This window comes from Saccostrea cucullata, unplaced genomic scaffold (assembly GCF_032062105.1).
Source record: "Saccostrea cucullata isolate Sc308-1 unplaced genomic scaffold, CSIRO_AGI_Scuc_v1 ctg268, whole genome shotgun sequence".
Taxonomy (NCBI): Eukaryota; Metazoa; Mollusca; class Bivalvia; order Ostreida; family Ostreidae; genus Saccostrea; species Saccostrea cuccullata.
In genome coordinates, this window is record NW_026935288.1 from 446,032 (window position 1) to 590,210 (window position 144,179).

The following is a 144,179-nucleotide window of genomic DNA, read 5'->3' on the forward strand; positions in this document are numbered from 1 at the left end:
GCGTCCCGGTTAAAGTTTTAGGAGCAGGTCCATTCCCAAGTAACTATCAGCCCATCCCGGACCAAACTTGCATGGCTGATGCATCTAGGGATGGACACTACCAGACTTGCTTCAGATGCTGGATGTGACCTACATTTTCCAGATGAGTGACCAGGTTAAAGTTTTAGGAGCAGGTCCATTCCCAAGTAACTATCAGCCCATCCCGGACCAAACTTGCATGGCTGATGCATCTAGGGATGGACACTACCAGACTTGCTTCAGATGCTGGATGTGACCTACATTTTCCAGATGAGTGACCAGGTTAAAGTTTTTGGAGCAGGTCCATTCCCAAGTAACTATCAGCCCTACCCGGACCAAACTTGCATGGATGATGCATCTAGGGATGGACACTACCACACTTGCTTCGGATGCTGGATGTGACCTACATTTTCCAGATGAGTGACCAGGTTAAAGTTTTTGGAGCAGGTCCATTCCCAAGTAACTATCAGCCCTACCCGGACCAAACTTGCATGGGTGATGCATCTAGGGATGGACACTACCACACTTGCTTCGGATGCTGGATGTGACCTACATTTTCCAGATGAGTGACTAGGTTATTTCCAAGTAACTATCAGCCCTACCCGGACCAAATTTGCATGGATGATACATCTAAGGATGGACAATTGAAACTTGCTTCAGATGCTGGATCTGACCCACATTTTCCAAATGAGTGACAAGGTTAAATTTTTTGGAACAGGTCAATCCCCTGATTATGAACTTTCGGACCTATTTAAACAGCACTTGCATGAATATTGTTGCCAGAAAAAATACTAACTGTTTTAAAAAAAAAAAGATGTGAGATTTGCATTACCAAAACTGATAACATTCGTCGAGGTGAGCTTCGTAATCTTTGATTACCTATGTTTCTTTCCTCCTTTCATGTTTAGTGCTGTGCCTTGAAAATGGCTAGTGTAAATATGCAAGGCTTGTATTTTTGGGTAAAATGCCTAATATGGATTGGAGAGATTAATGGGATGAGCAAACAGGTTCTCCAGTGACAGTTTGAAGAGAAGCTGTGTAGAGTCTAGGTTACCTCAGAGCTTGAATCCTGGTTGGTCCATCACATTTTCTTCTGTCATTACAATATTGTTAAAGTATCAAAGAAAATGTGACCAAGCCTATCAGCAAAACTTGACACAAGCTTTACATTTAGCTATATTTTTTTTTGTGAAAACTGAAACATTTCTCCTACTTTTAGCTGATATATTTTCAGATGATATATTTTGAGATTATGAAAAAAACTCAAGGTCTTTTTAGGGTTCTATTTTTGTTACCCATGAAAGCTTAAATTCTTAATGAAGCTATTTGTTTTTCTGATAGAAGAGGACCAAACCAGGATTTAAACCCACTGGAAAGTGTCAAACTGCAACCTACTTAAGTTGGTTAATTAGATCAAAAGTCCTTCATATTTTGGTGTCATTTGCCATTGCCATAATATTTGTGATAAATCTTGGGAAACTCAAAAGTTAAATACAGATGTAATAGACTTTTATGTAACCACATAATTAATATTATCTCCAATGTATATTATTTTTGGCTTGAAGCTATGGAGAATATAATAAATTTGGATTCATAACTATTAATTAAAATTTACATGCAAATGCCGATGCAATTTTTAATTTTGAGAATTGTTGTCTGGTTAAAAAAATATAGATCTTTTCCTTCATCATCAGATGGCTCCATTTTCATATATTTACATCCACTGAATATTTTCTCCTTTATTTCTTAAGAAAACCCATTGCGTTAATCACTGCATGAACTACATTAGGCATGTCGCCTGTTCAGATTTCTTGATCAGTGGCTGTTCCATCAATGAAATGTATAAAGACGTTCGCATCATTGATACAATACTTAATCTTTTTTATCCTACTTTAAATGATTATTTAAACAGATATAAATATAAACAATAAAATGTCTTTCTTTGTTATTGCTGGAATTAACGGTCGCAGCTATTGAAGAAAAAAATTACATAACCCGCTTACGCAGGTAATATATATTTTTTTCTGCAACAGCTGCTTCCGTTATGCCAGTAATAACAAACAAAGAAAGCATTTTATTGTTTAAAGCAATATGAGCTGCATTTTTGAAAATTTTATTTTGCTGTTAACATGTGTTATTATAATAAATTTGTATTTAACTTAAACCTTTATGACCAATTAGACTAAAATAAAGCAGAAAAAAGACTTCTAAATACAGTCAAATATACAGCTTTTAAATAAGAAATCATTATTGTACAGTACGACAATAATGTAATTTTGATTCAATCGAAGATTAAAAATAGTTTTTGCAAACGTGAACAAAATAAGTTTATTAACGTTATTTTTTTCTGTCTTTGAAATAGTAATTTACAATTTTGCAACAAAAAATTCTGACATCAAAGTTGCAGCTCATATTACTCTAAGGACAGGCGAGACATTCCTTAATAAAAGATAACTTTTTCTAAGAGTTTGACATTGAAGTATTGCTACTTAAACTATTCAGTGTTCTGCAGTTTATTATGTTCATTATCGCTTATTATGTAATCTGCAGTTTCTATGTGTATTATTGGTTATTATGTAACACTGAAACATATTGATGTTTTACTAAAATAAATCATGTGTTCACCCAAACCATGGTCTTAGTCCTGCTTCTGAGTTAAAGATATAGAGATTAATAAACATGTTTACTCACAAAAAATTGAGGTACCATACCAGGCATTTCTGCAAGATACCAGGGGTAGTTTTTCTTATATAATCCTTTGGGGAAGGAAAAATAATTTTCCAATTTCAAATGTTTAAGTGTTTGGATTTTTTAAAAAGGTTTAGAAACTGGTTTAGAAATCAGAATGTTACTAAAATTTTGAATATTTTTCATACATTACGAAGATATACAGAACAGATTTTGAGGAACGTCTCATCTGACCTTAAGTAATCAGCTGGAACAACCAAAGGGAGTTAAATTGATAAAGAACTACTTTTATATGTACATGTAGTAAAGTTATCAGAACCTAATCTTTGAAAGTGATTTCTCATTGAGATGATTATGAATATTAAGGAATCCTTATTTTCTTTTGGATTTTTCAATATTTACAAAGAAGTTGGAACTTACAGCCTTAAATTATTGAAAGTGTGACTAAGGATTTAAAGGGGGATTTACCAGTTGTACTGTAATAATAGTGCAATTGTACCTTATATTGTATAGCGTTTCTCTATATTATATACTGTTACTAAAGTGATGGCGGAACAGAGAAAACACTATGTTAAAATAATCCGCTGTTTATTAGTGCCCGCAATATAATATACAATATAGATTACAATAATGGCGGAGCTGACAGAGACATGTCTGTACTCTGCAGCATGTAACAGAAAAGAGCGCGAGGATAGGTATACGTCACGACAGGTGCTGTGACGTATACCCTGTGATCACAGGTAGCAGGGCAATTTGTGCCCAGTACCTCCAGGACCACCACAATTGCCATCCTTTCAATTGTAATGGTTTTGGCTGTGGAAATAGACCTTGATAGCTCAGTCGGTAGAGCAGTTGTTTTAAGTGATGGCATGGGTCCAGGTTTGATTCCTGGTCCAGCCATACATTTTCTCCTTTCCTGTTACAGATTTGGTGCCGTTGACCACCCTCAGACTTGCAGGTGAAAGTCCTGCCAGGAGCTAATAAGAACTTGGGTTGTGTCTTTGAGGGTGAAGACCATTTTTAAGGAGAGAGGAATGTAATGGTTTGGGCCATGGATACATCCTGGGTAGCTCATCGGTAGAGCACCTGACTATAGTGAGACAGGGGTCTCAGGTTCGATTCCCAGTCCAGCCATACATTTTCTCCTTTAAGTTTCCTGTTAAAACAATGTCATAAATGCAGATGAACTTTTTTTTTTAATAATATTTGTTTGATCAGGAGTTGAGCTTTATTGCATGTCAGTAAAAAAAAAAAATACTGGTATTCCATTTATTGAAACATCAAATGTTTCAAATAAAGGTTAAAATATTTTGTTCACTGTATGGTATATCTACAATTAAAAGTTAACATAAATCAGCTTGAAGAGGTACAATATAATAAAAGATTTAAAATTATTAAGTCATTCTTAGCTTACCAAAAAAAAAAATCTTAACTTTTTCAGGTATTTGTGAGCCTCAATATTAACCAAAAATCTTTAAATTGTCAAAAATGTTTTTGTTAATCTGATAATGCTTGTCAATTTTGAAATTCAGATTTTTATCAGTTGTGAGAAGAAATCTTGCAAGAAGAACTATAAACTGGGTCATTAAAGGGAGCACAAGTGTTGGGTTACATAAAGTATAATAGCTTCTTTAAAAACATGAAAATTGTCACTCAGAATCAAGGACAAAAGCGGGGGAGAACAAATATTTAAAGTAGGTCACCTTTAAGCTTAAGAATATAGACATTTTATTTAGGGAGTTTAATAATGGGAATGAGAATTTTTTCTTTGTATGGTCATGTATTCATAATTGTTGTTTACTGTAAAGATTTCAATTTTTTTTAAAAAGAAGGTCTGCACTTTAAATCTCCCGAATTTCAAAATAAAGCCCTGCGTGATGAGAGCTATAGGGTATTGTCGTCTCTTGGTGTGGGAGTTATATAGAGTAAATAGCACGATTCTTGATGTTTATCATTTTATTATTTACTTGGTCAGGGGATTTCTTCAATTTCTTTTTCTCAGTATTTGTATATCCTTTCTTTGCACGTACGTCATATAAAAGCCAGTTTTAGCAATGTCAAAAAACTCTGATTGCAAAATGATTACAATAGTCATGATTTTTTCCCCTTTATTTGCACTCCTAAATTCTCATAATATGCAAAAGCAATTTTCTTGAATTTATGCACTAAAATCTATCTTTATAATGGAATTAAAAAATGAAAAAAAAAATTATTTATTCTTTAAGTGTTAAAATTTTTAATGATGGAATGTACATGTACTATCCATACTTCTAGACCAAGGCATCAGATGAAAGTGGAATGTAATGGTTGCACCAGACTTCTGCAGATTTGAGCCCGTACAGTCCCTGGAAATATTGACTGGTGCTTTCTAATTGAGTTTTTTATCACTGCATGATAAAGAAATTAACTTGTAAATTTTATTGAATTTTTGAGATGCTACTAGAAATATGATTGCAGCTATATATTAACTTTATTAATTCAAAAGTTAAATGTGTTAATTAGACTAAGTAGTTTCAGCAACTGCATGTGCTCTTGCAGGACAAACAACGAAATGGCATCCATCTGATACCATGGGATTCATTACCAGAATTTTGAATTTTAGCAGCCACCCTTAATTAAGAAATACTATATGATTTGCATTAATAAGTGTACACATGTATTAACACAGTGGGATAATTATACTTTGCAAAGTGGGATGACACTTAAAAATTTTGTAACTGACCAACTTCATTATTGTTAATACATGTACTTGTTGTGGAATGCTTTCTATAGTTTTAGTGGTTGCTACCTCAAAGATCAATGCCCCAGGTTGTTAATATAAGCAAATTAAAAGATCTAGACTCAAGTGGTCCAGGGGCCACAACCAATATTGTCCGCTAAGTTCCACCGAGTGTGAAAATGGTATGATAATAGGACTGTGGGAATATAAACTGAATAATTATCATATGTTTATCCTTTTCATTTATTTTGACAGACTCGATCATGTTCACAGTTTAATAATAGCTAGCATAAAGTTTTCACTCTTTTTTTCCTCCGAAATCTGTACGTACAGGGTCACGCATGTGGTTCACTCATGAACAAAATTTTTAAAGGTACCCTCAAACAAACATTATCTTCGGTCTACGGTGAAAAAAAAGAAAGATCTAAAAGGATCATTCTAAACAGCTCCCTCATGCCATTATCTGCTTATTTTGACTGGAAATAGACATTCTGTGCGTCATTAGAGACAAGATTTTTATTTTGTCAATAATCAGCTTATTTCATGTCCGGGGGACATTTGCGAGCCATTACCTTCGTCCTTCAGTTGTGACGTCGGTTTAATTTGTTGTCATTTTTGTCATGCACTGACGTAGAGCTTTAAAAAACAAAATTTCGTATTACTAGTGTGTGAATGTCGCAGCCTGGTATAATTTTAAAGATCAAATGTAAAAGATCAGTGATATGAGTTTTTGCCCAAAATTATGACTTTTTTTCCAAACAAGTGGTTGTTTTTGAAAATAGTTTAGAATGTGTCAAATGGGTCAGTAATTGCTTTCAAAAACTAATTTATATACTCCATCCATAAACTATGTTCATTTTAGAAAATACGCACTAGATATTTAAAATTGATAGCTAATGTCTTGCTTTGTGCAATAGAACATGCAAAAGAAACATGGTTTATTATTGTCAAATTTAAAAGAAACGTACATTAATGGAAAATGTGCATTTTGCAATCAGATGAGCAGTTTTTAGGGTTATAAATGTTAACAAGCTTATTACATAAGGGTTGATCCAAAAGGTCATGTCACATTTATACTGCTATAAAACCTTTAAATATTAGACGAAAGTGGAAATCTTTAACTAAAAAATTGAAAGCTACTTTGACTCTTGCACTAAAATTTCATTCGGATATATGCTGGAATACTTAATTAAATATTTAAAAAACAACATTGGGTCTTGTCTGTCACTGCATGGCAAGAAATAATACATGTATGTACTTATAAATATGCTGCATAAACATATAATGCTTAAAAATAATGTTTATGCCCTGAGATGTTGAGAGTCGATAACCCTGTACAAAGCAGAGATAAGGCTAAAGATAAAAACTTGCTTGTTTACGGTCCCCTGACCAATCCTAAAACATTTATTATTGTTGGTCTTGGAAAAACAACTCTTTGAATTTAAAGATCTCATCATTTTTCCAATGAAGACTTTCAGTGTAAAATGTACTAAAAATATAAAACTATTTTCCCACTTGTGATTGATGGTAAAAAAAGAATTTGCTGCAGGAAAAGTGAGATTTTAGACAACTGAGTCAAACAGTTGTTTATTTCAATGTAAAAAAAAAAATAATCAAAATACAAAATTAATACTTCACTTACTGATCCTATCTTTATAGCCCGGGCCATAATCAATAAAGTGAGGTCGCGATCTGCATGTAGTTTTTGATCTGCCTTGTGTATGATGTAAAAACATATACCTTGCTTATGACTTGAACATGTAACAAGACCTTCCTTCATGTACTTAAACATACAGTTGAACCTCGGTATCTCGAACTCCAATATCTCGAATACCATAGATATGTCGAGGTGATCTGGAAGTCCCAACCACATATTCTTTAAGTATTTAACCTTCGATATCTCGAATCCTCGGATATCTTGAAGTTTTTTCTCAGTCCCATCAGGTTCAAGATAACGAAGTTTGTCTGTATTTTACCTTTATGTCACCTTGCAGTTTGACTTATCCAACTGTAATCTTGACCAAATTTTTTGTTGGACAGTTGGTGCATAGGGGCTATCAGATCCTTGTGACCTTTCATTTAATATCAACACTTTTGACTTCACAACCTTAACCTTGGAGTTTGACTTTTACTTCTGAAAACTTTATCCTTGGCCAAAACTTCTGTATATTTTTTGGTACTTTTTAAAGAGTGTGTATAATTGCTAGTGACAAGACTTAATTAGACATTGACCATTGAGTTTGACCTACTTTTGAAAGACCTTTAACCTTGGCAATGGGCTGTCATACAAAGGCATCAATGTTTTACAAGCAAATTGTCTTTTATTGAAATGTAGTTGTATGCAATCATATTTTCTCCAGGTTGTATTAATTTGTAAATTTTACAAATGTACAGAATCAGTTGTAGATGTTTACATTAAGAAAAAGATAAAAGCAGCACTCAAAAAATCAATGAGGTGGAATAATTGCCTGGAATATTTTTCAGCTCGTGTAATGTACTGTATACAGGGAAATTTTCGCCCCTTTCACCCTCTTCTTGATTGGGCGAATTTAAAACGGGGCAAATTCCAATTACACAGCATAATTTCTTAAACAGAACTATGACCATGATGACTGGGCGAATTTAAAATGGGGCAAAATTGTTTGCAAGTGTGAAAGGGTGAAAATAACACGGGGCGAAAATAACCCTGTAAATAGTATTGGGTAAATTACCTGCACTGGTAAATTTTATCATAACAAAACAGAATGAGTTTTTAACCGAGTTTTCTGATGGAAAAATTGGTTCTTGACTTGAACATGTTTTTTTTTTTTTTTTTGGTGCAATGTTTCATATATGGTACCCTATTTGTCTGGGTAACTCCCTCAATAGTTTTCAAGATAAAAACTTTTTATATCTCCCTGAAACAAAATTTAGGGGGTATACAGGAATCATCATTAATTTCACTCTCTGTCTGTCCTTCCATCTCTCTGTCCGTCTGTCCCTGCAAACTTCTCCAGACTGAAAATTTCTTAAGAAACACTGCAAGTGCACACTTGGTAAAGAATATGGTTATTGCCTAACAGTGTGTCATGACCTTGATGCAAGGTCATTCTGGCAAGTTCAAGGTCACTTTCAGAAAAAAAGTATGGAATTCTTTTCCAGGCTTTAACTTTGTTAAATCTAAATGAGAATGGAAGCTCATAATTGCATGGAACCCGAGTTGCTTTTGAGACAAAGGTGAGGTCTTGACATACATTTAGTCCAGTCTATAACTAAGTACTAGAGTCTTCAATCACTTGAAGCTCATACTTGCTAATTTGCTACAAAGATTGCTTATGTCCTTTGGATTTGTTACATTCTGTTCTTGATTCAAGGTCATTATGGCAAGTTCAAGGTCATAGGCAGAAGTTTTCCTGGCTGGATATTTCTAATGGAGAATTATTGAAAGCTTCTATTTGATAATTAAAGGATTGTTTTTGACCTGAGGGTGTGTTATGACATTGACCAGATTTTTCCAGTAAATTCAAGGTCATTGGTATATTAAGTGTAAAATTAATAGCAATTTATGGTTTTGTTGAGAAATACCAGTTCTGTTCACAAAAAGAAAACTCAGTTTTCTGTCATATATATTGACAATGTTCGTGTTTTTAACTACATTTTTGTAAATATAAGGTTGGACTTTCTAGCTCTTCATTTTTCTAGGTCCTGATGACTGCAGTGTGTGTGGGGGGGGGGGGAGGGGGGGGTGATACTGTAATGAAAATAAAATTTTAAAATTCAATCAATTTAAAATATAATCTGAGTAATTTTTGCATTTTAGATGGTCTATAGATCTCTAGTTGAATTTGTTCAAAATTTACTGGAAAAGCTTGCTTTTTTATTGTTCTTTATTTAATTTTAGTGAATTTTTTTTTAATTTACTAAACAATTTTGGATTTTAAAATTATAAATTTAATATATTTAACACTTTTTGTTGGCCATGTTTCAAAGCAGTTTACCATTAGGCTCTCTGAAAATTCATCAGCATGAGAAAGCAAATTGAACATAATGAGTCTTATTTAATATCATGCTCATGTTTCAAAACATTGAAAGAAATATCAAAGTTCACAACTCTTTGTGCATTTCGCAAGCAGGTACCCATTTTAGAGGGTCAATAGCAGTGCCGCCTAATTATATTGCTATAAAATTTTGAAAAGAATTAATGAATTTAGAATAACATATTTATCTATCAGAAGCCAGCAATATTACCTGAGGCATTTTAAAGGTTGCTGTTACAGGTAATATCTAAAGATGCTAATATTGCCATTGATGAATTTTGTAAAAGAGATGGTTTAATACCACATTTATAAATACTGCAAAGAATACCTGAATGTTTTTTTTCACAAGATACTAAATTTTTTTTGTCATTTCATCTACATTTTTATAATTGCATGATATTATGAAACACATTTTTTTAAGAGGGGCTTGAATGTTTAAAGTGGCTGAATTTTTAAAATTATATGCATGCATTAAAATATTGAAATGCAAAATACTGAAAATTTTCTGTTCATTTGTGATATTTAGCAATTGCAAAAGTAAGTAAAGTTAAAAATAAAGTTAAAGAAATTTGACTTATTACAGGAATGCTGATCGAGTCAGTTTCATATTGTAGGCAAAGAATTGCATTTAAAGAATGTAGCATTATCAGAAAACATTCTTGTTTACACCTAATTTACTTATTCCTTTGGCTGCTGAGTATCATTTGTTTAATTGCTGAAAATAAGCCCTGAACTCTTCCAAAGTTTACAGTATAGTTCAAGTTCATGACAGTAGCTATAAGCATCAGTTCACATTGAAGTACCAATCGTGGGTGGATATGGCTGAGGGGCATAGGGCTTATTATCATCATAATAAAAGGTGAAAAATTCAGGGACACACATTTAATAATTATAAACAGCGGTACTTTTAAAGATACATTGTACATTGTAAATATCAACAAAATTAGCATAGCCTTTTGGGGTAAAGATGGTATCAGGTATCATTGTGGAAAATCGTGATGGATGGACAATGGTCGGATTCAAAAGTGAAAATTATCACTTAGTGCTGCCATCAATAAGTTAGGTAGAGTTGTCAAATTGTTTGTTGATGTACATATCTCACCTCTTTTATGAGTATCCGGGGGCTCGCGTCTAGGATTTAGGGGCTATGTGTGATAGTAGGTAACATCTAGAAGTACAAATTTAATAGTTACTTTAAGTAAAATCAAGGCAAAGATTAGAAAATTTATTAACAACAGCCAATAATGGAAAACTATTACTGAACGAATTAATGAAAGTTGGGACCAGGTGTAATGTATCTGAAATCTGCATCATACTTCAAGGTCAATTTCATGAGGTCAAATATCATCCTAAGGTCTGATGCAAGTAATATACATGTGGAAATAAAAAATATATATTACAGCCATGTCTTGTATTTAGTGTAAACGTTATGGCATGCAGGCCAAGTTCAGCTTTTGAAAGTACATAAAACTTCTGGGTCAAGGTCATGAGGTTAAAACTGTGCATGTAATGGACATGTAAATTCTGTAAGTCCCATCTTCTATCATGAATAGAACAATGGAAACTTCTAGTCAAACATATGAATTAAATTTAGCTATAATGTCTTTTCCCCTTCACAACTTATGTTTAAATTGAAAGAGAGGTCAAACTTCGAGGTCATGGGGTCAAAGATCACAGAACATTTAGAAAGGTCTTGTCTCGTGATTCTTAATATGTGAAATATGAAAGCCCCAACCTGTCTTATATGAGGGGTTATCAAAAAGTTTGTGGACTAGCGCCATAAAATTGAAATCTAGTTAGCGTCATCTTTTCTATAACAGAATAAACGATGAATCATATATTTTATTTTTTAATAAATAATAATGTTTTTATAAGCAGTGGTATATGTCCAGGCTGCGCAACCTGGAACACGATGTTTTTGCGACCTATAAGTGTAACTGAGAAAACCTCTTTTGATATGAACATTTGACATCCAAAAATCCTGTTAACTCAGGTATGTGTTGGGACACAATAATTGTTCTATAAAATATGAATTTTTTACTTAATTCTAGAAGTTCTAAAAAATTTTATCGTGAATTTTACATGGAGTGTTCAAACAAATAAGGCCCTGAAAATGACGTCAAAAGGGGAGGGGTTTCCTTTTCCAACATTCCATAAAGGTTTGCCCCTGAAAAAAACTTAAATAGACCTAAGAAATGTTTAAATTTGCTACAGAGAAATAATATGCATGCAGAGTACTTGTCTTTTAATGTCAGAATAGATGCAGAGAGAAAAGAGATGTACAGTTAATGTCTATTTGTAGTTAAGGACATACGCAACGTACCTTACAATAAATTTTCAAGATATTCTTAATTTAAGATTATAGTGTCATCAAATGTTCATAGACAAAAAATCAGCATGCCTTACCAGGGGTTTTTGAAAGATATTAATTGATGAAAATTTATTATGAACATTTCAAAGAAAAATATATAAAAAATTCTAAACATATATTCTAGACAATTCTTTTATCCTAAATTGTTTTAGAAGAAGTGTTTAACACCATATATAAAAATTAAAATGTAACACACAGTTCCTTCAAAATTGGAACTCTTCAACTCCATGGAAAAAGACAAAAAAGTTCAAACTACATTGCATGTGACCTTAAGGTGTGAAAAATCAATCACATCAAAAAAAGACGTTGATCATGAGTTGTAGATATTGAACTCCAAAAACAAAATATGCTGGCACAATCAAGCGAGGATCTTTCCCAATGTATAAATCCATTTGGAATATTATATTTATTGAAAGTTGCTGTTCATGACATTGTAAAGTCATATAAACAAGGTGGGTTTAAGTCCTTATTCAGCTCAGGGAATCTCATCAAAATAAGTGTATGAGGTAGAAAAAGCGGACATTGAAAAACAATGACATTGTCGGATGTCATGAAACTAAAAAGTGATGGCGCCAGATGATCATATAATGTCGTTTTTATTTTATAATAATTTGGCAAATAATGAACATATCAAGCTAAAATTTTCAACATTTCTTTATTTTTTGTTGTTTTATGTTCCATATGAATTTTGAAAACACAGACATCTGATAATACTTATTTTATAGCCTCATTCCACGAACTTTTTGATAACCCCTCATATAAGAGAAATGTTGACAAGATTGAAGTTTTTGGGACAGACTGACAGATGCATAGATGAATGAGATTTTTTGTGAAGTGAGGGACAATAAAGACATTAAATTTGCAAATCTTTGGAGATTTTGAAGTAGATTATTATACAATTCTAATGATTTTGTCAATAATGACAGACAGGTCATAAAATTGGAATAAAATATGCACCGCAGGTGATCCCTGTACATCTTATAATTAAAATTGTATTTTTTTTAATTTTGATTAAAGTTAATTGAATTTTTTTTTTTAACCTTATAAGGATTAAGTTTCAATTTCATTTTGCCTTCATATGGTTTGAACATGCATGCATTTATTTTACTGAAATGTACGTGATCTAGAAATAAAAGTCCTTTAACAGAGAGAAGTGAAATAATGTAAGTGATTGATTTCAAATTAGTCTGTGTTTATTGGAAAATAAAAGGCTCTCATATTGGCAATCCTACTGGGTCAGAGCTGTGGAAAACTTTTTCAGATAGCCAGTCATTCGGACAGGCAAGAAGACAAAATATGCCGGTCCGAAGTGATTTTTGCCTGTCCGAAATAGTAAGTTGCAAAATTGAAAAGAAAAGCCTAACATTTATTTTCTTAATTATACCTTACTTAATAATAACATTCAGTTTCAATTTCCAAGTCCTCCTTCGTTTTCGTTTTTTGCATTTATTATAATACTAGATTTCATCACTTTTGGGCAGGCGTCAATGATAATTCTGCATAGACTTAGTATAGGTAATTTTTTGAAAACTTTAATGCATTTGCGAATTGCATTTTACCTCGAAAAGGAGCCTACGAAATTCTGTGCATCGATACTACCATCATGAAATCAATGAAAAAAAAAAAAAAACGACGGAAACACTAGGTTTACCGCTTTACCCAACTGTGTTTGAAATTTTTCTGTAGAAATGTTTTACATGCCCAGGTATTTAGCCTGTCTTTATTTTTTTTTATGTTTTCTACCTAATTCTATCCCATTTGTAAATTTAAAACGTCACGCAAGACAATACTGGTTTCACTTTCATTTCCTATAGCCTCGATCTCGTGTAAAGAAAAAGTATTGCGCAATCGTATATAAGGTACAAAAATTAAAGCTGGGAAGTGCGCCGATGATGGGCCTAAATCAAAATGGAAAAACAAAAACATTTGACAAAGAAAGAGGTCGGTCATTTGGACCGACATCGATAGCATTTTTACCAGTCACAGGCATTTTTTGCCGGTCTTGCCGGCATGACCGGCAGTTTTCCACAGCTCTGCTGGGTTTATTCCAATCTTGCAATTTAGAAATGCCATGAGCTTTGGTGTTAATCCTGCTAGATATCTCAATTAAGATCGAACCGTCAGTGTCAATTTCTCTCTCAGGACCAAACATAAACCTCTCCAAGTAGGCAGATCAATTGTGAATGAATTCATTGCAATTTTTATAAACACGTAGTAAAAAAAAAAACAAACAACATGCAATTGAAAGTCTGAGGTGCTTCAGATCTCAGTTGTTTCAAAGAGATGATATCGTCACTTTGTAATCGGAATCCTGTCATCCTACGAGCCTGCCATACCCAATATTGAAGATCACCAGAGGATCGGAGAATGCACACAGTCAATATATTGGGATCGGCCCAATCATCTATATACGTTATTAAACAGATAGCTTGTCAAACAAGGCTGTATTTAGCTGATAAAAACTGTATTTAGTTATTTCTGTATCATTAGAAGAATTGGCCTCGTCCTGGATTTTTACAAATATAGGACTGGCTGGATGTTGATGTTTGGCATCCGAGGGGAACCTATTGAACCTGTCGGTGCAAAGGAAAAATAAATATTGAACTTGCAGATGAAGAAAGCCGTATTTTGCATCAATGAAACTATATTTTGCAGAGATCCATAAGTGAATCATTAATTTTTAGACTGGGTCACGTGACCCCGTCTATTAGTTTACTGTCAGAGCCCTCAAAAAGGAAGCCGTGGTGATAACACATGGATTAAATCTACGCTTTATGAAAGAGTGCAGAAATTGTTTTGATCAAAATATAAATATTCTGTATCAAACTTAAGAAGGTGATATGAACATTTTTATAAATGAGATTAATGAAGTATTTTATAAACGTAAACTCAAAATATTAATAGTAAAACACACTAGTAAACAAAATACTCTTCAGCATAGTATTACGACTGCGTACGCATCATCCATTGTTTACTTCCGGAGAAATATTAATTCGGACCAGGTGGAATTCGAACAATTCAAAAAGGTCTCTAGACTTGGCAATAATTGAAATTTCTACTTTAAATTAAATGAAAATCGCTAATTTATATTATTCACAGAAAACTGTTTTGTTTTTAGTTTGTTATTTAAAAAAATTATCAAAACTCGTTAAAAACATCACATTTGTGAAATCTAGCATGAAAATTATTGTGACCCCGTCTTTCAGTACTGTCTCAGTACTTTGATTATAGACTGTAACACTTAAGCACAAGTAAGACGTTAAATTAAATCATAAATGAATCATTAACTTTTAGAAACTGTAATACTTTAGCGCACTAAAGACGTAAAATTAAATCTTGATCGATGCACAGGTAGCAGTCATTGAGGAAATGTTTTATTCTGCTCACACATGCTATCAGTCATGATTTGTGTTGTCGGTGATCACAAAAAACGTAACTGTGGAATAATCATTCACAGACTTTGATGTCAGTTTTTTTAAGATCATGATCTTTTTACAAATTAATTACAAAAAAAGGTAACAATAAATTATTTTAGGTTGTTTTATAAGTATAAAAAATACCTCAGTGTTTACATAATTAGCATAGAATGTAATTCAGAAGTTCCTTATTTAGAAACCTTACTTGAAAAATTGTTATTTTCATTTCCGCAATTATATTATTTTACAAAGTAGTCCAAATTAGTATCACCATAGTAAGGGGAGAGGTGGGGTGGGGTGTATTGGCCATCTCTGATTTAAAAATCAATATTCAGTAAATGTATTTTTGGCTCTGTAATTCTTTAAAATCATGTATGTTCAATTTCAGTTGTTTGTTACTATAAAGGTTACAATTTAGAGGTGTGCTCATTTTTTTTTATTTATTAAATTCCTCAAATATACTTATGCAGTTTCTTGTAAAATTCTGCCATTTTATACAGCTGTATTTTTTACAGACTGTGTACATAACAATATCTCTCATTAATAGTGGCAATTTTAACCTTCTTCATTTATAACCTTTTCCTTTTCTGGTAAAATGGGTGGTAATGTTGTGGAGCAGTTTGATATATATGTAAAATTTGTGCTCATAAGTTTATAATGATAATTAAGTTCATCAACTTTCATGACAATATCAATTATTATGTGACAATGTGTCATTCATCTGAATGAAAAATGAGTTTATGATTTATGAGGAGAGCAATTTTTGTTTCAGGAAGGTTATTTCTGCAGATATGTATAGAACCAGAAAAAAATTTATGGTTTTCTGTATAAGTAGAATTTTTAGCAAGGATTTAATTTTGGCATTATTAGCTATAGAGTGCTGAGAGTGCTAAAATTGAATACACTGTACCACAAACTGAATTGCCTTTTATTTTTTGGAGGTTACTTTGAGTGCATTTGATAAAATCTCTAAAATTACATCTCAGATTAAATATATACTTTCTTTTTAAGGATTATCTGCTAAATTTGTATCTTGCCAAAATTTCCACCTTTACGATTTATTATGTTCCCCAAACGAAGTTGGGGAACATATTGTTTTTACTCTGTTTCTTATTAAGGTCTTCCGTCTCCAACGGAAGACCTTCTACTGATTCGTTTGTTTCTTTTCCACTATTATTATTATTATTATTTTTTTTCTTACCGATTTTGTGCAGGCGATTTCTCGAGAACGCCTCGACAGATCTTTATGAAACTTTCAGCAATGATAGCAAATGATATGAACTTAGGGCGTTTTTTTTTATTTTGCCGTCGTCACTTCCGGTCGCGAGATACGGCCAATTTTCTTTTTTTAAAGTGTCATTTTGTCCGGAAGTGTTCTCAAAAACGGTTTGAGATTGAGTCTTGAAACTTTCAGGGATGATAGATTGTGACAGGCTCTCTTGAATTTTGTATAAAGTTTTTGTTGCCGTCACGTCCGTTGTCCACCGGAAGTAGTTTAAAAATATGCAAAATTTTATTTTTTTCTTTTTTAAATGTTTCTTATATAGGCAAATAGAGTGTCTCGAGTATTATTATGTCCACCGGAAGTTATTTTTTCCAAACCGGAAGTAGTCCAAAAAATGAGCATTTTTCATCGAAATTATCAGGGGTGATTCCTTCACACTCAGAGAGGAGTTATAGGTCATTTTTAGTACTTCCGGTCACACCGGAAGTGAATTATAAAGACCGGAAGTTGTCTGAAATTTACAGATTTCACTCTTAAATGTGTTCTCACGTATTTAGAGGAATTTGATATGAACTTTTTTTTCATTTTAAGTTGTTTTATGATCGTATCAAAAATCGAACGGAAGACCTACTCGTTGCTTGCAACGAGATCTCCTGTTTTTTATTATTATTATTCTATTTTCATAGTACAGCCGATATCTCAGCTATGCGTGGACAGATTTCAAAGATTTTCTCAGGGAAGATGCATCATGAGAATATCTCCAGACGTCTTTTTCATTTTTTCGAAATTCACTTCCGTTCGCGATTTTGGGGGATTTTTGTATTTTTTAAAAGGCATTTTGTCCAGCAGTTTTCTCGAGAACGGCTAAAGATATGAAAGTAAAACTCACTGAGGTGATAGAACGTCCAACTCCATTCTGGGCAACGGCCTTTATTTTTCGTCGTCGGCACTTCCGGTCGCACACGGAAGTGAATTAAAAAAGTCACATTTCTCAACATTTTTGTTTTTCAATATTTTTCTTTAGTATTTTCAGGGATTATAGTGTGTATTATGAGAATTCTAAATATGTATTTAGTATCTTGATGCGTGCATCTATTGAAAAGATATGACCAAACCAAACTTTGTCCCACTGTCGAGGGTTCGAATCCCGCTGTGGGCGTTGAAATTTTTTTTTCTTTGTTTCTGTCTTTTTTCAGTTGCAAATAACTTTTCTCCCTTTTTTAACATGTACGGAAGATTTTGCCGATTTTTTAAAGCTATATTTTTGAGATATTTAGAGGAATACCTTTAATAATTATGAGATATGTTAAGAGGCTGCTGTAAATGAACGTAAACGAAAAAAAATACATTCTGAAATTTCATGGAATGACGCAGCATAGAATTCTAACGAAAATCGGTCGGAAGACCTGCTTGTTGCACCAGCAACAAGAACGCATCTAGTTAAGGTCTTCCGTTTCCAACGGAAGACCTTATTGTTTTCGTTCTGTTTCTTTTTCCCTCTTCTTATTTTTATTATTATTCTTACAGATATTGTGCACGCGAGTTCTCGGAAACGGCTTGATGGATTTTCAGGAAACTTTCAGATCTAATAGATATTGATCTGAACCTTATTGGAAATTTTTTATACTGAGATTGCCACTTCCGGTCGTGAGATATGGACGTTTTTCTGATTTTCAGAGGGTCTGCTTGTCCTGGTAACTCCTCCTAAATGACTCGAGATAATGAGTTGAGATTTTCAGTGTAGATAGAGGATGAATTGTAGAAGTGCCATTTTGAGACTATATCTATCCAGTGCAAAAGGCACCAAAGCTCGCCTGGGTTTTAAAAAATGGCTCAAAAATATCTCACACAATTTGACACATTTTGTTTCATATCTTTATACCTGTTCATAATTTGTTAAATTGTATTGAAGAAAAAATGTGCAGAATCACAAGACCTTTCATTTGATATCAAGAAAATGGGACTGACCCCTCGAATTAGGGGCTCAGAGGGGCCAAAAGTCTTTCATCTTTAACTCTCTAATGATCAGTATTTTGTTATACATTACTGAAGCAAAAGTATTCATCTTAACAATTTGCAACTATATATTATAAAATTTTGATTATATAATACGTAATTAGGGGTCACAAGGGGCCAGAATTTCAAATCTTTGACGCTCTATATCTCAAAAAGGGGGAATATTTTGATAAGCAATATTGAACAAAAGATGGTCAGAATAATATTCTTAACAATATGCATACTTTGAATTTTTGTAGATTGGCCCCATTAAGGACTTGTAGGGGTGGCCCCTAAATATTTCCATTTAGCATATCTCAACAACGAAAAGAAATCTCTGAATAGGTGTTGAACAAAAAATATTCAAAATCACAAAACCTTTCATTTGATATCAAGAAAAAGGGGCTGACCCCTCAAATTAAGGGCTCAGAGGGGCCAAAAGTCTTTCATCTTTAACTCTCCAATGATCAGTATTTTGTTATACATTACTGAAGCAAAAGTATTCATCTTAACAATTTGCAACAATATATCATAAAATTTTGATCATATGTTACGTAATTAGGGGTCACAAGGGGCCAGAATGTCAAATATTTGACGCTCTATATCTCAAAAAGGGGGAATATTTTGATAAGCAATATTGAACAAAAGATAGTCAGAATTATTATTTGAACAATATGCATACTTTGAATTTTTGTAGATTGGCCCCATTAAGGACTTGTTGGGGTGGCCCCTAAATATTTCCATTTAGCATATCTCAACAACGATAAGAAATCTCTGAATAGGTGTTGAACAAAAAATCTTCAAAATCACAAAACCTTTCATTTGATATCAAGAAAAAGGGGCTGACCCCTGAATTAAAGGGACCAAAAGTCTTTTATCTATAACTCTCTAATGATCAGTATTTTGTTATACATTACTGAAGCAAAAGTATTCATCTTAACAATTTGCAACAATATATCATAAAATTTTGATCATATGTTACGTAATTAGGGGTCACAAGGGGCCAGAATGTCAAATATTTGACACTCTATATCTCAAAAAGGGGGAATATTTTGATAAGCAATATTGAACAAAAGATAGTCAGAATTATTATTTGAACAATATGCATACTTTGAATTTTTGTAGATTGGCCCCATTAAAGACTTGTAGGGGTGGCCCCTAAATATTTCCATTTAGCATATCTCAACAACGAAAAGAAATCTCTGAATAGGTGTTGAACAAAAAATCTTCAAAATCACAAAACCTTTCATTTGATATCAAGAAAAAGGGGCTGACCCCTCAAATTAAGGGCTCAGAGGGGCCAAAAGTCTTTCATCTTTAACTCTCCAATGATCAGTATTTTGTTATACATTACTGAAGCAAAAGTATTCATCTTAACAATTTGCAACAATATATCATAAAATTTTGATCATATGTTACGTAATTAGGGGTCACAAGGGGCCAGAATGTCAAATATTTGACGCTCTATATCTCAAAAAGGGGGAATATTTTGATAAGCAATATTGAACAAAAGATAGTCAGAATTATTATTTGAACAATATGCATACTTTGAATTTTTGTAGATTGGCCCCATTAAGAACTTGTTGGGGTGGCCCCTAAATATTTCCATTTAGCATATCTCAACAGCGATAAGAAATCTCTGAATAGGTGTTGAACAAAAAATCTTCAAAATCACAAAACCTTTCATTTGATATCAAGAAAAAAGGACTGACCCCTTAAATTAGGGGCTCAGAGGGACCAAAAGTCTTTCATCTTTAACTCTCTAATGATCAATATTTTGATATACATTACTGAAGCAAAAGTATTCATCTTAACAATTTGCAACAATACATGATAAAATTTTGTTCATATATTACGTAATAAGGGGACACAAGGGGCCAGAATGTCAAATCGTTGACGCTTTATATCTCAAAAAGGGCAAATATTTAAATAAGCAATACTGAACATAAGATGATCAGAATAATTTTCTAAACAATATGCATACTTTGAATTTCTGTAAAACGGGCCCATTAAGGACTTGTAAGGGTGGCCCCTAAATATTTCCATTTAGCATATCTCAACAACGAATAGAAATCTCTGAATAAGTGTTGAACAAAAAATCTTCAAAATCACAAGACCTTTCATTTAATATTAAGAAAAAGGGACTGACCCCTCAAATTTGGGGCTCAGAGGTGCCAAAAGTCTTTTATCTATAACTCTTTAATGATCAATATTTTGTTATACATAACTAAAGCAAAAGTATTTATCTTAACGATTTGCAACAATATATGATAAAATTTTGTTCATATGTTACGTAATTAGGGGTCACAAGGGGCCAGAATGTCAAATCTTTGACGCTTTATATCTCAAAAAGGGGGAATATTTTGATAAGCAATATTGAACAAAAGATTGTTAGAATAATGTTTTCAACAATATGAATACTTTGAATTTTTGTAAAACAGCCCCATTTAGGACTTGTAGGGGTGGCCCCTAAATATTTCCATTTAACAAATAGAAATCTCTGAATAAGTGGTGATCAAAAAATCTTCAAAATCACAATACCTTTCATTTGATATCAAGAAAAAGGGGCTGACCCCTCAAATTAGGGGCTCAGAGGGGCCAAAAGTCTTTTATCTATAAATCTCTTATGATCAATATTTTGTTATACATTACTAAAGCAAAAGTATTCATCTAAACAATTTGCAACAATATATGATAAAATTTAGATCATATGTTAGGTAATAAGGGTAACAAGGGGCCAAAATGCTATGTTTTTTAAGCTATAGGTCTCGAAAAGGGGGAGTATTTTAATATACCATACTGAAAAAAAGATGTTCAGAATATCGTGATAAAAATCAGAAACTTTAAATCTAATGAAGGAAAACTTAATGTCTTTCTTTTTAACGAATATCTCAGTCAAAATCACATCTGATCTTATCAAGAAATTCAACGGAAGACCCACTCGTTGCTCGCAACGAGATCTCATCTAGTTATTATTATTTTTCTTCCAACCGATTTTGTGCAAGCGATTTCTCAGAGATGGCTCGTCCGATTTATACCAAACTTTCAGATCTGAAAGATATTCAATTGATCTTGATAGGTTTTTATCCTTTTTGATTATCTCACTTCCGGTCGTGAGATATGGACGTTTTTCTGATTTTCAGAGGGTCGGCTTGTCCAGGAAACTCCTCCGAAACGACTTAAGATATGGACTTGAGATTTTCAGTGAAAATAGAGGAAGGTTTGGTGAGTTGTAATTGGGTCTCCAAATTTTTCTAGCGCAAATGGCACCGGAGTTCAGTAGGGCCGAAAAAATGTCTCAGAAATATCTCACAAAATTTGACGCATTTTGTCTCATATCTTCACACCTGTTCATAATTTGTTAAAACATATTGAAGACAAAATGTGCAACATCGCAAGACCTTTCATTTGATGTAAAAAAAATAGGGCTGACACTTCAAATTAGGGGCTAAGAGGGGCCGAAAGTCTTTTATCTATAACTCTCTAATGATCAATATTTTGTTATACATTACTGAGCAAAAGTATTCATCTTAACAATTTGATGCTTACAATATAAGTTGTTTGAAAATTGGCTTATCTGAATTCTAGATACTGTATTAATATTTGAAAATCTGAAGCGGGCCCCAGATGGCGGCTGTCTTTGTCAATTCCGCCATTTCGCAATTGGGGTTTATGGAGGCAGCTGAGCGTTTGATTAAACCATTCTGACATACGAATGCATGAAATGTAAAAAAAACTACTTGGACTTTCACGTAGTAGTTCGTTGCAATTCAGTGTCAATCTTAACACTTAATTTCCGTTTCACTACTTGAGTGTAACTGGGCTAGATACGATATATGTAATGTATACAAAGACTTTTTAAACGTCGAAATAAAATAAAGGCGATAAGAACGTTTTATTTATCTTATTTGATTGAAGCTATCACACCTATTTAATAGATAAGTTCAAAGAAAATGCGCGAATATTTACTCGTGGCGTTTGGCGCAAATTATTAATAGTGACCCGCCTTTTATGATTCTTAGACAGGTGTACTGTTGCAAAAGTATACACACAAGTATATTTAGAGCAGTACTCCCAAAAGCTTAATGGTTTGCGCCTTGGGGATAAAACAGAAAAAGGCAACATGGGTTCAATCCTCTTTGCGACCAAAATTTTGAATCACTTTTCAGCTCGATTTTACGAGATTTTTTTTCCTGAATCGGACGGAAGACCTCTCGTTGCTCGCAACGAGATCGTTTCTAGTTATTATTATTTTTCTTCTTGGGAAAATTTTGTCCGCGAATGATCTTGTAAAGTACACATCCGATTAAGGGGAAACCTTTTTAGGATAAGTAGGCATGTTATGTAGATTTGCGGAACGAAGGTCATTTTGCGCGCACGTGCTTGCAAGAGCGCGCACGTGCAACACGTGAAATGACCAATATACTTGAAATTGCCGTAACTTTAACATTTTTTAATGTAATGCTTTGATATTTAGAATATATAGACATATTATAAATGTAGATAAAATGACATTGTCAACATGCCATTTTGCGCGCACGTGCTTGCAAGAGCGGGCACGTGCAACACGTGAAATGACCAATATAATGGATATACCCGTAACTTTTCTATTTTTTGATGAAATCTTTTGAAATTTATAATGTAAGGATATATTAGAAGCGTAAACAAAATGACATGATCAAAAAAGCAAGATCTCACGTGCATGCACGTGCGCTTCGCTCTGATTGGCTGAAACTAAAGTCTCAATATCTTTCTGGTTTTCTGACCAAATCCTTTGAAATTTTAAACATAGGCATGTATTAGGATATCCTACAATAAGATTTATAGCAATTATCATGAAAACACGTGCATGCACGTGCGCTGCAATCTGATTGGCTATTGCTTTAAATAGCTATAACTCCCTTGGTTTTCAACCAAATGGGATTTGGAACATGGATAGATATAATGGACTTCTACAAGAAGATACGGTCACCATGCATATGCATACACGTGCATGTACGTGCGCTGCAATCTGATTGGCTGAAACTTTGAACAGCTATAACTCCCTTGGTTTTCAACCAAATGGGGTGGGATTTAGAACATAGATAGGTGTAATGGATTTCTACAAGAAAGTATGGTCGCCATGCTCATGTGAGCACGTGCGTGCACGTAAAATGAGTAAAATCAAAATTACACTTAAATTAGCGTATTTTTTAATACTTTTGGATTAAATACTTTGATATTTAGTATATTAAAATCTATAGATTGTGAAGACAAGATTATATGGTCATTACGCACGTGCATTCACATGCGCACGCGTGCAATGCTAAAATTTGAATGAAATTGGTATACTTCTGGGTAAACGATGTTAAAATCTCAAATGCATAGAGTTTGTCTTATTTAATGAAGCTTTTAGGGAATATGGCACCAAAATGAAGTTGGGGAGCGTTTGGGGAACATCTGTAACGGTCTCCGTTACAATTAGCACTAGTTGTTTTTATTTTAGCTTACCTGCAACAGTTACACCGAAAAAATTTAATTCTTCTGTAGGATATGGAAACCCATTAGTGTCAACTTATAACATTGTAAAATCTATATAAATAATGAATGAGAATTGAACTTAAGATCAAAATTTTAAAACAATTAAGAGTTAATTGTCAAGGTCTGTCTCATGATTTACCAAATGAAGTATTATCAATGGGTGGAATGTTTACGTCTCTGATACCAGACAAGGGGGAAGGGGGCTGCTACCTCCTGTCTGTGTGTATTAACTTAATGTACTGATGGAAGAATCAATTATTTTAGCCATATGTTGTCACCTTTATGGATAAAATACTTTGGTTGTTGATCAACTTAGTCAATGAAGGAGCCAAGTAAGACATGTATAGATAGGAACATAGACTGATATGTTTGTACTCTTAAGCTGGAACAGTGATAATTTCGGGATCCAATGCTAAAACTAATGGGACTGTTAAGTAAAATAATATTTACGAATCAGTTTTGGAAAAAATATTTCAATGTAAATAATTGGGGTTTGAAAGAAGAAAAAAAATCTTTAATACTGTACTAATCAAGGTTTTCATTACAAGATGATGGACTTTAAAGGTATTAAATTGAGAAAAAAATTCTCCTTGTAGTATGATGTTTCAGACTCAAATCTGTACAGAAACTTAAAAAATATTGGAATTTAAAGCTAAAGATACTTTACAATTAAAGCTCTAAAAGTGTACTAAAAAAATAATTTAAAAGAAATTATATTAAGTTCGTCATGTGTATAAAACCTTTGAAAAAGCCTACTGAGAGTCGTTACATAATTTGATAAAGGTTTGTATACTGACGAGAATCACCTCTGAACATTGCTGAATCTTTTCAGCTAACCCAAGAAAGGTGTTTCATGACCTGTATGTAAACTTTCATTTGACCTATCTGTGCATTGTGTGACCCATGCACATGTAATAGTTTGATATCCAAAGATGTGCACTTCACCAAGTTCATTGGTAGAAAAAAAACAACATCTGCTCCTGCTATCTGTATTTGCACAGTCTTGACATAGTTGATTGTTAGTTCAATAAAATGTCATATTGTTTTCATGTGATCTTCAGATGATCTATTTATTGTCACGGGCTTTTTCCATGAGGTTTTGGCTGGGGCTAAAAAGAAAAGAAAATGAAGGAGAAGATCTATAATTTGATGACTTATATCTTTATATGGTGGTCATTCGGGTTCATCTGCTGCTCTCAGATAAATGCTCTGTTGATAGCTTGAGCACCGTAACGTTTAGAAGACCCTGGTTCAAATTCTGCCCTGTTCAGTTACATGACTTGTATTTTACCCTTCCTGTAAAATTTGTTCCTGTGCTATTATGCTCTGGAAACACTTTCAAATTGATTCAGAAACTTTGCAGCCAGCTATAAATTGGCTTGTTGACATCTTTCTGGACAAAGCTGAGAACTTTTATTAGCAGTCTGAACAGTCCTGCTTGTCTGGCTAGTTTTATCTTGAGTTAAAAAACTGCTTCTTGTTCTATGTGATTAACCTTGGGGACAGTAAGTTGACCAGGTGTGTTTATTTTCTTGATACAATTTTCCGAGAACTGTATCTGGCATTTGAAGACAAATAGCTTGACATTTGAAGCTGCAGTTGTTTTTGCATGTTTAAAGAAGCATTCTAGATTTTATTGGTATTAAAATAAGAATATATACGAGAGTTTCATTGGAAAAGAAGAATCAAATGAAACACTTAAACAATAAAATGCTTTCTTTGTTTGTTATAACTGGAATTAACAGAAGCAGCTGTTGCAGAAAAAATATATAACCCGCGTCAGCCGGTTATGTAAATTTTTTTTACAATAGCTGCGACCGTTAATTCCAGTAATAACAAACAAAGAAAGACATTTTATTGTTTATATTTATATCTGTTTAAATAATCATTTAAAGAAGGATTAAAAAGTTTAATTATTGTATTAATGATGCGAACGTCTTTATACGTTGCAATGGGTTTTCTTAAGAAATAAAGGAGAAAATATTCAGTGGATGTAAATATAATGATATCAAATCTTATGAATTTGAAATTCAATATAGTTTTCAATATTTTATGTTTGCATGGGTCCAATGTGTCCTATATATTTCCGTAATCAAAATGATATATGTCACTTAATTTTCTTATCCTTGCTTTAAGAATCACGATTTTGAACAAGGTTGAAATTTCACCTCTCAATTAAAAGAGAGTTTTTGGCACTTGCAGGAATATTATATGGTTGACCACAATTTCATTTCTTATTAGCAGCTAATTATTAACTTTGAAAATGAATACTCATAATAATGATGATCACATTGACAATCCAAGTTTAATGGGCAAAGGGAGGTAACTTCATGGTAGCAATTTTACTTATTAAAGTGAAAAATGCAAAATGAATGCAGACTAAATTATCACTTCATTACAATGACAAAATACACAAGTCAATATATCAAGGACAAAAAAATGTGGAGCTTCAATTGTGAGAAATTCTGCTGAATCTCTATGTATGTTGAAATTATTTGATCAGTCTGTCAGCTGTCGCCACACGTAGGTGGTTATATTGATATTTATACATGTACGGTAAATAATGTAACAGTGTACATATTTTGTTCTATGACAGATGTTGGCCTTGTTGGTGAAACTTGGACAGGAAATGCATCCGACAGTAGTTTATATGTACCAGGATGTTTATAACAATACTAGAATACTTTTATTGGTTTTGTTATGATATATCAGGCAGAGATATACAATTATTTATTTTTCCACACAGGTGAAAGGCTAAAGCCTATACAAGCATAAAATTGTGAAAGTATGAAAATAAGAAAAAGGAAAGTCTTTCTTTGCTGATGAAAAATAGAATCTGCAGTTTTTTTGCCCAATCAAAAACAGGGGGTGCCTATAGGTTTTGGTCTGTATGTCTGTTTGTTTACAAAAACTTCAACCTTTGCCATAACTAGGGGTTTCCTATTTTACATATGCATTCCTTTTGACAAGACCTTTCTTTTGGTACCAAGGATTTTGACCTAAAAACCTTACTTTGGAGCTTGACTTGCATTTTAGAACGTTTATCAAATTTTGATATTTGCAATAACTTTTGTGAGGTAAGTACAAAGGCTTTCATTTTATATTTGTGTATCAAATAGATGATAATTGGCTCATGCAGATGCAAAATGTAACCATATGGCCATAAAAGACTTGTAAATAATGATAAATGATGATTAATTTCCAGTTTGACTTTTAATTTTAGTCTTAAATTTAATTCTAAACAAATTGGTGGAATCATGATATTTAAGGGGATTTTTGAACAATTTTCAATGCACAATAAGAATTCAGGTATTGAGCTTCGTGGTTAACCGCTTCGTGAAAAATGCTGACCAATTTTCAAAATTTTTAAGTTGATCTCAGCAAAATTTGGTAACAATGTGCTCTTTTAAAACCACTAAGGAAGACAGGCATTTGTTTATATTGTTGCTGAATTGTGTCATTTTACCACAGAAAAATGGAATGTGGATGACAAGACACCAAATCCTTAACCATTTTAAGACCCTTCCCACAATTAGTATACATCCTTATAGTTCCACCTGTCTATAGATTATAAGAATCTGATGAGGAAGTTAGTCTAAGTTTATGCAATAGGATTGATAAATGTCTTCAATAAAAAATCAATGGTTCAAAATTTTTCAGAAGGGAGGGGTTATAAGAAAGGGTCATGCAACTAGCATAAGTTTGAGTCCTTGATAAGGATATAATCCTGTTCCTGTTTTTGGTACCCATTAACAAGTCTGTCCATCAAATTTAAAGAAAACCCATGTCTTTTCCTCAGAGCAGTCTGCAACAATTTTGGGGAACATTTTTAACCTAGTGTCAGTCCATCCTCCATCCATCTGTCTGACTTTTACACCTTACATGCTGATCAGAACTGTAAGAAGAATGAATGTGATATTTTGCATACATGTAACTTGGCACTTTGGTTTATGTAAAGATCCATGGTTACTGACCTCATGACTCTTGAACTTGACCTTTGACCAACTAATCAGAATAGTTCAATGTTTCAGTATACAGCATATATATATGATATTTAAGAGGTAAATTTATGCTTTAATAAAGCATTTTTGGTGTTTGTCATAATCATGAACATTTTGGACATTCACAGATCAATATGTCGTGACATGGACTTCATCAGAACAATTCAAACTTGCCTTTTTTGAATCATTATTATATGTTGAATGTCCAAAATGTACAATAAGATGCTTAAATTTCTTAAGAGAGGAATTTAAAAAAAAAAATTTCATAACTGGAGCCTTAAACTTGTCAGGAATATGTTTTTGACCTTGACATTAGATGACACCTGTCAATTTTGACCCAAGTTCATGTCAAGGAGATCTTTTTGGGAAAGATGCATGCATGGAAAAATTTCTTTTTTGTAATAAAATATGTAATGAAAATTATATATATTTTTTTAACATAAAGTACACAACCGATGGTTGTTCAAAATGAGCACTTTTCTACATGTATTTATAGATTTTATTATCGTTTTGTAATTCTGGGAGATAAATCATCAATTAAGTAGATATTGACATTAGTGGGATTTATTCTGACATTTCAGAAAATTTTACGCAGTTGGAATGCAGAGATGCGCAGTTTTCTGACTTGAAAGGCAATTGGTTTTAAATGAGTAAACAAAGTCCGAATGTAAGGGGGGTCCAGGGGACATTACTTTGTGGGAAAATGAAGATGCATTAGTTGTTCCCTTCAAAATTAACCAAGCAGAACATTTATTTACATAATTTTATTTAATCTTAAAAGAAATTTTAAAAGTGCACTTGTAATGGGAGAAGCAGAGGAGATGAAGGTGATATTCTTGGCTGATGTGCTTCTAAGCTTATTTAATAGGAAATCGGCCTTAATTTCGAATGGATGAGACACAATTGATGTACATGGCTGTTTTAATTTGGGGTGGATCAGAGAGAAAGAGATTTAGAATTAAACAAACTGTAACACTCTCTGCCCAAAACATGCAGATAATCTATATAAAGTGTACATAATGGCAGTCATGCTTAATCTGATTATAAAGAAAAACTTATCATCAGGCAAGGTCCGGTTGTAATGGATTCTGATTCACGATGTAACAGAAATAGATTTTCAAACACTGATTCAGTATTTAATTGATAAAGTGATTAAGGAGTTAAATTTTCCAAGGCATTGTATTCAGACACGGATCATACTTAAGAACCTTTGATAAGGAGTCTTTTTGCATGTACAGATAGAGGTACCAATGCACTAGTGATCTGAGAGTGCATCTGTACTTCTATCTGGACATACAAAAAAGAGGTCCATGGGCCACATCGCTCACCTGAGTAACTTTAGTGATGCAGTTCTTTACCAGATTCCCCCTCCTCTTATATCTTTTGACCCCCCCCCCCCCCCCCCCCCCCCCCCCCCCCCGCATCATCACCACCACCATCTTGATTTTAATATTTTAGAATCAGACAAAGTACACTACCCCAGGATGCTTCCACATACTGTCAGCATTGAATGCCCCAGTGGTTTTTGAGCAGAAGATTTTTTAAAGATTTTTCCTATGTATTTCTATGTAAAAATTTGGTTCCCTATTGTGGCCCATCGCAACCCCTGGGGGTCATGATTTGAACAATCTAGAATCTACACTATAATCCCAGGATGCTTCCACATAAATTTCAGCTTTTCTGGCCCACTAGTTCTTGAGAAGAAGATTTTTCAATGACCCCAACCTATTTTTGTCTTTTCTTGATTATTTCCCCTTGGAAGGGGACTTGGCCCTTTATTTTAAAAATTAAAACTCCCCGTTATCCAAGGATACTTTGTACCAAGTTTGGTTAAAATTGACCTGGTGGTTCGTGAGAAGAAGTTTAAATTGTGAAAAGTTTACAGACAGAGGGACAGACTGACTACGGACAAAATATGATCAAGAAAGCTCACTTGAGCCTTCAGCTCAGGTGAGCTAAAAACAGTTAACTGATTAACAGGCAATGCACATAATGTGAAATATAAAAGTCCAAGCACCAACCATTCAAATGTTATGGGTTGCTGAAGACTTTTTAAGTTTTTGAAGATAAATTAACAGACAGAGCAAGGGACAGATCAAACATTTTATGTCCCCCAAACTTTGGTTTCATTGGGCCATTAAAAAAAATTAAACAGTGATAAACATGCAGTTGGTCTGTTGACATTAAATTTTAGTTTAACTTTGATTTCTCTGTATAATCTCCTTTTTTAATAGCTCACCTGAGCTAAAATGTCAAGTGAGCTTTTCTAAACACTCTAGATTGTCCGTCCATCCATGGTTCTGTTAATTCATCTGTAAACTTCACATTTTCAACAGCTCAAGAACAACTAGGCCAATTTCAACCAAAGTTGGTACAAATCATTCTTGAGTAAAAGGGATTCTAAATTGCTAAAACTGATTTTGAGGGCCAATAAACCTTCTACAAAGGGGAAATAATCAAGAAAAAGAATTAATAGAGTAGGGTCATTAAAATACCTCAAGAACCGCAGGGCCAGAAAGCTTGAATTAAGGTTCATTGATATTATGATAAGAAAAATAACTCTTAATGACTGTCTGGCAAATATTTATTTAGTCCTGTGAAATAAACCTGACCATATTTATTTGGTCAAAATATCCGGTAAAAAAATATTTTTCAAAACAAAAAGAAAAAAACTGCCAAATCTGCTAATAATTTTTTTTTATTTTGCAGGTGGCACATTAGACATATTCAACAATATATTAAGCTTTTTATCCATGTTCCATACCCCCCCCCCCCTTTCTCAGTATGAGGAAGCTTGACACATCTATTTTTATACAGGCCAGTGAAATTATAAAGAAGATCATAACAATTATAAGCATGGATGTAGTGCAATACACAGTAAGTAAGCATAGAATTAAGCTTTATAATGTGCTTACTGTCAGCATCTAAAAATAAATATCATAATAGTCAGACCCAGACAAAAATTTATAGAGATCCCACAATATTACATGTATCATTACCATCTGTTGGCAGCTTGTTGGGGAAATTATACAGGGATCAAATAATTTGTCTCAGAAGCCACAGACACCCTAATGAGTAGCAACTGTTATGAAGTATTACAGATTTTGTCATCATCATTTAGATATTTTATAGATGGGCATATCTCGTATATGAAGATTGGTTTTCTGTATCATTTTATAGTTTTGTCCTTGAGTGGCTGATAGAGTATTTATAGCTAACAAAATTGGTGTACTGAAATTGAGCAATTTTTGTCTATGATTTATAATATTACATTATTTTTCAGTCTATCTAACACTCAAGGCTATTCATTACCAGGTAGTTCACCTACGAATGACGGTGTCGAGAGTCACAATAATTGGTCTGTGTGGTTAATGTGTTGTAACTTGCATATCTGGAGTATTTCCTACATTGAATTCTCTCTGCGTACTCACTATGTGCTTGGTTTGGATATTATAAATACGGGCACTAGTTGGTACAAAGAGAGTTGATACTTTATTCAGCAGAACAGCAGCTAGAAAACATCTCTCTACCTTGACCTTGAGTTTGACCTATTTTTCAAAAATTTTAATAGGCAATATAACTTTTGAACATTTGATGCCACGACTTTCACACCTTATACCGTATAATCCCTATTAACTGCCCCGGGGCGCTTAGAAAAATGCGAAAAGGGGGCGGTTATTAATTCAAAAAACTCTTGAAAAAAAAATTCAAAGAACCACTTAAATAATGTCTAACTTTACTTTAAGTGAAGATAATCCACCCAAATTATGCTAAATTGTTCATTTTCCACTTAGAAATTGGATAATTGACAAGTTTCATTTTCACTTTCTTCAAATTTTGCAAACTTTTGATATGATTCTAGATGATTTTAATCACTGTACAGGGGGCCCTCATTTCCTGACAATTGAAAAAGACCTAAGGGGACGCTTATAGGGGCAGGGGCGTTTAATAGGGATTGTATGGTATATGTTTTCTACTAAATGTTACTTGACCTTCACTTCACTGTACCATCATTTTTGGATTCAACCTTTGAGTTTGACCTGCTTTTGAAAAAAATTAATCACAATCATATCTTTTGAACTGTTGGCAAGAGAGGTTACATCACTTATGATATTTCTTGTTATTTCTTGGTTTATTGAGGGACTTTGCCTTATTTAAAGATAATATTCATGTAGTCTTTGATTACTTGATGTTTTGCATGTATGTTACATATGAAAAATCTTTCCCTCGGTATCAACAATTTGAACTTTTGACCTTGACTTTCTTTTTAAAATTTACCGTCAACCTTGGCCATAATCTTTTCTGAATGATTGATGCAATTGTCTTTAATATTTTATATCAATCTCCTATGCAGAGTTGTCGTTCGTTCCTCTCTCAGAATGTATTAGCCGATGGAAGAGAGTGATTTTATATGTCTATTCCTTGGGCTATTTTAAAAAGAATGGTTGCTTCCCTTTACCTGACTAAGGGTAGAATAAAATGGGTTGGTACTTAGGGTGGATTTTTTTTTCCAGAAAATTTCATCATATTTGTTGAACTGATGAGAAAATTCTTTGGAAATAAAACAAATATGTTGTTTTTTGAAGGGAAAAAAGTCTTAAATCGAGCCATTTTACCCAGTTGGTATTTGAGTAAACTCAGGTGACCTATTGCTCTCCGTTTTCGTCCGTCGTCGTTTGTCGTGCGACGTGCGTTGGAGGGGGGGGGGTACATAGTCTGAATATAAATTAATGCTTTGAAATCTGCACTTTGATATTAATCAACAATTTATGATGAAATAAAATTCATGATACAATTTCCAAGATTTTGAAATATGTTGCCCCAGGGTCAGTGGTTCGTGTGGGGAGGGGTGCACAAGTGGTTACAAAGTTGAAATGAATTTTCTCTTTGTTACTCTGATCTACCTCTGGGTATTAATTAAGTAACCAAAGTAAGCATGCTAAGCAATGATGCCTATCTCAATATTGTGAATTTCATGTCCTAAGGTTTAAAATACAAATCAAATTCAATTACGGGATACTCAGGTGACCTATAAGGCCCTTAGGCCTCTTGTATTTTCTTCCTGTTTGGGAAACACTTAGACATTTAGAGTTATTGAATGGAATGGAACTATCAATTTTACCTCCATATAGAAAGGAAGAGATGCACATGAGATGTTAGGGACTTTCCCTTCTTTCTTTTAAATGTCATTACTTCTAAAGAGATGTTAATTTAACTATTTAATTAGTGTGCACTATAAGTGATGATTTTAACAGCAGATCTTTAATTGGGTTGACAGATTTTTTGACAAATTTCTTGCACCTTTCACCTGGCTTCCATATACCAAACCTGAATGAATTTTTAATTACGTTTACCTGGATCTAAGGGAAAGAGCCAGGAAATTTCCTGAAGTATAAGCTTAATGAATTCTAGTAATACTTATTAATTAAAAAAATAATTAAACTTTGTTGCTAATTCAAGAGTTTAAATTCATTGAAAACTTTCACATGGGATGCTGACACTCAGAAATCAATGATGAGGGTATCACATAAGCTCCCTCAACTTTGTTGAAGTGCATTATACAGAGCTAAAAATTCCTTAGTCCCCTCACAACTACTCTAACTTGTAGATGACATCTGAGCATAAAATGCTTTGGGGGCTTAATTATCTTTCCATCAAAAATGGCAAAAAATGAGTTTGAAAAGGAACAATTCTGAATGGTCTCAATATCAAGTCCAGGAGAACTAAACAACAGTTATAGGAAATATATTTAATGTTCAAATAGTAATAGAATATGTTAGGAACAATGTTCATTATTATTTTCAGATTGATTTTTGGTGCACAATGAATATTATTTCAATGGGTGTAAATAGTACTGTAGCTCTTTGGTTGTCCATCCATGTTTTTGCAGATCAGATAGCAATTAAGCTACAAATCTGCAGCTAGTATAGTGTAAAGCTATTTGCTTGGGATTTCAGTAAAGTGTGATCAACATAACACCCACTGAAACTAATTTATTTGGGATTTCCTTGGAATTTAATTTAAAAGTGTAATTACAACACTTTTAATTGATTTACAATTGAAATATTATTAGCATGTGAATTTATGACTTGCTTATAGAACTTTCTTCCATTTGAAAATGTAATGAGTTATGTATGCTGCCAAGCAATCTATGATTAAGAAGTCATTAATTATCTGCTTCATTTCTCAAGTAAAATTTGTGATAAATATAAACACCCACTGAAATCAGAAGGAAATATATAGTTACTAATTCAATTAAATTGTTTTGTAACAAGAAAGGGGGTAAATGCAGTGGACCAGATTGGGATATGAATCCAGGCCTGCTGAATACCCAGTCAGCTGCTCTACCAACCGAGATGTCTGACTAGCTAGCAGCAAACAAACCTGTCATTTCACCATATTTCCACATCCTGAAAGATCTTCGACTTCACAAGACACCAACAAAGGCAAACTTCCCTGGCAGGTCTAGCTGTCACCCGTCACTTTCAGCATAATTGGCACCAAGTGTAACATCTGAAGCATTAGTCTGGTAGTGTGCATCCTTAGATGTATCATCTATGCAAGTTTGGTCAACATAGTGCTTATAGTTACTTGGAAATGAGACCTTCACCAAAAACTGCACCAAAAATGTTAACCTGCTCCAAAAACATTAACCTGGTCATTCCTTTGCTGACATTGCAGCATCTGAAACCTAATTGACTGGTACAATGAAACACACTGGAATTATCTAACATTCATGCCTAATCAATATTATAGGGCATAGAAGTATTTAAAAGGAAAACTGCTCCAAAAAACTTGACCTTAACCTGGGATGCCGATGCCAGCACTGATGCTGAGGGTATTACATAAGCTCCCCCAACTTCGTTGAGGTGATCTAAAAATGCAATGGACCAGACCTGTAGTCAGGCGCTTTACCAACTCCGCTGTCTGACCATTAGTTAAATCAAACCCTTCTGTACTTCATGTACCAAATTAGCTTGTGTATTTTTGATAGGTAAAGTGAAATTGTTATAATACATTTCGTGTAACCCTCAAACACTTCTGAATCCTGTATGGAACAGTCAAAATGTATGACGCCCTTGTCTAAGTCTACAATATGTGAACTGTTTACCACAATTATGTATAAATGTGTGACAGATTAGGTTTATTTACGTTTTCATAATTATTACATTTCGATCCCGATGTAAATTGTCCACGTTTTATTTGGAAACGCCCACTTTTATCTTTCGGCCAATAAGGTTTTTGACAGTTTCTTTTGTTCCTTTTTCATATATAAAGCTATGCAACTATTAGATCGGAGAGGGAGACAGCTGGTTTCGCTAGCTAAACTCTTCATATACTGGAATCGTCCCTTGTTCGTCTGTCTTAATTAAATTATATTACTACTTAGGTTAGACTATATTTGGGTTAAGTTAGGCCATATTTGGGTTTGGGAATTAAGGTCTTCATATTGTGTACTATTATAACGTACTGTAAGATGGGTAATAAATTGTAAAGTCTTGTTAATCTTATTTTCTTTTATAGTTCATTATAATTTACAAATATTTCCAAGGTATATCTAATGTAGAGGTCTTATATTCAGAAAGTCGTCTCAAAACAAAAAATAAACACAACGCGAAGTACAGGCTATATGAACACCAGACCTGCTACAAATGTAGCTAATAAAACAATAGCAGAGTCAGCTCTTTTTAATTTTCATTAGAGAGCATTATATTTATTGAAACACATTGCAAATCACTGAGCCAATTAAATCTAAGTGTTAGACTTAACGTGACCATGAACACTTAAAACCTCAAGGTCAAGTGTCTTTGTAACCCATTATATCCCTTAGCCTGCACTCTTCAAGATTACTGCAGTAATCTTGTCATAGAGCTAACAGATGCCAAAATTCTTTTTTTAGAACTGCCTATCTAATTATCAGCAACAAAAAATGCTGTTTTTTAAAAAATGGAAAAAACAATTTGTAAGAAGATGGATAAGATATCTAATCATGAAGTCAACATTAATTGAATCCATTTTATGTTTGCGTCATTCTAAGCTTCTGAATTGTCCCTGCAGCTAATTCAAAAATCTGAAAGTCTTTGTGCACAGAATGATGAAGTGGACAATTGTAATAATGTTTTAATGGATCAGTTTTTACAATTACCTTAAACTTCAAAGATAACAAAAAAGACAAAAGGTCCAAGGACTTTAATATTCACCTGAGTATAATACAAACCATCAAATACCTAATAAAAATGTAATTGCATGAAATAGTCTGAAATCTGGAAAAAAAAAGAAGGTGAAATTATAAGTATGGTTATAGACATCCACAAAGTAGTAAGTTGTTTTTAATTGGCAGCAATTCAACTCGAAAACTAACTGGTGTATACTGGTAATGCCAAGTTCTACCTATAAACACTCCACCGCCAGCATCGGTCCATACATAGCAAGATAAAAGTGCTTCTATCATAACAATTTAAAAGTGCTCATGCATGTCCTCTCTTGGTCTTTGAACAATTACGCTCATGCATGTCCTCTCTTGGTCTTTGAACAATTACATATAATTGTAATATGTAATTTATTGCATATTAAATGAAATAAGACCTTAGCCCTGGACATTCAAAAGTTTTAACCAAGGTTAAAGTTTTACAACATAGATAAACTCCAAGGTCAAGGTCAAAAGGTAAAGAAAAAATGGTACCCCCAAAAGAAAGCTCTGGTCACATGGAATATGTATGTGAAATATCAATGTCCTAATACTTGTACAAAATTTATGGCCAAGGTTTAGATTAAAATTTGCAAAAGTAGGTCAAACTTTGAGTTCAAGGTTAAAAGGTCAAATCTATTGGTACCCAAAGAAGGATTTTGTCATAAGGAATACAATGTAAAATATAAAAGCACTAAGTACACCACCATGCTAAAGTTATTGACAAGGTAAAGTTTTTGCAGAGAGATTCACAGATGTACAGACACGCAAAAACTTTTGGAAGAGTCAACTTGCTCATTGAAACCATGCACTAATAGTTTATCTGCTTTAGAACAGAGAAGATTTTGCACCCAATGTTTGTCTAATACCCAAAGGCAGAAAAGATCTTCAAATAATCACTTAGAAGCATGCATATCACTATAAAATCAGTAGCGTCCAACACTTACTCTTAAAGCCCTGACATAAGGGCCATGGATATCACTGACATTTTGGAAGAGGCACCCTTGTTCTTTGTAACCATGTACTAAATTTTTTTGTCTACCTTGTAAACCAGGTAAAATAAAAACCAATACATTTTCAATAAAGGATTAAAAAAAGATCTAAACTTAATTAACTCCTGAACCTCTGATCCAGGCCTAGGATCATGAATTTTACAAGTTTGACAGATCGAGACACCCTTAATTGGTTGCTCATCCTACAACACTGTGGATGACAATGAGCAGTCAAGCATAACTCTTTAAGAAATCAGATGTTTCTCTTTGATCTTACTATCATTTGCACAAGTTTTCATGAATATCTGCTTAAAGGCAGAAAAAGTTGCTCACTGTGCCCTTCTAATATAAGGTTTGGGGTAGTTCAATTTGCCCTGTTTGTCTGCAAAAATCTAACCTTGCCTATAAATTTTGATTGGTTGGAGCTGTATATTCATTTCATATTTCACATGAGTTTTCCTTATTTGGATTCATACAGTGTACTTTACTTTCAAATTAAAGTTCCTCACTACATGTACCTTAATATCAAGAAGTCTCATCAATTTGTCAATATTCAAAAAAAACTTTATAATAAGGACTTTCATAATTCTCCAGGAAAAAAAATATGCATTTATCAGCTAATTATCAGCTGACTAATGTTAAGTTCTTATTGAATGTCAAATAACTAGATATTAAAATAAAAAGTTAAAGGAAATCATTTTCTTTAATATCACAGGATTTCATTGGAAGAGAACACTTTATCTATGTAATGAAATTGTTATTCAATTAACACATCGGTGACACAGTACAATATATGTGTATTTTGCGTATTTGCAACCATTTCTAAAGATTTTTTTTATTTCGATCCATCAGAAATTCATATTGTGTGGGTTTTGTTTTGCTTCATCCTGCTAACTTTCAAAGGAATAATATACAGTCAAATCCTCTTATCTCAAACTCAACAGGATTGAAAGTTAAGAATAAGTGGATGGGGACTTCCAAATTTACTTTGACATATCTGTGGTATTCAAAGACCTTGATGTGCAAGATATCAAAGTTCAACTGTAGGTAAATTTTGGTACCTTGAAAATAGGTTTCTTGCATACTATGGATATGTCAAATGTTATCAGATCTCACCTGCTCTTGCCCACATAAAGTCTTGCAATAAAAACATAAATTTCCCCAAAATTGCATAAAGAGGTCCATTCTCTTCTAAAAACAACATCAACTAATACACCAAATAATTTAATAGCATTCATGATATGCATCATATGAGATTCAAGTCAGTAAACAAAGTGTCACAAAAATTGCATGATTTGCAGATTCTCTTTTCCTTTTCTCATCATTAACTCGGTGTACAAGTTTAATATTTTCTCACACATCTTTATGATATAATTATGGAGTACTTTGCAAATGTCCTTCATAGTCACTTTAAATAGGTCAATTTCCACTACAGAGTGCAGATAAGTCTTCAATATCAAAATTGGATCACTTAAAAAATTCAGCTGTTTAAAACAAGTACGCAGTAGTCGAGTACTCAACAATTCAAAATGCTGAATAAATAGATTTTTATGAATTTCTAGTTCGTATTTCATGAGTATATATTTACAGGTTTGAAAGTTTTTGAATACACTACTCCGTCCCAAAATGGGTACGAGTTCGCAAAGGTCTTGTATTAGCTTAATTAGCAGTGGTAAACCGAATTGTACAAAATGAAAACTGAGATAGAGACCTGTTGAAATTCACACACTATGGAATATATCTTAATCCTCAATTGATAAATGTGTTAGGTTATTACACTACAGTTATGCAACTGTCATATTTTTTCTTCAAGTTTTGTGTAAAATAAGAGGAGAAATCATTTTATGCAACAAAAACCTGGCTCCTAAAATTTAATCAGCTACATATTTAAGTACAAAACAGTTTTTGCAGAAAATGACTTTTTTCTCCCCTTTGGATTTTCACACTCCTTTTCGCAGCCAGCAACCAGCATTTTATACAATATGCCTGTATTGTATTTTTTGATTGTGATGTGACTTAGAGTTCCCAGAATAGTTCAGTAATTAATTAACTTCTTGATTCCTTCTAGACATTTCCATTTATCAGGGATGTAGAAAGCCTCGTACACATGGGGAAACGGAGTGTCATAGCCACACACTCGTTCAATGGGTGCCTCCAAGTTCAGGAAACACTCAGACTGTAACAAAATTCAATATTATCATAACTACATGTATCTTGTCAATTAAAAGTCAAATGTTTGTGACACAGACAACAACGATTAATACTATCAACAGACAATTTTTTTTATGAAAAACACGCACATTCTGCTCTGGCCCTAGGATCATGAAGGACTTAAGTCAAAGTCTTCATTTTTTTACTTAATTATTGTGGAAGTCAAGCACATCAAAATTAAAATATATTCCAATATTGATTCACAAAAGTGCTGTCATTTGTAAATTTTGAGATTAATTCAGTAATTAATAAATATTTTACAGGCAATTGAAAATTTGACTTCAGTCTACATCTATTTCATGATCCTGGGGCAAAGGTGAGCTAAAAATGCAAGATTGATTATCATATTCTGAGAAATTCCTTGCTTTTTTTAACAATAAATCTTTATGAGAATTACCTGTACTGTTGCTGCGATTTCAGCTGCGAAGCCCATAGTAAGGGGAGCCTCATGGGCAACTAGTAATCTGCCCGTTTTAACCACAGACTGAAAGAAAATTTGTGTATTTACATAAATACAACACTGTACAGTCAAACCTAGCAAATTAAGATAACAATAATCCCAATCATTCAGCTAACCAACAAGATTTTCGTAGAACTTTGAATTTACATACTTGTATACCAATTATAAAAGGCACATTTTAGGAATCAAGATGATTCAATAATAAAATCAGACTTCCAGAGATCTTTAACTAGTACACTTAGTGTTAAAACTCCACCCTCCAAATCAGTCCTACAGTAATTTCAAGTTCTGTATATTTCTGTTTAACATTTATTATTATATATATTGAATAAAGCGAATTCCTTTTATTTCAGACCTATTTACAAGACTTTGACCTCTGACCTGAGACCTCACAAAATTCTGACCTCTGACCTACCTTACAGATTGTGATCCCTGACCTACCTTTACAGTCTATGATCCCTGACCTACCCTAAAGTCTGTGACCCCTGACCTACCTCGCAGACTTTGACCCCTTACCTACCTCACAGATTGTGACCCCTAACCTACCTTGCAGACTGTTACCCCTGACCTACCTCACAGACTGTGATCCCTGACCTATCTTACAGATTGTGACCCAGACCTATCTTACAGATTGTGACCCCTGACCTATCTTACAGATTGTGACCCCTAACCTATCTCACAGATTGTGACCCCTAACCTACCTCACAGGTTGTGACACCCGACTTATCTAACAGACTGTGACCTCTGATCTACCTTACAGATTTTGACCCTGACCTATCTTACAGATTGTGACCCCTAACCTACCTCACAGATTGTGACCCCTAACCTACCTCACAGGTTGTGACCCCCGACTTATCTAACAGACTGTGACCTCTGATCTACCTTACAGATTTTGACCTATCTTACAGATTGTGATCCCTAACCTACCTCACAGGCTGTGACCCCTGACCTACCTTACAGATGGTGACCCCAAACCTATCTGATTGTGAACCCCCCTGACCTACCTTACAGATGGTGTCTGAGTCCCAGGGCAGTATTGTCCGGAGGTCAATAACTTCACATGATACACCAAGTTTATCCTGAGCAATTTTGGCAACCTCTAATAAAACATGGACTTGAGTTCCCCATCCAACTAATGTTACATTGTCACCTACAAAACAAAAGAAAATCTGTGTTGTTGAATATTTTTAAAAGATATTTAATATGGTGTTGCTTAGGCTTGGTCCTAGTAATGGAACTAAAATGTCTGACAATATTGAAAGGAAACCACAAATATAACTTTTAAAATGTGATTTTATGCTTCTAATAAATAACTCATCCTTTTTATGTGTATGTGTTTGTAGGGGTGAGGTGTAACATGAGCAGGGCTGTCAGAGCATCAAACAAGAGGCCCAGGGGCCACATCGCTCACCTGAGCAAATCGTCTAGGAAAAAACACAAAGCAGATCAGAACAGAGTTTACTGAGTGGGGGGGGGGGGGGGGGCTTGAATTTAATACTTTTTTAGAATGGCTTCATATTAATACAGCATATGACTTTGCTGTTCTTGATAAAAAAAATTTTCAAAAACATTTTCTTCCTATACTATCACGAATCCTTGCTTTGAGGTACTTGAGAAGACCATTTTTATAAAGATTTTTCCTATATATATATTCCTATGTAAAACTTTGATCAGCCATTGTGGCCCCACCCTACCCCCAGGGGTCAGGATTTGAACAAACTTGAATCTACACTATCTGAGGATGCTTCCACATAAGTTTCATCTTTCCTGGCCCAGTGGTTCTTGAGAAGATTTTTTAACCAGAAGTCTCTGTCGAGACTGTAGCTCTACTGGTTTGTACTTATAACAAAGGATGAGAAAAGAAGCCATTGCCATCAGACCACAACTATAGAAGGAGTAGCTTTTTAAAGGAATTTCATACATTTCTATTTTTAGTAACAATGGCAACACTGTTCATCAAAATCAAAATCCGATGCACTATTTTATATATCTTAGTGTAATCTACTTGTGTGCCAAGTTATATTGAAATCGGACCAAAACTGTAAGAGGAGTTGCATTTCAAAGGAATTTCACAGAAAATTCATTTTATTAGTAACCATGGCAACACCGTTCATCTAAATCAAAATCCGATGCACTATTCTATGTATCTTAATGCAGACCACTTGTGTGCCAAGTCATATTGAAATCAGACCAAAATTGAGGAGGAGTAGCGTTTTAAAGGAATTCACAGAAAATTCTATTTTTAGAAGCATGGCAACACTGTTCATCGAAATAAAAAAACGATGCACTATTTTATGTATCTTTGTGTAGTCTACTTGTGTAAGTCTACTTGTGTGCTAAGTTATATTGAAATCAGATCAAAATTGTAGGAGGAGTAGCGTTTTAAAGGAATTTCACAGAAAATTCTATTTTTAGTAACCATGGCAACACCGTTCATCGAAATCAAAAACTGATGCACTATTTTATGTATCTTAGTGTAGTCTAATTGTGTGCGAAGTTATATTGAAATCAGATCAAAATTGTAGGAGGAGTAGCATTTTAAAGGAATTTCACAGAAAATTCTATTTTTAGTAACCATGGCAACACCGTTCATCAAAATCAAAAACCTATGCATTATTTTATGTATCTTAGTGTAGTCTACTTGTGTGCCAAGTTATATTGAAATCAGATCATAACTATAGGAGGAGTAGCATTTTTAAGGAATTTCACAGAAAATTCTATTTATAGTAACCATGGCAACACAGTTCATCGAAATCAAAATCCGATGCACTATTTTATGTATCTTAGTGTAGTCTACTTGTATGCTAAGTTATATTGAAATCAGATCAAAATTGTAGGAGGAGTAGCGTTTTAAAGGAATTTCACAGAAAATTCTATTTTTAGTAACCATGGCAACACCGTTCATCAAAATCAAAAACCGATGCACTATTTTATGTAACTTAGTGTAGTCTACTTGTATGCCAAGTTGTATTGAAATCAGATCATAATTGTAGGAGGAGTAGCATTTTAAAGGAATTTCACAGAAAATTCTATTTTTAGTAACCATGGCAACACCGTTCATCGAAATCAAAATCCGATGCACTATTTCATGTATCTTTGTGTAGTCTACTTGTGTGCCAAGTTACATTAAAATCAGACCAAAACTGTAGGAGGAGTAGCGTTTTGAAAAATTGTTTAGAGACAGATGGACAGACAGACAGACAGACGGACGGACGACGGACACCTTACTATCGCATAAGCTCTTCTGGTCTCTGACCAGTAGAGCTAAAAATACCATTAATTTTTCACTAATTCATAATTATCTCACCTTGGAAGAGGGCATGGCCCTTCATTTGAACAAACTTGAATCCCCTTCGCCTAAGGATACTTTGTGCCAAGTTTTTGGTTGAAATTGGCCCAGTGGTTCTTGAGAAGAAGTCGAAAATGTGAAAAGTTAACGACGACAACGCCAACGATGACGACAGACAACGGACAAATTTTGATCAGAAAAGCTCACTTGAGCCTTCGGCTCACGTGAGCTAAAAATTAATTTTGTGTGGCCTAATATTATAACTCATGATTTGAATAAGGTTTTATAACCACAAATTAATGCAGGGTTACCTAAAGACTATTATGCAATCAAACTCAAGGATTAACATGAACTGCATTCTCCAAGGATGTTTGTTATGACAAACTTCTGATATCTTCTAAATCAAATCGCGATTACAAATCATGCTTTAGTACTTAAGTGAAGGGGTAATGTTGACAGTTAAAGAACAGGACATCCTACTTTATATCTCTTCACAGTTGGAGATCAAATCTACACTGATATTACTATGCCAGGTAAAAACACAAAACACCTGTCTATAAAAATCCTGTTTAAAAATCAACAGTTTGTGAAACAAACTCCTCCATGTTACTAGGATTATAAACGCCCAGTATATCCTTTTCCTTGTATAATGTTAAAGCTTTCAAAGTGTAGGCATTTTAGAAGCTGGCCTTTCCAAGTTGAAATAACAGTGGGTACATTGCATCCAGTGGTGCTTTCAGGATTGTATTAAAGTAGAATTTTGGAAACATGCAATTACGAGGGTTGTCCAAAATTCCTTAGACAAGCCAAATGCTTTGTAGGAACCGATGTCATATATCATGTATATTAATTAGGGATGTCAAATCGGTCAATTTTTAGTACTCGGTTACTCGGACGTTTTTCCGATCGAGTACCCGGGTACTCGGTAAAAAGTATAAATAAATATGAACAAGTAAATTGATGACAGTAAAACATTGTAAACTCTTGTAGAAATTTAACCACATTCTCTGATTGGAGGTTTACCCGTAAATGTATTTCTGTTGTAACAATGATGAGCACTTGTTACGACGAAATTTAAATAACATTTTTTGAAGTTCAATTTAAATATCAGATAAACACAAGAAATAGAATTATAAGAGGTTCACAGTGTTTTTGTTAAAAAAAAATCTACTCCGTAATTGTAATGTAACTCTTTGTTGCGTTTGTAGTACCGTATCAACTTGAACTTGATCAAGTTCTCCTAACAGAGCGGAATTATGATTTTCGTACACTTTTTCACTCCTGTATTTTATAGTTTTAGGGGACGGTATTTTGTAGTTTGGTGAAACGATGGAAATCCGTTTTTAAAGCCTTTGCCTTCAACCATTTGTATTGCCATGTAATCAAATACAACCAATCAACAATCGCACGTGTAATATCATTTACGGCTTCTCGGAGAATTGACAAAATTATTTAATTTATTTAAACAAATTAGACCTTAAATGATGTTCAGTGAAAACAAATAATTAAAGCAAACCAAAAATAAGGGTAGAAGACAGCCGAAGGTGAGAAAAGCCAGGTAACAGGTGCTTGGTCATGATAATTACTGTATAAACACTGTCACAGGCAATTACGGTCATTTAGAGGCGTAGGAAACCCTAATTACTGCATGTACAAGTGCAAAGAGCATTTTAAGTTATAAAACAGATTGTTTAATGCATTAATGAATAAGTTTATAAACATTCAAAAATATATATATAACCGAGTACCGATTTTTATAATGTTACCCAGTTAATATGACATCCCTAATATTAATAAAACTTCGTACATAGATAAAACCAACATTTTCTAATAAACTTATGAACAGATATCGAATAAATACATAACTTAGCCCTATTTAAATGACACATTTCATTCTTTTGTGTAGGAAGGCAGCGCAGTACGCAAAAGTTGCAATTAAAAATTTGTATATTACATCTAAAATCCTATGGAAATGTAATTACTACTCTGTATTTTATAAATGCAATTGAAAATTCTTAATAATGTATTATAAACTATATTTCCTCAAATTTTGGTGTTTATGCTTTCTCAAATATGAATTTTATAACGTTTTATATCACAGGGTTGAAATCTGACTTTGTGAAAAATGGCGGCTGCATTGACACAGACGACGCACTGGACTATGATCAAGTGTTTCGATCCTGAATTCAGTCAATTCACTCTCACAGAATAGTACAAGTCATAAACGTTTGGTAGGCAAGGAAATGTTTTCTTGTCCTTGGTATCTAAACTGACTGTTATAGTTTCTCTATGTAAGTGAATAACAGAAACTAAAAAAAAGGACAGGCCTAAGAATTGGGCAAGAGTGCCACTGTGCAACTCCATATGAGAAGACAGACGAAAATATAGGTTTTTCACATTATTATTTCATACCTGTACATGCATATACTTTGTTTACATATTTTAATGTTTGATCATATAATAGTAATTAAGATATTTCACATTATACCTATAATCATTTTCATTAATCAAAGAATTTGAATCTGGTAATTGGAATATTTTCTTCAAAAAATTTAACCTTTGACGTTTGTCTTTTTTGACATTGCAGATTGCTGCGGGTGTTAGTGTATTAAATGGTAGTGGTTGGAGCTCTGGAAAAGGCCTTGCAATATCTATACAAATAGATAAAGACTGAAATTGAGTGAATAGGACTGAACAAAGTTTTAATCCTTAAACACGTGTCCAGTTTTTACCTTCTAACACGACTTCAGCTTGAGACAGTGGTAATGTGTAGTCCTTTGTAGGTACCTCCTCTATGGCGCCCCGATACAGGATCTTAGGCTCAAAGAAGATACAAGGGTTGGGGTCTCTGATACAACTCAGAAGGAGGCCCTTGGCCTGGTAGGGGCCTCGCGGCATCACAATCTGAATGGAAAAATTTATAGATAATGAAGCAAGAATATTATCTTGATGCCCTCTTGAGTTTTGTTATTTCTATCGAAAAATGAAATTTTAGCTGTTTCATATTTATGAGCTCTTTTTCTGGGAAAAGAATTTGTCATATTGAAATATTTTAGGATATATACTACCATTTCAATTAAATATGTGTGATTTATTTTTTTTACATGGCAATGTTAGTCTTTAAAAAAAAAAAACTAATTTCCTCCCTCGATTACAATTAAGGTTGATTTTTGTATCTAGATTTCCTTTTATATGTGTCGATCTGCATGATACATAAAAAATATTTACAGACTTCAAAGTATCTAATTAAAACACTGTGCAAGATAATAACCTTTAAAAGCCTTAAAGGAAACCAGTCAGTCAGGCACATAATATGCTTATCCAAGATTTTTAAAATAGAAAACAATTTTTAACTTTTCTAAATAAAAAAAAAAATATAAGCATTAAATATGAACACAAAACCTAAAATCAAAGTTAATGTTAAAAACAAAAAGAATGACATATCCCCCATGCTTTCTATCTGTCAATAAACTGTTTCTTGAAGAATTTCAATATTAATATTTTCCTCTCTAAGTAAGTCTTAAAGCTATACATGTATATGGCATACCTGAGCTGGAAATGAATGATCCAAGACGGCAGAGTGCAGATATACTCGAAATATATGTTCAAATTAAAATTTTCACCAATTTTGAACTTGAATCACCTCACATTTCTAAATTGATTTTATTTTAATTTAATCTGTTATCTAAATGTTGATTTTGTTATCATTTTAAATTTTTGATTTAATCGTGGAATTAAAATCTCAAAAAATGTGGCATTTAATTTCATTGTTTTGAAAGTAACCCTATTCAATATATACAGTCATATAAATAAATCGTTTAATATTGTTATCATTTTAAATTTTTGTATCTTTGAAATGCAATTGTGTAATTAACAGAAGAGTTCAATCTTTATATAAAGTAATAAAAAGGTAGGTTCACTAGCTCCATAAAATGGCCCTGTCGTAATACCAATTAACTGACCAATTAAGTCCTTACGTCCCATTTCGAACATCAACATAATGTGGAGACTTAGTGCTTTCATTTTCTATAAAAAATTTCCTCTGAGAGTCCAAGTTTTGATACTCAGGCTATGTGAAACTATAATGTTCTTGAATTCTGAAGAAAATGAGTGAATTTAAGCATCTTCATCCAACCATTGATTAAAATTAGCTGCAGAATTGTAGTGTTATGGTTTTATATATTATTCTTTGACCATATAACGCTACAGATCCCGTAAAATGCAAAAAAGGTGCTACAGTTCTGCAGCTAGATTAAAATATGAGTCCACCCCACGATCCAAAAATTGTTTCATGGATTAGAATCTTCCAAAACAGTTCTTTTAGTATATAGTTAAACATTTTAGATCAGATGTTGGGGGTTATGCAAAATATTTTAAAAATGCTTAAATATTTTGCCGTTTTTAAACAAAGAACTATATGCGGTATATTGCAATCCAACAAAAGTCAAATTTTGAAAACAAGTGTAAATGTGCTGAATTCAATAAATTGTACGAGAAATATAAAAACAGAAAATATTATAGTTCCAGCATGTGTATTCACAATTTCTGTTTTTAAAGGTCACAAACTAGTCCGATTTTATATCCTTTTTCAGAAAGAGGACAAAATGGACAAAATTTCAACAATTTAAGCTTTAAAATTTATAGAGCGCTTGTGTGTTCAGGAACAATATTGACATATTTCATTTATATTATCATTCTACACATTATATCAAAATATTTATCCTGAACACACATGCGCTCGGTGACTTTTATTTAAAATATCGACGAAATATGTACATTTTCCCGCAAAATTCATAAAAAACTGAAATTTCTTTTGTATATTGTAAAAAACATTTATGAAATTATTCAGTGCTTTGAAGTCAGCATATATGTTTAAGGAATAATTAAATAAATGCTCAAAGTTTTTTGCGGCATTTTTAAACAAATTTTCAAGATTTGAGGAAAAGGACGCAATTCAAGAGAAAATATTACGTAATTTTTATTTGATATGAAGTCACCAAGGGTCCAAGTGGAATTTAACATATTTTCAACAAAAAATGAGCAGTTCTGATTTTCAGAAATTCACAGGGCCAAAGGAGGCCCATTATTCTTGACAGGTTGAAAGATCTCATGAATTTTGGTTATCTGAACTTGCCAAAAGGGGAAAATACTTTATATAGATTTACCTGGTAATTCTTTTATTCTTTACAGTTTGTGAAATAACTGAAACAATTTTTACATCTCTAAACAATTGAACATCTATATATATAAAACTAATTTACATTGCGCATGTAGTTGAAAGTTTTTTTAAAAGAACATCTGTGCTTAATTATAATCACAACAGTCCGCAGACAAATCATTTCATAACTCAATGCTGATTGGTTTTTATAACAAGTAATAAAAATCAAAATTAAAATAAAACTGTGTAAATAACATAGAAATCATTTTCTTATTTGTAACTTTACATGCCAATTTTTCAAGATGCCTAGTATTTCAGTCTATAATCAACAAGAGGTCCAGGCGCCACATCGCTCACTTGAGAAACTAGCTACGTAAAAGCAACAATCAGTACAGCATTGAAAAGTTTCAATATAAAAGTGGGTTCAGGGATGGGGTGGGGGGTATCTGAACAAACTTCAATCTATTCTTTTAAATTAATACATAAATGGCTTTGCTGTATATAAGATGAAAATTTTTATTGGTATAGCCTTTAAATTCCTTCGTATAACAATGATCCACTTTAACGGCTCCTCTATTCGCCTGGTTGGTCATAATTTGAACAAATTTAAATGTACATTACCTTTTTTGATGCTTTTATACTGATGATCAATCATGGCTTTGTTGTTCTTGAGAAGAAGATTTAAAAAAAAAAATTGTCTGTGTACTCCTACATAAAATCTTGCTCACCCATTGTGCCCCCCCCCCCCCTCCCGGGGTCATGATTTGAACAAAATTGAATCTACACTACCTAAGGATACTTCTATATAACTATGACCAATCATGGCTTTGCTGTTCTTGAAAAGATTTTTAAAGATTTTTCCTATATATTCCTATGTTAAACTTTGACACCCCATTGTGGCCCCGCCCTACCCTTGAGGTCATGAATTGAACAAACTTTAATCTACACTACCAGAGGATGCTTCCATTTGAGTTTCATCTTTTCTGGCCCAGTGGTTCTTGAGATTTTTAAAGATTTTTCCTATGTATTCTTTTGTTAAACTTTGATCCCCAATTGTGACCCCATCCTACTCCTGGGGGTCATGATTTGGGCAAACTTGAATCTACACTACCAGATGATGCTTCCACTTGAGTTTCATCTTTCCTGGCTCAGTGGTTCTTGAGAAGAAGAATTTTAAAAGATGCAATTAATTTTTCATTAATTCATGATTATATCCCTTTGGAAGAGGGTGTGGCCCTTCATTTGAATAAACTTGAATCCCCTTTACCCAAGGATACTTTGTGGCAAGTTTGGTTGAAATTGGTCGCATGGTTCTTGAGTAGAAGATGAAAATGTGAAAAGTTGACAACGACAGACAACAGACAAATTTTGATCAGAAAAGCTCATTGGAACAGGTGAGCTAAAAAGGATCACCTGACCAACCTCATATACATGTATTGCCTAGTATTTGTTGAAGTTGAACTTCTTTTCTAAATCAGTCTTTAAGTTCATGAACTTTGATTTTGTAGAAGCAGTTGGTTCACCCAATTGTTTTCTATCACATCTACCTACTCAAATACTGCAGTTGTATTTTTCTGATGAATTACAGGAAGCATTCATCAAGTTTTCATTAATGGACTAGTTTAGTACTAAATTTATCACCTCTGTATCATACAGACTCCTGGTACAGAGGCAATTAAAGGAACTGAATGAATGGAAATGCACGATGTAAAATGAATTAACTATTTCGAAATGCATTATGCATCAGTGCATTGAAATTTTTATCCCATTCATCCATTTAAATAATTGTAAATGTAGCAGTTTCAGATGTGAGATGAATAACAATATTTCAAAACTAGAGGTACTGTGAGCGATGAGCTCACTAAATGATACCCCCCGCCTCCATATAGTTATAATTGCAAAGTCCATATTTTGCTGTGGCCGGGAAACCCAAAATATGTGTCGGATCAAAAAGTAAAATAGGAGGTGCACAATGGCAATATGTAATAAAGCTTCTGTGAAAGTTTCATTAAATTTCCTAAAGTGGTATGAGAGGAGTTGCAGATAGGAGATGGGTACCCCAAAGCGTAGCAGACGGACGGACGGACAGCTGGACGGACGGATGGACGTACAGACAGACAGAATTAACGATTACTATATACTCTCCCGCTTTTCAAGCGGGGGGTATAATAAAAAAAAATTTAATTAATTAAATGTGTAGGATATATGCAGTGTCATTTCATGCAGTAATATTGGCAGTAACAATTTGAAAAGAATATTGATGAGAAACTAATAACTAAAAGTAACCTTATATTGAACCCATGTCAACATTTTATAAATACATGTATACTTAACAACATTTCTTATACATTGTACTTACATTGTACATGTCAAAAAGCACCAAAGATATACTTATTCTTTAAGTTTTTTGTTGCCCTATATTATTATTATATATTTACTAGCTAACATCTCCGTAACCTCATTGATACGTTACTTTAGTGCAAGTTTCTCCGTGTTTATTTTTACATGCCACTGCCCAGTATAGACAAAAATGGTATTCAAATCAATTTTACAGTTGGCTTACTAGAAAAAAATCACACCATATGTAAATACATGTATTTGGCAATAAACAGTGAAGATGTACATCTTGATAGATTTTATGTTCCTGACATGACCTCAGAAAGCTTCCATATAAGTTTCAACTTTGTTGGTCTAGTGAAAAGAAGAATATTTTTAATGATCCCTACATATTTTGCCTTTTCTTGATTATCTCCCTTTGGAAGGGGTTTAGCCCTTCATTTTTAGCTCTACTGGTCAGAGACCAGAAGAGCTTATGCGATAGTAATGCGTCCGTCGTCCGTCCGTCTGTCTGTCTGTCCGTCTGTCTGTCTGTCTGTCTGTCTGTCTGTAAACAATTTTTCAAAATGCTACTCCTCTTACAGTTTTGGTCTAATTTCAATATAACTTGGCACACAAGTAGACTACACTAAGATACATAATTTTGTGCATCGGTTTTTGATTTCGATGAACGATGTTGCCGTGGTTACTAAAAATAGAAATTTCTGTGAAATTCTTTCAAAATGCTACTCCTCCTACAGTTATAGTCTGATTTCAATATAACTTGGCACAAAAGTAGACTACACTAAGATACATAATTCTGTGCATCGGTTTTTGATTTCGATGAACGGTGTTGCCTTGGTTACTAAAAATAGAAATTTCTTTGAAATTCTTTCAAAATGCTACTCCTCCTACAGTTTTGGTCCAATTTCAATATTACTTGGCACACAAGTAGACTACACTAAAATACATAATTCTGTGCATCGGATTTTGATTTCGATGAACAGTGTTGCCGTGGTTACTAAAAATAGAAATTTCTTTGAAATTCTTTTAAAATGCTACTCCTCCTACAGATTTGGTCCGATTTCAGTATAACTTGGAACAAGTAGACTACACTAAGATACATAATTCTATGCATCGGTTTTTGATTTCGATGAACGGTGTTGCCTTGGTTACTAAAAATAGAAATTTCTTTGAAATTCTTTTAAAATGCTACTCCTCCTACAGATTTGGTCCGATTTCAGTATAACTTGGCACACAAGTAAACTACACTAAGATACATAATTTTGTGCATCGGTTTTTGATTTCGATAAACGGTGTTGCCGTGGTAACTAAAAATAGAAATTTCTGTGAAATTCTTTCAAAATGCTACTCCTCCTACAGTTTTGGTCTGATTTTGATATAACTTGGCAAACAAGTAGACTACACTAAGATACATAATTCTGTGCATCGGTTTTTGATTTCAATGAACAATGTTGCCAGGTTACTAAAAATAGAAATTTCTGTGAAATTCTTTCAAAATGCTACTTCTCCTGCTGTTTTGTCTGATTTCAGTATAACTTGGCACACAAGTAGACTATACTAAGATACATAATTCTGTGCATTGGTTTTTATTTTGATGAGTGGCAAGGATCATTTTTCTATTTATTGCTGATTTAAAGTCTCAAGTCCCAACTGCTACTTTTCTCTTCCTTTGTTTTAAGTATAAACCAGTAGAGCTACAGTCTCGACAGAGACTTCTGGTTACAATTTAGAATCCCCATCATCCAAAGATGCTTTGTATTAACTTTGGTTAAAATTAGTCCAGTGGTTCTTGAGAAATTGAAAATGTGAAGTTTACAGATGGAAGGACAAACAGACAGACACTGGACAACAGATGATGAGAAAAGCTCACTTGAGCTTTCAGCACAGGTGAGCTAAAAAGTCCAACACTGTCAGGAAATGTACAGATATCTACTGACTTGGGTAAATTATTTTCAAATTTAAGTAAGCAAAGAAGGACAACTCTACTGGTGGATATGGTCTGTAACCGGAGAAAATAATGGTTTTGATAGACTTTTGGAACACTGACATATCTTGATTTACATAGACGAAAATGAGAACTATGTGTAACTCATACCTCATACGTTTCTTACTTTGTATTGATCACAGATCCAAATAAGGAAGAATAAACTCCATATTTCTTTGATTGTATGTTAAATGACTGTGTCTTTGATTAGAATAACTTTAACCTTACCTTAAGCCCTGGTACATGAGCAAAGAAAGCCTCGGGACTCTGTGAGTGATAGAGGGCGCCGTGACCTACAGCGCTGCAGGGGGTCCGGATCGTCAGTTTCCCACAGTCAAACAAGTCTCCCGTCCTGTAGCGGAACTTTGCTGCCTCGTTAGTTATCTATAGAAGGGTAGAAGTGTTTATAACTCAAAGATAGCTTAAAGTACTGCTTAGTTCAGTGATTTCTAATACCCAGGTAAATGAAGATCTACATCACTAGATTATGGAAAGTTTTGAAAAGTCGATAATAATATGTTAATTTTAAGCAACTAAACTACAAGTCATATTCAGAAATGATAATCAACATACAATTTTTAAAAAAATATACCATTGTTGCTGTAATCACCCCCTACCCCAAAGGTAGAAAAGGAAATTATCTGTGATTGCATTATTAACTAAACATTTTTGTCCATTTATCTGTAAAAATTTGAGAGAAAATTTATTACTACATGAATGTTTTTTCATGTCTTGGTTCATGCAACTAGGTGAAAATGAAAGTCTGGAGTGTCATATTGAATCATAAATCTTCACTTCTTGCTGCATGCCTCCATGTTCAGTACTCACTTGATCAAAAGCTGGGAAGATGTAATCAGCAAACTGTATTTCTGCGATAGCTGTAGAACCTGCTACGGCCAGACCAATACCAAAGGCCACGATACCCTGCTCACTGAGGGGACTATTAAAAACTCTATCTCCACCTGCCAGGAAAAAAACCCATGATGAAATGATATGTTAAGCTGGTCAACAGAGTAAAAATGATGTGTTCCAGTCAGTATTATAATCATAACCTTACATGAATGCTTGTATACAGGTAGAAATATAAACTTTATAGGATGACACAACATACAACTAAGTAAATTTTGGTAGGTCACTGGTGACATTTTATCTTCAAACTAGGGCTAATTGTAACGGGGACCGTTACAGATGTTCCCCAAACGCTCCCCATGTCCCTTTTCGTGCCATAGCTTTTCCTGTAACACCTTTTATAAATATACTAAGTATTTAAGGATTTCATTTAAAGATATAAAAGTTACAATGATATCAACTATATATCGTTTAACGTTTTGCATTGGCCCACACGTACATGTACATGCATATGCAAGATGATCATGGCATGTTGGTTAAGCGATTAACACATCTTTCTATCCCGCGAATAATAGAAAAAATACAGATATAAAGTTACCACATTTCAAGTATATATCATTTTTTGAAATACCTATTCACGTTTAAATTCTCTACTGATTTTAACCTCGGGCTCAAAGTTGGTGTTAAAGTCGACTGAGGATATCACGCCGATGGCTAACCAATCAAAATGAACTTAGTCAATTTTAGTTCCATACATAGAAAAGGGATTTTCCTTTAATCTGTTCAGATTTTTTTTAATATATTTCCTCTCTGGTCATTTTGACAACTCTGGTACCTGTGCCTAGTAAATTTTATATACTATGTAAATAAATATATACATGTAAAGGTTTTTGACCGGGACTATTCATTTTTTCCAAATTGAATGCATAGGAGGCTACTTTCTGGGGTTTACAATAGATATTTATAAAGACATTCGTATCAGCTAATGTGACCAATATTCTTTAAAACCTTCTTGTTAATATATTTTTCATGAATGCAAATACCTGATATTTTTTTTTACGAAGGAGCGTACATGTATATTGATTTTGAATTTCTGGGGATTGCGTAATTCTAAAAAAAAAATCAATTAAATTTCAAAGGTTAAATAAACAAAGGATGCTTGGTATTAATATATTGTTTCAAATCAGTAGAATTGAATGCTATTAACGACATCCGAATAAATACATGTAAACATAGAAGGCTTATATACCAACTTTGTTCATCTGTACTTTAATTTCAAACACGACAGGATTTGTAATTAATTAAATTAATAATTTCTATATTCTTTGGAAACTCACATCAAATATTTTAATACTCTTTCCTCGAGCTCTTTTCTGCAGTTTCCTTGAAATGTTATGTGGGTCCGAAGTGTAATTTTAGCTTTACAGCGATTCTCTACTTTGTTTGAGGGGGGGTCTTTCTACCCTTGGGTTAAGGTCAAAGGTTAAGGTCGATTTCAAGTTCATAGGTCAAAGTCATTTTGGTAAATAGCTAATATCAACATTTTATTCAGGTTACTAGTGACCTTGACCTAAGTATCAAGGTCAAGGGTAAAAAGATCTGCTTCAGTATGTTACATGTCTTTACATTCTGCATGAACATCAAAAGACTTAAGTATACTGTCGTTTAAAGCATTGTGTGAGCACGCATGTGCATGACGTCCTTGCATTTACTTTTGATGGTAGAATAATGTAGGCATTCATTATATCTATTCATATTCGAAATTTCACCCTGTATTAATGAGAACTAAGAAAGTTTTAGGCATTTAAACTTTTAGCCAATCAGATTGCAGCTAACGTGCATGTGCGTGCGGTCATGATTATTCTTATATATCAGGCTGTAGATCTTCATAATGTATGACTATGTTCAAAATTTCAAAGGATTTTGTCAGAAAACAAAAAAGATATAAAGACTTTTGTTTCAACCAATCGGAACGAAGCGCACGTGCATGCGCGTGAGATCTTGCTATTTTGACCATGTCATCATGTCTATACTACTATTATATCCTTATATTATGAGTTTCAAAGCATTTCATCAAAAATTTAAAAGGTTACGGCTATATCTATCATATTGGTCATTTCACGCGTTACACGTGTGTGTACATGCACGCACGTGCGCGCAAAATGACCTTCGTTCCGCACATCTACATAACATACCTAGTGACCCTAAAAAGGTTTCACCTAGATCGGATGAGTAGTTTACGAGAACACTCGCGGACAAAAAAAGTACCGGAGAAGAAAATTCAGAAAAAAGTAAAAACAATATGTTCCCAAACTTCGTTTGGGGAACATAATTACTTACCATGTTTATCTTTCAGTTCATTGCTACACCTAAATACTCCTCCAAATGCCACATCTTCCCCAAATAAAACTAAAAAAATATCATGGTTTGTTATATACATGTACATGACTGTATATTCCATAGCATTTTCAACAAATGTTTATTTCACCAAATAGTATACCAGCTGACATTGTTTACATTAGAACACATTTTGGTACTTTTAATGCTGCATGTACAGCTATAGGACAATCAGAAATGCTCTCACCTGCTGTGGGGTCTGTTGCTAGTGTCAAATCTAATGTGTTGTTAATTGCCTGGACTAGGTTCATACGAGTTGTGTCCCCTGAAAAGCAAATTAATAAATTATTTAAAAAAAAAGATTTTCAAAAGAGAACAGAGCTTATAACTATAAATAAAATTATTTTCTAATTTCTATTTTACATGCAGCCCTATGGAGAACAGGCATTAATAAATAGCCCAAATGAAACCTTTTTGCTCTAATGGACAAATAAAGTCAATTTTTGATCACTGGTAATTGAAATGTGATGTACATTATATGTGATTACAGTATTAATTCAATGTACAGAGGATCTGGATTCAAATCCTAGTCGGGTGCTTCATATTTTTCTTGAATTCTCTGCGAATTCATATGACAAATGATTTGATTGATCTATAAAGTTCATGCACTTTCAATAAGAAGATGATAAACAGTATTCAAGCTTCAAAGCATTCCTCTGAAAATATTTACATTTCCAATAAATTTCCCCTATGATTCTTTACAAAATAAAATGCAGTATATTTTCTCATGAACTACATTAGGTATGTATCACAAATAAGCATGAATATCTCCATTGTTACGTCATAATACCACGCTTGACGTCAAAAAATATAGTGCACCCTGTTTTGTTTTCAAAATGACAGTTGAACGGCGTAAATTTATTGCAAGTCATCAAAAAAATAATGTAAATATAAGAAATGAATTTAATTTTTTGAAGATTCATGAGGTATATGAACTACAACGCTTCACGTCGGCATATTTATCATGAAGCGCTAACGCGTGAAGCGTCGTAGTTCATAACCTCATGAATCTTCAAAAATTAAATTCATTTCTTAAATGTTTACCATACAAATTGGGAGCAGGGCAAAGACAAGACCTCTAAACCATCAGTGATTAAGGATCATGTGTCATGAAGGAGTAAGCATCCTCTTTCAACCAGTCACAAGCCCATTCCTCTTTGTTATGACTGGGATTTCCATTTACTAAATGGCTTACTGTTACAGTTTGTTCTAAGCATTCAAATATTTGTTTTTTGGAGATCGAGGTATACTGAAAACTGATATAAATTGTATGAAATCTATGGCATTTTAAAGGCATCAAATGTGTATAATTTAGTGAATTACTATATATGCATATAGTGCTAATCTTGCTTGTTTGAGTTCTCATAGCCATCTTTCTACATGCAGTTCTAAGAAAATGTAAAAGATAATTCAAATTTAGTTAATCAGTTGCATAAGCGCTCTCAAATTTAAACATCTGAAACACAGCAGTAAGTATCAAAATGTTTACACAAATGTAGCAAGCGCCCAAAGAGAGAAATATAGCAGACACACAAACTGACAAGGTCGACTTTGGCTTGACTTTCAACTTGTGAGTTAAATTTTCAACAGTATTATTTATCCGCATACCATATACAGCTGATGGCGTGTCGGGTACATATGTAAAGTGAGCAGATCTGGCAAAATTAAGGGCTGTCTGCCTGGAGACCCCTTCTAATACCGCACAACGGCGAAGCCCCCTTAGTATTGTTTTCACAGAGGCTGCCATTTCTACTTTCGTTTTCAACACTGCTCCGCAAAAAATAAATAAATAAAAATAAAAAAGGTCGGTTAAATATTTTATGTAGGCCAGATTTAATTTTAAATTGTAAATGTATGTGAAAAGTTAATAAGTAGGCTATATGATTTGCATTTTTTTAATTTATGATTTTCTTGCAATTTTTTAAGTCCGCGGAAAATACGAGTAAACCGAAAGTACAATTTCACAATAATGGCAGATTCGGTGGGACCAGGAATTGTAGAGTGGTATGGAGGTGGAGACCGTCCTGGACATCGCTGTGGTTACTGTAAAAGCTCCGACACAAATGTTTCTGATGGTAAAACTATTTTTTTTTTGTAAAAGAGTTTCCATAGGACAATGGAAAAATTCTCTCACTATCTTGTTGTCAGTTGCTAACCCAAACAATGACCAGAAAAGACGCTTCAAGAGATAAGCTTTGTGTCCTTTGGGTTTGAGGTGTAAAACAAATTGAAGTTAATGCACAGATATGTAAAGTAAAAGAATAGAGATGTACATGAACCAGTCAATAAAAACTACATGCCTCCTGGTAAGTTAAGTTAGAGGTCCGTTTATATTTCTGTACATTAACAATGTATAAAAAGTGCCTGTTTTGGAAGGTAAAAGTTGAAAGTGACACCCCAAGGAAAACTCAAATGATGCATTAACAGAGTATTACCAAGGTTTTCCAAGGGATTTTGATTTCAACTGAAACATTGCTAAACAAAATAAAACTAAAAAAAGACCAGTTTAACTAGTCAGAGAAATTAAAGCTTTGAGTTGCTTTATTTCCATCATTGCTGTAAACCAACTATTTATATTCAATAATTTCATGTCATCTTTTATTCACAATTTAACGGATTGAAATCAATTCCGACGATTAATTTTTGTGATTGAGGAAATATTCTCCAGTACATAAAAACAAAAATCATGATCATGAATGTTTGATTTGCGGCTATTAATATTTGCGAGGCAAAGTAGGTCGAGAAGCGCGCAGATATTTTTTGCACACAAATAAAAGTTGGACTACTGAGTACCCCCATCTTTCAGTTTATTAGGATAGGTAAATTGCACTACTTCTAAATGAAAAAAAGTGTTAACGTTACTTTAAAATTCCTCTGCAAGACATAGTCATATTATATTTCAGTCCAGTAATTTTGATTATAAACTCATCATTTGTCTTTTTTTGCAGGAATGTGGGCTCACGCTCTGACGGTACAGGATTATCAAGACCTTATAGACAGAGGATGGAGAAGGTATGGAGAGGGGAGGGGCATTCATAGAGATCAGGGGGACTAATAAGCAGAGTTTTAGTTTGGGAAGAGACTTTGTAGTGGGGATGGCAAAATGAGAATAAGGAAAAAAAAAGGCTGAGAAAAGATGAAGAGCATTTGTAATAGAGGGAGATAGAAAGATGGAAAGAAACTGAATTTTATTTTTGTCCAACAGTTTTACTCAGTTTACTTTATTTTTTCAGGAGTGGAAAGTACTGCTACAAACCCAAAATGGACACCACCTGCTGTCCTCATTACACAATTAAAATGGGAGCCCTCGACTTCAAAATGTCAAAATCACATAAGAAAATCATCAAACAGTTCAACAAATTTATCATCCATGGGAAGAAAAGAGGGGAACATGAAACAGAAGAGGACGGCATGGGGGAAACAGAGGGAGGGGGGTTAAAAGGGGCAGGGGCAGAGAAAGGGGGCAAGAAAAAGGGGAGTGGCTCGCATGATTCTTCAGGCAAAGAGAAAGTGATGGAGACAGACAAAGACAGGGTAGAGACAGAGACATCACAGGTCAAAGGGGCACCCAAGCCAGGTATTAAAAAAGTGTATCACATAAAAAATAAGGCGCATACATTTATACTTAAGCTGTTATATTGTATCTGATGTTTTTAAAACTCTTTGAATTTTCAGTATGAAATATCTTCTTTTCCATTCATTTATTTGAGCATTATCTTATCTAAAACTCTTTATGTTGGCTTTAAGTTTTAAGTTACAATAGATGCTTGAATAGAGATAAAATGTGTCAAGGGGCACAACTCTAACAAAACTAATATGTAATTTAATTGTGTTCACAAGGACTTGGTGCTGATCCTAACAAACCAAAATGTAAGAAAGCCAAGGAACTCAGGAAGGAAAGAAAACTGGCAAAACAAAGTTACAACCCACAACCAGAAAAACAGCCATCACAGAAACAGAAAGTAAGATTACATAAACAAAGTATTAAGATGACAAAAAACAAAGTATTTAAAAATAGCAAAAACAGAAAGTAAGCAATATCACAATTAAAATGCACAAAACAGAAAGTAAGATGTTGTGCTACATACAATACATGTGACATAACAGTAAAAAGATATAAATTTTTCAGTAAAAGTTTTGTAATTCATTTAAGTTTCTCATTACTTTATGAATTAAAAAGAAAAAGACTTTTAACTTCAGGAAAAGACTAAAAGTTTGCAAAATTGAAAGTACACTACAAGTATACTGTTCAGTTGACTCAGGTCTCTTTTAAAAAACTGTTTTTATATTAACATATGGTTTTCTGTTTGACATTTACACTATACTAGTAAAAAATTCTGTAAATAATGCCATCTTCTGTTTCAGAACTCAGGGGAGAAAACTCTAGAAGATTTACTAAATGAACCTGACCAGGCAGAGAGTTGTGCTCATAAGTTGGAGGTAAGCTTGTTTTAAACTTAACACAGCAAGTAGTGCCTCAGTTTTATATAATCTTCTTGGAATCTGGGTACTTTTTTAATATTTACATGTTCTTAATAAACCAGTGCTTCTTATTCTACATGGTGCTTCATTATTTATTATTTTTTCTACAAAATTAAATCTCATTTTGCACAAAAGCTGATCTATGAAAGCTACATGTAGGCAAATTCTAATTCTTGTAGAATCCTCTGATAGCTCTGCCAATAATCTCACATATGCATCAATCCAATACAGTGTACCTTTTTTCTTGTTATATAAGGAATCACTGTCTAGTTAGTAGAGCATATCAGGGCATCAATGATAGTTGGAAATGTGGGATAATTTGCGTGACGGGCTTTTCCCAGGTTTCCAACTATCATTGATGACCTGGCATGCTCTACTAACTAGACAGTGCATCTTTATATATCAATTTCATCATGAAATAAAATTGTAAATTGAAATATTAAAAATGTAGACGAATAGGTTTAAATTACACAAAGTTTCCCATGTCAATTTCAATAATCCCCGCCCACTGAGGTCAAAAACAAAGACAGTCAATGAGACTAACATGCACATTAGGCCTCCTTAGCTCCTGACGTATTGTTTGGCGAAATTGACATTCTGACAGAATGATCAAGAAATCAAATCAACTAATTAGCTCACCTCAACGAAGTTGGGGGGAGCTTATGTGATACCCTCGGCGTCGGCGTCCCAAGTTAAGGTTAAGTTTTTTTGAGCAGTTTTCTTTTTAATTACTTCTGTGTCCTATACTGATTAGACATGCATGGAAGATGGTTTTAGTGTGTTTTATTGTACCAGACAAAGTTTCAGATGCTGCAATTTCAGCAAAGGAATTACCAGGTTAATGTTTTTGGAGCAGGTTAACATTTTTGGTGCAGTTTTTGGTGTGGGTTTCATTTCCAAGTAACTATAAGCCCTATGTTGACCAAACTTGCATGGATGATACATCTAAGGATGCATACTACCGTGCTTGCTTCGGATGCTGAATCTGACCTACATTTTCCGGTTGAGTGAACAGGTTAAAGTTTTTGGTGTAGGTTTCATTTCAAAGTAACAATAAGCCCTATGTTGACCAAACTTGCATGGATGATACATCTAAGGATGCATACTACCGGGCTTGCTTCGGATGCTGAATCTGACCTACATTTTCTGGTTGAGTGAACAGGTTAAAGTTTTTGGTGAGGGTTTCATTTCCAAGTAACTATAAGCCCTATGTTGACCAAACTTGCATGGATGATACATCTAAGGATGCATACTACCGGGCTTGCTTCAGATGCTGAATCTGACTTACATTTTCCGGTTGAGTGAACAGGTTAAAATTTTGGTGCAGGTTTCATTTCCAAGTAACTATAAGCCCTATGTTGACCAAACTTGCATGGATGATACATCTAAGGATGCATACTACCGGGCTTGCTTCGGATGCTGAATCTGACCTACATTTTCTGGTTGAGTGAACAGGTTAAAGTTTTTGGTGCAGGTTTCATTTCCAAGTAACTATAAGCCCTATGTTGACCAAACTTGCATGGATGATACATCTAAGGATGCATACTACGGGGATTGCTTCGGATGCTGAATCTGACCTACATTTTCCAGTTGAGCGAAAAGGTTAATGTTGTTGGTGCAGGTTTCATTTGCAAGTAACTTTAAGCCCTATGTTGACCAAACTTGCATGGATGATACATCTAAGGATGCACACTACCAGGCTTGCTTCGGATGCTGAATCTGACCTACATTTTCTGGTTGAGTGATTAGTTAAAAGTTTTTGGTGCAGGTTTCATTTCCAAGGAACTATGAGTTCTTTAATGACCAATCTTGCATAGATGATACATCTAAGGATGCATACTTCCAGGCTTGCTTCGGATGCTGAATCTGACCTACTTTTTGTGGATGAGTGAAAATGTTAGTTTTGATGCATGTTTCATTTCCAATAAACTATGAGCCCTATAATGAGCAAACTTGCATGGATGATACATCTAAGGATGCACACTAATGGATGTGCTTCGGATGCTGAATTGGACATACATTTTTCAGATAGTAGACAAGGTAAAAGTTATGGTTGCAGGTCTATTACCAAAAACTATAAGGCTTATATAACATTGTATAAACCAAACTTGCACAAATGCTGCATCAAGAGATGAAAACTCTCAAATTTGCTTCAGATGCTGGATTTTCATTACATTTTCATGAAGAAGTAGTTTAAATTTTTTATGTAGGTCTATTTCAAAGTATCAGATCAAAATTGCTTTTAAAAATATTTTCATTTTTGGAATGTATACTTTTTGTTGGTTAATTGTGTGACTTTGCCTTACTTAAAGACAACATTCGTTGAGGTGAGCTCTGTAATCTCTGATTACCTATGTTTTTTAAAGAGTTGTCACGGAGAAAACAAATACAAATGAAAATATTATATGACAGAATTTTTTTATCTCATTAATTTAATATGTTTTGGATCCTTAAGATTTTAAAGGAATAGTTCCTATCTTGTAGTCATCTTCAATTTTTTGGTTTTATCTTTCTCCATTTAAGTAGATTTTTTAGGTTCTGAAACTTGTAATTTCTTGAAACCTAATTTCTTCATGAACTGAACAAAATTGGCATGTGTCATGCATAAATCCTAATTTTGTCAATTTTCTTGTTTTTTCATCTCAGTGTCACTTTTAATTAAAAAAAAAAAAGCTAGAAAATCTGTCCTTTAGTTGAATTTTCTTTCATCAGATTTCATACTATCAAATTTAATGTTCTAAGAACTCTTGATGAGGAAATATAAATTCTGAGACCAGCTAACTATATTTACAGATTCGGCTGGTTAGGTCAGAGCCCCGCAGTCCAGAATTCACAAAATCCTTTGACCACGCCCATTCCGTCTACCATTCCTATCAAATGAAAATTCACAACGACCCTCCTGAAAAACCCAGCGTGGCTCAATACACCAGATTTCTATGTAATTCTCCACTACAGGTAAATATCTTATGAGGGATCACTTCACATTTCAGGTAAAATTGGTCAGGGTTAACCCTCCTTCATCGGAGTTTGAGGACACTCACGAGGAGTCCTATGGGGTGTTTAAGAGGTACCAGATGGGGATTCATCACGAGGAGGAGTGGGACTGCTCAGAGGATCAGTTTGACCAGTTCCTGTGTGAGGGGCCCCTGCAGGTAGACTGGGAGGCTGCATGGAAGCATCTTTATGTCCTTTTTATGAAAATATTATCAGATACTTGTGTATAAACCTAGATAAAATTTCATTGCTTGTATGTGTTGCTTTCATTACAGGGAAAGAAACAAAATTCTCTTGGAACTTGAAATCAAAATTGTTGAAATTTAATGCTAGAATTCTAAATTTATTGACAAAAGCAGAAAATTTTATTGATTCAATAAGGAATTATTGAGATATTCAAAAGATTAAAGCATTTCATAACAGGATTTTAAAGTGATTTACAATGCAAAACATTTCATTGACATTTTGTAGGAGGAGTATAAAGAAGGGAGGCTCCCTATGGGTTATGGATCTTTCCATCAGCAGTATTGGTTAGACGGTCAGATAATAGCTGTGGGGGTCATCGATATCCTCCCAAACTGTGTATCCTCCGTGTACCTCTACTATCACCCAGACTATGACTTCCTCAGTCTGGGGACCTACTCAGCTCTCAGGTGAGTACATTGAAAGGTTCAAATTGAACGTATCACAAGACTAATGGTATCAAGTAATTTAAGAATAAACAAAAATACCCACCTAACTCAGAACTCAAGTGAATTAAGTAATATAAAAGTAGAATGTAGAGAAACCTAAATTTGAATGTAAGCAGTCTCAGCTCTACCAGTATTTTTATTGACTGACTTAAATTTGGTCAGTTTTCATTAAAAATAAGTACTAGCATATTTATACAAGGATGTTTTCCAGGGAGATTGCATTTGTTCGTGAGCTGAACAAGAAAGACCCAGATCTTACCTTTTACTACATGGGTTATTATATTCATTCCTGTCCTAAGATGAAATACAAGGTAAGTTTTACATTTGAACAGGTTCTATGTCTACACAACAGGCTTACAGCATTTACATACACAGATGAATGTCTCCCAAATTATGCAAAACAACCATTTGCTTCACCAAATCTTCAGCGAAATGGAGAAATTTTTTTTTGGAATCTGAATTCTGGTAGATTATTTAAACAATAAAATGTTTTCTTTGTTTGTTATTACTGGAATTAACGGAAGCAGCTGTTGCAGAAAAAATACATAACCCGCGTAAGCGGGTTATGTAAATTTTTTCTGCAATAGCTGCAACCGTTAATTCCAGTAATAACAAACAAGGAAAGCATTTTATTGTTAATATTTATATCTGTTTAAATAATCATTTAAAGTAGGATTAAAAAGATGATATATTGTATTAATGATGCGAACATCTTTATATGTTTCATTGATGGAACAGCCACTGATCAAGAAATCTGTACTGGCGACTAATGTAGTTCATGCAGTGATTAACGCAATGGGTTTTCTTAAGAAATATAGGGTAAAATATTCAGTGGATGTAAATATATACATGTATGCACTGAAAAATATATGTATTTATCACTATAATCTTTGATACAATGCCATGCCTCTCTCTGATATATGTACATTACACTGTACTAGTATCAGGAATAAAATTCTTGTGTAAAGTTCAACAGACCCCTCCACACCTTTAATTATGAGTGTATAACGATATTGTGATTTCTTTAGGGACAGTACTATCCGTCCTACCTCCTCTGTCCTGAAGTTTATTCATGGCATCCTATAGAGGAGTGTGCTCCAAAACTGGATCAGAACAGATACTCCAGGTTTGCTGAGCCTGGTAAAGGTAGGTATAGTCCTGTATCTTTGTGGATGTTCTAATAATTTATACAAGATTTGGTGTAACTTTAATGTTTGCGTTTTAGTTTAAGGTTTACTTCATGTAATTCCTCTGAGATTATTGATGATAACTCCCTAAAACTGTTTTCTGTGAACTCTTGCTATGAAAATATCACAATTTACACTTGGAAATATTTTACTTTAATGTTTTCCAAGAGATATATTATGTGTTAGTACAAGATATATGACTGGGTTAGAGATTATACATATATTGTGCTTTGAATTAATTGTACTAAAAAATTTAAGTCACCATGGCATCCAAAGACAGGTTTTGCATTAAAAATCATCTAATCATCATTTCAGAGGATGAAGAAGGGAAGGTGGAATTAGATAAAGTTATGATTCTACACAAGAGAATGGCCATGACATATGAACAGTATAAATTACTCAACCCTAGGAAACAGACCACCCATGATAACGTCATCAGGAAATATTCCAGCTTTGTGGGGCGGAGTTGTGCCACAAGGATGTTACTATACAGAGATTAGAGTTTAAAGAACTAATTTTACCAGCTTATGTTTATGTCTCATTCATTTACACTGTTGATTTTATGCAGTTATATTTTTATTATGTGATAGAGGACTGCATTGTTATGTCACCCTGAATGAAGTTGTGACATATTGTTATTTTTAGACCTTTAGTTTAGCAACTTAAAGCACATAAAAGTGATGGAGATGGTGTTATAACTGCTAAAATAACTAAAAATGTCATATAATGATAGGCTATTGCTAAATAGCAAACTCTGTAGGTTTTTGAATTGCTTTTTAATGTAGAAAAATTAGACACCAAAAAGTTAGTTATAGTATGTTTCTGTGCATTGTTGTTTGTTTTGAAGAACAGTTCTGGTTTTTATGCATGCACAATTGTACTGTATTTTCATAATAAAGTGCACTTTGCATGTAAGATTCATGTATATAAGAACTGTTACCATTAGTGATAACTTGACAATTACAGTGTGCATTATAAATTATTTAAAATAATAGAATTTGAAAAATCTCAGTTTTGGGGGGTTAAAAATTTATCGTATCTGTCATATTATAATAAATTGTAGTGCTCCATAAAAACAGAGAGCTGCATAGGTGCTCTCTCTGGAAAGTAGATAGTAGAATTTTGTGTTTGTTACTTAGCTCCACAGTTGATATGTGTATTGCTCCTCAGATATTATACTTAGAGCAAAAAGTCTCTACACATATTATAGTGCATGTACATGTACATGTGTATTTTAATAATTTGATGTGCAAAAACAAAAGTAAATATAACTGCATGTAAACCCCACTAAACTCTCTTGAATTATATCATACTTGTATTGTTTATAAATAGGTTACAGTGTATTATGTGAATAATTATAATGTATTACTTCAGAAATATTTGTCAAGAGGAATATATGTAAATTTCTTTCATATTTGTGCAATAAGAATCATCCAGATTTTTTTTTTAAAGATTTGCAAAACCAATGTTTTAAAGTTTGTTTTTTTTTAATCTTTTTTTTTTCTACCACTGGTATGTGAGGTCTGCTATGAAACTGAAAGATCTAACATTGTAACAAAATTGAATGCAGTCAAATCTTGTTATCTAGAACACAAGAATTTTGCAATTTATTTAAAAAAAGCAATGTAGTGCATGTATCACATAACATTTGCAGATTCAATGCAATTGCATTTCTAGAAAATTCAAATGCAAGTCAAACTCCAAAGGTCAAGGTCAAAATTGTTGGTATCCAAAGGAAGGACTTACCATAAGGAATACACCTGTGAAATAGGAAGGCACTAGACAAAAGTGCTTACTGTTCAAAAGTTATGGCTATAAGGTTAAAGTGTTTTATAAAGTGGGCCAAACTCTGTAAGGTTGCATCAAAAGGTCAAACATAACAAATCAGAGATTACAGAGCTCACCTCAACAAATGTTTGTTTTTAAGTAAGGCAAAGCCCCATATTAAAAGATCACTAATCTGGAAAATCTACAATTGCAAGCCTGTTATGTGCATCCTTACAGATGTATCATCCATGAAAGTTTGGTCATCATAGGGCTCATATGTACAATTACTCGGAAATAGGATCTGCATCTGGTCATTCAGAACATTTTGTTGATGCAATAGAAAATGGGGAATAGATATGATTTGCGTATCTTTAATGACTTTATTTCATTCCTTTAAAGTAAGCACCTCTTTATATTTTTTCAGATGTGAAATCCAACCCAATTATTTTATTTCAGACATGCAATCTATAATATAAAGATCTGCAATTCAAGTGATAAACTTGAGAGATCTTGGTGAGCTCCTCTTGCAAAGAATTTAAGACTTTAATTTTTAGCTCTACTGGTCAGAGACCAGAAGAGCTTATGCGATAGTAATGCGTCCGGCGTCCGGCCGTCTGTCTGTCTGTCCGTCTGTCTGTAAACAATTTTTCAAAATGCTACTCCTCCTACAGTTTTGGTCTAATTTCAGTATAACTTGGCACACAAGTAGACTACACTAAGATACATAATTCTGTGTATCGGTTTTTGAGTTCGATGAACGGTGTTGCCGTGGTTACTAAAAAATGAAATTTCTGTGAAATTCTTTCAAAACGCTTCTCCTCCTACAGTTTTGGTCTGATTTCAGTATAACTTGGCACACAAGTAAACTACACTAAGATACATAATTCTGTGTATTGGTTTTTGATTTCGATGAATGGTGTTGCCATGGTTACTAAAAATAGAAATATCTGTAAAATTGTTTCAAAATGCTACTCCTCCTACAGTTTTGGTCTGATTTCAGTATAACTTGGCACACAAGTAGAATACACTAAGATACATAATTCTGTATATTGGTTTTTGATTTCGATGAACGGTGTTGCCGTGGTTACTAAAAATAGAAATTTCTGTGAAATTCTTTCAAAATGCTACTCCTCCTACAGTTTTGGTCTGATTTCAGTATAACTTGGCACACAAGTAGAATACACTAAGATACATAATTCTGTGTATTGGTTTCTGATTTCGATGAACGGTGTTGCCGTGGTTACTAAAAATAGAAATTTCTGTGAAATTCTTTCAAAATGCTACTCCTCCTACAGTTTTGGTCTGATTTCAGTATAACTTGGCACACAAGTAGAATACACTAAGATACATAATTCTGTGTATCGGTTTTTGATTTCGATGAACGGTGTTGCCGTGGTTACTAAAAATAGAAATTTCTGTGAAATTCTTTCAAAATGCTACTCCTCCTACAGTTTTGGTCTGATTTCATATTATTGGCACACAAGTAGACTACACTAAGATACATAATTCTGTATATTGGTTTTTGATTTCAATGAACGGTGTTGCCGTGGTTACTAAAAATAGAAATATCTGTAAAATTGTTTCAAAATGCTACCCCTCCTACAGTTTTGGTCTGATTTCAGTATAACTCGGCACACAAGTAGACTACACTAAGATACATAATTCTGTGTTATCGAATTTTAATTTTAATATTGATGAATGGTGTTGCCGTGGTTACTAAAAATAGAAATGACTGTAAAATTGTTTCAAAATGCTACTCCTCCTACAGTTTTGGCATACCTGTCAACTCTCCCGAATTTATCGGGAGTCTACCGATTTTTAAGCATCCCCACCGACTGTCTACCGATTTTTTTTTAAACTGCCGTTTCTACCGATTTTGAAAAAATTGTATTTTTTACCTACTTGGGTTCGTAAAATACCGATTAGTCAACACAAAAATGGAGGACATGCAGTGTTTACCGATAGCTAATCTGTTTATTGCCACTGATAACAGGTAATCAACAAGGTGTCAACTGTGCTAGCAGATGTAATTGCAGTTGTAATTGCTCCTTGTTCTCATTAAAAGTGTAAATTATCAAAGACAGAGATGCCAGATGTGAAAATTTTTACAGAACATGACGGTAAATAACGATATGGAAGTACTTGATACTTTGCTGCAAATAAGTTTACAAGTGTCTAAGACAAAACTATTACAACATAAACAATACAGTGATCTGGAAAGGTGTAACTACAGTACTCTATTATTAATTTAACAAGGAGAGGGAAACAATTTCATGGAAGCTAACATAAATGAAGAAAGATTTCCCCACAGATTTTGAGATTCAATCTCTTAGTAAATCCTGCATCAACATCAGCATATAACAGCCCCTGGAACTACAGAGCAACAAGACAGTCGGTGTCTTTAGAAGACTTCTTTAAAGCTAAACAGGGTAATACATTTCTGAATAAAATATAAAATTAGCACATTAGAACATTACTAATTAAAAAAGTTTTATATTTAAAAATTCTGATATATGTTATGAGATTAAAAGGAAAAAAAATACAGGGTCAATTATTTCATTCATACTAGATTACACATTATTTTAAGAATATAAGCATGAAATTTTGACATTTATTTCAATTTCAGATCTTTAAATCCAGGACACAACTCATATAGACTTAATGAGAAAATCCATTCATCCATCTATTAAAAGCTGAAAACTTGGACTGTCTGCAGATACCTTATTAATTTTTCTAATTGCCAAGTTGAACTATGACACTTGCCATGAATATTATATAAATGATGGTTTTATGGACAGACAGAATATATAGCATGTATAGTGAACATAAATTTTTATGATTTCAAAATTAAATCACATTGCACAAGTTTCTAAACAATGTATGAATAAACAGTAAATTTTATGAATTATTGATAATGTTAATATTAATAATAAAGTTTTATCTTGTAAGTTGTTTATTTTTTTCTATTAAACAGTAAAATGCGCGACTTTTTGTATTTGCAAAAGGTCGTCGCGCGTTTTCTCCCCCGAAAAATTTTGGCAATGTTGACAGGTATGTTTTGGTCTGATTTCAATATAACTTGGCACACAAGTAGACTACACTAAGAACATAAAGAGACTTTATCAACGATTATTATTCTAATTGCTGTAAAATTTTATATAAGTACTTTTCTTTTCCTTTGCTATAAGTTCAAACCAGTAGAGCTTCAGTCTCGACAGAGACTTCTGGTTTATTTTTCTTATTATTATGAAATTTTATTTAAAAATTTGGCCAAACCTTTTCCACTCCTTTAAGAACTGAATAATGTTTGCATATATTAATAAAAGTCATAATGCCCCTATTGTTTTTATTGATTTCTTATATTCCCAGGTTAAACTTTGATCCAGAAAATATTGTCCACTGGCGGGCCTTATCCTGACTCCCAAGATTTAAACAAATTTGAATCAACAAAAAGAATTATTATTTTTCACTGTAAAATTTTGGCTCTGTATATTGTAAACTTAGCTAGGCTACTTCTTTTATGAATTGAACAAAATTGTATTTGTTTACTTTGGCATATTCATATGACTAATCTTTGTGTTAAATAACGACTTTTCTCAGACTCTTCTTAATAATACCCCCCCCCCTTTAGAATGATCCTCATCAGGATTTCGATATTCTGCATTTGATTATATAAAAGTTTACTCTTATTTCTAATATGTGCTTTGGCCTACAGGTAAAAGATGTTATTTATGTCTCTGAACATGCTGAAGAAAGTCAATGTTTTCTATACTGACAAAATATATTACCCCCTCCCCCTCCCCAACCCTTCCTCCCAAAGGCATTAATATATAACTATAGTTTACGATAGGAAGAAATTGATTTAAAGATACAGTATGATTTATGTACGTATATTTCCCCCCAACATTAAGAGAGATCCACATCTTTGTATACTTTGTAACAATTGGATCCGCCATGCATACCTTGGATCAGATCGACATTTCCTTAGATATATCAAGGTCTACTCGCTTTACACCTTTCTGAACTTTTCAAATATCAACATTAAACTGAGTTATTCAAATATCTATACATCTAACTATGACATATACACGCAGGACATTTTTTTCTTAATTGGCCGTCAGTTTAATTTTTAAGATCCGCGCCACACTACGAAAACAAACAACGCTCGTGAACGGTTTAGACTGTGACTGGGTCAAATCAATGGAAAGACAGTTTAATCTTATATAAAGAAAAGAATACTCATCAAAAATAGTTTAAAGTTATAACTGAATTTTATATAAAAATCTTTTTATTCAAAGAAATAAAACACAATTGGTATATCAGTATTTAAACACCCACGTACCTACAAGGGCTTGTGGCGCAATGGATAACGCGTCTGACTACGGATCAGAAGATTCCAGGTTCGAATCCTGGCAAGCTCGAAATTTTTTTTTTTTGGTGACAAATTACACAAGAGCAACATTGATTAATATTCTCGTTGTCATTTTAAAAGACAATAGAAATTGCCTTCTTTTGATTTCTGATTCTTATCTATTTTCTACTTATACTTTAAATGAGGCAATCCACCTAAACTCCAATATTTTTATACCTCTAGAAAGCTGCTTCATAATAATAATCTTCATTTTTCAGCATGGTTTATTGAGAAACAATTAAGTATCACAGCTAACAATATACGCTACCAAGTCTGAAATTTAATAGATCAAGATTCACCTGAATCATAATTAATAACGAAAAACGGATTTTTTTTTAATAAACAGGGATACACAAAGAGGATTTAACAATTATAAATGTACTCACTTCTTGAAATGTAATTTAGTGAAATTTCATATACATACATGTATTATGCTGAAATAATACAATAATAAACATATGATTTTGTAGAATTGACCACAGGTTTTGATATCAAGAACTTATAGAGCAGATTTGATGAAAATAAGCATTCCTGCTGATTGCAAAAATTAAACAACTGAGAAGTAGCAATTCATAAAACAAAATAATAACAATGTAGCCAAAATCACTTCTATCCAATCTACCTTAAAAGCAAAAATTTTAGGAAGGATTTAATTCTGGCATTTTTTGATGAGGATGTTGACTGTTGAAATGTCACTAAAAATTTATTCCACTTTTGTTTCTGAAAGTTATCTTTTAAGGCATCACAAAATTGTATAAATTACTTCTCATTAAAATTATAATACCAATTTTTTTAAAAGCAAAAATCAAATTTGCATCTCGCTGAAAATTCTACTTATACAGTATTTACTGCAAAAATGGATCTCAATTTGATTTATCTTGACCCTTAAAAAAATTGTTTAAAGCATATAAAATGATACTTTCAACTTTCAAGGATACCCATATGGCACATGATTTCTTAAACTTCTCATCAATTTATAAAATGAGAGATACATTTCCTATACTTGTATTCTGAAGAAGAGACAAAGAAACTGAAATAATCCTGTGGAAATAAAGCTGAAAATTAAATGTTCATCAAAACCAAAAGTAAACAGATTTCCAATGTTCATCACAAACAAAAAACATACAGTTCCAAACCAAATATCACAAATGACATTTTGATATGCATGCAACTAAGTTATATTTTGATAAAAAATAAGCCTTTTATAGGAATCAAGTGAGTACTAAATATTCTGGCTGAATTTTGGGTGGTATTATATGTTATATTGAAAATTTCTATATTTATATCATTAATTCACCCTTAAAAAATTATAATTATGTTGATAAAACATATGAAAATAAATTTAACTATTATCAGGTATCCTTAGTGAAATTGGTAAAAAGTAGCCCTGCAGGGCAAGTTTAAAGACATGTTTGGTAGCCCGACCTCAATATTCAGTTGTCCCGGCCCGGGCCAGCGGGCTAGCGTTAGTGTCGAACCCTGTTTTATAGGAATCAAGTGGGTACGAAATATGTTATATTAAATTAATTCCTTATGCATCCAAATAAGATATAACTTATCAATAACAATAATATACAACTTATCTAAGGTCTATACCTTTTTAGCACAAAGTTTTGTAACATTACAATAGAACTTTTTATCACAATATATTACAGAAACAGTAATGGGATATTTATGAACACAAATATTTTATATAATCACACTTGTAAACAAACACAATCAATTCATTTGGAATTTTTAGAAATAAAATAAGATTTTGTTTATTTTAAATGGAACTATGTGTATAAGCAAATCAAATAAGTCTGCAACAACATAATTGTAAATCAATTTCACAAAATCAAAAATCCTTAGACATGCAGAGTTGAACTTGTCATCCTCAAAGCATGAAAACATGCAAAATTTTAAAAGAAATAAAGCTTTAAACAATAAATTGCACATAACATAAAATGACTAGACGTAAAGCTGAACATGCACATGTAAATGAAATAAACTTTTCATTACTCAATATAGTTTTGTTTAAAAAAAAAATAGTTTTCAAAACAGAGAAAGCTTTATTTAATGGAGTTCAAATCTAAATAGCAAAGTGAATTTATTTCACCATGACAAGCACTGTAAAGCTATTATTTCCATTTATAGTAATTTTATCATGTTCCTTCACCGAGAACATTTAAATTCACTAGTGTCTAAATTTTTATTCATGATTCACAGAACCAAAAAAAATTTTAACATTGGAAGTATTGTTCTTCAACTCCTCTCCCACCAACCCCTCCCAACATCCTTTGCTCAGCCCTTCATTTAGCACACTGGGAAATGTTCATGATAAATCCTCTCTGTCCCTCATACCCTTGCCTCTCTTTGACTGGTCAAGGGGACCAGCTTCTTCCATGTGACCCCTGCAGCATGACTTTGACCTAGCGTAGAGGGCAGGGCTCCAGGAAATCCCTCTCCACGAGTTCCTCTATAATCTGTCTGTTACTTCTCTGCTGCTGGGTCAGCTGGACGTCTGACCGCTGGAGTTTATCCATTTTGGCAGGAGTAGACTTTGACTTGGGAATCCCCTTCTTATGACCTTGATCTACACCATTATGGGTCACCTGTTTGCTGGATTTCTTGCCTGCCATTGTGTATTCACTCTCGGAGGCTCCAGAATGACAGAGGGTGTTAAAGAAGGGCTGTAACTCTGTCAGGGATTTCAAGTAGGACTGAGTCAGAAGTGGTCTCCCTTGAGTTTGCTTCATAATGGGGGTAGCTCCTCCAACCTAAATAAAATCAGAACATATATTGGCATCCTATATATTTACAATGTAGATATGATTTAATATCAGTGCTTATAGCTGCAATATGATTTGAAAATTGATTTAGCAAAGCATATATAACATATTTGACCCTCTCATTTGTATCATGTGAGGATTTATATGTGAAAAATAATTGCATTCATTCATAATTGTTCTGTGATATGTGCAACACATGCCCATTTAACTACAGGAATTATAATTGAACAAAATTTGACCCGCCACTGACCCTGTCATTAATCAGCTTGGTGAGGCGGATGATGTGGGGGACAAACTTGGGTCTCCTTTTTTTTTTCTTCTTTTTCTCCTCTTTCTGCTCCTCTTCCTCATCCCCATCACTGTCGCCATTATCATTCCCAGCAGCGACCCCACCGATGAAGGCCCAGCGGTAACTGAAAGTTAAAGATCTATCTGTATGAATACTAATGTAACTGAAAAACAGATTATCATGCTATATTTTCAGAATTTTACATTAATTACTGTAGTATCTGGTAGCTCCTTTTTTGTTATTTAAAATTTTTTGTGATGAAAAGTTAAAGCTTTTCTCTTAAGTCAACACATTTAAAATGTTATTAAGAACCCAAATGCAACCAAGATATGTCATTTAAAAACTCAAAATGTGGAAAAAGATATGATTGTAAAACAAATAACAATTTTTCATCAATTCATTTTGGTAACCAAATCTCTTGGACCTTATAGTTTTGCACTTGAAAATGATCCAAAATATATATCAAAGTTTTTTGTTTTCATGACCTAGTCATATTTCTAACTACAGTTTAAGGACGTACAGTTGGAACTGTGGGACTACATCTGCTGGGAGAGCTAGGGCCAGGTCCAGTAGTTTACACACACTCAGATACAGCTGTAGCCAGGCAGGGTTGTTGTGGGCATTCAATCCGTTCCCGAGGTGAGCCCAGCTCGAGTCCAGGGCTGCGATCCTAGCAATCTGAGTCCTGTAGGATCAACAGTTATAAATGATATAAATATGTATATGAAGTATCCATATGTCACATGCATCCTGCAGCATTAATCTTAACTTATCTACATTGTTCAGATGCAACATCTTAAGTTATTCAAAAATACAAATTACATTTTTTTTTATTATATTAACTTAAAAATTATTATCTAAAATATATTGTAACCTGTCCTAAAGTGTTTCTATTAATTAACAATTGTTTTATAGTTAAAAGTTTAAGATCCTTAACATGATCAAAATTTTGCGAATTTATGGATAAATAACTTTTAAAATTCATATGTCTTATCAAATGAAGTATATCACAATTACAAAATATATATATTAAGACGACAACCATTTCCACTGTGAGATTATCAATCACTATATACCTACAAACAGTGTATAACTCTACTATTACAAACCACTCAAGAAGCACCACTGAATTACTGCATGGTAACTAAAAACATCATTACATATTTACAAGATTTATCACTGAGCTATAACTAAAACTCACACTTAAAAAAAAACAGCAATAAACTAATATTTCTGTCAAAAGTTTTAGAAATGTTTAGAGTCAAGCATCTAAATTTTTATACTAAGCTTATCTGATTTGTTAATCTTGGATGATTAATTTTTTCAATAAATATCAATTATTAATAAAGATCTCAGCCTTCTAGATTTCATACTTGTTAATCTTTATTACATCACACAAAATCCAAAATGCAGAAATTAAATGCAGGTATGAAGAGATTGCTGTCTAGAAGTCATTCATGATAGAGATGTGTAGGAAAAATTAGGGTCTAAAATTTACATTGGTGGCACCTTATGAAGTAAGTGGATATATTCAGTTTGATAATTATGTGAATGGGTGTTGTTAAATACTGGTATGATTTTAATTTATTTTTTCAATAAAGTAAAATTGAATCTTTGAATAATGTTGTCACCTCTATCAATAATTATCAAGTTTTTTTAATCTTTGAAAATACTTTGTAAATAAAAACTATGAACAAAAGAAATTTAAATGGGCAACAATTTAAAAAACATGAAATTCGACTGTGAAAAATACGGAACGAAAAGATTGAAACAAGCAAGGAACTTATTTCTTACCAAAAAAATGATGGTTTACAATTTGAAAACAAATGATATCAACGTTGGGGTCTGTAAAAAGGTTGCAGTGCATACAACAAACAGACAGACAAAGTGATGTCCTTGTAATACCGTACCTGCTCTTGCTGCGTAAAAACACGCTGCCAGAAAGACAAACAAGCATTCAACATGGTGACAAAAATCTGGTGAAAATCATAATTATGTGACCATTTATCAATGTGCTAGTTTGTCACATACATTATGTGTCTTTATAATTCACTGATCATGCATGCAGTTAAAACTTTGTTAAAAATTTTCATTCCATTAAAAATGTCTCTTATAAATATTACAAGTGAATTCATGTTATGTTAAATTCATTCATTCATAAGGCCTACGAAGGCTTGAATTTTTTTATGGCTGAGTTTTATTTCTGATTTTTAAAAATAGAATTACAAGAGACTAAAGATATTTTACAGCAGGTTCAATAAGCAGGAAGTTTGCCATGGATTAGCAAGAATCACAGCAATATTAAAAGATTGATTCATATAGGTGAAAGGTCATGGCAATACTTACTCCATACTGCTTAAAGGAAATAGGGAAAACAGATTTAAAATATTTGACACTATCCTATTATGATAATCTGTGAAACACAGTGCCCCCACTCATTTTTGAATTTCCTGTCATCTTTTCATCGTTTTTTTTTTAAGTTAAAAAGAAGTCATCCAGGTTCTTTTGACCTTTAACCCCTTATGAATCCCTGAACTTTTTTCACTACAAAGTCCCTAAATCCTCACATTGTAAAGAAGTATAAATATGGCATAGGTATAGTCTGTGAGAAAAAGAAAAAAACCCAAAACATTCCCATCAATTTTGGAACTGATAAGAGAGAGGGAGGGGCAAATGAATTCAGGTTCTGTTTGCACCAATTTTTAATTGTTATTTTCACGATGTTTTAATCTACTCCTGTTGTACATAAGAGAGAGGATAGTTGGAATCATTCCATGTGCTTTGACAAAGACCATTATGCAGGAATTTTTTCCCTCTGTATTTTTTCTGATTAATATTTTTCCAATAAAGCGACATCATGCAAGCAAAAATACAAGGGAGAAAACTCACTTAAATTCATCTGTATCATTTGACAGTTCCTGCTCTATCTGCATGAAGACATGAACCTACAAAACATTCAGTATTTAATTAAAAATATGCTTACTTAAAAGATAATTTCAAAACCTTAATTGAATTTTTTGTCCTTCATTTTCATAATCAATTGTGATTTATATTTATAAATGACTACATTTTTAAAGTGTTTCTGATTTTAATTTAAATACATGACTATTGTTAATCTTCAGTTGAAGTTAAGTAAAAAGAAATGAATGTATAAATGACAGACAGACAGACCATCTCGGTGATGACCGTGGGCCACAGGGAGGTCAGCTGGTGGGAGGACATCCTCAGAATCAGGACCCTGACACACAGGAACACCTGGGCCATAATGGAGGGGGCCTGGTGAGGCACCCGCAGGGACTCCGCCAAACGCTCTGAAAAACATTCACACAAAATACTCCAAAGAAAGTCACAGAGTGTGGCATATAAGGGTGTTAGTTGGTTGTATTGAACTAGTCAATGATGCAAAACAATTTTCAGAGAGTTTTAAAGTGCTGTTTTTAAACAAATTATATTCTGTACAAGAATTCTTGGAGGTTGGATGGGGGTTGTGGTGGTGGTGGGAGGGCAGACTTATGGAGAAGTACCTTGTATGTCTGGCATGGATTTCTGATACTGGTCAGGCTCACTACAGAAGATAGTGAAGGCCAGCCTCTTTAACATCTGAGCTCGCTGTTCTAATTCCTGCTCCTTAGAACTGAACAGGTTCAGTGAACCAGACTGGTTGAATGTTACTCGACCTGCAACAGAAGGAATTAGTTAATAAACATATCAAGTCATATTGAGAAGTGTCTTCAGTTAATACAATGTAGTTATCATAGCTTTCAAATTGATATTTTACTTCTATAAGATATGTTGACATTTTTTTAAAGCTAGCTTGTAAATATTAATGCACTGTATAAATGTATTTCTTTTTAAAAGTGTAACCCATGGGTTGTATTTCTTACATATGATTTAGGAAAAATAGAAATTAAAATCCAACTTTAAGAAAATTAAACAAAATCAAATATTTTTTCTACACATATTTTTTCAACCTACTGCTCAATTTTTTTTTCTAATTATCAAAATTATAAATGAACTTATTTAAAATTATAAATTAACTTATATAAAATTATAAATTAACTTATATAAAATGCAGAATAATTAATGCATAATACAGTTATACTAATCACATAGTTATATAATGTGTAAATACCTTAATTACTTCACACACCTTTAATTACTAACTGTTACTAGCCCTGATGAGGGTGTTGAGATTGTAAATTACCTGACACTTTACTAATGAGGTAAAGGAGAAGATGTACTTCAAGTCATCACCCCCAGTACTCTGAGGGTCAGGGTATAAATAATGGGACACAGTTACAGATTCCTCACAGAAGTCATTCCTTACAGATAAAAAAATAAGGAACAGGAAGAAAAGGGAGGTAATTACCATTCAAATATTTAATTCAACTGTAAATTAGAAGGCTTAGCAACATGCCAAATACATGTAGTTGAATTCAAAGTGAAAATTGTTTTTATTTGAAATTTTTTTTTATATCATTTTGATTGAGAATGAATTAGATTAGTACTTTTTGGGGATAAAAATTTTGGAAAAAAAAGAATGAAGTTACATGATCAATGATAAATACCGTTAGGGAATTTTTCAGGTTGTTAATACAGTTAGGTACTCACATTAATAAAAACAGCAATATTTGCTGAGACCGCAGTTTTATAAATAAAATATTTAAAGCTGATAAAACAAATAGAATATTTGGCACAATATGTGTCCAGACAACTTTTAAAAGTCTGAACCATTCTGTTCCAAATGCAATGTTTGTAGAATATGATTCAAAAATATATCTACATTGTATATGTAATGTAAAATTTTCATCTGATTATTATACTACTGGTTATTTGGCACAATAAGTGTCCATTCATAATGCTTTAATGACTGGCCCTTACTGTTCCAAATACCTTTTTGTATAATTCTGCCAAATTTCTTGATAATATCTGACAAATGATGGAGCACTTTTGAAATACAAAATTGATATATGTTGGTAAGAAATAAAATATCTGCCTGACAGTTGCTTTGGCACAGTGTGTGTCTGGAACTTGAAAAGTCCCAGGCCATTGTGTGTCGTGATATCTGCAGGTCAATTGTACATTATGATATGGGCTGACACCAGTGAGAATCTGGAGCTGAAATTAAGTTTTTGCAAGTTTTTGGCACCATGTGTTCATTGATTTCTATGAATATCAAGACCAACTGATGCCAAAGATGTGTTTGAATAACATCAACCCTACCACTCTAGATTCAAGAAACTGATCTGTAATTATCTAAACCTGTAAATCACTAATTGATATATTGGTATATCTAACCTAACGTAGTTCAATGTATGGTCTAACACAGTTTTGTAAAGTTCCTTTTAAGCCATCCATTTTAGACAAACATAATCCACAAAGTACTTTTATGAGTTGAGATAAAGCTTGGATATTTATTTCAGACTGTCAGAATACTGAGACTAGGCATTAGCTTTGGCACAATGTGTGTCCAGTCAAAGTTTAATGGCTTGACCATACTGTTCCAAATACAATGTCTCTAGAATGCTTCCTAATTCCCATGCTCAAGTCACTAATTCAAAGTAGAATATCAACATTCAGCAATGGATGATTAAATTAGGCAGTTGCATTGATACGAGACAGAATGTTCAAGACTGTCAAGTGTCATAGAAACCTGCAAGTCAACCACCTTGAAACAACCTCTAAATATGACTACTGGGATAAAAACTAATAATCTATGCATGTTTTTGGCACCATATGTGTCTTGATTAAATCCTCTCAACATCAAGACTATTTGATGACAAAGACGTGTATATTTATATAACACCCAACTTCACAGCTTAAAATTTGTAAAAAAAAATTTTTACATTATTCCTTTGGCAAAGAATGTGTACAAGCTCAAAATGGCAAAGCTGTATCCTTTTGATCCTGTCAGCTTCTTGGAAGAATTTTCAACAATGAGCCTAGCTTGTTACATAGCTGGGGAAAATTCTTTGGCACAAAATGTGTACAAGCTTTGGTATAATGGCATGTACTGTTTTGTCCCAATCAATTTCCTTATAACCCTTTCAAACCAAAGGAAATTTCAAACAAGTCCACTACATAAAATTCAGAGAAGATATTTTTTGGCACAGAATGTGTACAAGCTGATATTGTCCTAGCTGTATCATTTTATTCCAAGGAAAATCCATCTCTTCAAAATATAAAAAAGACAGACAACCTCAAAAAGGTGGGAATTCTTTGGCACCTTGTGTGATCTGGTGTACACAATAATGAACCAAATCTACCAGGAACCAAACAGTTACCTTCCTAATTTCCAAACAAAATGAGCAGAACTTGGCAGATCCATCCATCACATGAAAGAAGTATGTGTTGGCACCATATTTGATTCCAAAATGACAAATCTTACAGATTCTGTATTTAAAATAAGGTTATCTATAATGTGAGATCTCTACAGAAAATTAATCAAAACATGCACTGTATGTTTAAAGAATTTTGTCATTACGAGACCTAATATTTGTCTGGCTCCAAATACACCTTGTGACCGACCATATAAATCTAACAGGAGCTTTGAAACCTACTTTTAAGATGTTTAATAACCTTTTCTGAGATTTTTAATGTCCAATGAAAACAGTATTCAGGGAACAGGTTTATTTTAAATTTTATAAATTAACTGTTAACTTTGCTTTTAATGCAACATACTGAATCACTGATTACAAGATGTAACCAGTTATAAATTGAAAATACTCTTAGAGATAATGTATTTTAGCTGCAGAGAAAAGGGCTATAATACCATAATCTTTATAATTTTTTGTTATACCTTCTTGGCAAAGCTGCCATGCATGCCTTTAAGAGTAATCATTGCTTTACTTTACATATTGAGGAAACTTAAATAAAATGAAACATGAAGACCAAGAAACATGAAATTCAACAGTGAAAAAGTTGTATAATTAGACTGTTATACCTTGACTTTGACCTTACTAACACTTTGTTTCTGAATTTCAAACTTTTTATGAAATCTCTGATAATGATTTATATAAATTTTAAGAAAATGCTACCCTAACCTTTTCATGAAGTCTCCAATTAAAAGTTTTGAACAGACACATATATGGATTTATAAAAATGAACTGTTGATTTTTTTTTAGATTTGGGAAATTAAACAACTTTTTCATTAAGAAAAAAAAAACAAGAAACAAGAACAAGCAAAGTTGCATATTGAAAAGCAGAATGCAAATCAAAATACCAATCAATTTTGGAAATATCTGGCCTCCATCAGAAATCATTTCTATAAAAAATTTGCATTAAATGAGTACGTTTACTATGGATCACTAAGACTAAAGCTATGCTATCTGACATGGAGGTAGCAGAAATATAACAGCTATAGGTAACTTACAATGTATCTAATTTACCAAAGTTATACATTTTGATAAATGATCGATATGACTTTTTTTTTATTGTGTAAATAATGTATCAGCATTCTAAAAAACTGTTTCCTTATAGTAAATTTGTCTTTTATTCAAATTTTCAGCAATGCAACAGTTGTGTTAAGAAGTCCATTTTCATTATTATTATTAAATATAAAATTGCATATATGTCAGAAGAATGATTTACTTTAAAATTTATGTCTTAGTATGAAAGATACAGATGGGCACATTTATATGGATCTTTTGAGTTTTCTGCAAAAAAATTCTATAAGATGCTTATGTGTCTGCTTTCTAAATCTCTACTTGTAGCATCTAGAGACCCCTTCAACACTCTAGCACTAAAGAGCACAAACACATATCTGGATACCACACCAAACAATCACTCACTCATGAGATCTTTAAATGTTGTTTTATCGTGGGTCATCAGGTTGTCCACGACTGACCGCCAGTACCCAATACATCGGACATCCATCTGGAAGAAGCAGGGCTCCATCAGGAGCTCGAACGCCTCCTTCCTCCAGGCTTTCCGTGTGTACTGGTACCCGCTGACTGAAGACAGGATCTGGGAACAGGCCCGGAAACTGGGAATGTTGGGTATACTGAAAGGAATGTACTTATACATGATAAATAAATTCATTACAAAACTGGAACCAAAATAATCCTATGAAAGCTAGGTTACATTTTAAAAAAAAAAATCTGTTATGTTGTTAAAGTAAATAGTAACTGGATGTAAATATAACATTTATTTTCACATTTATCAGAAAAACATCTGTGATATCATTTGGTAAATTAGATGGAAAAGAGAAATTTAGAATGTCACAAATACCAATATAAAGGTACAAAATGAACTAAAGGTCAAGTCATTAGGCCCATTTTCCTGACCTTCATCTCATAATGTGTGCAGCTTTAAAATTCAGCATCTTCAACCTTCCTCATTCTTCATAAAATAATGCTGCATAACTGGCACATTCAGATTTTAAAGCATCATTAATCATAAGAAACAAGGCTGCAGAATCCTGCTTCATTACCTGTGATTCCTGAGATATGGGAAGACATTGTACAATATGGTGGACAAGAAAGGTGCTACTTTGTCCTTTTCATCACTGCTATAAATAACATCCAACAAAGGGGCCGTCACCTGTAGTATATGTCAAAAATAACTTAAGAAATCTTTTGATATGTACACAAATCATATTGCCAGAGAGTAAATGTGAAGAAGGGTTTATGGTAAAGACAGAAACTGACAATGAATTTATATTATAAATATTGTTCCATGTAACTGACCTCTGCCAGCAGGGTCAAGGCCTGTACACTATATTTAGAATCCAGGACACTGATCTGTTTAGGATCTGCCACCTTTCTCTCTATCATCTCCTGGTCTGTCTCTGTAACACACAAGATTACAATCATATTCATCACTTTGTCTCCCATGAAGAATTATTTTGCTAACATATTTATTCATTGAATCTTTTGTTTATACTGCAAGTTACCCACAAAATTATGTTTCACACATGTAAAAAAAAATTAGACAGATTATTATTATACCTGACTCGTCATCAATCTCTGATCCTGCTATCTGCTGTGTATGTTTGACTGCCAGATTTCTCCTGAGCCACGTCGTCTGCTCCAGTGAAGACCCCGCGATGAGTCCGATCATCTCCAGGAGACGCTGGGCCAGCTCCTGTAACTCCTTCTGGTTCTTTTTCTCCTCTATCTGAGGGATCTTCTGTACAAACTCACATAGGATCCTGATCAGGAAAATCAATACAGGCTTGTATTATTTGAATTCTCGTTTTCAATTTTCATACGATAAATTTTCAAGTTCTGAAATTTACTTTTTTTTTTTTTTGCATTACTAAATTTTTCTTACTATATCCTTTGTACACAGGATGTAAATCATTAAAACCCCTAAACACTTTTTGGCAGTTTTATATCATTCCTATATTACCATAACACAGCATAATGGTCTAACAAAGAAACGGCCATTATAAACATTTACGTTAGATAATGGCCCCATTAAGATGGAAATGCTATAGAGAGAAATCAGTGTCTTATGCAGGTTTCATGGATCTGCAAAGGGAAATAACTCTTGTTAATCCGAACGTAGACTATTGAAGAGTTGGTTATAACAAGCACAGTGAACAGTGAACTAACAATTGGAATGATAAGAGGTACTCACTGTAATAAGAGAAATTTTCCAGGAGGGGACAGGTTAAGCTGCATCCCGTCCCTCAATAAAGTCAGTAGAAACCCCCAGGAGTCCATTAACTGGGTCACCGGAGTCTGCTGTACATAGGAATAAAAGAACTGCAGCATGTTCACCTCCAAAGGAATACTCTTCTGTAAAAGGAGATAAAATAGGTCAACATTAAGACTTTGACACATGAGGAGACTCAGAAAAAATTGCACTCTGTTTTATATTATACAGTCATATACCTTGCTTTTGCTAATCTCAGTTTGTGGTGGTTGTCTTAACACTTTGTTTATTGTCTGTACCAGTGTGTCAGTAGGTAGAACTTTTATTGCACTTATCAAGTCCACCAACAAGAGCTGATCCTCACAAGCAGTGCTCTGTTAAAAGAGAAAATCTTTAATTAGAATAAATCGGCCATTTTTGAGATCACATTAGCAATATTTTTCAGTATAATGAACATTACCATACATTGTTTTTTAAGTTATAGGTTTACATGTAATAGAGAGATTCTCTTGTGTACCTTCTTGTTTGAAGGTGACCCTTTCTTCCGACGATCATTCCAAGCCACACCCACAGCCCCCAGAAGGTGAGCCCCATGGGGTAAAGAAAGCGGGCTCAAGAAATTCAGCACACACTGTCGAATTACCTGAAATATGACACAGAAAGTATTCTGTGAGCAACATTTAAGGCTACAGAATATATTTGAAAGTTTAGTGTAAGTTTTCTTGTTCTGGAGATTTTTATATCACTTTCCTTTTTATCTACATTTATTGATTAAAGAGTATTGTTTAAGGAAAATAAAATGGGGCCAATCAGATACCCAGAAATTATCCACATGATAATTTCTAAGTTTCCCTTAGTTATCGCCACATTGAGTTACCATGATAACAAGTTACCATAGCTACTCAATACTTTGTGCGCAAGGATGTTCTCATCATTTGGCCCTTATCCTAAACTTAAGGGAGAGAAAGAAAGATACAGAGAGAGAGAGAGAGAAATATATATATAGAGAGAGAAAGAGTGAGAGAGAGAAAAAGAGAATAAGGAAAAATGATAGAGAAAACTAACCTTTGGTCTCCCCATGATCCATGTGTTACTCTCCTGTACTTTGCTTGAGTCCTCGTCCACATTGACAGCTCTCCATAGTGAGGCCATACAGGCAATGATACGCGGCATGATACTCAGTAGACCGTTACGAGCCTCCCTCACCGGAGCCGGGGACAAATCACGGGCTGGGCTTACCTCCTGTAAAGAGATTTGGTAGTCCTCATTACCAGAATAATCATATTAAGTACATTATACATGTTACTTGCTTCATGCACCAACAACCTTACTGATTCTACAGAAAAAAATTATCTCAAGTTTAAACATTTCTTTGGGTAGGCAAGTCATAAGTAGTTTTGAAATCAAAACCATGTGATTTAATCTAAAAATTCATATCACATTTCTTGGTTAATTGTATCAAACGCCACTCAACTAATTCTTCATAAAACATGTACCCTTCAATTGCTCTCAGTTCATACAAATATTCCTCCATCTTACCCTGCTGTTTGGGGAAGGGTTGAAGACACTGATCAGATTGTTCAGGATCTGCCCCGCACTGCTGCTCTCCATGGTGACGGTGGTGCTGGAGGGGGACTGTAGCCCTACAGACACAGGAGCCACATTGTCCAGCAGACAGTAGTGACACAGGGTAGTCAGTCCCTCCAGGATAGTTACAATGTGGTCCACGGGGAGATAACTCTGGACATCACTAAAACATGAAATACTGTAAGTTAGGATAGTTACAATGTGGTCCACAGGGAGAAACTCTGGCTATCCCTAAACATATTTATAACTTAAAAAAAGATGTAAAAAAAAATACACACTAATATATTATTGTGTACTTTCCATAATTTGAGTGCTTTCCATCAATTTTATAAAGTAAATCTAAACTTTTCGTTTTGTTCAGGATTTTAGTTCCTAAGCAATTTTTTTCTATTAGTTTTTGACATCTTTTATTTATTGTGATTTTTCAAACCCCCTTCTTCCTATTCGTTATCTCTCTTCATCTTGTATCCCAGATTACATTGATATCAGAGTAATCATGATAGTTTGAAGTATTTTACTATTTTGGTATTTTTTTCTTCCTGTGTAAATAACTTTTCAAATAGATTTCTTTGATAATATTTTTTTCCCTATATCTTTTCCTTTTTCTGTCTTGATTTCTCTCCCTGATTGGACAAAGATCAGATATTTTTAAGATTTTGTCTAAGGATTTTGCAACTGATTTTTAATATATCTAAAATATTTCCTCATCAAAATTTCTATTTATCTTGTTTTGTACATGTTTATCATTTTTATTTAACTTTAATTCTAATACAACTTTCTGTCGAAATCAGTCTTTTCATTAACTATATCAAGAAAGTGATTAAAAATGATGAATATTATAGGATTAAACGTTCTTTTTGAAAAATTTATCGATAAATTTTTCAAAAAGAACGTTTAATTCGTATAATTCCAATATCGAATTTTTAACAATATTTAAATTATTTCTCCTTGGGGCCTCCATACAATCCGTTATTTTTGGACGGCGTAGGAATACATTTTACCGCAAAGGAACGTAATCGAGATGAATTTCGATAGAGTTCAGCTTAAATTGTCAAAACAATCGATAAATAAACTTATAAAGACTTATCGAATGTTGTTTAAGTCAACAAATATCGTAATTACGAGTTTACTTCAGAACAGTTCGTCCTTGACCATGGCCATGTTGACATAAACGACAACTCTCACAGCGAAAGTTGCAGACCAACGACGCCTTCGATTTGCACTGGTTTGTTCAAAGATTGATCATGGGGAACAATATAGAAAGTAAATATGAATTTGATGCTAATAAGGCAAGAATTTGAGGTACGTTTCTTTTCCCTGTCACAACGATACAAACAGCTGATTTTTTTCGTATTATGAACATGGAGAATATGACATCAGCAATTTTTGAAATTCACACCCGTGATCCGACAGTGGCGTCGTTTTCATGGTGTCTGTCAGCTGTTTATAGTCGTTTGTCGCCAGTTTTATTTTATGAAATTAAATTTTAAGTTTCTTGTATTCATAATATAGCTAAAACAGGACAGAAATTTAACTGCTTTCATTGTTTATACGAAAGCCCAGAAGCTTGGTCAAGAAAGTAGTTCTGTCAGATTGAAAATTTTATCGATGTGTAAAAATTTTCTTAAACGTGTTCTCGTCCAATCAAAACACAGGAAATCAATAGATAAAATGAAGATTGGAATTATTAAACAAATGTCACATAAAACACATGTAATACATGTATTATTGTATTATTGCAAATAATACTAAAAAAGAAGATACAGATGCCTCAAATAAAATAATGTCCATATTGAACCTTTCCAGTAGGTGCTTTTCTGTATAATAACAATATCATGTGGCCCAGAGGCCACATGGCTTACATGAGTTATCTTGGTCCTGTTGTCTTTTTGAGAAAATTTAAAAGGTCCCCCCCCTATTCCCATAAAAATTGCCCCAGTAATATGGTCCCTTACTTGCTCAAGGGGTTGTGCTTGACTGAACATTGGAAATTTTCAATATCAGCACAACTTCCATGGCCTTGCTGTTTTGGAAAATGTGAAAAGTTAAGTATTGGATGGACAGAGCGACAGATAACAGACAAAAGTGATCAGAGAAGCTCTCTCGAATGTTTGTCTTCATTCTAAATTTCTACATTTTGTACTCAAATTCGCCTTACCAGTTATAAATATTTTTTTTTAATTTATAAAAATAATCGTATCCTTTATTGTAAGCATTTAAATTTACCTCTGCTGAGAGTTCTGTTCCTCAGGACTGTACTGTACAGACAGAATCTCTAAATTCCTACACAGCTGTGATGTCACAGTCAGCACAATACTGCACAAGGATTTACCCATATAGGGCAGACTGGAGGTTACCATAGCCACCCAGTGTCTGTGCATGTGAGCCATATGTTGCTGTTTTAAGGCACTGAGAACACATGAAAGCAACATTTGTTGCTGAACTACAGGCTGTCCAACAGTGAATTTAACATTCATCAGTGATTGGTGAAAATTCACTTTTTGTTTTTCCCACTCCTGGGGTTGTGGAGCAGTATTTTCACTTTCACTTTGGGTTTTCTGGGCATTGTGTTCTAGCATAATCATTACCAGTAGCAAACTGAGTAACTTTATTTGGAATGTTTCATTGGAAGATGGGTCAAGATTCTCCTCGTTAAATTGAATAATGGCTTCTGTGATATTAGATGAACTCCCACCGGCACTCTTCTTTCTGCAGTTATAGACAGAGGCCAGACAAGAGTATAGAATAGCTTTCTGAAGTTTACATCTACCCAGTAGGTCTTTGATGTATGACATAAGACTCTTCCCACTCTCCTTCATGATGGTAATTAACTCAGACAAAAGACAAGACAGGACCTCAGTGGCTACGATTTGAACCTCTTTGTTACAATTCAGTTCCTCTGTGGACAACTTACTCATCATTAAATTTGGAAAATAACTTCGGATAAAGTACAAACACACAGATATCATTATTTCTATGAACATATTACTTCTATAACTAGATAACACTTCTGAAGGAAGGTCTCCAAAGAAGTTCTTCCCAAAAATAGACTTTCTGTGCCTGGCCAATAGAGTTTGTAATTTGGCCAGTTGTCGTGTTCGGACTGAGCTAATACTGGTAGTAACTAATGCTGTCACAATAAGCCTTGGACAGGCAGCCAACATGGACTTTAGCATTTCCAGGGCATACAATGTCCTTTTACCATCATACTTTTGTGTGTACAGAAGCATGTGCATGTGTAGAGTGTGTATGTCTGTGTTGACCCTGTCCTCCCTCTGAGTGGCTTTGGACATATCCAGCTCACTTCCTGTGGGAGAGTCTATATCCAGACCTCTCCTCTCTATACTGTTCAGAATATCATGGTCCTGTACTTCACTACTTGTCACACTTGCTGTTCTCTCCAGAGCTTTCTGTTTGTTCTGTTCTGCATTGGTTTGTTCCATCACTTGATTCAAGATCCAGTCCAGCACCCATTCAACTATTTCCTGTGAAGTTGGATTATCTCCCTTCACTTGTGATTGTGGGTTATCTCCCTTATCCTCATCTTTAATTTCCTCACCTTCATCACCAAAAAAGATACCTTCCTTAACACAAGTTTCTTTATCCAACCTTTTGGCAGTGGTAAGATTAGCCTGAGTGGGAGTTGAATGATCAAATCCGTCAAACTTATCCAACGAGTTCTCGGATCCCCATGGATTTATCTGTAGATTTAAATCATCGGGTCTGACTCGATCGAAGTGCAGTTCTTCTTCATGTGGGGTTAGTGAAGTGGATCCATGTTCCCCCATTACTAGGGCTAGCTGCTTCAGGTTCTCTGCATTTCTCCCCGTGATTTTACGACCCTCGTTAGACACATGGTAGATGATGTTCCCTCCCTCACTGCTGATGGCATAGATCTGGGCTTCTGATCCCTCCTCAGATGATTCTGATAAATGAACTTTACGAGGTGTGTGGATGTTAACATGCTGAATGGATATCCTATATATAAGAAATAATTTGAAACATTTAATATTAATTAGACTCAACCTTTTTTTCTCAGTCAACATGCACAAATTTCATTGTTTTAGAAAGAAATATGCCTAAAACATTGCAAGTGGCTTAACAGGTAAGTTAAATTACTTAAGTGCCTGTCTCAGAGAAAACCATGCAAATTGAAAAAAAATTGTCCAGATGCATTATCTTAGAAAATTTAAAAGTAACCCACACAAATAAAGATTTGGTCAAATGACCTAAAATATGATTTACATTTTGTCGTAAGTTGTTTCTATTTTTAGTAACGGGGATTATTTGTATTCCTATAAAAAAAGTGTAAAAAGAGCATTGACATCCATTGAAAATGATGCATTTTAAGTGCGTCTTTTAAACATATTTGCTATAATTTTTATTTCAATCTTGCATATGTTATGGTAGTGCAATAGTAGTCAATTATATTCATTAAAAAAAATTTACAAATATATTTTGTATTTAGCCACATTATATGAGGGAATATACAAAGAATCTAGATTTTAGCAATAAAAGCTTTTTTTTCAAAGTTTGGTTAATCGTATCTTAAAGCGAGGATGATTTTTTTATTTGAATTATACTGTTTTGAATTTATTAAATATAGAAGAAAAACATATTAAAAAATTGTCGTTGGCAAACAACTATGTATCACAGAAAAAAATTCCAATTACAGGTGAATTTATCAATATTAATCTTAAATTAAAACATGCCATTTCATGCTACAAAATGCTACTTAAACATGTTAAATGATTAAATGGTATTTTCATGACATATTAAATTTTTAGAAATTGTTTATTAATATAAAAGAAATCTTTTTTCATTATAGATGCCTTTAATTCTAATATTAATATTTTTTTGCATTTGCCTAGTCTGAGTTCGGTCCCCTTGCGCAACTCTCCTACATTAACATGATTAAAAGGATTAAAATATTGCGCTTGAGTAATCATGATTATAGAACTTCAACTTGCATGACAAGCTCATTAAAAAGGTCAAGGTCATTGGTATTGGCTTTATAGATTCATCACTTAAGGGCAGTAACTCTGCAATTGAAAGAGTTTTTAGGCTCATGTTTTACACAAAAGTTGGCTATTACATGAAGTTCATGTAATATATAAAAATAGTCAAGCACTTATTATACGATCTCCTCTTTTACCTGGCGGTATCAGGGTGCAGTAACATGTGAAGTATAGGGTCCAGCACCCTCCCTATGTCCCCCCGCTGAAGGAGATGGGTCAGCCAGGTGGTAGCCACAGCCTTCACTGTACTGTTCTCCTCCCTCAAACTGTCCAGTACTACAAACATTGACCTGGCAAATAAAGAATGTTATTAAATTACTGAACAACTGCCCATTAACAAAAAGATTGACCTGTTTTATGTTAAACATTTATATAAATTATATATCACTGAATTATAGCACAAACCTCAATATTATTCAAAAATTGTTAATAGTTTTTCAGTCTTTTCTAGATTTCATTTTCTTATGAAAATGACTTCATTAAATTTTATTTTATGCATTCAGAAAAATAAAGTATCCCTACATGATTCAAGCTGTTCTAACACACACACATTTACCTGTCAAACTTCCTATGAGATCCAGTGGGGGTAGAAATGTCTCTGATGTTCCTGGTCAAATGCCACAGGACGGCAAATCTCTTAAAGGCCTCAATCTTCACCACCTAAAATACAACACAAACCCACTTTTTGCATCCTCTTCCAATGCATTTAATTAACAGCCAAGTAATTAAGTTACTAACTCCTTCTAATAAATATTTTATCTATCATATTGCTTAATGCTTTTTTTGTGCATGCCCAGTAGTCTTAATGCCTTGTATACAAAAAACATCACAAAGCCACTTTATTATTATCAAATCCTTGACAATCATAATTACATATTAAATTCAGTTTACTCCTACCTCATTGTCCGAGACAAAATATCGACCAATCACGTCCTCACACACCCAGGATGACGGGGCGACTTGATGAAGGAGGTAGAACATCCTGACAGCCTGCTGGTGATACTGCGGGGAGGAACTGTCCAAAAATCCCCACAAAATCTCGGCTAATACCTTTAAAAAATCCAATGTTTTAGAAAATGAGATTTGCAAAGATTGACCCTAAAAATGACATATTTTATAGGCAAAGTTTTGCTTTTGTAACTTTTTTGTTGAGACATGTATACTGGTTAAAACTTAGACTTATTGAATAAATTGTATAAATTTCGATTTCTCAATCATTGAAGGAAGAGTGTCTTTTTTGGTTCTACACAGAGTTTACCATCAGGAAATGTATACCAACCCTGTTATAATTAACAAGTTTGAGATTTACCTTATAGAAGACTGTGTTGTTGTTGAGATACTTGAGATGTTTTGGAAGCAGTGCTGGTAAAATCATCACGGACACAGTGCCTCCTGTTGGAGAATGATCTACAGTTGAGTGATCAGTGTCATCAGAACCGACGGAGCGTGTCAGCTGAATCAGTTCCAGGATAATGCTGATGGTCGCGCTCTGAATCTCAAAGTTCTCTATGGCAACATTACAGGTGATCAGATCCTGTAGCCATGGGGGCAGCTCTTCTCCTTCAGCTGCTTTTTAAAGTATTATACAAAATTTTAAATTGTTAATCAAATTTAAAAATTATTTGGCAAAATGGCAAATAACTTAAAGTGAAAAAGATGTTAAATCCACATTATTTTATATTGTAAGCAAGATTTTAATCTTCTACATGCTTTGCTTAGCTATTCTAAATATTGTGACATTTCTTTATAAAATTCAATACTAGTACTGCTTGTCGTCTATAGTGTCAAAATACATACCATTACTTTGTGACCTTTTCATTGCTTTCTGAAAATCTGTACAATAAATCGGAAAGTTGGAAAACTCTGACAAAAGTTTACAGGCATTTTTAAACGTAGTAACCACGTCCTCTGTTAACGAGTCCACAGTGACTAGCTTTGGACGATTTGATTGGTCAACACCTGAAGGAAAACTATCCTCATAGCTGTAATCCGAGGCAGTATCTAACACCGAATCTGTCTCCTCACTCCTCACTGCCTCCTGAGGAAGCACCAGTCCCTCAAGACACTGACGAGAAATCTCCTCACTTTGTAAGATCTTCTTCGTTGTGTAAACGTGGAAGAAGTTCTGATAACATTCCACACACGCCTGCATCATGTTAAGAGGGTACCGTGACCCCTGACGCTTCACGGTCCAATGGCGAGGTCCCTGCTGACCTCCTGTTGATTGGTCAGCGTCCTGTACTGTACTATCCTCCAGTGTTTCTCTATTAGCCTCTTTGTTTTCACTTTGTTGGTCTGTCTGTGGGTCTTCTCCCTGTTCCCCATCATTTATCTCTCCATTCTCCTTCACGTCATTGTCTGTCTTTAGTGTCCCCTGTAACCTCTGGATGTCCTGCAGGTTTACCTCACCAGGGAATTCTGATACAATCTTAAAATATAATTTACATCACAATAATGAACATTAATTTAAATATAGTTCATTTTCCTGCAAAATGTATATTCAATTGACAGTGCATAAACAAACCTATGGATCTTAATCAATATTGGTAGAAGTCAATTTTTTCAATTAATAAAAAAAAATTGACTAGGAAAGCTCACTAATGCTTTCAGTTGATGAGCCAAAAATTATATTACATGACTAAATGCACTATATAATATTATGTACCCTATACACATTACTAATTTTTTTTTAATCATCGCCAAAATTTTTTTCCAAATATTCCTTTAACATGTTGAAGAGAAGAGTGTTTACCTCAGATTCATCAAGCTTATTATCTATAGCATTCATTGGGGGCTGTACTTTGGAGAGTAATTTTGAGCAGAGCTGTATGGTACATGACATATCCCCCTCGCTGATGTCGGTGCAGTACAGCGTCATGGTGTTGGTGATTCTGAACAGTAAATCTGGCAAGTGGTCGGTCTGGGTCTCCAAAAATGTCTCCTGTCACAAAAAACAGCATTTTATAAATCCAAATAAAAGTAAAAATCATAAGGTTTAGAATCTATATGTATAATTTCATTTGTTGGTAGTAAACAAAAATGCTCTGTCTATTTCTATATTGACTAATGAGCCTACTAAATGATGTATGGAAGATAGTCAGATTGATGAATCAGATAATGAAATAGAAGAGCCTGCATGTTTAACATGCAAAAAAAGGATCAAATTTAAAATCAATGTTATCAAAACATGCAACAAACTTACCCATGAAAACTATGAAAAATCATACCAATATCATATAAAATTGAACTATAAGTAGGGGCAACATAACAAGTAATTCACATTATAATTTTTGTATTTCTCCATGTTTTTCATATTAAGGATTGATTGGCATGATATATTTTAACTGACCAATGAGATAACATCCAGTAGATACTCCACGAGTGTACACAGCTCAGGGAGGGCCGGTATATCGCTCTCCTGTACTGAGTTTGTACGGCGGATCTTCCTAGAACTCACACACTTCTGACAGGATGCCTCAAACATTCGAGCCACATAGTCCCAGATGAAGTAGGGCTCGAAGGCCCCAAACAGCAGGTTACAGGTCTTGATGAGCTCATTGTGAGTCCGTTCCTCTCTCTCCTCCTCCAGTCTTCCTGATTTGGTGGACATGGTCCCCTCTTTCTTCTCCTGTTTTTTCCTGGAGTAACTCCCACTCTCCCTGTACAGACACCGGAACACAGATAGGAGAACACTCTCAAGGATTACTGGACCTATAAAATGATTAAACAACACAAATGATTCCAGATAAAACAAGGAGAAGGTGGGTTTTATTTCTTACAAATACACACTCCTGTTAAGGAATGATTGGTAAATCACCATCAGAGCTACAGGTTAACTTTGTTATCCTGAACAGTGATGAATTCTGATATTTCAATACTGTGAATATTTCAGATTGCTTTTGAAGTCCCAATCTCAATTTTTTCTTTATGCATTTTAACCTCAATATATCTCAAATCCACAAAATCATTTGAAAAATATTCTTGGTCTCATTAACTTCAAGATAAAGAGGTTTAACTTTATTTGATACCCACATAAACAGTAATATTTAACAATCATAATTCTCATCACACCTTCATCATCAGCTTACCTATCTCCGGTTTGTCTAGTAAACTCATCAGGATCCTGAATGGCCTAAGGACCCCCAGTTTTGTCCCCTCCCGCCCCTCCCCCTCCTCCTCCTCAGTAACGGCCAGCTTCTGTTTTAACGCCTGTATCAGCAGCTCCTTGGAGAAGGTGTAGAAGTAGCCCAGGTCTGTCTCACTGGACGTCGAGATACTGTCCCCGGACTGCTGGTGTTTGGAGAACTCGGGAGGAATGTTCAGAGAAGCCATGTTTGTGACATTGGATCCTAGTAGCCAGGAGTAAAGTCGGCGATTGAGTGACATGTCTCTCCGCAGGACAACGTTTACGACAGCTAGGACAATTTTGGACATGTCGGATTTTGTAAGCTGAGCATTATGCATTGGAAAGGCTAGCATCATGAAGTCTAGGAGACTGCGCTGTACCAAGACATTAGAGTCCTGTATAGCACCACATAATGCTTCCACCTGAAATTACAATATATGTTTTTGTAAGTCTTACAAAGTCCCTGGAAAATTAATCACATGTACATTTATTTAGTAAAATAAAAAAAAAAGTATATAATATGTTACATTTTAGGTATCAATAAAGTTCTTAGCTTAAAATATATACAAGTAAGACTTTCAATAAATCTGCAATTTCATTCAGACTGAAGAATCCTATCCTATTCATAATCACTTTGTTTTCAGTTACTTTTTGTTTGCATATATGTAAAGGTTTGGATAAATACCATGAGATCAATATTGAGTCCCATCATAAAGAGCTGGTCCTCCATGGTTTGTTTCTTGTTATAGTGGTACAGTAGATAGGTAATGGCAGGGAGGCGAACACTGGGGCAGGACTTAACACACTCCCAAAGACAGGTGTAAAAATACTCAGGCCCCGCAGCTGAACAAAAATCCTCCAGCAGTAAGATAGTTCTACAAGAAAATAAAACATACTGTAGAGCAACTTTTATTTGCAATCCAGAAATATCCACAAGTTAGAGTATAGTTGCGCACCTTTACAAACATCTAAGTGTAGTTCTCTCCTTGAACTTTTTTTTGTAAGCATATACACATGTATACATTACATGTATGTTTCTTCAGTTATGAAAATTTCAAAATAAGTTATGAATGGGACTCAAAATAGATAATTGCTAAAAATTTGTTGAAAATATATAGTTTTAAAGTATTAATTGTTTTACAGGATGTGTCTAGATTAATCACATTAATCAGTTAGATAAATAAATAAACAATGCTCCAAGACTCCTCTTTGATTAAAACTTGGTGGACACGTAATTAAACTTTCACGCCTACTTTCAGTAAGAAATTTATAACATAAGAAATAGTGTTATACACAAAACATGTCTCACCTATCAAGAAGTTCTGATCCTTCCTCAAGCCCGGGCAGTAGCCCCAGCAAAAGACCATTTAACCCGGGCTTGATATCCTTTTTCAGGGCCACAAAGTGTCGCTCATACAAGGTCAGTAACACAGGCTTTACCCCCATAGCAGCATGTCCCAGCAGGGGAAATAACCCTGCACTGTATATAAACAGGTCCTGTGCTAATCTCCGAGTTCCTATACATTTGAAAATGATGTCGTAAGTTTCCAAGGCCTTGAGATGGACACCGCTGGGCAGTGCAGGATGAAGACATTGTGCAAGCCTCTTTCCTATGGTCACCCTCTTTGGAATGACTGGGTATTTAGTGTGACCCACTAGTACCTACAATGTAGATCAATAATATATCATGGTTCATTGAAAAATCTTATGCTGGTAATCTTCTATTACAAAATTATAGACCAGAAACTAACATTCTGATTTACTCAGATTTCATACAGTAATTCCTTAATAAAAGACGACATACTTTTGTAATGCAAAAATCATGGCAGAAATAAAAAGTTTGCCAATGAACTGAATTTCATTACATCAGGAGGAACAGAGTAACCATTTTTGGAAATTTTTTATATATTTTGAGTTTCCTCTTTAAATGTGTCATATAAGGCCTAGCTATAATCCTTAACATAATACTCACCTTGTTAAGTTTGCCCAAGGCAGAGATGAGATCTGCCCACTCACTGGTGTACTCGAAGCTCTTCAGTGCCTTCTCCACCTGACTGATGTAAGATCTGTATTTGGAATCATTCAGAAGCTCACATTCTTCAGCTAGAATTGTCAGGGCACTCATTGTCACCTAATCCTATCTTAGAGATCTGTTCTGAAATACATGTACAAAGAAAGTGAACAACATATAATGAAGCATAATAATAAAAGATTTTTTTTTATCTGTAAGATAAAGATTTGTTCATATAAACATAATCTGTAACTTTACTGTTCTGTCAAATTATCCAAGAAATTATGAAATTATGATACCGAAATTAAAACAATCAATTTTTGCTCAGAGAAATCTTAGTTAAAGAAAAATTGACATCTATGAAATTCTTTATCAAATAAACATACTTAGGCTATACACAAGATCTTTAATTAACAACTATGACTTAAAATTAGATGATACAGTGCAGCGAGCGCAGCGAGCGTTGCAAAGCGACGCTCGTCACTGCGAGCTCTAACGACAATGCCTGGGCGAAGAGAAAATTCGGACTACTGCACATTCATTCGAAAGAAAATTTTTCTGCAGTAATTTGGACCCACAATGCATCACTTCGTGCAGAAACGGTAAAGCAACGTTCTCGCGAGAATTTTAACAACAAAGGTTAAACGAATAATAAACTTGCCTTCATTTAATGAATTTCTGTCGAAAAATAGTCAATAAAACAGTTTTTCATTAAAATCAGCCCTATTCATGCTTCGATTTGGTAAAGCAACATGCATTCAACGTCATATGACGTCAGAGTCTTAGACGCACCGAATGTCACGTGCTGTTTGACGAGCCCGATCGAAATGAAAACTGGACAAGTATCTGCGCTCACCCTAATGGTCGCACCGTCAACATATTATAACTTAATTTTGACATAAAATATTTACGAAAGGACGATCAAATAATTGGTGAACAGATAAAGCCTCCCTTGGCTTACAAAAATTATGGTGACCATAGACAACACGAACAGACTCATGCAAACAGATAGATAGGGCAAACTGACCGATTCTGGTACCATCAATAAATAGCACAATCGTCGTGCTTTTGACCTATTACTTTTGTAAAGTGTGAATATTGATTGTGATTATCATCTGGCATTCTGCCCCTCCCCATTCAAAGATCATCATGTCATGTGTATATTTTATTAATTTAAAAAAAAAATAAACAAAAACAAACAAAAAAGACCCTTTACCAAATTAAAAAGTAATGTTTACAATATACACACTAGATTTAAATTTCCCAAACCAAACAACGATACATTTTTATTCTGAGGAAATTCGAACATCATAACTACTGTTATTCCACAGCAGAATAAGGTTAACCTACAACAAAGTCAATACAAATCCACATCTTCCTGTACATTAATTAGTTATGGGCTTTACCTGTTTAAAGTTACATGTTCTATCGTCCAGAGAGTATTGTTTTTGTCAATCGTACGATATGACCATCTGTCATTTTCATTTTTAGTAAAAATCAACAAAGGAGAAAAACGCTTTTCCGGATACTTTTGGAATTTTAGAATCATCTAAACGTTTGACATTAAGGATTCTTCAATTATATTTTTAAACACAATTGTTACATTGACAATATATTCACATGCTTGGGACTTGCAAGAGGTCATCAAAAATAACAACAATATGGATTATTCTGGTAATGCCGCTGCAAAGTTTGACCCTTCAAAGAGAGAAGATTACATGAACGAAGTAAAACAACAGATAGCAATTGCCAACGCTCAGGAATTACTCCAGGTATTTTCTTTCATAATGTGTGCCTGACTTTATATTATGAAACAAAAGTGATGAAAGAATCCTTAAAAATGTTAAATATATATTTTATATAATGAGAAATTAAAACAAGAGAAAATTAAATTATTAACAGTGTTTTTTCCAGCTAGATATGATTTCATGGATTCTTGTTATTTGATAAATTTATGCTGTGTATTAGTCGTCTGGTTAAATTGGATTGATCAGATGATTGATAAATATAATTCCCCCTTTATATATAAATACACCAGGCATGCAACAACTTTTTAAACCTTTTTAGACAGTTTTTTATTTAAATTATTGTAATATCATATATGTTGACGATGTGACCGTCAGATACTTACATCGTAAGTTTAAATCTAGCTGCAGAACTGTAGATCCGGCGCGTCGATTTACCCAAATGGACCCAAATGAACCCAAATGGACCCAAATGGCGACCCAAATGGACCCAAATGACGACCCAAATGGCGACCCAAATGGACTTCTGGAGACTTTATTTCAGAACTAGAATGCATCTATACATTTAAAATAAAATTATTTATTTTTGCATTTAGATATAAATATCGTTGAATATTCAGAATAAATGAAATAAAAGCTGCTGAATGTGTTTTATGTTTATCACAAAAATTCAAAATATTGTATAGGCAAAAATGCATACTTTATTTATTACATCTAAGCGAATTATTTTGAAATATAAGAGTTTACCAATCGGAAAGTTTCACAAAGTTTTAATCTTTTTGAGTAAATCAGGTACGTAGCAACAGGAGCCCCCCCCCCCCCCCACACCTATTTTCCAGAGATAACTTTTTAATACTGAAAATTTTCATTTAAAACCGACCCCCCCCCCCCCCCCCACACACACTTTTAAAAACGATGCTACATCACTATAAATAATTAATTAATTACTATTTCATCATAATTTTGTCCATTTGGGTCGCCAGCTAAGTCCATTTGGGTCCATTTGGGTAAATCGACGCACCCCTACAGATCCAAGCGTCGTAAAAACCTTCGATTTACACCGACGATTTTTTGTTGCCAACTACGGGTATTTTTTCTTGTATTTTATACTTTCCCGGCTTTGAAATTACTTTTAAATGGCATTCAATAATTAATAATACATTAAACTTATTCCTGATAATTTACTTACCTCTAAACGCTAACATATGGCTGTTTGTGGTTACGGATTCGAAATGGAATTTAAAACCGACAATACAAAAATATATACAGGACTCTTTCGGACCGTTAAAAGGTAAATAAAGTATCAAATATAAGAGTTAGATATATGAATTATTATAGGATACCATTCTAAAAGCCAGAGAAAGCATAGACTACACGAAATAAATACCTAAAGTAGTGACAAAAAATTGTCGGCATAAATCGAAGGTTTTTACAATGCTTGGATCTGTAGCTCTCTGCTTTATCTGTCTGAATTTTCTCAAGCAGAGAGCTACAGTTCTGCAGCTAGTTTAAATCCAACCGTGGGACGTGGAGACAAGTCCTTCGGGTGAGACATTAATGGAACATACTAAAGACCTGATACACTAAAGCTTGATATTTTGACCTGATGAAAAAAACATCACTTAAAAGTATCAATTTAAACATTTTGGGGGGAAATTATTGATGATGATAGCTGATTCTATACTAAAAGTAAAATGCACTTTTACAGTCCAGTCCAATACGAAAAATCGTAATATTACTAAAATTCGTAATATAAGCAATTTCTAACTCTTCTAAGAGTTACTTCCCTTTTTTCTGATACAATCTCTTTGTTATGTTTCATCAGAGATTATATGTCTCTGGTTTTATCATCATGATATGGTGGATATGTATGGTTAGTGCATTTTCTTTATTTTGGTGCATTTGATCCAAGTGCAAGCAGATTCAGAGCCTAGTGAGAGTCTTACAAGTTATCTCTCGTAACATCTCGTTGTTTGAGATTCTGATTTTACACACCGGGAAATATAAAATTTTGATTATAGACCATTGTGACAAGCTTGAGGATACATTCAAATTTTATGGAAAATTGAAAATATATCCTTGGGAAAATTCTTATATATAATAAAACAAAATGTTCACTCACACATTACTATTGTTACTTTCTTCTTGCACACAAGACGTCATGACCAAAATGACCACGTGATACTAGTACCATTGGGGCATAATGTATTTCTGCATACTTCCCTAAACATCATTCAGTTTATATCAATGCTTAATTTTGTCTTGCATTACGAAAACTCGTAATATATTCTCTCTCAACTTGCTATATTACGAGTTTCCATAATTTAACTATATTACGAAAAATAGTAATATAACAATAATATTACAATATTCTGTAATATTACGATTTCTTGTAATATTACTATATTTTGTAACATTACGATTTTTCGTATTGGACTGGACTGTTTTAGTGGATAATAAGTAGAGTGTTAAACTATTATATATTTAAGGTCTTAATTAGGGCCCCGCAAGGATTTGCGGGTGCCCTATAGTAATCACTGTATGTCCGTCTGTCATTCTTCCGTCCACAAATTTTCTGTTTTTTCCTAATAACTTTTTTTATGGTTGACCAATTTTCAAATTTGGTATGGTAAAAAATAGGCAGAAAGACATATTTTGATGCTAAGTTTGTTTCTCTATGTCCTCTGGTTTGGAGCTGGGGTGGTGGGGTAGATTCCTTAACTTTAATATAAGAATGAATTGGCAAAGAGAGATAACTGCTGATCAGAAGATGTTCCCATTGTAAACTGAATACTGCAATGAGTCCATTGGGATTAATTAGCTTTCCTCCTGAAGAAAATCCAAAGCATTATCTTTATCTGTCACATTGAGATGAATTACCACCTCTGTTTGCAAATGAAATTTGTAGTCAATTTGGAATGCTATGAAAACTCTGAAACATGGAGTTAAGTATAAATGTTTATACTTTATTTTTGTTAAAGTATCCTACACAGATGAGTTTGATTTCATTGAATTCTAAAAATATTTGCTTTATGTAAATTCAAGAATATTATTATCAATTTTTAAGGTACCATGATAAAAACCTCATTCTATCATTAATGTAAAAGTTCTTATTGTAAATTTAAATGAAAAAAAATGATAGAGAGAAGTACAATTAATCCCTTGGGATTAATTATAGCCAGAAGCCTGCTGCAGAAAAAAGGCTTATCTTAAGCTGTCACTTTAAGATTAATGAAATCCTTTTTCTGCATTTGCTGTTTGTTTTGAAGTTAAGGTCAAGCCTTCATGATATTTGCATTCATTGAAGGAACATATAGAGTTGTTCTGAATTGTTTTGAAAATGACATTCCTGCAAGTGCAAGTTATATATACCCATGGCGGGGCCCAGCTGTGTGTTTCTAGTTTTTACAAAAGTAGATGACCTGGGTAATAATGTCATTTTTCAGAGAGGAAATTGTTCTCATTTCTTTGATTGAATAGCATTTATATCTTGATATTTAATGACCTGGCCTTAGACAGTTTACTAACCATTGAAAAAACACTAGTCGGTCCAAGATATGTTCCTATAGAGTCAGATAACACAACAATTTTAAACAAATATCCTCAATCTATTTTGGGAGCTTCTTTTAGCAGGTTGTACATATAGAATCCAACTGACCAAAAGATGCAGAGAGACATTTATTTTTGCTTTTTTTCTTCAGAAAATGTCAGAGAAATGTTTTAAAAAATGTGTCACTAAACCAGGAACATCACTAAGCAGTTCAGAAAATGTGAGTACAAGTCAAGTATAAAACTCTGATACAATCATGTTAATACAGTAAAACTCAGTTATAACGAAGTCACTGAGACCTATGAAAATACTTCACTATATCTGTAATTCGTTATATCCATATAAAAAATTTTATTTAAAATAAATAGCTGGGGATCTAAAGATAATTTCCCTATATTTGTGAATTCAGTCACAATATTCATGTTTTTTTTACATGTACCTAAGGAGGCTTGGGGGAGGGTCAACAAATTAACCACAAATTAACCACCAGATTTAACTTATTTTTTAGCTCTACTGGTCAGAGACCAGTCATTATGATAGTAATGCATCCGAGGTGCAGTGTTCCGTCAATAGTCTGTGTTGTCCGTCTGTCTGTAAACAATTTTTCAAAATGCTACTCCTCCTACAATTCTGGTCTAATTTCAATATAACTTGGCACACAAGTAGACTACACTAAGATACATAATTCTGTATATCGGTTTTTGATTTCGATGAACGGTGTTGCCGTGGTTACTAAAAATAGAAATTTCTGTGAAATTCTTTCAAAATGCTACTCCTCCTACAGTTTTGGTCTGATTTCAGTATAACTGGACACACAAGTAGAATACACTAAGATACATAATTCTGTGTATCGGTTTTTGATTTCGATGAACGGTGATGCCGTGGTTACTAAAAATAGAAATTTCTGTGAAATTCTTTCAAAATGCTACTCCTCATACAGTTTTGGTTTGATTTTAGTATAACTGGACACACAAGTAGAATACACTAAGATACATAATTCTGTGTATGGGTTTTTGATTTCGATGAACGGTGTTGCCGTGGTTACTAAAAATAGAAATTTCTGTGAAATTCTTTCAAAATGCTATCCTCCTACAGTTTTGGTCTGATTTCAGTATAACTGGACACACAAGTAGAATACACTAAGATACATAATTCTGTGTATCGGTTTTTGATTTTGATGAACGGTGTTGTGGTTACTAAAAATAGAAATTTCTGTGAAATTCTTTCAAAATGCTACTCCTCCTACAGTTTTGGTCTGATTTCAGTATAACTTGGCACACAAGTAGACTTCACTAAGAACATAAAGAGACTTTATCAACGATCATTATTCTATTTATTTCAAATCCAAGCTGCTTAAGTACTTTTCTCTTCCTTTGCTATAAGTTCAAACCAGTAGAGCTTCAGTCTCGACAGAGACTTCTGGTTTTAGATACGGTATCTTAAGCTGTCAACTATCATTTGGCAAAGAAAAAAAATTCATACATTTTAGTTTTAAAATTTGATCATTTTTGTATATCTTTATATGGAGCTCTTCTTTTAAAGGAGATCGATATAGTCTGAAAATGGCTGCCACCCCCAGCCTCATTAGCGAGTTTTTCTGTAATCCTCTTTTTGAGATCAGCATTATGAATTCTCTATCTTATGCTTTACTTGTTTTCTCCATTTCCAGAAATGTTTAGCGATGTGTATGGACAGATATATAGACACTCAGACTTTAGTGGCCAAGGCATTCTCAAACAGGTTACAACAAGAAATGTCAAGAATGCAATGACTACAGTTGGACCATAAGTGATGATTTTAGTGATGACTTCAGAGTAGACAAAGATATATACTGTAAAGTGTTTGTGGATGGTGTTGTGAATGTTAACTTGATGGTGCCGGCTCATCAAGACAAAAATCATAAACATATTTGTAATATTTTCATTTTACCAAAATATTTAGTAAATTATATAACAGTGTTTTAATAGTCATGATTTTGAGGCAAATATCTTGTGTTGAATACATGTATTTGAAGCAATATTTCAACAGTATGTAATTTTGAGCTTACGTCAAGGAAATGAGATGAGCTACATATACTTGGTTATCAGTATACTTAGGTTAAAGTATTTGGACCTGGTTTCTTTTTAATTTAGTCCTATGTCCTATTATGTAATATTTATCAGAGATCTACTTCTTGTGGACCTGTCAGATTTCCAAAGCTGCATTTTCAATCAAAGAGTGTCCAGGTCAATGTTTTAGAGCATGTTAAAGTTTTGGAGTAAGTCTCATTAATTTCCAAATACTAGTATCTATAGCCATATGTTGAACAAACTTGCATTGATAATACATCTAAGGATGTACTCTACCAAGCTTGTTTGTGATGTTGAGTCTGGCCTATATTTTTTGGATGAGTGGCCAGGTTAACATTATCGAACAGGTTAAAGTTTTTGGTGCAGGTCTCATTCTAAAGTAACCATAAGCTGTGACCAAACTTACAGGGATCATACTTATAAGAATGCACACTTCCAGGCTTTTCTTTGGATGCTGGATTTTGATCTACAAAATGTTGACAACATGTTCGAATTAAATGCAGAGCCAGTTCAATGAAGAAATGTGTTTTATATTTTTTATGGAAATTTTGCATCTATTCTAATACCGTATAATCCCAAATTAATCAAAATTTGAGGTACATAGGGTAAATTAATACCACACGAAAAAAACTTCTAAGAAATAATTGTAGAATACTTCAAAATGCACACTGCCCCCTTTTACAAAATGTTGCAATTTTTCCAAGCTCCCATGGCGGTTAATAGGGATTTTACGGTATCTGGCTTAAAAAAAGAAATCACTGCATGTGCATGGTATTGTACAAATACTATTTTTTTTTTAAAAGTATTGCCAACATTAGGGAAGATGTAAACATTTGTCAATATGGATAACATGAACATTTAAGAATGTTTAAAGAAATTGTCTACCTTTCGAGTTTTATTTTCAAAAGCATATTGAATTTTATTAAAAATTCAATAAAATAGAATAAGATGATCTTTTAAATTTAGTCTGATATTTACTTTTTGAAGGAGAAATGACCCTTTCCTAGGAGGGATAACTATATCAAATAAATGTTTTTATCACATATAATATTTATATATTAACTTTTCAGTGTTAACCATGTCAACAGGGGCTTGTTTCAAATTTGCTCTGAATGGAAAAAAAATATTTAGGTACCAGGACTTCATTTCATTATACCCTTGTATTCTATCAGAAAGTTCTCATCCTATAGAAAAATCCATTTGAAAGAGATGAGCTCAGGGTAGTTACGCATATAACATGTTTTATCAGCATATGCTTCATTAAATCTGAGTAACTAATACCCTATGGAGCATAACCATAAACTAGAGGTACTGTGAATGCAGAGCTCACTAAATGATACCCCCTTTTCCCCCTGTCTCCCATTTGATTATAATGGCAAATTCCATGTTTTGCTGTGGGAGATGCAAAAAAAGTGTCAGGTCAGAGAGTATATTAAGAGATGTACAGTGGCATTATGTAATGAATCTATGCAAGTATCATTAAATTTTATTCAGTGGTATAAGAGTTTTGGATAAGAGATGGGTACCCTTCAATATCATAGAAAGAATGGCAGTGCCAATGGTTTGCTATGGGAAAACCAAAATATATGTCCGATTAAAAAGTAAAATAGGAGGTGCACAATGGCGCTAATGTATATTAAATTTCATTCACAGTTTTAAGAGGAGTTGTGGATAAGAGATGGGTATCCCAAAGCGTAATGGATGGACAGACATCCTGATAATTATATACCCTCCCGCTTTTCAAGCGGTCAGACAGGTATCCTGATAATTATATACCCTCCCGCTTTTCAAGCGGACAGACAGACATCCTGATAATTATATACCCTCCCACTTTTCAAGCGGGGGGTATAATTCCATGTTGCTTTGATTCCTTATGTACATGTATATACGCAGGGAATTTCAAAATGTGGAAAAACTAGAGGTACTGTGAGCGATGAGCTCACTAAATGATACCCCCCGCCTCCCATATGGTTATACATGTAACTGGTGAAAAAATCCATGTTTTCCTGTGGCAGGGAAACCCAAAATATGTGTCGGATCAAAAAGTAAAATAGGAGGTGCACAATGGCAATATGTAATAAAGATTCTGTGAAAGTTTCATCAAATTTGATTCAGTGGTATGAGAGGAGTTGCGGATAAGAGATGGGTACCCCAAAGCGTATCATTTAGTGAGCCCATTGCTCACAGTACCTCTAGTTTACAATGTACTGGTAGTATCTAATAAGTTTGGAGATAAAATACAAATATTCTCATAAAGTCTGACTGTCTTCTAAGTAATACACAAGCCTTTAGATCGCTTAGAAAAAAATTTGCGGTGTGAAAAAAATATTTTTTTTTAAGGCACACAATTTTTTTAGCAATCTAAAGGCCTGTTATTTAGTACATACATAGGTACATTCCTCAAATAGGGATTATGGTTATAGGGGCAAAGTACGTTTTACTCTGGAAGGCCCAAAATGTGTCTGACCGAGAAGTAAAATAGAAGGTGCAAAATGGTATTATTTAGTACAGAGTCTGTGAAAGTATTAATAAATTTAATTCAGTGGTATAGGAAAGGCTGCAGATAAGAGATGATTACCCTTCAATACCTTATTAAAGAGAGAGTGGCAATGTCCATATTTTGCTAATTGCGAAACCCGAAATATGTGTCAGATTAAAAAGTAGAATAGGAGGTGCACAATGGCATTATGTAACTAGTAGCTTTCATTTTTAACAAAAATGAGAAATAACGCTCAAAAATGCTTTGTATCCTCTAAAGATATGTTAATTAATGCAAAAATAAGCCATTTTTAGCTAATTCCGGTTTGACCGGAAGTGCCGACGACGCACGGAAAATTAATTTTTAAGCTCCCAGAGACATATGTTACCCAAAAACTTGTCCAAAACGGCAAAAATACGCGTTTTCCGACTACTTCCGGTTTGGCCGGAAGTGACGACGCTGGATGTATTTTGACGACTCCATTAGATTAAGCTTGACATTTTCAACAACTTTGCTTCTTTGATGTATAACAAATTCTCAATACTTTTTGAGATATCTGGAATAAACTTTTGGCCCCTCTAGATCCCTTAATTTAGGGGTCAGTCCTTTTTCCAACATATCATTTGAAAGATCTTCTAATTCTGCACAAATGATGTTCTATATATTTTAACAAAATATTTTTAGTTTAGAAGATAACAAGCAAAATATGAGTAATTTTCGGCTCTTTTAAGCGTTCTAATTTTTGACCCCTATACAGCGCCATTTTGAATAGAGAAATCGAAAAACAAAAATCGATGTGCACAACTTCAATCCCTCTTTTATCTAAAATCAGTAGAATTTCTGCTCCAGCTTTAGCTGTCTCTGAGCCTTTGTCTGGAAACGAAAGCCTATAAATTTTAGTTTAAAGGGAAATAACTCAAAACCGGAAGTGACTTTTTAAAATTTAAGAAGCATTCTGATAGAGTTTTGTGACCTCTAGTACCTCTGGAAATTTGAGCTAAATCAGTTGAGAAATGAGTGAGATATGAGGCTTCAAAGTTGGTGTCTAGGAAGTAGAAAAAACTAGAGCAAAGCTCGTTGCAAAGCAACGAGTAGGTCTTCCGTCCTGTTTTGACCGGAAGTGACGTCAACAAAAGAAAGCAATGAGCTAAGTCGTGTCCAGTCACTTTATAATTTCAATTTTGCATCAAAACCTTTAAAATTAAGCTTTTTTTGGCTACTTCCGGTTTGACCGGAAGTGATATCGACGGACAGAAAATTACGTTTTATGCTTCCAGTGACATATGTTATCCAAAAACTTGTCAAGAACGGTAAAAATGTGCATTTTCTGACTTCAATAAATTTAGCTTGACATTTTGAACAACTTTGCTTCTTGGACGTATTACAAATTCTCAATACTTTTGAGATATCTGGAAAAAAAATTTGGACCCTCCAGATCCCTTAATTTAGGGGTCAGCCCTTTTTCCGAGATATCATTTGAAAGATCTTCTAATTCTGCACAAATTTTGTTTTATACGTCTTAACAAAATATTTTTAGTTTAGAAGATAACAAGCAAAATATGAGTAATTTTTAGCTCTTTTAAGCGTTCTAATTTTTGACCCCTATATAGCGCCATTTTGAATAGAGAAATCGAAAAACAAAAACTGATGTGCACAACTTCAATCCTTCTATTATCTAAAATCAGTAGAATTTCTGCTCCAGCTTTAGCCGTCTCTGAGCCTTTGTCTGGAAACGAAAGCCTATAAATTTTCGTTTAAAGGAAAATAACTCAAAACCTGAAGTTACTTTTTGAAATTTTCGACAGCATTCTGATAGAGTTTAGTAACTTCTAGAACCTCTGAGAATTTGAACGAAATCAGTTTAGAAATGAGTGAGATATGAGGCTTCAAAGTTGGCGTCTAGGAAGTAGAAGAAAAAAAACTAGAGCCGAGCTCGTTGAGCTACGGAAAGGAAGACGTAACCTTGAGTCTAGGTCAAACCATTCTAAAGGTATATAAGTAAGCAACCTAAAGGCTTGAAAAGGAAGCAACTTACAATGTTTCGCCAGGAGAAAGAACTGTAAAGGAATGTTATGAGCATGACCTTGAACTTTCTAAATGACCTTGCGACAAGCAATGACAAAACTCTGTTATAGAAATACATAATCTGCGTGTTACCGACTGGAAAAGTTCACGTATGTTTTTTTTAGATATTCTTTTAGTCCATATATCCTACCAAAACATCTTATCTTAAGTGACCTTGAACTTGAGTCAAGACCATGCCCCACCCTGCATTATATGAGCAATGTTTCACTGGTACAAATACGGCTGAGAATTTAAAGTTTCTCTGTCAGTAAGAGTGACTCGTCCAAAAGACTGGAAATGTTCAGTCAATTTGTTTTTTGAACATATATCGAATCGAAAGAATTTATTAGGTTCAAAATTATGATTTACATGATCATTTAACTTGAAATATATCTATAGGAAATGAATGCCTCGCCGAGTTATATTAGAAAATAATGCAACATTAAAACTGTATAAGTGTATGACGTTTGTTGAGAATATCTTGAATAGTTTCTTAAAAATTGAAATTTTAAAAATGGAAATTCCGTTCAGATAATGCATATATAGGCATAAGCTTACATAAAAATATCTCAAATAGTTTCTTTAATACTAAGCAAATTGCAAATTAAAGATAAGTGAGGTCAAGGTCACATGAAAGTGCAAGATCAAAGTGTATCAGGATACTAAAGTTTGATAAAAATGTCTTGAATGGATTCTTCAAAACTGAAGGTCGCCCGTGTGGCACAGTGGTTAGAGCATCTGTTCTACACTAAGGTTTGGATAGCTCTCATAAGTGTGTATCACCATATGAAGTTGAGTAAAAATATAAATGCTTTCTTCAAAACTGAGCTAAATACTCACTCATTAGGTAAAGTACATGTAAGATCAAGGTGAAAGGAGAAGTCAAAGTAAAAAAAATGTATGTATCACAATAAGAAGTAAAAGAATACTCAGTTTTGAATGGTATGTTTCTGAGTTAAACACTAACCTGAGAAAAGTTAGGTTAAGGTCGAAGGAAAGGTAAAACAAAATGTTGATGCAGTTACAAACGTGTAGCTAGCCTATAGTACGTATCGGCACATATCAGTACATATCGGCACATGAAGTTTGATGATACTATCTTGAATGGTCTCTTTAGACAGATATAAAAAAGATGAGATTAAGTTCAAAGGAAAGGTCAAAGTCAAAATATGTTGATGCAGGAAAATAGCTCTCATCAATGTTTATCAGCATAGAACGTTAAATATAAAAAAAATGAGTTTCTTTGAAATTGAGCTTTAAACTGAGGTAAACGCAAAGCGGGACGGAGGAACAGACGGAAAATGGGAGACGTACATGACAAACAATATATTCCCGGCCATTTTTATGGGGAAGCATCAAAGTTTTAATGAGAATGTTTTATTTGAAATTTAGACACTTGTGAAATGATGCGTGGAGACCGATCCTATGGAAGAGACCGGATAAATCAAAGTCTTGTGTCGGGGTAGGTGCTGGCATGAAAAGGATCCAAAGCACCTGATTTCATCAGGCATAAAACTTGAAATTAATAAATGTACAAGCGAATACGATTGTAAACAAATATGAGATCGAGTGAAATAAAATACCATATAACGGGTAATTTTTACTGCTGTATATTTTTACGAATTTGGGTCAAAAAAAGGTGATTTAAATTTTCACACGTTGATCTTTTACGAGTTGAATATGTCCGTAAAAATTAAAAACATCATTCGTAAAATTCCAGATCACATTGAATGCATTTACGTACAAATAATGTGTCCAAAAACCGTATGTGAGAGAGAGTAAGAAAGAGAGAGAGGGTTATTAAATTGATATAACAATATAAACAATGCAACAAATTACATAATAAATTGTATAATTTTTAGCCGGGCTTATTGCTCAGAGAGCAATTGCCGGCTTATGTGATCCTGCTCAAGGCAGGATGTTGACCCCATAGTCGCCATTTTAAAGTTACGTGCAAAAATATAGTTCTTACTCTCAACCGCTTTTGAGATAATACAAACGCTAAATAAAGCAACAAAAATAAAACGATGTTTTATCTATATAAAATAAACATTAGTAGTAATGACTTTGAAAACTTCATAAGTCAAAGAACATAGTTCATTAGCGTAAGGATTTTTGATAATCAGTGTTACCGTAGTTCTCTACACATACGAGGTAAAGCAGGAGAGAGAACCAGACTGGCCTGTTTGTTTACATTCAGCTGCGGTACCAGATTAATTCTAATTCTGACAAAATCGGACCGTGGTATTAGGATTGAAAAACTCACTGTCAGTGTCTTATCATTTATATTGATAGTTTTTAAAAAAAAAAATTTCATCAGAATATAAACGTGATTCATGTAAGAAATCCATTCTACTCTGTAAATGAGCCCGGCTCTCCGTACTTCTGAGTACTTTGATTTTAAATAACCTTTATATACATGAGCAATGTACCCTTCATTTATTCATGTTTTTTTTTAAACACATAGTTAGGGCACACGTGCACGTCTGGTATATTTACCGAAAACAAAGAGAGACAACTCAAACTAACATAACTGAAGTGAAAGTATTCAAGTACAGCGTATATTAAGAGGTCGACGTTTTATTCAAAGCACATGAAGCAGAAGAAAGTGTCCAAAATTGAAAACAGGGTTTACATTTAAGAGCTGTAATAATTATTAAGTCATTATCAGAAGTTATGCGTCTCGAAAAAAAACTAAAAAAAGAGTAACCGGGTAGGTCTAACTGATAAATTAATTGACGATGTTTGTATAATTTATATACAAGTTAATTGAGATTTACCTGTATGATCCCAATTGATGATTGGCTTAAAAGTGTTCAAAATACTAACAGTATACTAATTATATAGCCTCCATGGAGTGAGCTTAATAGCAATTAGCATTACTTTTACACACACCGTGTTAAAAATTTATACGAGCCGTTTTTTAAATTATGTGAAATTTTACGCGTTTAAATTATCCGGATTTATTAACCTAAAAAAAATACCCGTCATTCGGTAATATGAAAGAGGCGACATGATTTCAAAGCCAAATTCCACTATTGGAGTACACTATGTATTTTTAACATTCGACATGCCTGCGGCTCTCTGTGGTCACGCACGTTAAAAAGATAATGGAGAAACAAAAGAGTTGGTAAAAATAAAACGTACATATAGTACATTACCTATCTCAAGACTTCCATCACTAATTATAATTATTTGCCGAAGCCCCTTTTCAATTACAATTTTAATAAAATACATTAACACGGAATAGAGAAATAATTTTGCGTGAACAGGCCAAAGAAAGCTTTCAAAATTCAAAATGATTTTATGCACCAGTGTTAGGAATTGCTATTTATTGTATGATCGGTGAAGTATTCTTATTAATTCGATTAATTAAAAACACAATTTTCTATTAATTGATAGGTCTTTGTACACAATGGATTTTAAACACGATCACAGACACTTGCTTTGTTTATGACAACAGGTGGCTGGTATACACAAGTGACCTCGATAGGCAGCGTGAGATTCCCGCGTTTGATTACATAATTGTTACAAACATCTAGGCGAACGTTGAGATCAACTAAATGATCGTGAATTATTCGATTAATAAAGTTTAAAATTACTTACAATAATAATTAACGTAGAAAGATAGATTTAATATATTCCGATGAAGACGTGTTCACCATAAAACTAATTAATAATACATAAAGGATAAAGACAAATTGTTATAAATAATTTAATAGTGAACCGTAAAACATGTATAAAGATCTTTTTAGAAGAAATTTAACAGTAAATACCATAGGGTATATTATTGATAGGAAGTTTGTATAAATTATACACATGAAGAGGCATGATTTCCTTTCTGAATGAAAAACGTTACCTGTTTACCTGGCCTGCTTTCTACTTCGTGTTACGCAATACCCCCGGTATATTCGAACAATTAAACATTCTCATCAGATCAAAAAGGTGTTAAAGAACAATTTTGCTCGTAAGATCCAGATCGAAATATTTACTGTTTTTGAGTTATAAAGCAAAAACTTCCAAGCTCCACAAATCCCTAATTTTAGGGGCCAGCCCCTTTTCTATAGTATTAAATGAAAGCTCTTGCAATTATGCACAACTTTACTTCTACATGTCTTAACAAAATATTTTTAGTTTTCAAGGTATAAAGGAAAATATGTCAAATTTTTTGCTGTTTTCCGCGTTCTAACTTTTGACCCCTCTCTGGCGCCATTTTGAATGCAAAAATCAAAAAACAAAAATCGATGTGCACAACTTCAATGCTTCCTCTCTTCAATTTCAAAGGGTTTTGTGCTCCAGTTACTACCTTTTCTGAGCCTTTGTCTGGAGTACAGAGGTATGAAAAATTCAATCAAAGGGGAATAACTCTTAAATAGAAGGTAATTTCCGAATTGTGCAACAAAATTTGAAAAGAATTTGAGGATGTCTAAAAGCTCTGAAAATTTGAACAAAATCCGTTCAGGAATGATGAAGATATGAAGCTTCAAAGTTGGCGTCTAGGAAAAAAAAAGAATAATGAGAATAATCTTAATCATCAGAATCAGTAGAAGGTCTTCCGTTGGAAACGGAAGACCTTAAAAAAAAGAATAATAATCTTTACCATCAGAATCAGTAGAAGGTCTTCCGTTGGAAACGCAAGACCTTAATAAAGATTCTGTGAAAGTCTCATCAAATTTCATTCAGTGGTATAAGAGGAGTTGTGGATAAGAGATGGGTATATAATGCCATTGTGCACCTCCTATTTTACTATTTTGAGTTTCCAATAGCAAAACATGAACCTTACCGTTATTATCATATGAGAGACGGGGGTATACTTTAGAGAGTTCAGTGCTCACAGTACCTCTAGTTTGTCTCATGTAGTATACCCCCGCTTGAAAAGTGGGAAGTTATATAGTGATCGGGACGTCCGTCTGTCCGATACACTTTGTGGTACTACACATCTTATCTCCTCTTTTACCACTGAATGAAATTTGATGAGACTTTCACAGAATTTTTATAACATATTACCATTGTGCACCTTTCATGTTGCTTTTTGATTTGACACGTCATAATTTGTGTTTTCCATGGAAAAGCATGGACACTGCCATTATGGGAGGCGAGGGTGTCATTTAGTGAGCTCAAAGCTTACAGTACTGCTTATCTTTCCACAAATTTTATTTGTAGTCATAACAGTTTATTTTTAAACTAGAGGTACTGTGAGCAACGAGCTCACTAAATGATACCTCCCGCCTCCAATATGATTATAATGACAATGTCCCCGATTTCCTCTTGGAGACCCAAAATAAGTGTCAGATCAAAAAGTAAAATAGGATTTACACAATGGCATTATGTAACAAAGAATCTGCGAAAGTATAATTCAATTTTATTCAGCGGTATTGGAGGAGTTGCGGATAAGAGAAGGATATCCTTCAATATTATATAAAAAATAAGGCATGCAGTGTCAATGTTTTGCTCTGCTTTACCCAAAATATGTGTTCTATCAAAAAGTAAAATAGGAGAGCACAATGGCACTAAATAAGATTCTGTGAAAGTCTCATTAAATATCATTCAGTGGTAAAATAGAAGTTGCGGATAAGATATAAGTACCCCAAAGCGTAATGTTCAGACGGACGGACGTATATGGTACGCCGTCAGTGCCTTATAGCAGAACACAACAATTGCATTGCGTCAACTCCTTATGACATTAACCCACACTACTATTGCATTATGTCAACCTTCCATTACATTATGTCAACTCTTTATGACATTAACCCAAACTACTACTGCATTATGTCAACCTTCCATTACACTATGTCAACTCTTTATGACATTAACCCACACTACTACTGCATTGTGTCAACCTTCCATTATATTATGTCAACTCTTTATGACATATTATCCCTCACTATACTGCATCGCGTAAACCTTCCTTTACATATGTCAACACTTTATGACATTTACACATTCTACAATTATATTTCGTCAACTTGCATTTCGTTATGTTTACTGTTCATGACATTTAATTAAACAACAATTACATTGTGTCAACCTATCATTACATTATGTCAATTCTTTATGATATTATCTCACACTACTACATTATGTCGATTCACAATTACGTTATGCGAACACGGGTATCCTCGGCCTTTATATGAGCATAACGTATTTTCCACGTTCCGCAAGCACTAAAATTGGCGGGAGAGGAAATTGTCGTAGAAGAAAATCTCAGCAATTTGGGAATGACATCTTTAAATAAAAACTTTAAGCGACAAATGATTGACAATCTTGAAACGTGCAAAGCCTTAACACTGTGACTGTGAATTAAAGTCACGTTGAAATTCAATGGCGTTTACTTTAATCTGATAATTAAATAAATCAAATATTATGAGTCGTGCAGCAATTTTTTTCTTTTTATTTTGAATTGTTTGTTTGTCTATTTTTTTTGGATAAAAGTCTTAAACTTTTGATCTTCCTAAGAACATTGTCATAAGTTTTTTTTATCAGTCTTTAACTTTCCTTTTTTTAAAGTGTAAACACATCGTATAATACACGTGCACTGGGGGGGGGGGGGGGTCCCGCCCTACCATCTTTAGTTACCAAAATATACATGTACATAAAATTAATAAATTTACTGATTTTACTTTGTAGGACATTGCATTAGTTTCACATTAAGTTAAACTGAATTAAGTTGAAAACTTTTTTCTATAAAACTATACATAAAGCCTGGGGGAGCTTCTCCGCTTTCCCCCTTGGTCTCCAACCATATACCGTCACCCTTCGGAGTTGGAAAATTTTTTTGTGTTCAAGATTCTCATATTCGCCACTGATATGTGCCCATGCATGCTTACTAAGGCATATTCAATTGATTTAGATGAGGGATTGGTAGATTTTTGTAATAGAATTCTGGCCCTGGAATGGTTGAAAAAATTACTAATTCCAGTGACGTATCATCTTTTCCGAAAGGGGGGGGGGGTTCTGCCAAAAAAATATATTCGACCTAAAAAACTTGACAAGCCAAAAAAGAAATGTCCACTCCAAGCCCGAAAATCCTATTTCGGGGAGGGGGGGGTCCAAAATCGATCAGTCCTAATTTTTTTGTCAGATATACTACATTACCCGCAGTGGACTATACTTCAATAAAAAGTGGAGGTGGGGGCTGTACTTTCAATGAACATTACATTTTCTATTGTAAAGTTATGTCTGAGGGGGGGCTGATATTTTGTGCCTGTAATTCTTCCTAATCAATCAGGATACCCCACCCCCTCTTACCAGTCATAAAAACACGGTCGTCAACATTCATTATATACCAGATATACAGCTTTGAGATAATGTGAATGTATTTTTACATCAGGTAATGCACTTTTGGAATCAACATGATAAAGAGTTAACACAATATAAAGATATTTTAAGATCACATAAGAAAGAGTTGAAATAACGTAATTATATATCCACATCACGGAATGGAGTTTTGACATAATGTGATAAAGTGTTGATATAATATTAAGAAATCTTCACATTATGTTATACACTTTTTACACTACGTAATAAAGCACTGACATAAAGGTAAGATGTGTTCACCTCACATCATGATGCTCTCGCCGTAAAATAAAGATAAATCCATATCATGTAATAATGCTTTGATATAAATAGAAATATACACTCTCAAAAACGAATGGATTTTTGACTTCATGTAATGATAAGTTTAATTATAAAATACAATTCACTTGAAGTAATGCAATTTTGACCTCACATATTAAAGAAATGAAATGATGTAAAGAAACATTCATTCCACGTAATAAAGTTTTAACACAATGTAAACACATTATCACTTAACATAATGAATTTTTGACTTCAAGTTATGAAGTGCTGACATAATGAAAGGATGTATTTACTTCATGTAATGCAGCATTGGCATGATGTTAAGATATTTTTATGTTATCTCATAAAAAAATGACATAACGTAAAGATATGTTCACATCACGTAATGATAAATTGACATAATAAATACATAGTTGTATGCTATAAGGCAGTGATGGCGTTCCATAGACGTACAAATGGACAGACGGACGACAGACTCCTCACTATCGCATTAGCTCCTCTGGTGTCTGACAAGTAAATTAAGTTAAAAACTAGAGCAATGAGCTCATTAAATGATACCCCAGTATGAATGTATTGGCGGTGCCCATGTTTTACTATAAGAAACCCAAAATACCGGTGTGTGTCGGATCAAAAAGTAAAATAGGAGATGCACAATGGCATTATGTAATAAAGATTCTGTGAAAGTTTCAAATTTCATTCAGTGGTATGAGAGGAGTTGCTGATAAGAGACGGGTACCCGAAAGCGTAACAGACGGACGGACGGACATACCTATTTCTATTTACCCTTCCACTTTTCAAGCGCGGGGGGGGGTATAATGAAATATTATACGCACCTAGAATATCTATTTCAAGGTCACTTAACTAGTTGATATGAGCTAGAAAAGGCAACAAAACAAATATCTGGCTGATTGGGAGTTTAATTTAATTTTTAAAAGAATTGTTGTACAGGAATTAAATACACACAACAGAAAACACTAAAGCATAAGCAACTGCTGTTCCCACAAAAATTCCACAACAGCTACTGCATGTTTCGCCAGATTTGTTTTTTGTAACATTCATCTTCTCATTGCCAGCTGTTAGAGTCTTGTTGATGGAATTGCTCGGAGATGCACTGAAGGTCTTTGATCTTGTATTCATGGATAGACTCGCATTGCCTTTCCGTTCATTTCCAACTACATATAAACCTGATTTGCCTCTTAATCTAGCCTATATATATCGAAAGAAGACTGTATACTTAGGTAATACGCATAAAAATGAACAGTGTTTGTTTCATTATTTTCTTTCAACTATATTGTATAATTACCTTGACTTCTTGTTCTCTTGACTTTAACAGATGGTTTGATGTTGTCGACGTACCATGAGTTGTAACCTCATGTCCAACGTTGGATGCAAACTGCAAAAATTAAGTGGCAAGAATGAGTGAAACAAGATGTGTTTTTTGAATCACTATTGTCCCTGTATAGCAACATATAGCGAAGATTTAACTTTTCCTATATGGAAATTAAACATATTGCTACCCAAAGTAGGAATATACTTTGTGAAATATGAAAGCCCTAGCAACACCTGTTCAAAAGTTATGGCCAAGGATACATGTGTACGTTTTTGAAAGGTAGGTCAAACTCCAAGGTCTAAGGGTCAAAGTTGTTGGTTTATAAAGAATGGTCTAATGTCACAAGGATTGCATATGTAATGTATGAAAACCCTAGCCCTAACCGTTAAAAAAAGTAAAGGCCAATGTTAAACTTTTTTTTAAAAAAGTAGGTCAAACTCCAATGTCAAAGTTCTTGATATATATCAAATGAAAGGTCTTGTCACAAGGATAAATACTGGTAAGTGAAGTATGAAAGCCCTAGCCAAAACCATTCAAAAGTTATAAGTCAAGGTTTGTTCTTTAAAAGTAGGTCAAACTCCAAGATCAAGTCAAAGAATAAAAGATCTTGGTATCTTCTCACAAGGATTACATATCTGAAATTTGAAAGCCTTGCTCTTACTGTTCAACAGTTATGGCCAAGGTTGTCATACCATCTACCGTTCAAAAGTTATGGCCATAGTAAAAGTTTGGAATTTGGGTGTAAAAGTGGGTCAAACACTAAAGTTATGGACAAGGTTAAAGTTTTTTTGCGGACAAACAGACGGACGAATAGACAGCTAGAAAGAAGGACAGACGGACACGAAAAAATATATATACCCCCGAATCTTTGATTACGGGGACAAAAAAAGAATAAAACAATGGTTTTAGAATTACAGTACATTATAAAAGTGCTATATAGTATTCCACGTTGCACTTCATCTTGAGAAAGAATTCAGAATTGACTAAAAGAGAAAACAAGATTTCAAATACGGGTGATAAAGATTTGGAAATAAAACTACTCATGAAAGCAAGTGGAAATAATGAGAAATCGCATTAATACTTGTATCATCCCTTTAATGCATGGTGTAGTGTTAAAACAATCTAATTAAAATCATATATTAGATTCTCTCACATACTCGCTACTAGCATCGATGTTAGCTAGTGTAGCGAGTATGCAAGCGGATCTGACATCTAATTTTAATTAAATTGGCGTTGCAACTAAAGGAGAGCAAAGTAAAAAGAAAACTGTTTTAAACATAACCCAAAACAGTTTTCATTCTAATACAAAATCCATCAGGAAATACGTTAGTATATATAATTTCAAGAAGGTATTTTCCAAAGAAACAATGGGGAATTTTGAAATAATGAAGGTTAATTAGGTCATACTGACAAGAAAATAACAGCTGAGGCAGTAAGGAAAAAAAACAATGATATTTGAAATTTGAAATTCCTAGTATCTACCGTTTAAATCTTATGGCAAAAATATTAGTTTGTATTTTTTGTGTAAAAGTGGGTGAAACCCCAAGGTCAAAGAGTCCAAGTTCTTGATATCAAATAAAAGATCTTGTCACAAGGATTAAATATGTGAAGTATAAAAGCCGTAGCCCTAACCCTTCGAAAGTTATGTCAAGGTTGTTTGTTTTAAAGTAGGTCAAACTCCAAAGTCAAGGTCAAAGGGTAAAAGTTTTGGTATCCAATGAAAGGTCTTCTAACAAGGATTACATTTGTGAAGTATGAAGGCCCTAGCTTTTTCCTTTCATAAGATATCGCCAAGGTTAAAGTTTTCCGTAAGTACAGAAATCTCCAAGGTCAAAGTTGTTGGTATTTTTAATAGGTCTTGCCACAAGAAATACATATGTGAAGTATGAAAGTCCTAGTATTTACCTTTCAAATTCATGGCCGAAAAAGTTTGGATTTATTGTGCAAAAATGTGTAAAACTCTAAGGTCAAAAGGTGAAACTTGGTGCAACCAAAAAAAGGTCTTGCCACAAGGAATACACATGTGAAATATGAAAGTCACAGCTCCACTAAATCAAAAGTTATTTGGCAAGGTTTAAGTTTTTGCGTAAAGACAGAGAGACAGACAGAGAGACAGACCGACCGACAGACGAACGGATACGACAAAAACCATATACCTGTATTACGAGGGCATAACAAAATATAATGTTTCTACCAAAAATGCACAAGTCTATAGATTACTCATTCTCCTGATTATATGCAAGTTTGGATAAGTATTTTTCATGTGTGTTTACCGGTATTTTACAACACATTTCAATGAATATAATAAAAGCATTTTGAGTTTGTTGTCTCGAATTGTTATTTGATATTTTTCTTTACTTCTCATTGTACATAATGGAAATTATTATAGCTTTAATTCTATTCTTGATATGCAATTATATTACAACACATTCTTATGAACATGCCATTAATGTATACAAAATAAATAAATGATCCCTAGGGTATGGAGATACTAATATATAGCCCTACTATTTCTAAGCTTGAGAACAACATGCTTAAACTTGTTGATTTTTCAGTTCTATCATTTCAATTTTGGAGAACAAAAAATTATTCATGAACTTAATCTATCTTTTAAATGACAAAACAGTAAAAGCGGAAAATGTTTGATACTATTTTTAGTTGAAATCATTTTGTCTTCAACAAATAACTGATATTTTTAACAATTTACAGTCAATTCTCATAATGGTTATTTTCATATAGCATATATTATTACATGAATTGTATTTTAGTATATCACATAAGCAAATGATATGTTTATGTGATTTATTTTCTATACAAGTCCCATAACAGTCTATCCAGTAGTATAAGAAAAGTTGCCGAAAATTGATATCCCTCAATATTATAGAAAGAATGAAAGTGTAAATGTTTTATTATAGGAAACCCTGTAATATATGTTGGATCCAAATATGAGATAATAGAAATATAATACACAATGGTACTAAAAATAAAAGATTCTTTGACAGTCATTTTGAATTTGATTCAGTTGTACAGGAGGGGTTGCAGATAAAAGATGGGTGCCACAAATATATTAAAGAAAGAATGAAAATGTCCATGTTTTACCATGGGAAACCCTCAAATAAATGTTGGATCAAAATATAAGATAGATTTACACAATGGCACTACAGATTTAAGATTCCTTAAAAGTTACATTAAATTTGATTAAGGCATCCGATCCATAAAAGGACATAATTTTCTAATTTTAAATATCCATCCTTTATTAAATACTTTAAAATGAATTCAAAGCAGTTTAGAGTAGAAAATGATTTACCAGGAGAAATTTTCAAAAACATAATAACCTGAGCAGTAATTAATTAATTAATTAAGATGGAATGTGAGGTCTAAGGGAACACGCAATTTTTTTAAAATGAAAATTTGAATACTAAGAATATCAAAAAATGCTATGATGGAAAGATGTATATAATTTTTAAGAATAGACAAACGATTAAAAAATAATTTTTCATCGGACAATTGTTTTAAAAATGAATTTTATTGATTAATTAAAAGCAAAGGGTGATATCTCTTCAAAGTCGGGTTAAGGTCAAACATTAGGACACATTCCGCTCTTACATATTTAGACTAAAATATGAAGATTATGTCTGACTATACTGAGGATTCAGCCAATATATCTCGTGTATTCAGATTCATTGAATCTGAGGCCATTATGGATCGGATACCTTAAGTGCACAGGTACCTGACGTTACTTATTTTTCTATTAATAAAAAAAATATACCCCCTACCTAATAATAAAAAGTTCATTATTAGGTAGGGGTTATATATATTTTTATTAAAAGAAAAATAAGTAACGCCAGGTGCCTATGTTTAAGTAGTATAGGAGGGGTTGCAGATTTAAGTTAAGCACCCTTCAATATTATAGAAAGAATGGAAACTTGTCCCCTTTTTTCTATGGGAAAAATTCAAATATATGTTTGAACAAAATGTAAAATAGTTAGTGAACAATAACACTATGTAGTAAAGGTTCTATGAATGCCCTATTACAATTTAATCAGTAGTATAGGAGGAGTTGCAGAGAAAAGATGGGTACCCTCAAAATCATAGATAGAATGAAAGTAACCTTGTCTTACCATTGGAAACCTAAAATATATGTTGGATAAAAATATAAAATAGAAATAAAAAATGACAATGTATACTTAAGGTTTTTTAAAAATTACATTAAATTTGATTCTGTAGTATAGGAGGGGTTGCAGATAAAAGATGGGTACCCTCAATATTATAGGATGAATGAAAATGTCCATGTTTTACCGTTGAGAACTCTTGAATATATGTTTGAACAGAATGCAAAATAGATATTGAACAACGACACTATGTTCTAAATGTTCTTTGAATGTCCCATTACAGTTTAATCAGTAGTACAGGAGGAGTTGTAGAGAAAATATAGGCACCCATCAATATTATAGATAGAATGAAAGTTCCAGGTTTTACCACGGGAAGCCTTAAATATATGTTGGATCAAAATATAAAATAATAGAAATACACAGCTACAACTTAAAGATTCTTTGACAGTCATTTTAAATTTGATACAGTAGTATAGGAGGGTTGAGGATCATATCATAGATAGAATGAAAGTATCCATGTATTATCATTGGAAACCTCAAATACACTGTATATGTTTGTTCAAAATATAAAATAGAAATACAAAATGATACTTTGTACTAAAGTTTCCTTAAAAGTTAAATCAAATTTGATTCAGTAGTACATAGGAGTAGTTGCAGAGAAAAGATGGGTACCCTCAATATTATAGGAAGAATGAAAGTGTCCATGTCTTACCATTGGAAGCCTCAAATATATGTTGGATCAAGATATAAAATAGAATTACAAAATGACACTTTATAGTAAAAGTTCTTTGAAAGTTAAAATAAATATGATTCTGTAGTATAGGAGGGGTTGCAGATTAAAGATAGGTACCCTCAATATTATAGGAAGAATGAAAGTGTCCATGGTTTGCTATGGGATACATTCAAATATATGATGATCAAAATGTAAAATAGATAGTGCACAAAGGAATTTTGTACTTAAGGTTCTTTGAAAGTAGCACTTAATTTTATACAGTATTATATGAGGAGTTGGGAAAAAGAGATGGGTATCTTCAGTATTATAGAAAGAATGGCAATGTACTTGACATCTTTTGGAAACCTTTACAAATATTTCCAATCAAATCGTAAAATAAGCAGTGCTCAATAGCCTAATTATATAATTACAATTTTTTTCTATTTCTTAAAATGAGGATAATGGATATTGAAATGCCAGTATTGAAAGCAATTAAAATGGAAATGAAAGTAGCTACTATTAATACATTACCATGGGGCAAACTGTGGCTTCTATAACCACAAGGAAGAGAATAAAATACGTCATCCTATAACTAATGGTAAATTTGTATCATTAAGATATGAAAAAACGTCTTTTTACAAAAAAAAAAATTCCGATCCAAAGTAAATATTAAGCTATAAGATTTCCACGTTCTCTAAGCAAAATGGCTGATCACCTGATCACATGATAAACAACACCTGTTTTGATTGGATATAGTCTTTTTCTGTGCAACGAGGGACACAGTAGCTTAGTCGATATAGCCCAGTTTTTCTGTGCAACTAGGAACACGGTAGCTCAGTCGGTAAAGCACTTTTCTGTAATCGGAGATCGTGAGCTCGAATCTCGGTCCCGACTGACCTAAGTCGATAAAAAATGAGTGGCAACTTTTCCTTCGCCATGCCCTCAGCACTTAAAGTGAAAATTTTGGGTCCTGCAGATGACACTTAAGAACCGAGGACTAGTATCACGACAGGCGTTAGCATGCTAAAGATCCCTCAGTGCTCATGTCCCTGAGTGCCAAGAATTGGTCAACATTTGAAGCCCAAATTTTCAGGTACAGTATATGGTTACGTCTCTACATGCATTGCAAATTTTCGAAGGGGACGTTAAATACCATACAATCAATCACATTTTTCTTTTCGCCACAATTGTCACATACCATTTTAAATGTTTTATAATAATATCAGTAGCATCAGTGATTTGAAAAAAAAACAGTAAAATTTTAGTGGCAATAAATGCTTTAGAAGCCAATACAAAACAAACTCAACTTTTAGAAATATACAAAAAAAATAGTAAGAAACAGAATCCCGTATCATTTGGAAAGAAGACACGGTATATATATATATATATATATATATATATATATATATATATATATATATATATATATATATACATATATATACATATATATATATATATATATAGAAAAATAATCCAGAGTTTGGAAAAGATGATCACATTTTATTCCAAAGCGCTTTCGCCATTCGGCTCTTCAGTGGATTTTGAATAACAATAGCAACATGACATGATAACGTCGTTATTATGACGTCATAATTAAAGGACAACGTTAAAATTTGGCGCAAAAAATGTCCGTAGAAAGCGCTTTCTACGGACATTTTTTGCGCCAAATTTTAACGTTGTCCTTTAATTATGACGTCATAATAACGACGTTATCATGTCATGTTGCTATTGTTATTCAAAATCCACTGAAGAGCCGAATGGCGAAAGCGCTTTGGAATAAAATGTGATCATCTTTTCCAAACTCTGGATTATTTTTCTATATGTACATACCTATACCAAGGACATCTTGAATTTTAATACATATATATATATATACATATATATACATATATATATATATATATATATATATATATATATATATATATATATATATATATATATATATATATATATATATATATATATATATATATATATATATATATATATATATATATATATATATATATATTTCTCACAATTTTAGTCCAATAGAATTGCGACGGACATCTGCATGCAGGCTCGTTTTAGTATTCAAATGGTGCTGTGATAAGAAAACATCCAATGAAACACTTAGAACAAATAAATTCCATTCATAAATCTTTTTTCTTCATCTTTTCGGCATTATCCAAACTCCTTTCGAAATGCTACCAAGACAATTTACAATGTAGTTTTAGAGGCGCATGTCCTTTCGTCATGTAAAATAATTTTTTTTCTAAGAAGTATATTTCTGGCAGTTACTTTTGTTTTGTCGAACATATTTCCGATGAAAAACTACAATATTTTTAAAAACAGGGTTGAAGAAAAAAAAAATGTTGCGAAACAAATACATCCCATTTATATACATATTTTTCTTTTGAACGTCTCTGTCCAAACGTTTGAAAGCCAGCAATCAATTCTATTCATGGCTTCTATTCAGGTCTTCTTCCTAGGCCTGTAAATATAGATCTTTTAATATATATATGTATTGATTATTGGAAAACTATTCTACCTTTACCATATGTAGCTTTTAAATTCTTTTGTTATACCAAATTGTGTTCAAGTTTAAATGTCTCAAATATCTTCACGCACAATGTTTTTTTCTATAAGTAATTAAGCACGTGATATAAATATATAAACCGGTAACTATTGCACAATGAAGAACGATTCTTTAATGACACTATTTAAAACGCATTATGTAAGAAAATTAAAGAATCTGTGAAAGTATCTTTGAATTTTATTCAGTGGTATAGGAAGAGTTTAGGATCAGAAAGAGATGATTACCCTTCAATGTTGTAGAAAAAATGGCCGTGCCCATGTTTTGCTATGGGAAACCACAAATATGTGTCAGATCAAAAAAGTAAAATAGGATATGTACAATGGAACTATGTATCAAACATTCTTTGAAAAAATCATTTTATTTCTCTTACGGTTTTCGAATTGTAGAAACAATATCATGGTAGTAACAGATGAATTTATTGATCTCACATAGTCAACATACAAACTCACAAACAGGCTCAGATATATGGTATCAGAACCATTCTTCTTTTTATGTAACATTGCAGCTATGGCTAGGAAACCCCTTTTCTGTCTAGGTCAGAAGAGTCCAAAAACCTTCATCAACACATACAATGTACAAAACAAGAATGGAAATTTAATACCCCAATATTACTATACCATCTAAGACTTTTACCTCTGACACTTAAATTCAACCAACCAGGAATGAAACCAATGAACCATAAACAACATATACTACACTACTTTATGGAAACCCATGACTGACTTAAACTAATAAAATAACTTAGAATATGGAAACATGTTTATGTAATAATTGAAAATTAAATGCTTAATAATTTATTTCATTTAAACAATACAAATAAAATAAATATAAATCTATATTATCACATTTCAATCATTGGTACATGTATACGTAGAGTTGCGGATAAGAGATGGCCAAAAGTGTACGGTACTACGGACAGACAGAACGGACGGACATCTCAATCACTATATACCCTTCCGCTTATCCACAACTCGTTTCCAAATGACTTCTGCAGCGAAAATAAAACAAAATATCGGAGAATCTATAGAGTCCGATTTTTTTATCTCCATAATCACCGTGTAACAAGAAAAACAATGTGTATTACAGGGGTTATTAGTTTTTGGCCTCTCAGTAAACTTTATATTTTGATTTTATCGTCATATTTTTAATAAATGACATTTATGGAATCACAAACTTGTTCTGTTGTATTTTGGCAAAAAACTAGCTTCACTGAAGGCAGATGCTTGGATGGAAAGAGTTTTACATGTACTTAAATGTCAGCGAAACCACAAATTTCCCTTGTCGACTGAATGTTCAGAAGTGTTAGCTCAATCCGTAACGCTTACAAACAGAGTTTTGCACTAAAGAGTAAGCTAATACCTTATTACAACCCGTGCGCATGTCGTTTGACCCTGACTAATTTTTAGCAAAGAATTTTAACTAAAATACCTGCTTCATGCAAAAAAATCACCGCGGAGTTAAAACCCCTTATGATACTTAACCGAAACCCCACATGTGCCCCTTTACATGGTGATGATTGTCGTTTATTTATGAAATAAGGATAGACTCATTTTTGAAGAAAAAAATATTATACTCGTTATATCGTGTTAGTTTTCTCGTTATAACGAATTAGTTTCTCGTTATAACAAGTTAATACATGTAATTAGTATCTCGTTATAAAGATTTAGTTATCTCATTATAACGAGTTTGTTATTTCGTTATAACAAGCTAGAATCTCGTTATAACGAGTTTATTGTCTCGTTATACAAATTAGTTATCTCGTTATAACACGTTATATAATTAGTTATTGCGTTATAACAAAATAATTATCTCGTTATAACGACCGAGATAATTATCTCGTTAAAAAGAATTAAATATTTTTGATCTTGTCAAGAATGAGCCTATCAGGCTTTCTTATTTATTAAATAAACATTTACATTGAATATGTGACAAATATTCGTTTATTTCTCCATTCCGTGCACCATATACAAAAACTCCTTATCTGCCACTTTATTCAGTTCCTTTTTCTCTCCCCAGACGAACGAAAGGGACAGGTCACATGAATATCGACTAGCTTCCGGTTTACGACCATAGACTTCCGCTAAATCACGCATGTAAGCTGCGCAATTTCCACAGCAGAGACCGACATATTGCACATCAATTTCCTTAGCTGCTGTTGCAAACTCTATGATATCATCTGAGGAACATTTTTTGCATTCAAGGTTGTTTGGGTAGAGAAACTTTCCTAAAAATTAAAACAAAAAGATTATTCTAGGATAAAAATAAATTTGACTGCAGATGAGTAAAGCAACTGTAAAATCTTTCTTATTCTCACCGGTTTCTTCGTCTTTGAAGGAATAAAACGTGCGGCATCCATCTTTACAACGGAAAGGCACAGGGATAGCAGCTATAGGGCCCTTCAATTAATGTACATTTAAAGTTTGATATGTAAGAGCATGACTTACGTATGAACAATTTCTAAAACGAGGTAAATTACTGACAAACAAGTTGATGAAACAAGAATATCAGCAGTCTCGTTTGAAGTCATCATTTCGTAAGTTCTATGGGCAATACAATGATCTAGTCAGCAAATACAATTTATCATCGAGTCAAATTCTGACAGACGTTTTTCATACTAATCGTCAGTCAATTATTTATTCACTGAATTGATGAAGGATTTTCCGTAATTTCCGGATCATAACAAGGCGCATACGACTAGTGTGACCGGTCGGCAGAGGATGTTCACTCCTTCATGACACCTGATCCCACTCTGATGTTTTGGAGGTTTGTGATTGCTCTGCTCCTATTTCTATTCGTTTTATGGACTTTTGATCTTGAATACTGTTCGTTATCTTCACGTGTTTCATTGAAATAATTTCTTTTCTTTCTATGGTTTTAAACTTTTATATTTTATTTTGTGTATACCGCGTATTTATATTTAAAAAAAGATTATTAAATGTTGTTTAACATGTTTGAAAATGCAAACCTTGCAAACTTTTCTAATTTCCCGGATGAGCGGAATCATGGTTTTAGGACCCCGGGAGCAGTTCAATCCTACTGCCACTGCCCCCGCCTCCTCCAATCTACGACAAGCTTCCGGTATTGGGACATCGTCCACCGTCTGATCCGGTACATGAGCACTCAGAGTGATGACAGCAGGGAGACCTTCAGTGTATATTAATGTTAAAATACCAGTAATTTACAGAAAAATGAAATTATATTTCGCAATGTGTTTAGGTTTAGGTAAAATGAATTCAGATTCCTTGTTTTTATCTATTACCATTTGTTTTCTTTTTCAGTTTCAGTAAAAAGAACAAATGGATGTTGTGCGCGACTTAAAAAGATAAATTATATGCAGACCAACTTGTAAAAGTTATGAAGTTTTTCGTTCCTTTTATTTTCTTTTTGCATCTGTGGTGTTAGCTACCACCATAACAGTCTGATATGCACCGACTAAAAAACTTCTCAACATATTAAATTTTCCCATTACAATCCGATACACCGCAGTAATCTGAATCTTACCTTTACCGTACTGTTTGATACACCCAAGTAATATAAATCTTACCTTTACCGTACTGTTTGATACACCGCAGTAATCTAAATCTTACCTTTCCGTACTGTTTGATACACCGCAGTAATCTAAATCTTATCTTTACCGTACTGTTTGACACACCCCAGTAATCTAAATCTTACCTTTCCGTACTGTTTGATACACTCCAGTAATCTTAATCTTACCTTTACCGTACTGTTTGATACACCCAAGTAATATAAATCATACCTTTACCTTACGGTTTGATACACCGCAGTAATCTAAATCTTATCTTTACCGTACTGTTTGATACACCCCAGTAATCTAAATCTTACCTTTCCGTACTGTTTGATACACTCCAGTAATCTTAATCTTACCTTTACCGTACTGTTTGATACACTCCAGTAATCTAAATCTTATCTTTACCGTACTGTTTGATACACCCCAGTAATCTAAATCTTACCTTTCCGTACTGTTTGATACACTCCAGTAATCTTAATCTTACCTTTACCGTACTGTTTGATACACTCCAGTAATCTAAATCTTACCTTTACCGTACTGTTTGATACACTCCAGTAATCTAAATCTTACCTTTACCGTACTGTTTGATACACTCCAGTAATGTTAATCTTACCTTTACCGTACTGTTTGATACACTCCAGTAATCTAAATCTTACCTTTACCGTACTGTTTGATACACTCCAGTAATCTAAATCTTACCTTTACCGTACTGTTTGATACACTCCAGTAATCTTAATCTTACCTTTACCGTACTGTTTGATACACTCCAGTAATCTAAATCTTACCTTTACCGTACTGTTTGATACACTCCAGTAATCTTAATCTTACCTTTACCGTACTGTTTGATACACTCCAGTAATCTTAATCTTACCTCTACCGTACGGTTTGATACACCGCAGTAATCTAAATCTTACCTTTACTGTACTGTTTGATACACTCCAGTAATCTAAATCTTACCTTTCCGTACTGTTTGATACACTCCAGTAATCTTAATCTTACCTTTACCGTACTGTTTGATACACTCCAGTAATCTAAATCTTACCTTTACCGTACTGTTTGATACACTCCAGTAATCTAAATCTTACCTTTCCGTACTGTTTGATACACTCCAGTAATCTTAATCTTACCTTTACTGTACTGTTTGATACACTCCAGTAATCTAAATCTTACCTTTACCGTACTGTTTATACACTCCAGTAATCTAAATCTTACCTTTACTGTACTGTTTGATACACTCCAGTAATCTAAATCTTACCTTTACCGTACTGTTTGATACACTCCAGTAATCTAAATCTTACCTTTACCGTACTGTTTGATACACTCCAGTAATCTAAATTTTACCTTTACCATACTGTTTGATACACTCCAGTAATCTAAATCTTACCTTTCCGTACTGTTTGATACACTCCAGTAATCTTAATCTTACCTTTACCGTACTGTTTGATACACCGCAGTAATCTAAATCTTACCTTTACTGTACTGTTTGATACACTCCAGTAATCTAAATCTTACCTTTCCGTACTGTTTGATACACTCCAGTAATCTTAATCTTACCTTTACCGTACTGTTTGATACACTCCAGTAATCTAAATCTTACCTTTACCGTACTGTTTGATACACTCCAGTAATCTAAATCTTACCTTTCCGTACTGTTTGATACACTCCAGTAATCTTAATCTTACCTTTACTGTACTGTTTGATACACTCCAGTAATCTAAATCTTACCTTTACCGTACTGTTTATACACTCCAGTAATCTAAATCTTACCTTTACTGTACTGTTTGATACACTCCAGTAATCTAAATCTTACCTTTACCGTACTGTTTGATACACTCCAGTAATCTAAATCTTACCTTTACCGTACTGTTTGATACACTCCAGTAATCTAAATTTTACCTTTACCATACTGTTTGATACACTCCAGTAATCTAAATCTTACCTTTCCGTACTGTTTGATACACTCCAGTAATCTTAATCTTACCTTTACCGTACTGTTTGATACACCGCAGTAATCTAAATCTTACCTTTACCGTACTGTTTGATACACCGCAGTAATCTAAATCTTACCTTTACCGTACTGTTTGATACACTCCAGTAATCTAAATCTTACCTCTACCGTACTGTTTGATACACCCCACTAATCTATATCTTACCTTTACCGTACTGTTTGATACACTCCAGAGCCAGCATAGCTTCCTCAAAGATAGAGAACGTCTCCCCCACAATGTAATCCGCCCCCTCCTCCACCGCCCACTCTATCACCTCCTGAGGGTTCAAGGTCAATTAATTGATTCAAGATTTAATATTGTGCTCATTAATTTAAAGAAAAAACAAGGAAAGATACCAGAAATAAAAATTCTGGTAATTCTTACACACACACACCCCTAAAAAAAAATCAAAGTACTGAAAGTACTGAAAAGCGGTTAGCATGCTTTCATCTAATATGTACCGAAAAAAGTGCATGAAATGATGATATTTAAGTATGCATATCTTTGTCCAATGTTATCAGAGAAAAAATAACAGGCATTCTGTTTTTGTAATACTTTACTTAATAGTAAAACCAATAACATTCCAAACTGATGTCACAGATGGATGCAATCTAATTAAAATTAGATGTTCCGAACCCGCTACTGCTTCTCAAACATCTAACAACATCATATTTGGGGTCATGTAAGTGTGAATCTTCGATTAGCCAAAGAAAACGGTTCCTCCGAAATCTTGGCTTACAGTTCAGATGGGTTTCTTGTTTTCACCACCGAACCAAAACACCCGAGGAGTTTTGTAGTAAACAAAATATGCATTGCATAAGCTGTGCTATGTATGACGTGTGGGTATCTTGTATAGTTTGTGCTCTTTCGATTGCATTATTCACGTGCAGATGCCAGACTGCAGACTATACATGAAATTGATTCCAAAATTACTTTAATTCAACGTAAGACAGTATCAATAATGATGATATGTAGCCGTGGAATTAATTTGAGAATTGTTTACCGAGGCTTGAATCTACATGGCCAAAGTTTTTGTGTTTACTAGTACATGTATTCATAATCGAAAGGTCGCTCTGATGTGACCCCGAATGGGATGTTAGATGTTTGAGAAGCAGTAGCGGATTTGAAACATTTAAATAAATTTTAATTAGATTGAAATGCATGTTTCAAAATTTAAACATGAGATTTCTTCAGTTTGAAAGACAGGAAGTGCATTTTTAAAAGTTCTCTCTTGGTGGCATCCTATCGTTCTCTGGATGAAAACAGTTATGTTGATGTTGAAAATTTAATTGTCTTTCATGCTCTATTGAATCTGAAGTTAGGTAATTGTAAAGCCTAATATAGCAAACAACTAAAAAAATGACAAATTAAATTCTTTAGAATAATGGATTTGGAGTAGTGTAGATCTACAGCTGGCTAGTCAGAGAAAAAAGGATGACTGAGCAGAGACTTTGTAAATGAATTGATATCAAAGAGCTCCAGTTGTGTAGGCTCATCGCGGGTATAACCTGTCAACGTGGGATGCTTACTTCTTCTAGGCAACGCATCCCACCTCTTGAACTTTCAGGAGTCGGCTTTTCTTCTTAAATCGATCATTGATCATTCTGTATTTTTATACAGATACTGAATACTTCCGTTTAGTAATATTATGAACTACTACTTGTACGGGAAGACTGGCGAGTAAACAAGATTATCAAGCTTTATGAAATGTACTTTATTGACTTTTCAAACAAGTAAATGTTCGAATAAAGTAAATGGTATATGAGAATCATTTAAATATGTCTAGATAAGGACATGATGTGTATTTGCAATATACTCTTCATGCAATATTGCTCTCAAATAAAACATATGAAAAGGAAAGTTGTCTAATCAAAAAAATACTAGTATTTAAAAATTCAAATGTACACTTAAAGTCAGTGTAACTTAAGAAGTTATCAGTGTCACTTTCTTCAATATGTCGGTTAAACAATATACACTGATTTCTTTTCTATCAATGTGTCTCTAAACACCTATATCTTAATTTAATTCTTCTCAAACGCTCAAAATAATGATAGACAAACTGGACAAATTCAAATTTAAAAAGTATTTTCACAGCTAATAATACGTTCCCTAGGAATTGATCAAATTTTCAAAATTTATAAATAAACATTTTTAATCAACCATACAGAATTACCGAAAAATAAGACAAAAGAGAAAGACTGTATTATTTGTCCGGAATTACCCCGTGTCCAGAATTGGACGGATCTCCCCTAAGTATAAATTTTAAATTTTTGCTAATTGCCAAGACTTTTCATACCTCATTCTTCTGTGAATAATAATATCGGTTGATTTTTAGAAGAGGGTCACAATGCCGATTAAAATTAATATATATTTATCCTTTTTTTCAAAATTAATTTTACTACTTTAAATCCCCCATCATTTTTTTCAAAACTAAAAGTAAGTGATCCCTTATGATCGTTTGTACATGTAATAAATTATCAAAGACGGAGCAGAGAATTTACCCCTAGGAGCTGAGCTTTTAAAACTGTTTATTAGACAGAGAAGAAAACAAACGTTTCATTGTGGAGGCAATCCTATTGTTTCCATAAAAACGTTACAAAAAGTGTAAAACTTGCAGATGTATTCGGTGTTTTTATAAAAACGTTTTTCAGGTATGACTTGACTTAATAAATAGTGTTTCTTAATACTTTGGCAAGGAAAATCAAACTCGATCGAGAGATTTGCTGATGTTTTTGCAGTCTGTAATAACCTTCAACCTGCTGTATAATTAACCGTATCGTTCAACTTTCAAAAATAAACTAACAGTTGCTATAAATCGCGATCGCACGATGTACATGTAATAAGGACGAAATTCTCAGTTCTTTGAAGTTAGTGTTCTAAGTATTGTCAATGCTTTGGTAAATACTAATAAGAATTCGATATAATCGTTATAATAGCCACTCTTCGTACACAGCATATTGTCAATCTTTCACCAGGGGGCGTATTACGCCAACAGTATGTATACAAATCATAGGAAGCGCTTTGCTGAAGTTACCGTTGTCGATAGGTAGCGCCTTGTGGAAGTTTCCGGTTTTGGTTGCAGAAGGATAAGGTTACGTGCGATAAAGCGATGTCGATAGGTAGCGCCTTATGGAAGTTTCCGATTTTTTGGAGCCCATGCCATAAAGCGGTTAGCTAGCTAACCGCTTAATAACGCATATTTTGAAACATTGTCAAAACTATTAAGTGGAAAGACCTTGGGCAATACTCTCAAGGAAATAAATCAAGTTGTATGTTAAATATTCTTTATCGAAAGATTTGCTAGAGATACTTCTTAAAATCTTTGAACCTCTATTTTTACTTTATATAGTTCCAGTAGACGTGTTTACACGAATGCATAGATTCATGAATGCAAAAACAATTGCTCCGTTAAATTCTGACCAGTTTAAAACTCAGACATTTCGTTGTTAAAGAACATAATTATGGAAAACATTCTAAACCTTAAATATTGCTCTGCTTTTCTCGTGTGTTTCTGGGTGGTTAAGCGAGTAGACTTGAGTATGACAAACACTGCCAGCTACAAGACATCCCGTCTGATCCGCCACTTTTCTGGCAATTCTGAGCGCCTGTCTGTTCAAGGATTCAACTTCCGCTTCTCTGCCAATCGAACGCATCTTTTCTCTATGTCCAAAATACTAAAAAAAAATATTCAGCTATTTTTTCTGGAACGTACTTTTTTCGTAAAGAGATAATAAATAAATCATTTTTTTCCAAAATATTTGAAAATTGATTTTTCCATTTTGTTTCAGTCTTTTGAATTGAGCTTACGGTGAATGCGGGTAGCACGTCAGTTCCGGCGTGAACGAACTCTTCATGCAGTTGTGTCACCAGTTCCGGGTGTTCGATCACCACTTCCGGAACGTAACCACCAAGTGTCAGGTATCCGCGACGAGCAAACTCCCACATATATCCATTTGCTATCAATACATTTTCGCCATTTTTTAACCTTTCTACCAATCCTGAAATGCAAGAATTCTAAAAGAGTGCCGTGTACTAATCTTTGTCTGTTATCTATACTATATTCTAAGTGATACATTACTTTGGGTTGAATAAAAGTATTGGATACTCCTACAAGTAAAAGCCTCGGTTAACGTCCCTACGCTCCTTAATATACCTCGGTTACACGGCGCAGAGTCAAAAGTATTTCGGCGTGAACCTCTAGCATGCTGGAGTACTGTTAGTAGTTATATATCATGAACAACTATTACAAATCTTTCTGAGATTTGCATAAGGAATACATTAATTCTATTATTTAACCAAATTCGAATTTTGTTGCATCTTATTAACATTTTGCACACCTTAGAGTTGTACGCCCACCTACTTTGTTTATTTGAATAAAAAGTCATGATAGCATTAAATACCTTAAACCTTCTTTAGTCCTCTTAAAAAATTCTCTGACCGGTATACCGACAGACTCATTAGTACAATGTACTAATTGAAGGTAACTTTTCATTATCAATGGAAGGTTGATTAAGCAAAATCTACATTAAAAAATGTTTACTATAGTTTGTAAAGATGGGGACGATTTTAGAGGCAGTTTGTCTCACGGTGTCTGATTATTGACCTACTTAGATAAATGCTTTGATAAGTTTATTTTCTTCCTAGTTAAAGTGTGAATTTAATATCAATTCAAATTCGTGATAGATAGGACTTTATGTGCTTTTAGATTTGGGGTCTGTGGGTTGTTTTCTATCTTTTGATAACCTAGAAAATTCACTTAAAATTTGAACATCTTACAAATTACAAAATTTAGCTACACACAAACTATATGTTACATTTTTTTAGTGTATGAAAGCATTATTTGGTGAAATGCAAGAACTTCAAGATTTATGATACGCTATAATTACAATGTACTTCACCGACTTTGCGAACTTTTGGTACTTTAAATTTTTTTTACATTTATGACTAACTACAACAATAAAGAATAAAAAAGTAAGACATACCGCGTTTCGACATATCGTCCGTTATATCACCTAGACATGTACTTTCTCGAATTGTTATATAGGCATATGTGCGTGCAAACACCTTAAATCAAAATATTATTAACAGATCTTGTGCACATACATGTATTGTACATGTACAACCCACAAGTGAGTAGGAGCGATAACTCTGGATAGAGATTGTGGTCCGGATATTGCACAAGTATTGAAGAAAGCTCCGCAACCTGCTGCCAGGACATCATGTGGGAATCACCAAGTATCTCCACTGATCACTTTTTGTTGCATAGGCGTCGGAACCGGGGGGGGGGGGGGGGGGGCTAGGGGGGCTTAGCCCCCCCCCCCCACTTTTTTTCCAAATATATACTTAGTATAGACATTGAACATATCTTCGGAGGTTTAGCCCCCCCCCCCCCCCCCCCCACTTTCCACAGATACGTCTTAGTATAGGTTAACAATGGGGAAAGTGGTGGTGTTGGAAGAAAATTTTGGTACTGGAGTTCGAACCTAACCCCCCCCCCCCTACGAAATAGGATTTTTGTGTTTGGGAAATAGACATTTCCTTTTTTTTTTTTTTTTTTGCTTGTTAGGTTTTTTTGAAGGTACAAGAAATTTCAAGAAATTTCTTTTTACACTTAGCCCCCCCCCACTTTCAATTTGCTTCCGACGCCAATGTGTTGGGCTCATAAAGAAAAAAATTGATATATTTTATAATAATTAATAATAACCCCTCTCATCCAGGAAATAGGATGTTCGATTTGGAATTTGAACGAAAATCCTTTTTTATTTTTGCTTGTCAAGTTTTTTTTCCAGGTTTGATTATTTTCTGTCTTCCAATTACCCCCCCCCCCACCCCCTTTTTCAATTTGCTTCCGAAGCCGATGTTAAATAAACAGAATTATCAATCTATAGACATTATCAATTAGTTGTAAAACTTGATAAAATAACGTATAACTTGTTAAAAAGTTCAAATAACTGTTACACATTATAAACAAGCATATATTTAGACACCAGTGAAACTTTAGTGTTAAAAATTCAGTACCCCACCCATTACTTAATAGAGTTATCATAGTATTCAAATTCTTTTACTAGACCATTTTTTTTGTACTAAGTAAAGCGCCATTATCACTTGCGCATTGTGTTTATGTCCTCCAGGAGGTGAGTTGATAAGCAAGAGCTACCGTAGGAACAATTTTTAAATCGAGTCAGCCTATTGACAAACAAGTTGATGAGAGAAGGAAATCAACAGCCTCGTTTAAATTCTATAGTCGATTCAATTTTAATGATCGACATTGTCAACAAATACAGTCTATCAATATTAATAAGTCACAGGTTGACTGGCGTTTTTTCATACAAAGTGTTTGGCTATCGTTCACACTATGCATTGTCTATTAATTTTGATAACATCTGTTTTTCCGATCTTGACCAGTAATACGCGAAAGTTTGTGTGGATTTTCAGATTTTAAACAAAGAACTACAGTAACTTTAGTTTTAGAACAACAAGAAAGCTTATTAGAACGTCAATTTTAGCATAATATATTTACATTCTAATATGACGCATTGGGGGTGGGTGGGGTGGGGGTTAGTTGAGAGATAGATTGTATATATAACCCTTTATCATTATATTTTTATTTACCGGTTGGGGACCGTAGCAAGCTAGCAACCATCTTATGTTTGACTGACACACTTTTGCAAAGAATTAATATTTTTTTGATAAGTTATCCTTATCTGTCTTCAAAATTTTCAAAATAAAAAAGTTACTTTTTTTTTATTTTGGGTGGTGGTGGTGCAGTGGTGGTGGAGAATAGGGGGGGGGGGAGTCCACATCACAAGCATCAGATTCTTGAAGTCACCTTTTTTAATCATTATAAATGATGATGACATTATTAATGTACTAACAGTATTATAAATATAGAATATTCCTAAAACACACCAAGAAAGGGCCATTCATGTATATTCTTTAAAATTTCATTCGTATGTTTTTGAAATATTCTCAAATGTTGTGTTTCATTTTCTGAATATCTTTTGATTTTTTAATTAATTTCAAGGAATTATTTAATCCGGATATATTTTCACGTTCGTTACCAATTCTCGCTTTTATTGTCTTGATGTTATTTCCGATACTGGTTTTATCGGCAAGAAGAAATTTCCAGAATTGAGGAGAAAAATTATTTGCCAGGGAGTAAACGAGTTATCGTTAAGTTTTCAAAATGACTGAGCTTATCCACTGCTACAACAAAGGGTGTGGTCAAAAGTTTGATCCAACTAGCAACGAAGACGGTAGGCTAATCAGTAAACCGTTTTTTACAAATCGTTGTTTGTGAATCATGCTTTGTCGGTGGAGTCAAAACATTAGATACAGTGGGGATGGTTTGTGTACTTTTCAGTTTTGAGATTTTTATAACATTAGTTAACTTTTTGTAGAGGACCATAAGGTCATCTATTATTAATTTAGAAATTAATCTAGTTTTAAGTTAATTTTGTAAATGTCATGGAAACGTGAAAACAAAACTACAAAACCATAGGAACTAGTTAGAATAATCTAGTAAGACAAGCACAGGCGCTTGTTTCGTATACGGGTACCCCCTACCTATATTTACCACAAGGTACGGTCTAACTCATTCTCGGGCACCCCCACTTCAAGCTCGTATTTACTAATAAATCAATTGTACACCTACATTAGTTTGCTCCAAGAGATATTTTTCTATATTGCTGACGTCTCCTATAAAGATCTTTTGTTGTAAAATGCTTATTTATTCATCGATAATCAGCTGGAATCATACTAAGACGACAAACTATATGCTACATTCACTTCCTGTTTGGCGGTTACGGACAAAATATTTTTTATGAAATTAAAATATTCTGCAAGTGAAAAATAATTGGTAACATTTTTATAGATAATATATTTCTTAGGTACTAATTATACTTTAGCCTTATCCAGAATCTCCTGTTCCGATTTTGTCAATGCCATAACCTTACTTTCACTTTTGGGTTGCTTAACTTAGCAACCAATGAAATCACTGTATAAAATTTAGACCCCAATTACCGGAAGTGAGTGTAGCTTATAGTTCATCTTAATATGATTCCAGCTGTGAAGACACATAATCACGATGGTTTTAATTTCATTATGTCGCGATTCGTCTTTTTTCCGCGAAATTAAACCCATCGTGAATGCTATCATTTGTTTTTAAAAATGTTAAAATGCATATACGAAATTAGAATTAAGTTTGTGATGCGTGAAATTAAACCCATCACGATTGGTACTTTTTAAGAAATCGTAATATTTAAATACCGCGGAATTAAAACGACTTACAGTATTCAGAGTAGGGCAATTTCAGGCTAATAATAATCAAAATGTTCTTTTAGGACACTTGTCAAAGACAGAAAACGAAAGTAACCATAGATTTCATATTCTAACATAATTCATGAATATCTCAACATTTTCTACTTGCTTCATTGTTCTAATGTATTAAATTGAAATTCAGAATTGTACACAATATACATCTAGATCAAAATTATATGCTTCTGTTTATTTTGCATCATTGGATTCACTGCCCTTTAATACCAGGTCCATAGAACATTAACATTTTAATGATAGAACAATCTATTTATATTTGAAGTAAATACTTTCGTTTGATTTATAGGTCGATACTATTTTTTATTTGAGATCCTGTGGGTTGCCAAAAAATCCTTGGAAAATCCTTTCTTAAAATTTTCAGTGATTAAGCATGTAAATTTATTCAGCGGCCTTCTTTTAGAGTTGTAAATTTTGCTCCTATGCTTCTGTTAAAACAAAGTTATAAACTTTAATTTGCTATAAATCTTGTACATGAAACACAATAATTCTTTGCTACTGTGGTTTCATCAATTTTCGTTGAGCACAAATTTTCGAGGATTTCGTTGTTAGCAGATCCACAAATTTAAATGTTCATTGAATTAAGAATTATTATTCATTTGTGTAGGCAATGTTTTTTTCCCATGAAATCACATATCCCCGAAAACGTCTGTTTTACAAAATCCACAAAAAATGATGGCAATGAAAATTGATAAAACTACAGTATTTCTTACTGAATTATTACAGATAGTTGTACTTATCACCCTGGACAACCTGTGTTCCACGATGCACTGAAGGGCTGGTCCTGTTGCAAGAAACGCAGTACAGATTTTACAGAATTCCTCAATACACCGGTATAGTCCTAATCGCTTACTTTAGGCCTGACTGGCCTGTTATGTACAAATTGTACATTTCGAAAGTTTTATAATGCACTTAATTTTATAAACTTAATCCAGTGTGATATTTGCAGTCAGTTTAAATATATATATATAAATTAATTTTTTATCAAAACCAATCAAAGTAAAAAATGTCACAAATACATTATCTAAGAAGAAATCAAAATCCATACTGCATGGTACAAAATATATAATGGTACTAATATCTAAAAAAAAAAAAAAAGATTCAAAAATATTTCCGAATTATGTAGAACTTTTGTTGATTATGAAACCATTTTACTGTTTTCATTGAGGCTGTGTTGATATTTTTTTGCGTGTTTTAGGGTTGTGTTTAATTTTTTATTTAATTTTACAGGGTTGCTCAAAAGGAAAACATAGTAATGTTAAACCTCCAGAACCAGTCAAAGAGGAGAAAAACAACAAAGATGAGGTTGGTATTACCTTATGCATATTTTTTTTTCCTTGAAAAAATTTAACAAATGTTACACAAATATAACTTTCACTGTGTGATGAGTTAAAACAAACCAAGTAAATATTTTAGCGAGTTCTTTTCATTATTGCTAAAATTTCATCTTCAAAACTTTATTCACTATTTTAATGTATGTTTATGTAAAACCATTGATTGTGTGTGTTGGATTTTGTAAGGTCATTGAAGTTAAGATGCCAGAGCCTAAGAAGCCTCGGGACCCCTCAGCTAGACCCTCCTCAGATGAACCTCTGGTCCCCCTCAGTGTAAATGTCACATCCTCCCTAAAACAGGCCCTGGAAAAATACATGGAAAATGTCAATCAACAAACAACAGAGGGTAATATTAATTTCTACAGATTACTGATGTAAAAGATCTAGGGAAAATTAAATATTTATTTTCCTTAGAAGTGGTTTCTTGCTAAATGGACCAATTCAGATGACGTAAATGGCACTTAGAAATAATTTCAAAAGGTACTGTAGAAGTACTTTTTTCCGCGTGGTATTTAATTACGCTATGTACACGGTTACAAATTTTCCGCGGAAATTTGCCCAAGCGTTCTTAATATAAATGTAAGGCATAAAGTGACAGTCCTAGAAATCCGCGTAATTTTCTACCCGCGGATTTTACAGAAATTGAGATTCCGCGGAATTATGACCCCGTGGAAAAAAGTACGTCTACAGTAATACCCAGGGTAGTTAATGAGTTCACAGAGATTTTGTTCATAAACCTCAACAACTAACTTACTACAATGGATCTCGAACCATCATTTTTAGCTCACCTCAACGAAGTTGGGGGAGCTTATGTAATACCCTCGCCGCATCGGTGTGGGCATCGGCGTAGGCGTCCCAGGTTAAGGTCAAGTTTTTTGGAGCAGTTTTCTTTTTAAGTACTTCTATGTCCTATATTGATTAGACATGCATGGAAGATGTTTCTAGTGTGTTTCATTGTACCAGTCAAAGTTTCAGATGCTGCAATTTCAGCAAAGGAATGACCAGGTTAATGTTTATGGAGCAGGTTAACATTTTTGGTGCAGTTTTGGGTGTAGGTCTTTTTCCGAGTAACTATAAGCCCTATGTTGACCAAACTTGCATGGATGGTACATCTAAGAATGCACACTACCAGGCCTGCTTCAGATGCTGAATCTGACCTACATTTACCACATGAGTGAACAGATTTATGTTTTCGGTGCAGGTCTCACTTCAAAGTAACTATGAGCACTATAGTGACCAAACTTGCGTGGATGATACATCTGAGGATGCATACTACCAGACTTGCTTCGGATACTGAATCTGACCTACATTTTCTGGTTGAGTGAACAGGTTAAAGTTTTTGGTGCAGGTTTCATTTCCAAGTTACTATGAGCCCTATAATGACTAAACTTGCATGGATGGTACATCTTAGGATGCATACTACCAGACTTGCTTCGGATACTGAATCTGACCTACATTTTCTGGTTGAGTGAACAGGTTAGAGTTTTTGGTGCAGGTTTCATTTCGTTACTATATATGAGCCCTATAATGACTAAACTTGCATAGATGGTACATCTAAGAGTGCATTCTACTAGGCTGGCTTCGGATGCTGAATCTGACCTACATTTTCAATCTGGATTAGTGAAATGTTAGTTTTTTATACAGGTTTTATTTCCAAGTAACTTTGATCTCTATGTTGAGCAAACGTGCATGGATGATACATTTTAGGATGCACACTTATGGACTTGCTACAGATGCTGAATTCAACATACATTTTTCAGATAATGGACCTCATAAAAGTTATGGGTGCAGGTCTATTACCAAGAAACTATACGGCTTATATAAACCAAACTTGCACAAATGATACATCAAGGGATGATAACTCTCAAACTTGCTTCAGATGCTGGATTTTAATTACGTTTTCATGATGAAGAACTAGTCTGATATTTTTATATAGGTCTTTTCCAAAGTATCAAATCAAAATTGCATAAATTTTGCATTTTTGGATGTACACTTTTTATTGGTTAATTGTGTGACTTTGCCTTTCTTAAAGACAAAATTCGTTGAGGTGAGCTCTGTAATCTCTGATTACCTATGTTTAAAATAAAGGGAAAACTTTTTTTTAAAGGATATTGATTCTATAAACCATTTAGGGAAAATATTTTTATTTCAAATGGATATATATTGTATAGTTTTAGCAAGAATTATGATACATGTAATATAAATTTAAAACACAAAATTTTAGATAAAACTGACTCAACAGAAGTGAAAGTTGGCACATCATGTAAAAACAATGGATGCAAGGCAGTAAGTAGGCAAATAAACGATATAAAAGTAGATATCATTTATATATACATATATACTTATAAAATTACATGGATGTAAATTTTTTTGAAACAAAAGCTCCTATTCATGTTAATAAGTAATTTTTGTGGAATTTTCATTAAAAATAAGATGTTTATAATAGAAAATATATATTGTTTTATTTTTCAGTGTTATGAAGGAGAAAATAGTAACACAGAGAGATGTTTATATCATCCAGGTTTTCCAGTGTTTCATGAGGGGTAGGTAACTCTGTAGGTCTTATTTTTGAAGTGTACAACTTGCATTAAATATTTAATCACTTGTATCTTGATGAGAATTAATATTAAGGTTATTTATATCATAAATAAAAGATTAAATTGTTTGAGATAATTAGGGGCAACAATTCCTGCATATCTGAATCTGAATCATCCTTGTTCTATTATTTATGTATTAAAATGTATTCCTGCAATGATATTATTAAATAACTCAGATTTAATGCACTGGTGCATTATATCAATTTTATCATACAGCATGAAGTTTTGGTCTTGCTGCAACAGAAAAACGTCAGAATTTGACCAGTTTTTAGCTCAGGAAGGCTGTGAAACGGGAACGCATTTATGGATCAAACCAGAGGCAAGACAAAGTTTGCATAATAATTTTTTGATAAATTATTTCCCTTTAATTAAGAAATTGTAAATGCAATGAATATATTAGAAATGGAGTAGATTTATTTTATTAATTTGAAACGAATAAAATAATTGTTTTTAAACAATATATTTCCTTTATATTCAATGGCAACTTACATACTGTAAACTAACTTTTGTTCGCCATATTTTTATTTCAGGATTAACTGGGGGTAAACTAGTTTGCGATGACTAACTTTTATGATCAAGTCTTTTTGGATCTGTTATTAATAGACTCAGAGACTTTAAGTATGGTTTGGGGGAAGAAATGTTTGCAATAAGTAGGCTCTTGTGATAATTTCTCACACACAAATAAAAGTTGGTTTACAGTATAAAAGAGGCATAATGATTTGGATCAGAAAAAAGATCTTGCATTAGTTGGCACATACAAGTATCTTTATCACCCCTATTGTATTTTTTATCTTCTGTAGGTGGAAGGAGAGAAGAAGTCCTGTCGGTTTGACTGGCATCAGACTCCCTCCACTGTCTCTCTGTCTGTCTTTGCCAAAGTTGCTGTTCCTGAGAAATGTTCAATAACTGTCAACAGGGTGCGCTGTGTCATCAAAATCATATTTGAAGGAGGAAAGAGTCTCTTTGAAAGAGATATAATACTGAGAGAAGTATGCATTATTTTATTATGAGGTAGAACTTACATGTGTAGAACTGAACATTTTTAATCTATGGAAATTCAAAAGGATCTGACAGAAATTTTTATAGTATTTTCATTTCTGATATTTTCTAAAATTGCCATAAATACATGTACATGTAGATCTACTGTGAAATCACAAATTTTCGTGGGGGTTTAATTTTTGTTGTTTTCGAGGTATGACGAGACGCACAAATTTATGTTTACCATGAAATGTAAAATGTTACATACATAAGTACTCTGACATCAATTCTTGATCCACGAAATCAAATCCCCAAGAACTAAGAGATTTTCCTCAATTCACGAAAATTTGACCCCACGAAAATATTTGATTTTACAGTATATGGTGAACTAGAAATGCAAATTTCTTGTATTTTGGTATAATTGGTT

General features: G+C 33.5%; 6 protein-coding genes and 1 non-coding gene across 13 annotated transcripts in view; 4 read left to right on the forward strand and 3 right to left on the reverse strand.

Annotated features, from left to right (window-relative positions):
* Positions 1 to 38,357: 38,357 nt before the first annotated feature.
* LOC134242383 (2-oxoisovalerate dehydrogenase subunit beta, mitochondrial-like) lies at positions 38,358 to 57,613 on the reverse strand. The gene is made up of 9 exons (XM_062724451.1): positions 57,446 to 57,613; positions 56,025 to 56,102; positions 55,781 to 55,849; positions 53,420 to 53,553; positions 52,820 to 52,975; positions 45,842 to 46,013; positions 40,825 to 40,970; positions 39,758 to 39,844; positions 38,358 to 39,325 (listed from the first exon to the last, which is right to left on the reverse strand). Exons 1-9 carry the CDS (start codon positions 57,582 to 57,584, stop codon positions 39,185 to 39,187), a joined length of 1,122 nt encoding a protein of 373 aa, XP_062580435.1. The 5' UTR covers positions 57,585 to 57,613; the 3' UTR covers positions 38,358 to 39,184.
* Positions 57,614 to 57,782: 169 nt separating this feature from the next.
* Positions 57,783 to 66,623, forward strand: LOC134242388 (arginyl-tRNA--protein transferase 1-like). 2 transcript variants are annotated; one of them, XM_062724461.1, is made up of 10 exons: positions 57,783 to 57,912; positions 58,786 to 58,849; positions 59,071 to 59,414; positions 59,678 to 59,799; positions 60,203 to 60,277; positions 63,113 to 63,274; positions 63,785 to 63,966; positions 64,217 to 64,316; positions 65,034 to 65,151; positions 65,508 to 66,623. In XM_062724461.1, the coding sequence occupies exons 1-10, from the start codon at positions 57,807 to 57,809 to the stop codon at positions 65,690 to 65,692; spliced, it is 1,458 nt and encodes a 485-aa protein (XP_062580445.1). In that variant the 5' UTR covers positions 57,783 to 57,806; the 3' UTR covers positions 65,693 to 66,623. The 2 variants fall into 2 exon arrangements, with proteins under 2 accessions (XP_062580445.1, XP_062580443.1); XM_062724459.1 differs by lacking the exon at positions 63,113 to 63,274 and adding an exon at positions 63,310 to 63,471.
* A 4,684-nt stretch (positions 66,624 to 71,307) lies between these two features.
* Positions 71,308 to 71,380, forward strand: Trnar-acg (transfer RNA arginine (anticodon ACG)). Its single transcript has one exon. It is a non-coding gene; the product is annotated as a tRNA-Arg (tRNA).
* Positions 71,381 to 72,791: 1,411 nt separating this feature from the next.
* Positions 72,792 to 98,263, reverse strand: LOC134242384 (protein dopey-1-like). Of its 6 annotated transcripts, XM_062724452.1 has the most exons (30): positions 98,179 to 98,263; positions 96,734 to 96,916; positions 96,071 to 96,423; positions 95,447 to 95,636; positions 94,724 to 95,183; positions 93,985 to 94,346; positions 93,388 to 93,576; positions 92,433 to 93,063; positions 91,945 to 92,201; positions 91,533 to 91,685; positions 91,192 to 91,295; positions 90,773 to 90,925; positions 87,844 to 89,595; positions 85,570 to 85,780; positions 85,096 to 85,272; positions 84,548 to 84,673; positions 84,270 to 84,404; positions 84,013 to 84,173; positions 83,379 to 83,581; positions 83,118 to 83,218; positions 82,862 to 82,971; positions 82,221 to 82,432; positions 81,653 to 81,694; positions 77,955 to 78,107; positions 77,602 to 77,741; positions 77,320 to 77,375; positions 76,341 to 76,364; positions 74,951 to 75,115; positions 74,392 to 74,554; positions 72,792 to 74,129 (listed from the first exon to the last, which is right to left on the reverse strand). In XM_062724452.1, the coding sequence occupies exons 2-30, from the start codon at positions 96,884 to 96,886 to the stop codon at positions 73,782 to 73,784; spliced, it is 7,284 nt and encodes a 2,427-aa protein (XP_062580436.1). In that variant the 5' UTR covers positions 96,887 to 96,916; positions 98,179 to 98,263; the 3' UTR covers positions 72,792 to 73,781. The 6 variants fall into 6 exon arrangements, with proteins under 6 accessions (XP_062580436.1, XP_062580438.1, XP_062580437.1 ...); XM_062724454.1 differs by lacking the exon at positions 81,653 to 81,694; XM_062724453.1 differs by lacking the exon at positions 76,341 to 76,364.
* Positions 98,264 to 98,358: 95 nt separating this feature from the next.
* On the forward strand, positions 98,359 to 104,025 carry LOC134242387 (mitochondrial import inner membrane translocase subunit Tim13-like). Its single transcript, XM_062724458.1, has 3 exons — positions 98,359 to 98,544; positions 102,219 to 102,287; positions 103,737 to 104,025. The coding sequence occupies exons 1-3, from the start codon at positions 98,434 to 98,436 to the stop codon at positions 103,836 to 103,838; spliced, it is 282 nt and encodes a 93-aa protein (XP_062580442.1). The 5' UTR covers positions 98,359 to 98,433; the 3' UTR covers positions 103,839 to 104,025.
* Positions 104,026 to 126,903: 22,878 nt separating this feature from the next.
* Positions 126,904 to 135,614, reverse strand: LOC134242401 (betaine--homocysteine S-methyltransferase 1-like). Its single transcript, XM_062724471.1, has 7 exons — positions 135,495 to 135,614; positions 134,320 to 134,510; positions 133,992 to 134,186; positions 130,678 to 130,789; positions 127,961 to 128,139; positions 127,310 to 127,391; positions 126,904 to 127,219 (listed from the first exon to the last, which is right to left on the reverse strand). Exons 1-7 carry the CDS (start codon positions 135,505 to 135,507, stop codon positions 126,936 to 126,938), a joined length of 1,056 nt encoding a protein of 351 aa, XP_062580455.1. The 5' UTR covers positions 135,508 to 135,614; the 3' UTR covers positions 126,904 to 126,935.
* Positions 135,615 to 137,606: 1,992 nt separating this feature from the next.
* LOC134242389 (cysteine and histidine-rich domain-containing protein 1-like) overlaps positions 137,607 to 144,179 on the forward strand; it is a 7,193-nt gene continuing 620 nt past the window's right edge. Inside the window, exons 1-8 of the mRNA XM_062724462.1 lie at positions 137,607 to 137,768; positions 139,570 to 139,676; positions 140,074 to 140,148; positions 140,364 to 140,523; positions 142,402 to 142,463; positions 142,650 to 142,720; positions 142,991 to 143,093; positions 143,575 to 143,763. Coding sequence (XP_062580446.1) covers positions 137,699 to 137,768; positions 139,570 to 139,676; positions 140,074 to 140,148; positions 140,364 to 140,523; positions 142,402 to 142,463; positions 142,650 to 142,720; positions 142,991 to 143,093; positions 143,575 to 143,763 — 837 coding nt within the window. The 5' untranslated portion in view covers positions 137,607 to 137,698. The remainder of the gene's footprint in view (positions 137,769 to 139,569; positions 139,677 to 140,073; positions 140,149 to 140,363; positions 140,524 to 142,401; positions 142,464 to 142,649; positions 142,721 to 142,990; positions 143,094 to 143,574; positions 143,764 to 144,179) is intronic.

Excerpts from the sequence above, each read along its gene's own strand:
- LOC134242383 (XM_062724451.1), bottom strand. The coding sequence starts at position 57,584 with ATGGCAGCCTCTGTGAAAACAATACTAAGGGGGCTTCGCCGTTGTGCG. Across the intron at positions 46,014-52,819 it reads CTCATGTACCAGGGCTTAAG|ATTGTGATGCCGCGAGGCCC; the intron begins GTAAGGTTAAAG and ends TTTTCCATTCAG. Across the intron at positions 39,845-40,824 it reads ACTCAGACACCATCTGTAAG|TCTGTGGTTAAAACGGGCAG; the intron begins GTAGGTCAGGGG and ends ATTTTCTTTCAG.
- LOC134242388 (XM_062724461.1), top strand. The coding sequence starts at position 57,807 with ATGGCAGATTCGGTGGGACCAGGAATTGTAGAGTGGTATGGAGGTGGA. Across the intron at positions 57,913-58,785 it reads CGACACAAATGTTTCTGATG|GAATGTGGGCTCACGCTCTG; the intron begins GTAAAACTATTT and ends CTTTTTTTGCAG. Across the intron at positions 65,152-65,507 it reads GTTTGCTGAGCCTGGTAAAG|AGGATGAAGAAGGGAAGGTG; the intron begins GTAGGTATAGTC and ends TCATCATTTCAG.
- LOC134242384 (XM_062724452.1), bottom strand. The coding sequence starts at position 96,886 with ATGAGTGCCCTGACAATTCTAGCTGAAGAATGTGAGCTTCTGAATGAT. Across the intron at positions 91,296-91,532 it reads ATTTTGTCTCGGACAATGAG|GTGGTGAAGATTGAGGCCTT; the intron begins GTAGGAGTAAAC and ends GTTGTATTTTAG. Across the intron at positions 75,116-76,340 it reads TTTTTACGCAGCAAGAGCAG|GACTCAGATTGCTAGGATCG; the intron begins GTACGGTATTAC and ends TTGATCCTACAG.
- LOC134242387 (XM_062724458.1), top strand. The coding sequence starts at position 98,434 with ATGGATTATTCTGGTAATGCCGCTGCAAAGTTTGACCCTTCAAAGAGA. Across the intron at positions 98,545-102,218 it reads ACGCTCAGGAATTACTCCAG|AAAATGTCAGAGAAATGTTT; the intron begins GTATTTTCTTTC and ends TTTTTTCTTCAG. Across the intron at positions 102,288-103,736 it reads CACTAAGCAGTTCAGAAAAT|AAATGTTTAGCGATGTGTAT; the intron begins GTGAGTACAAGT and ends CTCCATTTCCAG.
- LOC134242401 (XM_062724471.1), bottom strand. Across the intron at positions 127,392-127,960 it reads AAATTAGAAAAGTTTGCAAG|GGCCCTATAGCTGCTATCCC; the intron begins GTTTGCATTTTC and ends CATTAATTGAAG. Across the intron at positions 127,220-127,309 it reads CTTCAAAGACGAAGAAACCG|GAAAGTTTCTCTACCCAAAC; the intron begins GTGAGAATAAGA and ends TTTAATTTTTAG.